Below are 144,179 nucleotides of genomic sequence, written 5' to 3' on the forward strand. Positions count from 1 at the left end.
TATAGAACACTTGACAAGAGTCATCACAGTGTATATTCCTAGCACATTGATTTTCTTGAAGATATGGGATTTTTTTCCAATTACAACAATTTGGATAAATGACTTATTCATTAGACATTAATGCTTTAATGCTCCTTGGTAGTGGTAGGGTTATGCATTGCTAAGTTGAACACAAGACAAAAAAACTTTGGTCTTGAAGTGGACTTCCTTGAATTAAAATACCAGGTCCATGTACATTCTCTTTTTTCTTAGGGGTAATTCTAAGGAAAACCTCCAAGTTGTAATTGTGAAAGCTGTAGTGGTGGAGGGGGGTTGGGAGGACCTGCTCTGGTATACTTGGTTGAGCAGATGCAACTGAAGCTGCCAAGACTGAGAGAAGTTGACAGTCCTGGAGACTAGTGACTGGTTCTGGCCCAAAGAATCATCTTGCTTGTGGCTCTAAACTCAGTGCAAGAATGACTTTTGTTTTGTTATGAGTTGTGGAAGGGACTAGCGCACTACCTTTTTACCCTTCTACATCTCCTGTATCCTGACAAAAATGTTCTTAAAGATACAGAAGAATGTTCTTAAAGATACAGAAGAATGTTCTTAAAGATACAGAAGAATGTTCTTAAAGATACAGAAGAAGAGCAGTAATACCTTAAAACAACCTTGTTAACTTTGTCTACTCCATATAATATATGAGGTTAGATAAGCACATAAAAAAATACATTTTGAGATTTACACATACCTATTTGATTCCAGAAAAGTGTCACAATTTAGACATGGCCTTGAAGAATTGGGCAGATTTGAGTTTGTATACAATACTAATGAGAAGGCACTTCTAGAAATCTAGCTACTACATTCTTTTTAAAATTATATTGACAAGAAGGCCAGTTCCAATAAAAATAATTGTAACATTTAAAGATATGGCAATTAATGACTTTTATCTAAGGCTAATTAGCTTAGTGTGCAGTCTCTGGGATTTCCTTTCTAACAAACACATGAATGGATTCCAGATAGGGCTAGAGAAGACTGAAATTATCCGCTGTGTGTTTGCAAAGATAAGTCTGGAAATTGTGGGGAAAAGGGGGTGAATATCAGCTTATAGAAATGTTGGTTTAGAGATATCAGAATAGTCTCAGTAAGAAACAACAAGATTACGAATTAAGGCAGCTTCAGTGAGGCGGGAGGGACAGGGAGAAGTGAGTGTACCTTGATGTAAATCTGATGGACATTATGATCAATTAAGTTTCATAGAGCTTAGTCAAAGGTGTCAAAATTGAGTATAAAGTGAGTGGCAGCATGAGCTAAGATAGGAAATCAAGAGCTGGGGTGGTGAGAAGAGTAAGATAATGAATGTACAAAGAGTGAGTTTTATGACATTGTACTTATGAAAAACATCACATCACAGGCAGCAATGTCCCTCTCTGGTGAGTTTAAGCAAAATCAGATATCTACAGGGACCCTGAGACAAGGAACCTGAGAAAGAGGTATGCTGCTGGCTTATTACTTTAAGGGACCCCAGATATTCCCAAATCAAGCAATTCATTATGGTTTATAAGTAAAGGAGAAAAGCATATCATCAACATAATAGCTGCAGAAAAAATATTTTGAAAATTTCAACATCCCTTCATGATAAATTCTTTCAGCAAACAGCTTCTGATCTGAGTTCTGCAGGAGCCCTGCAGATAACCTGTTATTCAGGAGTGGAAGAGAGCCCTTGGAAACTCAGATTAAGAACAAGCCAGTGTATCTACTCTCATTATTTCTACTCAATATCAGATAGGAAGGGCTTGCTAGTGCAAAAAGAAAGGAAAAGGGCGGGGTGTCGGAGGGGGGGAGAGAGAGACCAGGAACAGAGAGAGAAGAAAATAATAATTTTTTTCACTTACAAATGATGTGATTGTGAATGTAGAAAATCTTAAAATAGCCCTAAAATACTAGAACTCGTAAGTGAACTTAGCAATATTGCAAGATAGAAAAAATAACCTTTATCATTTGAGGGATATGTTGTGTTTAAGGTTGGGAAGACTCCGTATTCAGATGTAATTTCTCTCCAAATGATTTATAAATCCATACAATCACAATTGAACTTTATAAAAATTGACAAACTAATTTTAAAATATATACAGAAAGATTTCATTGAAAAGCTGAAATCTTGAAAATGAACAAATGTGGAAAGTGTATCCTACCTGATTTTAAAACTTACAAAGCTATGATATTCAGTAGAGTGGTAATGTAAAAGAAAAATAGACATACAGATAAATAGAAGAGAGGAAAATCTCCAAGAGAAAACCCTGTTTGGATCAGGTGATTTTTGACAAAGGTGTCAAGGTTATTCAGTTAGGAAACAGAAGTGTTTTTTTTTTTCTTTTCAATAACTAGATTCATACATGAATAAAAAACTCAACCTCTGTTATATTACACACAAAATTAAATTCAAGTTGACCATAGATCTAAATATAAAAACTATAGTCACATTTCATATTGGTAGAAGATGTGGGAGATTCTATGTCTTCCCTATTGTAAATAGAAAGAAATAAACATGGGGGTGCTGTTGTCCTTTTGAATCAATGTTTTTGCCAAAAATAGATGACTGGATTGAAAAGATGTACATATACACAATGGAATGCTACTCAGCAATCAAAAATATAAACTCATGCCTTTTGCAGCAATATGGATGGCACTGGAAGAGATCATGCTTAGTGAAATAAGCCAGAAAGAAAAGGAAAAATACCAGATGGCTTCATTCATAGCAGGAGTGTAAGGGATCAGGAAAAGAAAAATCAATTGCAATGAAGTAGAAACAAAAAAGCAATAACTATAAACCAGAGATACTTTACAGGAGCAGAGAGGGGAATAGGAGTAAAACTGGAGTGGAAAGAGTGCACGGGACTGTGGTGATGGCACACAGGTGAATTAATTGGTGGTGGGAAGTCCACAGGGATTACAACCAAGATGAAAAGAATGCACAAAATGAAGAATGCTGTAAAAAATTAAAAAAGGAGATGTAGGAGAAAGTATTGAAGACTTAAAGGTAGAAAAAGATTTCTTCAAGGGGGGATAAAAACACCACCTCAGACCTGAGGCATTCAGAGGGAGAGAGGGAATGGAGGTGAAGGGATGAGAAAGGGGGAGTATAATGGACTAAGAGGAAGATTGCTTTGGTGGGAGAGATACCCCTGTGGTCACCACATCTGAGGAGAGAAATCCTCTGTTGTTAAAGCAGTAACATGGATGTATAAAAATAGTACACCATTAAATAAAGGAAAAGCATGAAACCAAACAGCAGAAAATATTTTCTGATAAATGACTATCGAATTGAAACAAAAATAGACAAGTGAAGGGTATCAGTTCCCTATTGCAGCATACTGCCACAATGCCAGAAAATGAAGTGGATTAGTACACCCATGCATTGGCTCACATTTCAGTAGGTCAGGAGTCCAGGTACACTCTGCTGAGAGCTATGCTTGCAGGATCACTCAAGCCAAAGTCAAGGTTTGGTCTGATTGGACTCTTATTTGATGGAGAATCTACTTCCAAACTCATTCAATTGGTTGACAGAATTCAATTCCTCATAGTGGTAAGACCAATATTCCTATTTTCATGCAGACTTTAGCTGGCAATGCTGAATTCTGGAAGCTGCACTCGGATTATTGCCTCACGGTGCTCTTCATGTGAGCAATGGGGAATCTCTGTGAAGTCAAATTGCTCTTTCTTCAAATAGGTCTAACTTTGCTGCCTGCTACTGTGCTGTACTGTACTTATATTTAAAGGATTCCTGTGATTAAAGTAGGTCCACCTGCCTAATGCTCCTAGCTGGAGCCATAGGAGCTATCTTAGCACTATGTCTACCAGAAGGAAATAAATGAATGAGCCCATGAAAATATATGGGAGAGGAAATTGTTTTCAAAAGATTTTATTTTTGCATAGAACTGGGGTATAGGCCAGATTGGGAAGGGGCAAGATTCACCAGAGACAGAGTGGGGGAGTAGAACAGGCAGATTTACTGAGCTACACTGCTGAGGGGAGCAGTGGGTGAAATAGGAGAGGTCTGCTGTGCCCTGTAGGTTAGTGCCCTGGGCCAGATTCGAACTCAGACAATTGCTGTGGGCCTTTGTGGAGGTAGTGCTGAGACTTATTGCCTAGGCCACCAGGGAGGCGAAGGAAAGGAAATTAAGACACTAGTAACCTTTTTTACACCCAGAAAAAGAATAAAAGTAAAAATATTCTGAGGATTCTAAATGCTGTCAAGATTATAGAACAAGTAGAACCCTCATAGTTTTCTGGAAGAAATGTGTTTCAGTCACTTTAGTGGTTAAATGTATAACCGCCTTAAGATCCAGCAAATTCATTGTTTGGAATTTATTGAAGAGACAGAAAAATTGTATTTACAAAATTTTCAATGGAACTTTATTAATTGTCAAAGACTGGAAGTAACTGAATGTATTCACTTATCTATAGGTGAGTGGATAAACAAATTGTGGAATGTTCAGATGAGGAAGCTCTCAGAAATAAAAAGGAATAAACTGATGGTACCTGTAACAAGGGTCCATCTCAAAAATATTACGGCCCTCCCTGGTGGCACAGCGGTTAGGGTACAGCACTAAGAAACTAAAGCCACTTCAGCATAAGTTTGATCCCCACCCCGGAGGTGACCCACATGATGCCCAGCAGACCTCTCTTGACAGACCATCCCCCTCCCCTCTGCAGTATACTTTGTCAATTTCCCTATTTTGCTCCCCACTCTGTCTCTGGTGAATCCTCTCACCGCCCCCTGCATCCCTGGCCTGTACCCAAGTTCTATATGCATAAATAAATAAATCTTAAAAAAATATAATGCAACATGTCTGGTCAAAGAAGACCCCTAAGAGCAAGAGTCCATCATTATGGCTACATTTGCATGACACTTCTAACTACATAAAACTAATCTCTGTGATAAATCCCAGATTAGTGGTTGTCCACAGTGAATAATGATGATTCACTCTAGAAATAAAACAAGAGTATTTCCTGGGGAGATTAAAATATTCTGCATCATAGGGTATCAAAACAGTTTGGATTTACATTTGTACTGAATGATTTTTATTTCATGAAAACTATACTTTAAAAGGTTGATTTTCAAATCTATTATATATATTTCTAACAGAAACAAGTATTTTGTCTCCTATTTTTTTTTTAACACTATACTGGAATATAGAGTGGGTAAAATACAAATAAGCTATAAATATTTGAAAGTGGGAATAAGTTGACTTACTCATTTTGGGCAGCTAAAAATAATTATCATAGGCTAGGTAGCTTAAATAACAAACATTAATCTGTTGCAGTTCTGGAAACTAAAAAGTCCAGATCAAGGTAGCAGATGGGTTTCTTGGTGAGTGTCCCTCTTCCTGATTGGCTAACATTTGCCTGCTTGCTGTAGGCCTCATGACAGGGAGCAGAGAAAGCAAGCCCTAGTCTCTCTCTCACATGGAGGTGAATCCCCTCAGGACCTATCCTGTAACTACCTCTGAAAAACCCCATCTCCTGATACCATCCTCTTGGGATTTAAGGTTTCAATATGTAAGGTTGGGGGAGAAGCAAACATTCAGTTCATAACACAAGTGTGCCTCAGTTTGAAGATACAATCACAGTAAAAGAGCACTACCATGATTGAAAAAGCTTAGTAAAGTGCTGAATATTAAAATAAACATCTGCTATAAATTCTAAATGCATTATTAATAGCAGTACAAAATATGAAAACAAAAGAAATTTGTATCATTATTAAAAGAAATGTATAGATCTATATAAATTTAATTTTGTAATAAAGACTTTCAAACATGGAAAATCATTTTCTGGATGGAAAGACCTAGAGCTAAAACAAAATAATTCCTGGATTTAATAAAATTCCCAAAAATGAACAGCTAAGAAAATATTACACAATACAAAACCATAAAAAATCAAATCTACCTGCTGTGTTAACAGAACAGAAAAAAAAAAAAGAAAAATGCATCAGTCGAAAGAAATAAGTAGTTCTGTAACAAATGTTACCAAATAATCACATGTGGTATTTCATTTTTGAACACAAGATCACTCAGTGAAGAGTATTGGTATAATGAATAAAACTTTAATATAGGTTATCATCCCATGGCTTATACAGCAATAAATTCTAGAAGAGAGTAATAAAAAGTTTTTGAACAAATACAGATGAAGTTTAATATTTACAAGGGAAGACACTGGCATACAGTGCAGTGGCAAATAGACGCACTTTGCTGTGTCAATCTTTCCATAGGAGGCGCCATGAAGCAGACCCTCCACAGGTGACTCACCACAGATCTGTGACCCCCAGGAAGTGGAGTTCATGATGTGTGCTACAAAATTCTGGAGAAGATGTGAAAACAGTTGTTTTCATTTTTTCAAACAGCAGTACCAATATCCTTTTTTTAATGACAACTTGGAAAAAATGTGTCATCTTTGACAGAAGATGAATATCCTATTAAAAATTCATGCAAATAAAAACTTCCATGAGATGGATAAGTATGTGAACAAGCTGTTCACAATTATGAAGATAAATGTACATGTGAGCAAAATGCTGATTGTCAAAACCAGAACATTGCATGTTACCTGTCCAGAGACAAGACTAAACAGAAAACCAGTCAGTGCTTAAGTTTATGGAAGGCCATTTCACACAGTTGGGGGGAGGGAAGGAGGGAGTTAGTAGAAATGTTTTAGGAAAGTACTTCTGCATTCTATCCCCACAGTCTTAAAAATATTTACTCCTTATGATTTAAGTCCTTTTCAGAAATGTATCAAATTAACCCACTGTAAAGAGAACAATCTTGATTCAAAAAAATTCATCTTAGGACACCAAAGGGTTGTGAAAATTGGACAGTGACATGTCTAGCAACAGAAATGGATTTGGAATTATAGTCGTGTGGCAATGAACTAGCATGCAATAATTTATAGCATTTCTATAAGACCTTTAAAATACCCTTGGAAGGTACTTGCTTTAAGGCTACTGTAAGGAGACAAATTATTTTGTGACTGTCTAAAATGGAATAAGGATAACAAAGGGTTCTGCTTTTACTGGAGGGGCTTTAAAATGGTCTGGGCACTTTAAAAGGATTGCCTCAGTTACCCTCACCTGGAGCCTAGGATTGATAGTTTGTTTTGTCCCATTCAACTGATGAGGAAAGTGAGGCAGAGCTTTTACTCAACGTGTCCAAGACTCAGGGCTCAGTGTGCAGCGACAGGGTTTGATGATCAAGGTGCCTTGAATCACTCACTGTGTCCTTTTTCTTTTTAAATACAACACACGCAGTTATGATAGTTTATAGGTTTGGGGACTTACACTTTTCCAAAATTTCTAAAGTTTCTATAACAGCATAGCTTTTTAATCATTACAAATGATTGGAATAATAATGCCAATTTAAAAATAAAGGTCAATGCGATTTTACAATAAAAATCCCGTAGTAGTCACACTTAGAGTCTGCATCTGAGAATTCATGTGCGCTCTTTTTTGTTCTCCAGCGCAGAAGCCCCTGGAACCTCAAGCCTCCCTTCTGGCAGCTTCCCTGAGTTTCCTCCCAGTCCATCCACAGTCTGCCTCCCTGCACTTGTAGGGCACTGTGCTCTTCTCCCAGCGCCTGCCTCCTCGCAAATAGTTCTAGTGTTGTTTGCCAGGATTTCAATAGCTGGAGTCTGTGTGCTCTCGTGGGTGCTCCCCACCAAGCCTTGCATACCCCTAGCGGTGCGGGCTCAAGTTTCAGGGCCCCTGCAGGGCGCACTCCCCAAGGCACGCAGGAACTTGGGGGGGGGCGCCCTTAGGTCTGCCTGGCGAGAGTCTGCCTCCGCCCATAAAATCCAGGGGAGCTTGGTGGGGGAGGGGGGTGTTGGTGGTGCTGGCATATATGGTTCAGGTAGGGGGAATCAATTCTGGAGCTCCCACTCTTTGGAGAACAGGCATGGAGCCTCACAGGCACCAGCCTCTACTGGGGGTCCATACTTTATCAGGTTCAAACAGTGAATGAAAACAAAGATTATTCAAACTGACTGAGAAGTAGCCCGAGAGGAAAAATAAATAAAAACAAGCAACAACAAAACAACCTAAGTGTAAACGAAAGAGGGTTGCCTGTGACAAAATTTATGTTTTGCACCCTGGGGGCAGTCATTAGGGGATGGCTGTATTTTAAACTGGTTCTCTACTTGGAAATTAATTATCTCTTTGGTCAAAAGCAAGAGTGAGGGGAAAATTGAGCAGCCATGGGAACCAAAGCCCCACTTTGGGGGAGCTAGGGGAAAGGGCTTGTTGAGTAGCACAGTGACTGTCCCGAGGAGTAACCAAGTTACCCGGTTGCTGGGACAATTAGTGACACGCTCCACACACTGTCACAGGGCGGCAGCGGGTTCCTCTGCCTGGAAGGAGTTCATTTCCTGGGTTCTGCCTAGGAGAGAATGGTGAAACCCCCAAATGTGCTTCCTTATGTGGTTAACAAAAGGGTTCGGTTAGAGGATGAGGGGGGGTAGGGCGACTGGGGGGGGCGTTGGGGGGAGAAGTACAAATGTAAGTTACTACCTTGCTCATTTTGACTTTGAAAACCCGACTCCGTAAATCACTGGCTCAGAGATGACAAGTTTCTGTGTCTAATGAGGCTGGGGGAAAACACATAATTGCTTGTGTTTGTAAAATCTTTGCATCCGTGCCCCAAAGTCTGCTGGTCCGGGGTGGAAAGTGGGGCTGAGCGGGGGTGGGGAGGGTCTCCAGTCCCAGGCATTGCGCTCGGGGCTTTTGCCCAGTTTCCTGCCTCCGGAGTCGCCGTGTCCGCCCAGCCTAGAGCAGTTTGTGCAATTTAGAAACTCGATAGGAGGCAGCTGATCTCCCACCACCCTAAAAATAATCCGCTCCGGCGCACTGCGTACTTCGGCCAGGGGAGGAAAAGTCTGCCTTCGGAGTAAGTGAGTCCGTGTCTTTTACATAAATATAATTTACACATTTTAAGAATAACTGTAAGCTGTTGACGGGGAGCTAACATTTCTGGTCCCAAAGGCGCCGAGCGCTCTCGGAGCTTTGCCGGCCCAGTCACTATTTCTAGGATGGAGGATCCTGAGCAGGGAGGGCATGGGGATCAGGTTTCCAGCTTTACTTACTAAACGCTGTCCTCTCCTACTTGAATCAAGTGAAATCTCGCCAGGTGTTATCACTCCTTATTTTTCGCTTAGAAGTGTTGTATCGTCCGTTCATGGAGTAGCTTATTCTGTCTACTTACTTTTTGTTACTCTCTGCTTGTTCGTTTTGCCTCCCGGTTTGAAGTTTACGCTTAAGATAGTGTAGGAAGACGGTGCTTTGAAGGTCTCTAGAGCAAGTGTTCCAGTAGCGGGTTGAAGCAACTTCAAGAGACAGCCCAAGGTATTTATTTGTGGACTTATTTGACCAGTCTGGAATTTAAAACCAAAAACTAATCATGAATCCCACTGGTGTGCGTGTCTAAGAAATCTTATTCTGCTAAGGAGTAGCAGCATTGTCGCTGGTGTGCGCTGGGGCTGAGCTGGGTGCGTTCAGATCAGAAACTACATCAGAGGTCTGGTCATGTTTGCCAGTGATTTTCCTACGTGGACCTGTTCTTCACATACAGACAGACAGACAGACACATCTTGCAGGAAAAACTTTATGAATTGTCTACTGACTAACTTCAAAGAAGTTACTACATTTGTTTTTGTAAGCAGGCGGATTCTGAAAATACCTTAGATAACTCAACCCTAAATAAGATCTTTAAAAGTGCCATGTTTCTCTTGCGTGACATAATTTGGTGAAACATATTCTTGTATGTAAGAAGGAAAGCTTTTATATTACTTTTAGCGTGTTTTCTTCAGGTGTTGTCAGTGTTTTCAATTCTCTGGGGTTGCTATCCCCTCTGAATTGACACTGTGAGCTGAAAAGCTCAGGGTATTAGTTTTCACCTACTTAATATTTGTCAACTGAATTGAAATTGTGTAAGGTCCACACAGTGCATGGTGGGGTATGAGAACACTGCATACTTTCTTGCCGTAAGTTTCGGTCATCAAGGACTACTTTCTTTTATTTTGTCTCCTCTCTAGATCATCCCTGTAATCAAAGTTTCACTTTGGGTGTTGTCTTAAACTTTATCTTCAGTCTAGTTCTTCAGTCCTGTAGGTTGTCATAAAACATGAACCATTTGTGGGCTTTTGCTATGGGGAGAAAAATGCCATGTCTCTATCTTATCTGGCCTTTCTTGTCTTGGCCCTAATGCTTGGGCCTCTGTGCTTAACTGAATGACAGGGTTGGGGGGGAAGGAGTGGGAGGGCCTTGAGGAGTCACGTGACACAGGTCAGTGTGCAAGAGCTGCAAGTCATACCCTTTCCTAAGCTTGCCTTGGTTATCCTGGACTCTGGGAGGGAAATACTAAGTGATAACTGAAGATAGAAGAATTAGATATCCCAACTGAATAAAATAGCTTTGGTGAATACAATGTCAACAACTCTACAATAAGTTCACTCCTTGTGGACTCTAGGTGAAAATATAGGCTTTGGTTAGAAATGCCATCTACACGGTGCGTGCTGAGGAAGAAAGGCTAAGGGTCAAGAGGAAAAGGATGGAGAACAAGGCGAAAATAGAAGCGTGTCTTGTTGAACTGGTGACAGAGGTTGGAGAAGCTGGCAGGTGGAGATCATTCAAAGCTTTTACTTAACTAATCTCAAGTGTTTCCTTTAGTGTGATTATGTTATATATGTTCCTATCTTTTAGAGCAGAGTTTGTAATGTTGCCAAAGCCGTTAGTTTCATCTGGATTCCTGGTGCTAGCCAGAACATGGGGCACCAGACATCAGATACGTGGTGGAAATGTTCTTTGACTTTTTCAGGGTGCTGTCTTTCTTTGATAGTTGCTTTCCACACTTACGGAATTTTTCAAAAGGTAAATTGATAGATTTCACAAGTGACTAAAAATTAGGTAGTGCTGGGAGCCTCCCTGATGACACAAGGGCTAAGTCTCCGCGCTATCACGCTATGAAGCTGTCAGCAGCCACTGCAGCATGAGTTCAATCCCTGGCCAGGGAGCAGACCCACATGAAGCAGCAGACCTCAGCAGTGTATCTGAGTTGATCTGCCTTTTCTGTACCCCACTCTATCTCTGGCGAATGCTCTCTCAGTGCTCCCCTCCACCCCTGCACCTCTGGCCTGTACCCTAGATCTTGTTTGCACAAAAAAATAAATCTTTTTTAAAAATGAGGCAGTGCTGATATCTCAAAGTATATGATGCAACTTATACTGCAGCATCTGGCTCAATGACAACAATTAAATATCACAGTTTATAAATGTGACCAACTGGAACATTATAATTTTGGATACAGTTATAAAACTAGCTAAAGTAAAAATTATCTGACTCCTTCCAGGAAACAGTTACTCCTGTCTTTCGATTAGAGTGGACTTAAAGTCTCCTTGTATTATTTCTACTAAATAAAGGAATACTCTTAGAAATTCTATCACTAGCTTTTTTAAGTTTCTATCTTTTCTGTCTTTGCCAGAAGTTCATTAACACACAATTATGACCTCCATTTACTGTTATTTTTAGAAACTCATGTCCTTTTCAGTTCTTTCCTCCAGCTTAGAAACTTAACGACTTAAGAATTTAACAAGTATATAACTTCATCTCAAGGTATTTTTTAAAAATAGAACTTTTTTCTAAAGATAAGAAATTGTTGCAACTAGAGAGCATACTGGTGATTTATCAAAAAGGGAGTTTATCAGAAATAATATGTGAGAGGAATTTTATATAAACATTTACAGACTGTAAACACAAAGGCTTTCTGCCTAATTGTTCTGGTCACCTGATGCTTTCTATAACTTTCATTTGAAATTTTACTTCTCTCATGATTAACCTGTTGTCCATCTTCTTTGAATAACACTCCTTCCTAGGAAAAATATTTTAGTAATCATTGCTAAATCAAAAGATACTACTTTAGTTATTCAAACTTGCCAACCTTTCATAATATTACTCAGAATCCAGTGTGAAATAAATACGGAGAATAAAGGAAAGTGCAATGAAGTGAAAATCTTGAACTCCCATTTATTTTAAGAAGAATAAATAGATGTTTTCTTTTAAAAGATTTATTTGTTTATGCATATAAGAACTGGGGTACAGGTTAGACGTGTGGGAGGGTAAGAGAATTCACCAGAGACAGGGAGTAGAACAGGCAGATCTACTGAAATACACTACTGAGGGGAGTAGTGGGTGAGATAGGAGAGATCTGCTGAGCCATGTGGGTCAACTCCCCGGCCAGGGATCGAACTAGTGCTACTGTGGCTGCAGACAGCTTTTAGTGCTATGCCTTCAGCTGTTGTGCCACCAGGGAAGATCCCAGATATTTTCATAAACATTGTTGTAAAATGAACAGTAACGTAAATATATATAATCTAGATTGGAGGCTATGTGATGGCAGTGGGAGGAACCTCACTTATAGATAGACATGTATAGTGGGGTGTAAATTTCCCCACTTGCCTTGTTGGCAAGTGACTAACTGGCTCTGAACTTCAATATCCTCTTGTGAAAAAGGAGAATAACTTCACTAACCTTGCATGATGTTCTGAGTAGTTAGGATGATGTCTGCAAAGTGTCCAGAATTTAGTAAGTGCTAAATAGAGAATAGGCATTTAAAAAGCTGTCTCCAGAATGCTACAACTCATTGGAATTTCACACTCATATTTGATTGGAAACACCTTGGTTCTTAGGTGTCTGTTTTGGCACAGAAAAGAGAGGAGTTCATTTAAAATGTAAGTCAGAGCACATCATTTCTCTGACCAAAAACCTTCTATGACCCTGTTTCCCCCAAGTAGAAGCCAAAGGTCCAGCAATGGCGAACAAAATGTGTGATCTTGTTCTGTTTCCTACTGAATCTCATCTATTTTGCTCTAGTGCAGTGCAGATTTCTGATGTAAAAATATCTTGGCTTTCAGAACTTGAGTAGGATTCATTTCGTGTAAGACTATTTTCTCACTATGGAACTTGAGAGGTTTCATTCACTTGAACTGTCTTTAATTTGTCTTAAGCACTGGATTTTAATATTCTGAAAAAGGATGTTTGCTGCCATGTCAGTCTCTTTGCTTGCTATTTTCTTTGGGTGGCTGCTGTGAATGGTGTTTAGCGAAAACTACTGGTATAGTAATTTCAAAGAATGAACATGAGGAAGTATTTGACATGCTGTCATTTTGACTTATTAGTCAAAACTGATTTTTTTTCCCCTCTTTCTTGAGAGGTCACCTTTTTTGTTCTTCATAATCATTTTGTCAGGCAAATACTCCTTTGAGGTACCACTGTTGGTAGAGAGTAGCTATTATATACTTTCCAAATTCAAATTAAATGTTTTTCTGAAAAAGACTTGAAAAATGGACCTTCTAGAATGTATAATGTCTTTATAAGAAATGCACAAGTGACTTTGGTATAGAATTCCCTATATCTTCAGCTGCAGAAATAAGAGGGATAAGTGTTATCAAATTACACTTGTTTTGGGCTATCATTTTATGACAGAATTTCATAATGAGTCCTTGTTCTTTTCTCTCTTTTAGAGGAAACTACATAAGAAGAAATGAGCCTTTCATTCTGTGGTAACAACAGTTCTTCATACAACATCTGTGATGGTGTGTTACAAAACCCTTGCTTTGTGGATGCCCTCAACCTGGTCCCTCATGTCTTCCTGCTGTTTATTACTTTTCCAATTTTGTTTATTGGTAAGTAATCTGCTGTCCTTTCGCACATCACTTTTATTTTTTAGTTCTGTTTATTTTAATGTGTAAAGGTTGTTCCTTAACATTTGCTTATTTAAAAGATCTTCTTAACTGAGGTTTGCTCTCCTGTTGATTTAATCTTTCCATCATGGAAACAGTTAAGTATACCTGTATGAAAAGAACAAGTCATTTAATGTTTTCCAGTTACTTTTTTTTTGGCATATGACACTGTAGTAAATGAGAAGTCACTTGCCTTCTTAGAAACGAACTTCAAATAGTAACAGCAGTTTGCTAAAAGGAGGAAATAGATGGACCTGAAGAATTTGTTCAGCAGTGCTTTGTTCTAGGTGCAGAGAAAGAAAGGGCTGTAAGGCAGGCAGGACTTGCGTGGAAGGGACACTGGAATTGTGCTGGAAGCCTTATATCAAAGTCAAGAGAACTGCCTAAACCCACTTAAAGATAGAGGAACAGATTATCTGGGACTAGAAGCTGATGTAAAAAATAACTCACCTTGGGGCTGCTGGGAAAGATAACATAGTGAGTGACTTTGGAAACTTGAAAGGATAGAGTGTGCCAGTTAAGACGGACAGGGAATTGGTGGGAGAGGTGGTGTTTCAGGAAGAAAAAGTAAAATCTAAAAATAGACAAACTTCATTTAGTTAGAGCTATTACACATATTTTAATTACTCTAAGATTACAACAAAAATAGACCTTTAGACTTTAAAATTGTAAAATATTTTCCATATGTAAGAATGAGACTACCAGCATCCATCTTATTCTGAACTGCCAATACTCATCTTATTTTTTTTAAAGATTTATTTATTTAAGCATAAAAGAATTGGGATACAGGCCAGAGATGGGGGGAGGTGAGAGGATTCACTAGGGACAGAGTGGGGAGCAGACGAGGCAGACCTACTGAAGTACACTGCTAACGGGAGCAGTGAACAGGTCAGGAGAGGTCTGCCACACCATGTGGGTCACCTCCCTGGCTCGGAATTGAACTCGTGCTGCAGTGGCTGCCAACTTCAGCTTCATAGTGCGGTGCTTTAACCCACTGTGCCACCGACAAGGGCCCTCCAACATTCATCTTAAGGAATTTCAGTAAGAATATTTCCAGATCCTGTTCCTCTTCACACATCCTGCATCTCCCATCCAGGAAGTAACCACTGGTGTGGATTTGGTGTTTAATATTCCCATGTGTGATTTTGTTCCCAAATAATAAACAACAAAGTTGTAAGACTGGATTTCTTAGAGTCAGCAGAACTTCTTTCTGTTATAAAGAAAGGTTTAAAAATAATCAGGATGCTTTTCTCATTTAACAGGTATTGCGACACTACTACATGCCTGGTATTCTAACAATGACCAAAGAATTTCTGTTACATGACATATCGCCAGTTTGCTCTTGTATATAGTTATTCATGTTGTGCAAGTGCACAGATAATAAATGTATCTGGACGACAGTGGCCATATGTAGAAATACTAGTTGTTTATTTGCATTAAGAATGTCCTTTGGGGGCCCTCCCTGGTGGTGCAGCAGGTTAAAGCACAGCACTAAGATGCTAAAGCCACTGAAGCATGAGTTCCATCCCCAGCCCCGGAGGTGACCCACATGGCGTGGCAGACCTCTCCTGGCCTGCCCACTGCTCCCCTCAGCAGTGTACCACATCCATCTGCCTGTTCTGTCCCTTACTCTGTCTCTGGTGAATCCTCTCACCGCCCCTGCACCTCTGGCCTGTACCCAGAAAAATAAAAGCCCTTTGGCCAAAAGTTGAAGGTAGATTTTTTATTTTATAATTAATAACTCATTTTTGACATCCTGTTTAACGACTTGAGAGCAATCGTAATGACTGACCTGTTCGTATCTCTAACATTGAAGGCAGAGGCTAGAAAAAGCATCCATCCTATTACCCCATATTCAAGAGTAGAGCATTCCTGGGCCTCCCTGGTAGCCTCTGTGTTAAGTATTAGCACTGTCACTACTGAGTTGGATCCCAGCCAGGGAGCTGAGTCACATGGCACAGCAGAGCCCTTGTGTCTCACCTGCTGCTCCCCTCAGCAGTGTATTTCAGTAGATCTGTCATTTTGCTCCCCACTCTTCCTGGCAAATCCTCTCACTCCCCATACCTCTGGTCAACACCTCCATTCTTCTATGTAAAAATAGAAAAAAAAAAACCTTTTAAAAAGTAGAGAAAACAAAAAAGAAATCAGAAAAAAATAAGTATAATAAGGTAAAAATCAACTATTGATTGGCGTCATTCTGTAGGGGAGGAGGAGGGAGAAGGACCAGGACAGGGGTGGGAAGAGCACAGGGACTGTGGTGATGGTGCACGGGTGAGCTGGTGGTAGGAATTCCACAAGGAAACCATACCTTGTAAAAAAAAAAAATGAAGGTTGGTCCCTCCCTGGTGGCTCAGCAGGTTAAAGCACAGCACTAAGAAGCTTAAGCCACTTCCTCATGAGTTCGATCCCTGCCTGCACCGGAGGAGATCCACATGGCGCGGCAGACCTCTCCTGACCCGCCCGCCGCTCCCCTCAGCGGTGTACTTCATAGATCTGCCTGTTCTACTCCCCACTCTGTCTCTGGTGAATCCTCTCACCCTCCGCATCTCTGTCCTATACCCCAGTTCTATATGAATAAATAAATAAATCTTTTTTAAAAAATGAAGGTTGATATAATGAATATATTAAAATAATTTAAAAGAAATAACAAAAAAGGGGTGGTGGAGTCGGGAATAGAGTAGTGTGATGAAACCTTTTAGAAGCTGGAGTACATAGAGCAAATAAACAATTACCATAATAATGGACAAAACTTTGTGTCCCACACAAAATTAACCTGCCAAGCCATGACACAAGTCACATGAAACCTAAAGGAACACTCACTAGAGTAAATGCAGGACTGATGTGATATACACAGTCCTGTGTGAACTAGGACTTTCAGGCAAGGAGCTTCTCTTGCTGCTCTGAGCTCCCTGTCCCTGGAATGGCTTCTACAGAACCCAAGCTGAATCTATTTGCTTTTTTGCCTCTTGCCACAGAACAGAAATTGTCTTCAGACTTTTCAGTTTGTTAAAAAAAAAAAAATTTAGTAATGTGGGTCTTTTTGTAAAATCAAGTGGCAAATCTTGAACTTTGAAAAAGTGGACACGTATAAATGCAGTGGAATTGAGTAAGCATGTAAAAGCAAAATGACAGAGAAGGGCAGTCTATAACACTGGCTTCTTGTTAGTGAGAAAGCAGAAATTTTGGGAACAAGTAACACAAAAATTCCCTTTGCCTAGATAATCTCTTCTGCAGTATTTCAAGCACAAGCCTCCACTTCTTTTTTTTAAAGATTTATTTATACGTACACGAACTGGGGGGTAGGTCAAAGGTCTTGGAGGTAACAGTTTCAACAGAGACAGAGTGGGGAGCAGAAAAGACAAATTGACTGAAATATACTGCTGAGGGGAGCAGTGGGCAAGACAGGAGAGGTCTGCTGCGCTGTGGGTCAGCTCCTGGCCAGGGACTGAACTCCTGCTGCAGTGGCTGGTGATAGCTTGATAGCACTGTATTTCACCCCTTATTTTTGAGTGTGTAAGGTTTCTTTGAAGATAAGAAATGAGAAAATGGTGTGACAAGAGTAGACAAGAGCTGGGTCATTTCCTAGTATTTCTTTTATGAGTTGGTCTTATAGCCAACTTATAGGCAAGCTATAGTTTTTGAGGGCAAACCATCCCAGTTTTATTAAAATGTGATTTTGAGTATTTCCTTCAATGCTGATCTAAGAGCAAGCCTTCAGTGTTATTGAAACCTGTTTAAAAATTAAAAAATCATCTGGCCCTCCCTGGTGGCCCAATGGGTTAAAGCACAGCACTGAGAAGCTAAAGCCACTTCAGCATGAGTTCAATCCCAGCCTGGAGGTGACCCACATGGCGCGGCAGACCTCTCCTGACCTGCCTGCTGCTCCCCTCAGCAGTGTACTTCGTCAATTTCCCTGTTCTGCTCTCCACTCTGTCTCTGGTGAATCCTCTCACCGCCCCTACACCTCTGACCTGTACTATGCACAAATAAATAAATCTTCAAAAAAATTTAAAAATCAGTGAACAACAACAACAACAAAAACCTTTAGCTTTCTTTGAGAAAATATTACCACTATCAGTGCTGACATAGTCTTAGGTTACCATTTTTCTCTCGTTATATAGATGTGGTTATGTGTAACTCATCTAATGAGCCTTGTGTTTTGTCACCAAATAGAGCATTATTTTATTAATCCTCCCACCAAATCCTGTGTCTCAAAAGATTTCAGATACCAAATTGCTTTTATTAATAGCATTGATTTACACCTTTGAATGAATCAGAAACCTGCCAGTAAAGAACTGATTAGCATGAAATAACCACATAGTCACCCAGAGTTGTTTTCTTCTTCTAATAAAGTTTTACTGATTTACCAGTGTTTGCCTCAGTTGATTTTACTCCTGAGCAATTAGCAGGTGTTACTATGTTAACTTAAGCAGTTGCTTAAAAATTAATTGAAATTATTTTTATTTTTTTAAAGATTTATTTATTCGTACAGAACTGGGGTACAGGCCAGAGATGTGGAGGGTTAGAGGATTCACCAGAGACAGAGTGGGGAGCAGAACAGGCAGATCGACGAAGTACACTGATGAGGGGAGCAGTGGGTGGGTCGGGAGAGGTCTGCCTCGCCATGTGGATCTCCTGGGCAGGCGGGGATCGAACTCATGCAGAAGTGCCTTATGATTCTTTGTGCTGTGCTTTAACCCGCTGTGCCACCAGGGAGGGCCTGAAATTATTTTTTAATGTAGCAAAAATAGACAAGATTTCCACTGCTGCCCCAGAAAGCATTAAGATTTTTGGAGGCCTCCAAAGCATAGCACGATGTAAATTAATTTTTTCCTTTTTGCTATTTTCAGGGTGGGGGAGTCAAAGCTCAAAAGTACAAATTCATCACAATACATGGCTTCATTTTCCTGGACATAACCTGAGATGGATTCTTACATTTGCGCTCCTGTTTGTGCATGTCTGTGAGATAGCAGAAGGCATTGTCTCTGATTCGTAAGTGACTTGTCTTCCTTCATCTGATCAGTATGCTGGTGGGGATGTGGGCATGGATTGTGGCTGGGAGGCTGAGTGCATAGTAATTTAGGCGTAACTTTGTTTAATGAGGCCTCTTGCCCATATATTTGGTTTGTCACATTCTTCTAACACAAGTTCAGCCCTGTAATTTGTTGCTTTGTATCTTTGCCCACTCCTCTGGGTCCTTGCAGAAAGTTCTCTTCTTTTAAACATTCATATTCGCCTTATCTTTCAAAATAGGTAAAAGTGGCAGGCTTGTCTATATTGACAAGTATAACAGCTGCTTGTTTACGTAAAACTTTTTCTCTGATGTTTAATTTTGTAAAAATCAGAAATAGATGAGGCTGGTCTTAAAGTCTGAATCAGTGGCAATGAGCCACATAATTGAGGCAAAACACTCACTTAAAAGTGACTTTTATTATAAAACCTATATATACATTTTTTCTCTTTTCAATCGTTTATTTTTCCATCATTTCGTGCATTTTTCCATCTCAGTTGTAATCCCCGTGGGCGTCCCATCACCAAATCACCCATGTGCCATCACCAAAGTCCAGTGCATTTCCCTCCCCCCACTGTTTTTGATCCCATTCCCCAGTCCACCCCCATAAAATGTCTCTGGTACTTAGATATTCATTATTATTATTGTTTTCTCACCTCGTCTGTTATACTCCTGCTATGAGTAAAACCATCTGGTATTTTTCCTTTTCTTTCTGGCTTATTTCACTAAGCATGATCCTTTCCAGCTCCATCCATGTTGCTGCAAAAAACATGTTAAAACCTATACATATTTTTAAAACATATTTTTTTGAAGGAAATATGTCACTCTTGTGTAAGAAGTCTGTAGGAGGCAGTTAGACTATAGTGAATTCTTTTTTAAAGCTGAGATGACAGGGTTTACATAGTTCATGTAGTAGGGGTTGGGATCCCCCCGTCCCCGGGTGTTGTTACCATGGGCACCCCACCAAGACACCTGTGTGCTTCCTCCCCAACTGCTCTCACCCCATGCCTGCCCCTCTGGTGGCCTCATTTCCACAGTCTGCTTCTACATTTCCGGATTCTGTGTATCACACAGTAACAGAAAATAAACACAAGAAATAGGAAAACTTGTACCGTTGGTCATCATTTCATAACCATCTTTTATTGAGGGGTTGATATGAAAAGGCCTTAAAGTTCTTAAAAAAGAAAGCTCCAAAAATCGTTTTCTCCTTATCTACCAAGAACCTCCCCTGACATCTGTTTATGCTTTTCTGTTGCAATTAACAGGGAATGGAGCTTCTATGCTTTTGTCACAAGCCAACTATTTTGTAATGTTTTATAACAGTTCTCTGCATTTATGTGCACATCTTCATTTTTTGATAAAAAAAAAAAAAAGAAAAATCAGAGAATGATATGCCATGTCTCCAAGAATTTGAAAGCCCTGCTGGCTAATATCTACTTGATAATTGTTTAAAATGTGGTGGTGTATTTGTGTTAGTCTTAAATTCTTTTTTTAAAGGCTGCCAGAGTTGCCTTTTTTTTTAATGATTTTTAACAAATTTATTTATTCATACAGAACTCGGGTACAAGCCAGGGGTGGTGAGAGGCTTCACCAGAGACAGGGGGGAGCAGGACAGACAGATCAACGACCTTCTGGGCCAGGGATGGAACTTGCACTGATGTGGCTGTGACTAGCTTGCAGTGCTACGTCCTAACCCTTTTTGCCACCAGGGAGGGCCAGTCTAGTCTTGATTTTTAAAACCCCCTTAACACATAGGCTGACTTGAGGGTTTTCTGGGTGGGTGTAAACTGGAAGTTAGATAGTCCCCGTCTCTCTGAAACTGATAGCACATTGGCAGCATTTCCAGTTCCGTAGTTGATGTGTAACTTCTGAGATTGATGAAGGAGTTTGAACTAAGAATGATGAGGAATATGTTAGTGGCAGATACTTATTTTACTGTCAGTGACAACAAAAGGTCAATCCTAAGAACAAGCAGAAGTGCGTATACATCTTCCCCCTCATGTTCTTTAGCTACAGACTTCTTCCCCATTTTATCCAGGCTTCTCAAAAGTTACCCTCCAGTTACTTCTGAAACCTAAATCAGATTTGCTTTCTCTACTGTTCTGGGAACTGTTTCTATCAGAATCATAATTAACATTAAGGGCACCTCTGATATTGTGGTTTATATATGCATAGTATGTGCATATTATATACGTGATATGTGTATGTGTTTGTTTGTTGTGTGTGTGTCTGTATATTTCGTTGCTTAAATGACTAAAATATGTTTCTCGAACATGTGGCCTTCATTCACAGCTCCTGGCTCACAGGTGCCCAAACCCTTGGAATTTCCTAAGTGTTGAAGTGTTAAAAGCAGCTATTGTAGTTTTCATGAGATGACCTTAGGAAATGCTTAAGAATAGGGGCCATTTCTTGGGGAAGCAACCAGATGGTGATTGGGAGCTTAAACTTCTGTATCATCCTCTGACCTGGAGGGAGGGGAGAAAGGCTGGAGGTCCCCTGGTTCAGTTGCCGGTAGCCCAAGAATTAGATACCTATGTCTGAGTCTCCATAGCGGCTCATTCCTCTCTTCTTTATTCTTTTTAAATAAACCCTTGAGAAAATATCAGAAAAGCTTCTTGGAATTACAAAGCAATGCCAAATCTTTCCTAACTGAATATTTGATTTGCTTTTTGAGTGACACAAATATTAAAGCCTAGTAATAGTTCTTTTGAAAGTATTTACCTGCCTTGCACAAGTTTTTCTAAGATGTCCTCTTTCTTTTATTTCTATCTAAATAACTAGATATGATTTAGATATTCTTAGGCCTAGGAATTATTGCCAGCTTGCTTTTCAATCTAATTTGATAAGCGTATTAAACCATGTAATTAAATAGCTTTGGGGATATACTAACATTTTTGGTGTAGTCAAATCTTTTATTAATATTTAATGAAGATTAAAAATATTTTATTTGTAGGAGATAAGTTTATTGTTCACCAGTTGGATTACCAAAGTTCCCCCTCTCTGTGTGTGGGTGTTGAAAATTTTTATGCCATTTAATAATCCATCAAATTTCTTAAGGTGCATATTGTCATGTTTACTACTATTGTTTTCATGTAGGTTTTTTTATTCTTTTCTCTTTTTTGAAATTATTCTTTTGTCCTCCATTATATATGGTTTCTGGTTGGCTGTCTCTCTGACTACAGATTTTCTGCTGTAGTGGGATGTGTGTGCTTCTGCCAGAACACTGGGCTGTGAATCAGACTCTAAAAATAATAGAAGTTAGAAGAAAAGGGTGGAGCAGCACTCAGTCTATAGAAGTATGTAGGCAGAGCACTAACAGTAGCTGTCCTAATAAAAATAGTGGTATGGTTACAAGGTACTTCAAGTTCCTATTAAAGAAATGCCACAGTACATGCAAAACTTAAGCACTGCTGTTTCTGGTTATGTCAACCTTTTATAACTGCCACCCTCAAAGTGTTTCTGTTAGAGGGCAGAGAGAGGGGCACACCTGAACCCCAGACCTGCCCGCTGTACATCGTTCTGCTCTCTGCCACATCAAGACAAAACATAAGACCTTTAATGGAAAGGAACTTTAGTACAATCAGTGTGCAAAACAGCAAGCATAAAGAATATAGTTTCTAAATCAAACACCTGAAGTTACCCATCCCCTGGTAGGTAAAAGCCTACCAATCCTAAAGGGATTGCCCCACAGCCTGCCACAAGTCTAAAGTACCTTCTGGCAGGGACCCAATAAAAAAGGGTCAGAAATGGCCAGACAAGTCTGGGAGAAAAAGAGCAAAATCAAAATCAAGATAAATACTGCCATAGTGAACCTCCCCATGATTCTCTCACCCACATCTGTTTCAACCAGTCCAGGACCAAGAAACAAGGCAAAGCTTCTTCACACGTCTTTCTGCTCCAGGTGCCTCCCTCAGGTCCCCTTCTGGCTCTCCATTCTGCTTCCTTCCTCCTCAGTCTCCTCTCCAGATTCTTCTCCTCCCTGCTCAGCTCCACCCTCCTTCTGGCTGGGGCAAGGAACCTAGAATCTCCCCTTTTCCCGGGGACCACCCTGTTACACTTCCACATTCTTTTTCTAACTTCTTGAATTACCAATTTGATTATTGTAATTTTTTCTTATTGAATATGCTTAAAGTTACGACCATGACCACATTTTACAGGCCTTGATGGATGGTATGCTTATTCTTAAATTTCTTAAATAGTATCTGATTGTTTTATTTCTTGATTTTAGTAATTAAAGAGCATTGAAACAGATCAGGACTTCTTTACCGATTTCCTACCTTTTCACTTTGAATTATTTCTGGGACTGATAGGTGGTTTTTGAAGACTTGACATTATCAGAGTACTTTCACATCTGCATTGCCAGGTCTATATTCATAGTTCTAAATGTACCCCTAGTGATGTTGAAATCTCTTGTGGTTTGCATGGTAGAAAACTCCCTTTGCATATTTGTCAGACATCTTTATATCCAAAAAGCTCCACTGAAATTTTATTAAATTTTAAATTCCTTTTCCAATCTGCTCATCCTCCTAAAACTTGACTTGATCACCCCACTGTCTCCTTTGGTCCCCTCATAAATTTCTCTGCTTCTTCATCACCATCGCCTTGTACCCTAACACTGTCAAAGTGCTGGCCATTTTAACAATTACTCTTTTCCAAATGTATTATTTCCTTCATGCTAATTGCTGCCAAAGCTTCATCCAGGTTTTCCTATTCTCTTTCATGAAGTATACCTGTCGGTGAGAATGCTTTCTACCTTTTCCATTCCCTTCTCCTCAAGCACACACGCTCCCCATCAACTTCTCACACTCTATCACATTGATGTATCTGAGCCCAAACCTGACGGTGCCACTCACTGCTATGTGTTTCATTTTTCCACAAGCTGACACTGGAACTCCTTACCACTGCATACAAATCGGCGAGTGGTCCATCCTACCCTCAGACTTTCTATTTAAGGGGCATTACACTACTTGGGATTTTGAGCATGTTACACTGTCTCATGGTTCTACTAGTTTTCTCTTTATTAAAGAGCTTTGCCACTACTTTCCTGATTTGGGAGCAACCAGAAGTCTCAGTTCCCCTTAGCAACCATATCCTGTCTGAAATGACTCCCAATTGTTCTCACCCTACCCCCTCCACCCCATTGTCTCTGTACTAATCTATTAAAGTAATTTGAGAAAAATGAACTGTTACTGCTAACTGATATATTTGAACATGTGGAGTAAAGAGCCACATACCTGCAAAACCTCATCCTGTCACATTTCCAATGCACTTGAAGCCTATTACGCTCCAATGAAATCTAGTTCCCTGCAGACATACTGAATAGCTTGCAATTCCCTTGAACATATCTGGCCTCTGTGCCTGCTCTCCTCCTCCCAAGAGCAGTTCCTCACTCTTAAGGTCTCCTTTCAGTAATCACTTCCTTCACCAGATTCCTCTGCCTCAGACACTAGGTCTGCTACCTTTCACCTGGGCTATAATCCCCTATTGTACTCTGATGGACTGCAAACTCGGTGACCATAGACCATGGGCACCATCTTTTGGTCTTCACTGTTGCACCCCATAATCTAATCTGGTGTATAAATGTGCATAAATTGAATGAATGAAAATGGAGAACATCCTGAGCATGAATTTCAGGAAAGCTATCAAAAGAAAAAGCATGTAGCCACAAACTTTACAGTTCATATTCACTTGGTTATTTTTTTCTTGCGTTTGTTCTTGAATTATTTCTGCAGTTCTCCCCATCCTGGTGGGAGTAATTGTGTTTTTGCTATTATTGTAACCTCTGTTGTAGGTCTGTGTATGTAGCTCTCCAAGGTAGGATAAATCACCTCAGCACAGTTGTTTCTCTGATGACAGTTTTCCTTAACATTCTCTTAGCAGGTATCGCTGCATTCTGTATTGTTGACACCTTATTGCTAAGAGAGAGCATTAATGATTACAATAGGAAAAAATGCCTAGAACTGTTTACTGTGAACACTGATACTATTCTGCTGTCTGTAGCAGGCAGCAGTCACGCCACCTCCACCTCTTCATGCCAGCTGTGATGGGCTTTGTTGCCACAACAACGTCGATAGTGTATTACCATAATATCGAAACATCAAATTTTCCTAAATTACTTCTAGGTAAGTACAGTCAAGTGCTGTTTTTCTTTTTCCCTCCAAAAGAAACAGTGCTTTTTTTTTTCTTCTTCTCATAGTAAATACTTTCAGTGGGGTTGGGTGTGGGCTGTGTAGGGAAACCCAGCATTCATTCTTGGGTTCTGTAATACATGTGGGGATGAAGATAACTGGGGTTCTCTAGAATTGAAAAGTCCATGCTGCAGGGCATCTCCTGCCCCATACATGGCCCCCGTGATGTGCTGGTATCTGGCAAGAAGAAAATGGACAGAATGGACTTGGCTTTCTGGGCTGTGGAAACTGTATTCTAAGAACTGAAGCTTTAGCAAGGAACTGGTTCAGGCTTCTGCCCCATCTGGCCCGATTCCACAGGTTTCTGGCTGTGACTCGGTGTCCCGAGTCATATTTGCAGGTCTGTGCATCTCATGGATGCTGCAGGATATGCGAGACTTGCCCCAGAATGGCTGCGTGGCTTCAGGGCTGCTCCATGCAGCAGTCCACGTTCACTGCAGGTTGCAGACGGTGCCGTCCTGGGAGGTGGCTGCCTCCAGAGCCCAGACTTTGCATTGGCCACACAGCTGACCATATCACTTTAGCCTCTCTTGTCATTTTGTCCTGGGGAAACCAAGAACTCTCTAATATGTTCCTAATTTCATTTTTGTTTGAGGCTGAAATAGTGTAAGTCATCCCAATTTATTATTTTTAACTCTGACCCATCCTTTCATTCTCATGCATATCGAATATGCATCCTGAATGGACTTCAGGTCCTGTGGAATCTTCTAGAATGTGTGTGTGTGTATGATTAAATTGAATGTTTAGAATTTTCTGAGACTTACAGATTTCATTTGTTATGAGTATGATGTTGACTGATACAGAAATGAGAACATAGTAATGAAATCAGAAGTATTTTAATTGCTTTTCCAAGGGTATTAGAATTTTAAATACATAAGTGGAAAATTGATTATTTCTGTATTGTATGACATGATTAAGCAATGGTAATTTAATTTTAAAAATAGAGTTAAATCCTAATTTTAAGTTTGTAAAATTTTGATTATCTTAATGGAAACTTGTGCTGGTCCAAATGGACTTAGAATGTATAAAAGAAACCTCTTTGTGACAGAAATCTTTATGAAGATGCTCCCATCCAAAAGAGTGAACTTTCTGATAGGCTCAGGAAAAAATAGCATTAGGTATTTTATATGCTGGGAATTAGTTTCTTTAAAAAAAAAAAAACTGATGGTGGTATAAGAGTCATGCTTATTTAGAAGGGAAATGTGTATTTTACTACATTTTAAAGCAAATGCAATAGGAATTTGATTGTAATTTTTATGTAGACACAAGGCAGAGAACACACTTTTAGTACTGCTGAAGGGTTTATAGAGATAAAGCATGATCTAGCTTTTTCATTACTTTAGGAGGGAGAAATTTGGATCTAGAAAAATTGTACTTATTTTAAGATTGCACAACCAAAAATTACATTTCATCATGTTAGGAACATCATCAAATATATCAAAAAAGTTGAAAAAATGATGCAAATACTCACATGCCTACTACCTACACCCTTCAACCTACAGATTTGTTTGTTACCACATATTTAATCTTTCTAGAATTTAATCTGTTCATCTCCTTGTTCTATACATCTTTAAAGCAAATTGCAGATGTTTTTCCTTACCTCTGATTTTCTTCTGCATTCATGTCATTAGCTAAACATGCATGTAGTTCTTTTTGTGAGATAAAACTTACATATGTGAAGTAAGCCATCTTCATTTGCTAAATACTTGTACCTGTAGAACCCTGTCATCATCCACACAAGTTTTCTTCCAGTCATTTTTTTCATTTTTATCTCTATAGAAGCAACATCTAGTCTGATTTTTCTCTTCCACCATAGTTAAGATTGGCCTATTCAGCAACTTCACATAAATTGAATTATGCAACATAAGTCTTGTGCCAGACCTCTTTCCCTCTGCCATAATGTAGTAGCAATCAGTAATTTGTTCTTTTATTTGTTTGATTGTATTCTCTTATAGAAACACACTACAGTTGGCCTGTAGTATGGTCACTAGTAGCTCTGTTCACTAGTCACCTGGACCAATTCCAGGTTTAGGCTATGATGGGGGGAAAACGTTCTGAACATTTACAGACACATCTTTTTGTGGATGTGTGTGTGTGTGTGTGTGTGTGTGTGTGTGTGTCTTTTCAAATGAATAGCTAGGAGTGGAGGGTCTGGGCAAGTAGGTGAATGCCTGTAAGAAACCACCAGATCTCTTCCCAAGAGGTTTACTCTACTCACTCACAGTGTGGGATTTTCAGTTCTTACACATGCCGGTCAGCTTTTAATGATTTTGGTCTTTTTAATTTGGCCCTGCTGGTGGGTGTGTACTGATAGCACTGTGGTTTTAATTTGCATTTCCCTGATGACTAATGATGTTGAGCAGTTTTTGATGAGTTTATTGGCCATTTGTTGTCTTTGTGATTTGGCTTTTGATATCTTTTGCTCATTTTTTTTATTGGGTTCCATGTTTAATATTGAGTAGTAAGGGTATTTTATAAGTGACTATATGTCATCAGAAATATTTTTTGAGAATTTTTTCCCTTATTGTCTGTGCCATGCATACTCTCCCTTGGCAGGTTCTTTTGATAAGCAGAAGATTTTAATTTTGATGTAGTATAAATTATCATTTTTGATGTATAGTTATTGTTTCTGTGTCTTAAGAAATCTTTGTGTTTCTTAAAAATGTGTTTAAATCATACTGTTTTCTTTTGGAGATGTTATAGTTTCAGTTTAGTTTTTCAGGACCAGAGTCCACTTGCCATTTACTGTATGTGGTGTGAGGATGAGGCCAGGCTTCTTTGTTTTCCCCAAATGTATATCCGTGTGTTCCAGCGACAGTTGTAGAATAGGCTTTTTTTTCTTTGCAATCTTTGTAAAAGTAGTAAGTGAAACACCTATTCTAGTCCCAGCTATTTCCTGACTCTGTTTTCTGCTTTGACCTATTTATATTTGTATGTCTTCTCCTTCTATCTTGATTACTAGAGCTCTAGAGGTTTTAACAGCATGTGTTCTCACCATACAACTTTCTGTTTCTCCCTCAAGCAGTGGCTCCAGATGGTAAAATCAATTTCAAAGTCTGTACATTCACACATCAGTTTTTAAGAGCATGGGTTATCCTTAACAACCTGTCTCCTCCTCTCTCTCATAAAGTCAGAATTGGAACTGTAAACCTTTACCACACTTCAGCTCAAAACTTAAAAAGTACACCAAAGCATATATATTTTCTTAAAGCTCTGGGAAGAGAGTATTTAAAATTGTCTTGGTTGTTAAAAAGTATTGTATTTACTTTGAATGTGAAATTTTAAAAATGCCAAGAAAAGACTTTTCTTCTATTTTCCCAGCCCTCTTCCTGTATTGGGTAATGGCCTTTATTACAAAAACCATCAAGTTGGTTAAGTACTGGCAGTCTGGCTGGGGAGTATCGGACCTCCGATTCTGCATCACAGGCATAATGGTCATTTTGAACGGACTCCTGATGGCTGTGGAGATCAATGTCATACGGGTGAGAGTAGGTATCTGAAGACTTGATGGGATTCAGGACCTCATTCTTAAAGATGGCAGTCAGCTTGGAGTCATTTAAGGAGGATGAAACCATACGTAGCATGTGTATAAATACAACATTGAATTTATCACCAGCTTTCGGGTCATTCATGGTTCTGAAATCTCAGTGTGACCCCAGATTTTATTTATTTTTCCACAGATACTGGCTGAGTGCCTGCTCTGATTGCAGTGTGCTGTGCTTCACACATGCTGTCTGTGGTGTTACGTGACAGATTAGTGACTGTTCACCCTCATATTCTACCAGAGTTCTTCACTTTGCTCTGAAGGGCAAGAGAGAGCCTGCAATGATGACAGGAGTTAGTTAACCTCAGAACCCAGAGGAAGAGAGTGTCTCTACAGTGCTGTTGATAACGTATTTTTTAAAATGGATATCATGTAAAGGTTTTCATTTGGTAGACTTAACCCCAGGACATTATGAGACTGAGATATTATTAGTGATAACTATGTGTTAAATGGATAAATGGATACTTTTTTTTTTTTTTTTTTAGAAATATCCCCAAGTGGAATCAATGTGAAATTCTGGAACTTAGCAAATCTAGCCACAATGAAAAGGAACTATTACAAAGATTATTTCAGAAAGAAAGGGAAGGAGGCGGTAAAATAAAGTTCTTGAAATAACAAATGTAGAATAGGTTAAAATCTTACTTGTAATATGTGGGGAGAGAATTAGTTACTTGTTATTCTGTGGGATTTGTCTTGCCACAGAGATATGTATTCTTCATGAATCCTCAGAAAGTGAAGCCTCCGGAAGATCTCCAGGATCTGGGCGTGCGATTTCTTCAACCATTTGTGAACTTATTGTCAAAAGCAACATACTGGTGGATGAACACGCTTATCATATCTGCTCATAAAAGGCCCATTGATTTGAAAGCGATTGGGAAATTACCAATAGCAATGAGGGCGGTAACAAACTACGTTTGTTTGAAAGATGCATATGAAGAACAGAAGGTAACTTAGATGTCTTTCTTCATTTTTATAATTGTAGAGAATGGGCTTATTAAGTCTACACTAAGACGACATACTGTCAATGGGTAAGGAAGGCATATTTTCTCATCTGCCTCTTCAAGTGGTTTCCAAGTTTTGGGGGCTGTTAAGGGGTATACCAGAAGAGCCAGTAAGATACAGTGCTACTGGGTGAGTTGCCCAGTCCGTACTTGAGCAGTTTCTTTTCTCTGGGACCAAGTGTAAAGAAGTTCAAGTATTCAAGTTTAGTGAATAGGTATATCTAATCTTTATTACCAAATATTAATAATCTATACAATTTTTGTTGTCATTTTTCAAGTACTTTATCAATAATGTTGCTATTTAAAGGAAAAACATCTTACCCATTAATAACCACCTTTAAGAAATTAAAATCCTTATTAAAATAATAAAAATTAAAATATTTTTTTCTTTGACAAACTCATCCCTGCATATGTATTAAACTGATTACAGCTTTCTTTCTCCAAGAATCCTATGAAGAATTAGTCTGGTTTTTTTTGTTGTTTGCTTTTTAAAAGATTTATTTATTGATGCTTATAGAACTGGGGTACAGGCCAGAGGTGTAGAAGATGAGAGAATTCACCAGAGCCAGAGTGGGGAACGGAACAGGCAGATCAACTGAAATACACTGCTGAGGGAAGCAGCGGCGGGTCAGGAGAGGTCTGCCATGCCACTTGGGTCAGCTCCTTGGCCGGGGATCAAACTTGTGCTATGGTGGCTTCGGAGAGTTTCATAGTGCTGTGCTTTAACCCATTGCACCACCAGGGAGTGCCCGAGTTAGTCTGTTTTTTAAGTTGGGCATTTATATAATGAGTTCTCTAATTTTTCACACATTAATGAAAATAATTGTTAAATATGAGCAGCACTTATAGAAATGAGTTGAGTTTTAGTTGAATGTTTTCTACCTATATATTAAAGAACCATTAATTACACCAGAGTCCATAGACCCCCTTCTCCCCACCCAAGACAGTGAATGGGTTGTAGAATCTTATCAATACCATTACTCTGAATAGTCATGCATACTATCTGCAGTAATGGTTGTATTTTATATTGAAACAATTTATAATCTCTTGCAACGAAAGATACATCATTCACCACTGCATTGGAAGGGTCAGAGGGAGGGGCTGCAGAGTTGAAGGGATTTGGCATTTCAAATCAAAACTGGCAAAGTATGTACGGTAAATGATGAAAATGACCTCTGCTTTGTGTCAAAAAGTGTTATGAAATGAATGTTACCAGAAATGGTTACTACAAATGAACCTGAGTCATCTCTTCAGCTTCACCTCTGGGAAAAGTATTACCCCATATTTTATTTTATTTTTAAAAAATTTTTTCTTTATGCATACAAGAACTAGGGTGTAGGACAGAGGTGCAGCAGGGTGGGGTGTGAGAGTGGATTCAGCAGAGACAGAGTAGGGAACAGAACAGGAGGATCTACTGAAATATCTTGCTAAGGGGAGTGGGGGAGAGAAACATGAGAGGTCTGCTGCACCACGTGGGTTAGGTCCCTGGCCAGGGATCAAATTCAGGCCGCAGGGCCTGGCTATAGCATGATAGCTCTGAGACTTTAACGCCAGGACCCCTGCCCCAGGTTTTAGAATCTTCTCTGTCACGGTAAAGAGGAACAATATAGCATAGCTTCAGTTTTGCAAGTGCTTTTTATAACACACATTAGTTTGAACTTGGTAGGTTCGTATATTTTATCAATAAACTTTAAAAAAATTATTCAGCTCACAGGGAATTGAATATGAAACATAATTGAACTCTATTCCATTGAGATGGTTTCTTGGCCAAAATGAAAAAGCTTAATCCACTTCCTCCTCAAGACTCAATTATGGATGTTTGTTGAGGTCTTAAACATCTTCAGCAAATAGTTGTGGATATGTGAAGTCATGAGTTGGGGCATGCATATATGCCACTCTTCGCTTTGTATTTTTCTGAGGAAGAAGTAGGTGACACAAGTCTAACATAATTTTTTAAAATATTGACTATTATTCACAGAGATGGGAAATAGCCAAAGGAGAAACAATTTGATTGTTGCATTTGGCTTATATCTCTTGTGAGCTATTAACTCCAGAAATCTTGGTCTGTCTGTAATCTTGAAGTTTGTATTTTGAGATCTTCTTTTCTATCCATAATAGAATACTTTTCTATTAAAATGTCCTTAAATAATATTTATGACAGATACACATTTTCCAAATCAAAGAGAAAAATTAGTCCAGCCTTAAGAATTTGAGGTTAAAAATAAAATAACAGAAGAATTTGAGATCATTCTTGGACAACTAAAAGTAATACAAAGTCATTGGAAAATTAGCCTGTTACTGCTCATTCTCTCAACTTTGTTAAAATGTATTCAGTAGCCACTGTTGACGTAGGCTGCAAGGACTGAAATGGACTCACTGACATTTATCAACTCTGGAACTACAAACATAGGTATTTCCATCGCTGTTGAGACTAATTGCTGCTGTAGGTATTTCAGTTCATGTGATATCTTTTTCTTTCAGAAAAAAGTAGCAGATCATCCAAATCCGACCCCATGTATGTGGCTAGCCATGTACAGAGCTTTTGGACGACCAATTTTGCTGAGTAGCACATTCCGCTATCTTGCTGACTTACTGGGCTTTGCTGGACCTCTCTGTATTTCTGGAATAGTTCAGCGTGCTAACGAAAACAGAACAAATAGCTCAGCAGGAGTAAGTTTGCCTTACTTTAGAGGAGAAACATGGTTGGTGCTATGAATTGTAATTGTTACTTTCTATTAATGCATTTTTGTGTGCAGTTCAAACAAGGTTATTTACAGAGGATTAAATGCTTCTTAAAAGAGTTTCCATGCCGAAGTCATGTGTTTATATATTCATTAAGTAGATCTGGCCAACAAAAGCATTTATCAGATTCAGCACCTGTAAACATTTAAAATGTACCTCCGGTGTGCCAAATACTATGCTAGGAAAGTTCATTCTGATCATTTATTTGATCTTCACTGCAGTCATTTCAGTATTTTCATGCATGAGTACCTGGGGGGGACAGAGAGGTAAGTAAAAGGTCTGTGAGCAATCGTGCCGCAGTGGGATTTGTTATAAGTACTTTTTTCTTGTCTAATAAAAACCATCACTTTCACAGTGAGGGGAAGGTCACATTTTTACTGCATACTATAATACTATATATAATTTTCCCTGGACACTGTGTTACTATATATAAGATGCTCTTTAGTTACTATATGTTTGCTGTTACAAATATATCTTCTTTCATTGTCTTAAAAAAATCTGCATCATGAAATTCCTGATGTCTTTCAAATATGAGTTGCTTTCTCTGGTTTCACAGATAGAAACTCTAGTTCAGACACATCAGTTTTCTTTTGCTTTTTAAAATTTGCCTTTTTGCTTATTTGAAATAAACTTCATCCATTCCCTGAGTAAATATGCCCTCACTGGATTATCAGTGGATAATCAACTAATACAACAGATATTGGCTGTGGTCCCATGCTTGCAAACAATAGCCTGAATCTCAGTTTTCTTTTTCTGTTCTTTGACTCTGACTTTCTGACTGTTCCTCACCTACTAAAATTTTCAGCCTTTCAAAGCCCACAATTAATGCTGTCTCCCCAGTGAAGCCTTTTCTGGTATACTCCTGGAACTTGACCATCCCCCCCGACAGTTTACTGCACCTTGGCACTGAGCCTATGCACTGTGTACATTGAAGCACTTTACCTGGTCTGTGCCTGTCTTTCCCCTTGCAAGCTCTTGCACAGAGAGACCATACTGCTTATACTGCTTATACCCAGAGACCCATGTCAGTGCTCAGTTGTTACTGAAGGGGACTAGGTATTTTCTCTATGGGGTACACTTCTGTGCTGTCTTGTCCCCACTATTTGCTCAGAATGCATACATTCGTATTGTCTCCATGAAAAAAGAGAGCTAGCAGTAGAGGGATTATGGTGATGGCACACAGGTGAATTGGTGGTGGGAAGTCCATGGGGATTACAACTTTAAGAGTGATGTAAAAAAATAAGTAAGTAAAAATAAATTGGGGGGAAAAAAGTAGAATCTTAAGGACTAAAACTTTAGAATAGGCAGAGTGCCCGATGTGACATGATCTACCTATTCAAGCATTACTTTCCCTCACAAGTTACTGAATGTTGTCCAGACACACAGAAAGCTATATCAGTTGTGAATAGACTCAGGATGGAAGTCATTTTCCTACTAAAACAGTTTTTCATAAATTTATCTTTTGTCCCTAAAAATATCAAGTCAGTGATATTTTTAGTGAAAAGCCAAATTATGTATCTTGTAGTAGACTAATGTAAATGAAGAGATATGAAAACCCCACAAGTCAACTGTATGGAATTATTTTAAATGAATAATAATACAGAAGTTGTATTTCTGTCACATTGATTTTACTGACCAGGTAGTTTTGAGTTTAGACTTCTAAATTAGTCTAAGCTATTTAAAAAATGTCAAACTTTTAAAAATTATATATATTTTTTCTCTTACAACTACGTACTTTCAGCTAGTCTAGTGGTCAAGTTGGGATCAATTTTATACACTGAACTGATTTATATTGGCAATGTACACATTATGAGGAAGTTACCTTGTCTTGGTTCACCCCACTGCTGTATTTAAAAATCATTTACTGTTTAATCAACACAAGCTGCACACCTCATGTCTGAACAATTTTTAATTTGTCTTTTTTTTCTTTTTTGAGGACAAGATTCCACATACCCTTTCCTCAAAGGAATTTCTTGAAAATGCTTATGTCTTAGCTGTCCTTCTCTTCTTGGCCCTTATTCTGCAAAGGACATTTTTGCAGGCATCCTACTATGTGACCATAGAGACTGGCATTAACCTCCGGGGAGCCCTGCTGGTATGTACACACATTGAATGAGTTTTCTTTTTGAAACATTAACTACTATATGGCAGTAGGAAGGGCATTGGGCTCCATTTTGTTTTTCAATTTCCATTTCCTCTTTGAGAACACACACCAGTCCCTCCAGACCCTACTTAAAGATATTATTAATCATGGGCCCTCCCTGGTGGCACAGCGGGTTAAAGCACAGCCCTAAGAAGCTTAAGCCACTTCCACATGAGTTCGATTCCCGCCTGTCCCGGAGGTGACCACATGGCGCGGCAGACCTCTCCTGACCCGCCCGCTGCTCCCCTCAGCAGTGTACTTCGTCGATCTGCCTGTTCTTCTCCCCAGTCTGTCTCTGGTGAATCCTCTCACCCTCCACATCTGTGGCCTGTATGAATAAATAAATAAACCTTAAAAAAAGATATTATTAATCATTTTAATCAATTCAATTGATTGTGTTAAAAACTACATATAAAATATATTAATAAAAGTTTTTTGAAATCTAACATTCACGTTTCTACTTATTCTAGAGCTTATGCTCAGAGCTGAAGGCATGTTTTTATTATAAAAATTTTGTATGTAGTTAAGGACTTAAAATACCTATGCTAAAAGGAAAATAGTTGTTGGCTTAAGGTGGCATGAAAGGTTTTTCCTTCCTTTTTTCAAAAACACTTTTTTTTCTATGAAAATGAATGGGCATGATGCTGATGATCAAATTTAGAGCTTCCAATATGTCCTTTTTTTTCTTCGCTTGCAGGCCATGATCTACAATAAAATCCTTAGACTCTCAACGTCCAATTTATCCATGGGTGAGATGACCCTGGGGCAGATCAATAACTTGGTTGCCATAGAAACCAACCAACTCATGTGGTTCTTATTCCTGTGCCCTAACCTGTGGGCTATGCCGGTTCAGGTAGGTCACTAAATGTTAAGGTTCCCATATGCAGAGGCAATAAGGCGTAAGGAGTATCAGGTACTTTATCCAGTAAGGGGGAAGCTTTGTGGCTGGACTAAGGTGGAGTTTGGAATTGTGCTGCTTAGGTCAAGACAACTAGTCTGCCAAGTGGTCATTCCAAGGGTTCAGTTATGGGAAAATGAATTTACAAAGAGAAGGACAGTAAGCTGGGGGCTGACCTCAGCTGCTTCAGTCTTCGTCATTAGGGGACTTGTAGGGCCACTGAGGAGCCAAAAAACAGCAGCCATTCTCTTCTCTCATTGTTCCCTGTCCATACCTTCCCGTCTTCCCTGTCACGAAAGTGAGTGCTAGTCCAAGATCACAGTGGATAGGTGGGTGCTACTCCAGGTGGGTGACATTTTCAAGAGAAAAGGATCATGTCTTTTAAAAACATGAAGACTGCACTAGAAGTTCACAGGCATCATCGGACCTGAGTACCTTCATGCAGCAAATGGGTTTGCCATCGCTTGCACAGGTCTTCATACTGAAAATAATCTCCTACTGCTTTGCCTTTCCCAAATAAATCAGTGAAACCCAATTATCATAGTTAAGTTGGCATGCAGACACGGAGTGTACCAACGAAGAACTGCTCTGTTTTCATTAAAAGTAACTCCTGTCCCGCAGGGTTCCCCTTCCCCCTGCACCCCCACTCATCTGCTCATCCTCTGTGTTCGCCTTCTTAGATCATCATGGGAGTGATTCTGCTTTATAATTTACTTGGCTCCAGCGCACTGGTTGGAGCAGCTGTCATTGTGCTGCTGGCGCCAATTCAGTATTTCATCGCCACGAAGCTGGCAGAGGCACAGAAGAGCACTCTGGTAAGTCGCTTCTTTTGGAAACTGGCTTAGGAAAATCTCATGATGCTGTCTTACTTTTGAATACATAGGAAATCTGTGTGTAACCACTCAGGGTGGCTTTGGTCATCATTAGGTTTCACTTTGCTTCTTGGGCTGCACGGGGCTTTCTGTGTTACAAGAACAATTTCTGAAAGTGGATATGAAAGCTAAGACTCTGTCTTAGAATCAAAATAGCAGAATCTCCATTCCTGATGATGGGGTGATGGGACTTTGGATCTGCTAGTGTGCTTGCTTCAACAAGAAACTGAAGAGTAGTTGGAGGTTACTGGCTGTCACTGACATGGGAGAAACTGAGCAAGGAGGAAATGAAGGTTCAGGCCTGGCATTTCTGCAAATAAAGATGCTTAGGATGGAATGAGAATACATGGGATCAATGGATTTTTTTTTTCATTTTTTAATTTAGGCGACATTCGTCTAGAACAATGTGACTTAGAGGTATGGCTCACTCTCTTCTGGCGCTGAGACCATACACCCCCACCACCAGGGCACCCATAATTTCCACCATGGTCTATTGTGCTTCCTCCCCACTGGTCCTCTTCTCCCCCACCTCCACCATGGTAGCCTTAATTTTATAGTCCAATTTCTAGGCTTAGTTGTTAGTTTGGTTTTGTCTGATATCTTTTTACTTCTGACTTATTTCACTTACATAATCCCCACCAGTTCCGCCCATGTCTTCTCAGATGGCAAGAGTTCATCTGTTCTTACAGCTGAGGAGTATTGCTTCATGGATGTATACAGCATCTTAATTTATTCTTCTGTCTTTGGCACTAAGGTTGTTTCCATGTCTTGGCCATTGTAAAGAGTGCACAGTGAACACAGGAGTGCACATATCACTTTGAATTAGTGTATTTGCATTCCTTGGGTTCATACCTAGAGGGGGAATTGCTAAATTTTATAGTAGGTCAATATTTAGTATTTTGTAAAACCTCCATGCTGTTTTCCTTAGTGGCTGAACCAGCCTCCATTCCCACCCACATATCCTGAGATGTCTCAGTCATAGTGTCTCTGGCTGCCTATGTTCATGGTCAACTTGGCAAGCCAGAAAAATCCCAATTATTGACCCTCGCTGGCTTCAATTTACCATGAAATCATTTTGAGCAAAAAATTGGCTGCTTTTAAAGAAATATTTGCAAATAATACAATTGTTGACAGCATGTTTAGAAATAAAGTTTGATTAAAGTTGAACAAGACTGTAAATCAGGCGTAAAATGCAGGGACTTCGCCACTGATGGAATTGTTTCCCAAGCTGGTGTAACTGCTATGACAAGCAAGTTGCATGTCACGCAAGTGGTTTTTATCACTTGTTTTCCTGCTGCTTCTGGTGAGCTTACTCATTCTTCCTGTCTGAGCCCTCTCCTCCCTTTGCTCCAGGACACGCATACTCAAAGGTATGGAAGCAGGCACTCAGACCTGGCTCTCCCCAGACATCTGTCTTCCATTGAGCTGCGCAGGCCATGTGTATGCATCCATTTAGCACTCATTCAATAGGCATCTACAACCCTGAAGAGACAAAAATGTGAATGAAAAACAGGACACTGGCAACTCTTGTTTCCTTCTATCTGCCTTTTGACCTCTCAGCCTCTCCTTTTGCTAATTCATGGGTCCTGCAGTACCTTGATAATTCTGATGAAACATTTGGTGGTGGAGGAAGCTGAAGCAGTTGATTAATTGACATATTATACAGATCTCTCTCTAGTCAAGCCAATTTATTAGTCATCTTTGCATCTAATTTAAACCTTAAAGAGCTTATGCAGAAGTATGTAGAGGGTAAGCTTGGTTTCAATAACTGCATTATGAAGATGCTCTGTGAACACACCACCTGCACCTCCCATTCGCAAATATGAGCAAACTCACTTTTCTTAAATTCATTGTTTCCATTCTCTGAGTGATGATGCTAATAAAGAGAATAAAGTGATGTCGTTATTTTAAGGAGCCCTTGGAAGTATGTCCTTATTTTCCCAAATGTGTGTATTCTAGGATATTATCGGAATATTTTATTTAAATGAAAGCAACAGATAGGACTTTGATGCTCACTCACTCAACCCTCCTTTTTTAAAGGGAGAGATGAAGCACAGACAGTTTAATGACTTGTTCCTAAAATCTCCCACCCAAAGTTACCGGCAGAGCCAGGCAGAAGTCGGCAGCTCCTCAATCTCTGTGCTGCCCCTGGTCCTGCCCTCTGAGTCACTTGGATGAAGAATGTTTTTCTGTCCTCTACTTTTTTTTCCTAAGGATTATTCTACTGAGAGGCTTAAGAAGACAAATGAAATATTGAAAGGCATCAAACTTCTCAAGTTGTATGCCTGGGAGCACATTTTCTGCAAAAGTGTGGAAGAAACAAGAATGAAAGAACTATCTAGTCTCAAAACCTTTGCTCTCTACACATCACTCTCCAGTAAGTACCGGTGGTTCCAGGGACCCCCCAACACATATGGTCTTTTCAGTTTAGATTCTGAACATGAAACATTCTCTTTGTCAAAGGCAACTATTTACAGTCTACATGAGCGCTGTCCAGCAGCCGCCAGCCATGTGAGCAGGGATAGCGCAACAGCATCAAATAGACTTGAATTTCATGCCTTACAAGTGGTGTGTCCTTGCCACACCACTTTACATTTGAAGTCCTTGGCTTGAGGCTTTTTTTTGAATCTGTAAAATGGGCTCAATGATGGTTATCGCGTTTGTCATTGAAATTCTCTTACCAGGTAGTATTTGGATGAATAGTTGCTTTTCAGGAAACTTTGGCTTATTTTAATGAGCTTCACAGCATTACTCTTGTTCTCCAAAGACTTTGGAAAATGACCTGTTGTCTTACCTATCTTTTTTGGAATATTTGATACTCTGTTTTCTTGAATATAGTCGAAATGCCTTTTTCCTTAATTGTGGAAGAAACAATGTTGGTATTTCCAGATGAGAGAAGCTGAATGACACTCAGAAAAAAATCCCAATTTATTTTCAACAGCTTTTAAACATTGAGCACTGTTAGCCTCAACTGTAATGTGTAGAAAGCAATTTTTAAAAACTACAAACTTTTTATTTTTTCTCAGAGTGATTGATGGAATACTTTCAAAGATAATGAGTTTGTTAGTACAATTTTTATGAACATATTCAAACTATTCTCACTAATATTTGATTTACTTTGTGTGTCAGTTATGCTCATCTCTGTGGTTCCCAAGACTTTTAAGACTTAGTTTTATGTATTGTTGCCTCTTGAAGCCTAAGCTACTTTAGTTCTTAAAGATTATAAACACTTATCTTATGAAATAGATGTGGAAAAAATATTTGGCTTATATAGTGCATTCTGCCCCTAATGCTGATGCATTAGAAGTGAGTGGAAAGGGTATTTGTCCGCCAGCTGCTAATATGATGTCAAAATGCTGGGAGATGGAATAACTGATATCCACTTGCTCCTTAGGAGACTCCCAGAAGTAGTCTCCTAAGCTGCTACGTTACAATGCAGTCCCCTCTGTAGTGGACTGAACTGCCCAGCCAGAAATGGGGATGATGACAATGATGAAGTTGAGATAGTCATTAGCAGAAGTGGCTTTTCATGTGTCATCTCAACTAATCCTCACTCTGCCCAATGACTTAGCCTTAGCAATTCGATTTTCAAAATTAAAAGATTGAGGTGGAAAACTTAAGTAACTTGAAGTAGGTTATATAGCTACTGAATGGCAAAGGTGGTTTTTTAGTCTCCAGACATGAGGTTTGGGTTGGATTTTGAAAGCAAGTAAATGCAAAAGGAGAGAGAACAGAGGATGCCTTACTAGAGAAGAACCAGAGGCCAGGAAGGTAAATTGCAGAATCACATATTCTGATAGACAGTAGGAATTCTCGTTCCATGATGTTAAGTTCCAGTTAGGCTCCCACTGCTGCAAGGCATAGGATTTAATTCAGTAATGTTCTTGGTGCTTAAGAGTTTGAAATTCGAGGAGAATAGAACTGGCTCTAACACCTAACTCTGTCACTTCATAGCAGGATAGCTTAGGTCAAGTTGCTTCTATTCTCCAAGACTCCTGTTTCTTCATCTGTAACATGAGCTCATAATAATATCAATTGTGTTGGGTTGCAGAAAAGGCTGAAATAGATAATACAAATGCTGATGGACTCCAGGTATTCTATCAAATGCTTCATGCCAGTTGTCATGTAAAAAGCCAGTGACACAATGGCTTCTCTTGCTTGGTTCTTCATCAAAAAATTGCTGTAATAAAGATCATGTATTTCACAGATAGACTATTAGAGTCAAATGAGGTAGTGAATATAACACTACTTAGTAACTGGGACCAGTGTTTTATGAGTAGTATTTGTAGGGCTCCGTGAGAAGACGGAAAAGAACAAATTCTACTGCAACATAGTGGTCGTACAAGATCTGGGAGGGCAAGCTGACCTGAAATGAAATCCTCAGCTACTTGTTAGCTATTCAGCCTGGGTCAGTGTTTGGCAGTCTCAGCATCCTCATAAGTTATGAACAGGAGGTATTAATAGCATCTTGGGGGGATTAAATAAGATAATGCCTGTTTTGTGTTTGAGAAGTACTTGAAACATAAAAGTGCTTAGTCAATAGTATCTTTAGCTGCATTAGCAGGGTGGAGAGCTATCCCAGTGAACACAGTTAGCTCCTCCTATCAGCATGTTCTGCATAAGATGTCTATTTGTTGAATCCATGGAACCCATGTTGTGGAGAATGGACTATAAGAAACTTATAGTTTCTTGGATTTTGGCATCTGGAAGGTTCTAAAACCAATAATCCACACACACACACCCATTCCCCAATTACCAAGGGAAAATTGCAGTTACATTTTTAGAGGGTCAAATGTTGTACTTGTTAAGACTTATTTATTTATGCTCACAGAACTGGGGTGCAAGCCAGAGGTGCACTCTGTTCACCAGAGACAGAGTGGGGAGCAGAACAGGCAGATGGACAAAATATGCTGCTGAGGGGAGCAGTGGGCAGGTCAGGAGAGGTCTGCCACGCCATGTAGATCACCTGTGGGGCCATGGATCGAACTTGCACTGAAGTGACTGTGCTAGCTTGCAGTGCTGCATCCTAACCCATTGTGCCACCAGGGAGGGCCCTGTACCTTTTTTTTAATTATGTGGGGGGTCACACCCCAGCCTCCACAGTGTGCAAGGGCCAACTTTTATTTTTCATTAAAATAATTCTCTTATCATGAGGTGATTGTTTATTTAAAGATGAAGAATATAAGTTCTACTTAATGACAAGGGTTAATTTTAAAAATCTACTTAGAAAATAGGGTGGCAAGAGCCAAAGAAAGGATGCAAAGTAGCAAGGCTTATCCCCTACTATTAAGAAGCTCAGATCAGTGTTGGGGTTCCCAGTACTTACTTCACAGAAATCCAGGTTTGATAACTAAGCTGCACCCAAGCCTACAAAAACACAAGCTATTCTGTAGACAATGGCTATAGCAGGGGAATCATGAACTGTGAGCAAAGATGGCATTTTTGTGTGGACTCACTCCTGATTGCTGAGAACTCGATTTCAACTCTTGTTTTACCATTGCCTGGATCTGTTACCAGATATTTACTGTGTTAATATTGTTAACTTTTTGTACTCAGACCCTAAAATTCTATGGCTTATGAAAAATTTACATTTCATCAACCTGGTTTTTTTATTCTTCTACGACTTGCAAATACTAGGATCTTGGCCTAACGCAGCAGTTTTCCTTGTTTCAATCACACATTCCCCTGCCACCAAATGATAATAAATTCCTGGAGAGGTAGTTAAAGAAACAGAAGGTTCTGGTTTTAAAGTTATTTTAGGGAGTGAAAGGTGGTCCAGAGGTGAAATTAGTATCACCCCTGCAAACTGAAAATGAGTGATGTCAATGCTTGTTTTGAATCTGGTAATAAAACAGTAATAGCATAATTTTCATGTATTTGAGTTTGTTGAGTGAACCAAACAAAACGTAGATAGTTAATACTACCAAGTGTGGGCTTGTTAAATTCTAATATTGTGCATCACTGAAGAATTGTTCTTTCTGAATTTTGTCTGTAACAATTAAGTTAAAAAGGAAAATATTTTCTGGTTAAGACTAATATGCGAGAGTTCATACTACTGTGAACGAGTAAATGCCCACTGGGGAACTGTTTGTGGCCTTCCAACAGCGTGTTACTTAAATGTATTAGTCCCTTCCTGTCTACAAGGAAAGCTAAAGTAATAATAGATGATTAATTAAAGCAGCTGAAAATGTCTCATAGTTCTATGAAACTAATATATTTACTTTCTCTCCACAGTTTTCATGAATGCAGCAATTCCCATAGCAGCTGTTCTTGCTGTAAGACACTTTTTCTTACTTTTAGAAATGGAACTAAGTCAGTGTATAGAAGTGATTTATGAAGAAGAATGTGTGGGTGGTAATTTATAGGTCCTCTCTTCTGCGTTTTCTCTGTGTTCTCCACTGCAGTGCGGTTCAAACTCTCATGAGGTTTTCAGATGTGGCATGTGGAAACTGTGCCCCAGATAATTCTTTGTTGTAAGGACTTGTTTGCCTTAGGTTGTCCAGCTGCCTTCCTGACTTTGGCATCCTACAGCAGCACTCCTCCATGCAAATTAATACCAACAGTTGAGAATTGACTGAATCTAGTCTCCATAAACTGATCCCCATCCATACTTACAGCAGAGTGGGGCAGGGCTAAGATGGCAAGACAATGGGCTTTTCTGGGTGTGATGTTGGGATACATAGCTAAAGAGGTGTGAATATACACCTCCAAATCATATATAGTGGTAAGCCAATGTTAACCATCAGTAAGTTTTTTTCTTTTAAATCCCATATAATGAAGTGTATGCTTAAGAAAGACTATATATGTATTTATATAAAAATTTTAAATATAGTTACACACACACATATATAGTTTCACATAGTAATCCACAACTTTCAGAAAGAAAAAAAAATTATGTTGAAAATGTGAGAAAGAGAAAGAAGTTACAGATATACACTAACATTCTTCTCTATTCAAGAAAATCACCAACAAAGTGGATATTATGTGTAATGTCAGGCACAGCTGAAGCTGAAAATACATATCAATAGACTGAAAAGCAAAAGACTTTTATAAGGATGAGCAGGTTGGAGAGCAGAATCTGTGTTTCAGCTGACTTTGTGGACTGTAAGGGCATCTGACCACAAGCAGAGGGAGTTGTCTAGCAGGCAAATCATGTAGCAATTTGAAACTTCTGTGGTATATAAAAGCAGATTTAAAACCCATCCACCACCTCCTAGAAATAGTTCAAAGCCCAGAACCAGTACTGTGTTTAGAAATGTACAGTTGTCTCCATTGGCCACCAGTACTAGCCATTTGGGTAAAGGCTCGCAATAGGAACCCAGAAACAATGTTTTTCCCTTCCAACATATAGTATCAGTTGGACAGAGCCCATCTGGTGGTTACGAACTCTGAGTTACCCTCACAGTTATACCTCCTATGCCATCATCTGACAGATTGGCTTCCTAATCTGTTGATATAGTCTGTCCCACCAGTTTCCTGGTAGGATGGCATGTAGGCTCTGACATGCCAAGAGCGAGAAGTGTTTTTCTTGGGGAGGATTTTGGATGAAGTTGTTGTTTTCATAGTTGCAATGAACAGCTGGCCCCACATTGTGTTAGGTCTGGAAGGTTGAGGGTGAGCATTTGTGACACTTTCCCCAGCTCTGTCTAAAGCAGTCTCCTCTTTGCACAGACATTTGTGACCCATGCGTATGCCAGTGGGAACCACCTAAAGCCTGCGGAGGCCTTCGCTTCACTGTCCCTCTTCCACATCCTGGTCACGCCACTCTTCCTGCTCTCCACAGTGGTCAGGTTTGCAGTCAAAGCTATCGTCAGGTAGGTGAGGGGATCCTACAATTCTCTGCTCCATTTGAGAAATGTTATCTGCTCCCAGTAGCACATTTGAAAAGGTTCTTCAAAGTTTTTCAGGAATAGCTATTATGAAAATCTTGATATGCTAACATTCAGAATGTTATTTCATATAGAAATAATTTCTCTCAAAATAAAAATTTTGAATTCTTCTTTTAGCCCCTTATTTGACTTACTGTTTTTACTATCTTCCTTTCACCATGCCCACTTACTATGGGATAGCTCATTGCTTGGAAGAAGTCTAATTTATTTAATGATGACATCTTTATTGTGCATTTAGAATGTTTGTTCCCCCTCTCCCATAAATACCTATAATAGTCATATCAACATATTTGTTTAAGCTTTTCTTTGGCTGTTTTTTTTTTTTTTAAGTCAGAGTTCTAGACATAGGGATACTATCTGTAATCATAGGCACATTTCTGAGTTCCTTGATAAATGTGACATTTGTTTATCATTGACAGTGTTAGAGGTCAGCTATAGCCACTTTTAGTATTTTTTTGAGTATGGCCATCATGTTTTCCAACGAGGCTGTGCTAATTTACATTTGTGCCAACAGTGACAGAGAATGGCAACATAAACACATATCTACCATTTATCTACATATCTACCACATACCTATATATCTACCACGAAAAGAAGTTTCAGGCTTATTTTCTCTGTGAATGGAAAGATTTTGCTGAACCACTTAGTACTCAGCTTGCTTTAAATACGCCGCTGTAATGTTTCTCCCCAGTGTGGACATTATCTCAGACCCACACTGTGCAGCTACAAAAATAGACATGATATGAGAGTGACCACATTCCCGTGTGTGACACCAAGGTCACCAAGCTATATGACACACACCTCTCTCTGTGTGCTGTTGTCTCCTGACAAACATGGCATCTTCAAGTAGCCTGTGGCTTAATTTTGCTCTCTTAGCAACCTTATCAAACCCCAACATGTCTGATACAGTCACAATCATACTTATATCTGGCCTTTGAAAGAAATGCCAAAATATTGCAGCACTGAAGGGACATTGGAAAATTCAGACCTTAAATGCCCAAAGCCTGCCTGGTGTCCCCACAGACAGCGACATGGACCAAGCCTTGGAAGGTCTTTCAAAATGAGATCATTTCCCCCATGTCCATGTGTGGCTAAGAAAACTAGCTTTTAATATTCACAGTGCTCTCTCCAGCTTGCAGCAGTGGTTTATATTGGCATAACTCAGGCTTAATACCACGTAACATTATCGTTCGTAGACACGGTCTTATTATTAACTGGGTTCAGGTCAGTGACAGCAATACCATCCTGTCCAATAAGCTGCTTTGTCAGCAACTGGTTCTGGAGCTGTTGGCATTAAAAGCTTGAGCCCTCTGACCTCATTGCCTTCATTTCTTTTCTTGTTATTCTGCTCCTGAAACACTTGTGCAGATCACTGCCTGATTTTTGTAGCGCCACTTCCAAATTAGGCAGTGCACTGGGAAGAGACGCTCCTGCAAACAATAAAATTGAGAAATGGCCAAACTCTGCTATTTTGGTCCTTATTTTCATTGACTCCATTTAGTAGCTGTCCCTCTGCTTGTTATACTTTTAATTGGACTTCGACTCTGTGCCACAAGTAGAGATAGAAAGAAGTAGAATCACTTGTGAAAGATAATGCTGAAGGAACTCAGATCACCAAGCATCAAAAAGACCTCAGTTGAAAAATGAAAAAGTGTTGAAAGCATAGGGGAGTTCCCCAAGTCCACACTATAGCTGTGCTGCTATAGTAATTCCAAGTAAAGTTGAGGATGGGTCACTTTGCCCATATATTTCTGCATAGTACTCTTTTCCTGGCATCCCAGGAAGCAGGCGTTTGCCATTTTGATAAAGACCAGCCTCTTGGCAGGGCTGAGCTCCAGATTTCCCTAGCCATTGGTCAGCTAGAATCAGCTTATGAAAACACACTTCTAGAATGTGAATTTCAGTGGATGAAATTCATAGATGACTGGTCAACCAAGAAGGCCAGACCTTTTTCCCACCACAGGCTGGTTCTGTAAACTCTGTGTGAGTGTTTCCCAGGACAACTAGGTTTGGCATTTTCTTCTGTGTCTGGGAACCTGTGACTAGTCTCTTTTGCCAGCTGGCCCACAGAGGGTTGAGTGGCCTGTTTATAATTGGAGATGGTTCAGCTGCTTTTGTAGCCTCCTCTTGACTCTGGTCTTCACGGGCTCTTCACTGCACTCTTAAATGCATTCGGAAGTTTGGAGGATTAGGCTATTTCCAAACTTGTGCTGCCTGGGCTTGGAAGGTATTCATAACCTTCTCTACTGTAGGAAAATTCCATGCCATATAAAATTTTCTGCTAGAGGAACGTTCTAGGCTTTCTTTTAAAAATGCTTATTTTGATGCAATGGAACAAGGATAGTCTCTTCAATAAATCGCACTGGGAAAACTGGACTGCTACATGCAAAATAATGAAACCAGACTACTATCTCACATCATACATAAAAACCAGCTGAAAATGGATAAAAGACTTGAATGTAGGACCTGACACCTTAAAATGCATAGATGAAAACAGGCAAAACACCCTATAACATACACCTCAGACACATCTTTATTGACAACTTTGCTTCTTTGCTTCTATAAGAAGCAAAGAAAATAAAGGAAAAGATAAACATCTGGGACTACATCAAACTAAAAAGCTCTGTACAGCAAAAGAGACAATAACCAAAATGAGAAGGCACTACTGATTGTGAGAAATTATTTGCACTCTATACAAATGATAAGGAACTGATCACCAATATCTACAAAGAACTCACAAGACTCAACAAAAACAAGGCAAATAACCCAGTTAAAAATGAGCAGAGGGCCCTCCCTGGTGGCGCAGCGGGTTAAAGCACTGCACAAGCTAAAGCCACTTCCGCATGAGTTCGATTCCCGCCTTCCCTGGAGGAGATCCACATGGCGTGGCAGACCTCTCCTGACCCGCCCGCTGCTCCCCTCAGCAGTGTACTTCATCGATCTGCCTGTTCTGCACCCCACTCTGTCTCTGGTGAAGCCTCTCACCACCCCTGCACCTCTGGCTTGTACCCCAGTTCTGTATGCACAAATAAATGTATCTTTGAAAAAAAAATGAGCAGAAAAGCTAAAAAGACACTTCTGCAAAGAAGAAATGCAAATGGCCAATAGGTATATGAAAAAATGTTCAATATCACTTATCAGGAAAATTCAAATCAAGACCAGAATGAGATACCATCTCACACAAGCTAGATTGGCACATAGCAAGAAGTCTGTCAACAACACATGTTGGCATAGATAAAACAGAGAAAAAGGAGACCACTCCCACTGCTGGTAGGAGTGGAGATTGGTCCATACATGGAAAGCTGTGTGGAGGTTTCTCAAATTACTAAAAATGGAGTTTCCATATGACCCAGTAATTCCACTTCTAGGAATCTACCCAAGGGATACAAAAACATTAATGCAAAAGATACCTGCACCCCTATGTTTACTGCAGCACTATAACAGCTAAGATATGGAGACAGCCTAACTGCCCATGAATGAATCAAAAAAATGTGATACACACAGTGGAATACTCCTCAGTGATCAAAAAAGATAAGCACATGCCATTTGCAATAGCATAGATGGAACTGGAAGGGATGATGCTTGGTGAAATGTCAGAAGGAAAAAGAAAAATATCAGTGGTTTCATTTTATAGGAGGAATATGGGGAAACTAGAAAAAGGGTCAGGGGAAAAAAAAAACCTTGTAGGCAAATTGTGACCCGGGAGTTACAGCGGGGGGTGGAGTGGGTGCAAGGGGGTGCATGGGCGATGTGGTGGTGGGAGACTATACCTGAGCAGAGAAATCAGACATTGAACAATGACGTTCAAAAAAGAAAAGCAATAACACAACCTGAAAAAAAAGTGCTTATTTTAGCCCAGATTGTCTCACGTGGTAGTTAGTGGGAGAACACGTAGGCGCACAGGTGAAGGAAAGAGGATGTTACTGTTCAGGTTATCTTTGCACACCACTCGAGTTTTCTTGGCATTTTACGATGACGTGCTCCAGTCTGTGTGGAAAACCACAACCATCTATCATGTTAAAACACTAGAATAATAGATATTTTTCAGATGATGCCTTCTCCATTTTGCTTTATTTGTAAGAAAATCAGTTATGTGTTTTGCTTTTCTGGAGGAAAGTATAAGTTGATAATGTTCTATCCTTTATAAAGAATTTGAGTGTAGGTTTCTGGTATTTGATGTCTAATGCAGTATCTATGTCCAAAGATGTTATTTGCCAAGAGAAAAATGTGTAAATCGAATCCCTTTACTTGTTGGAAAAGAGCTCTTCTCTCTCCTGTTGCTCCCCAAGGAATGTAGGCTTGGCTGGTCTGCTACAGTTCCCTTCAGTCAAATAAATTGTGACTGCTGTTTGTCACGAGCAGGCTTGCATTGGGGTTGTGTATGAAACTTCTAGTTCTTCTGAGACCAGCAGGCCAACTGCTCCATCAGTTATTATCCTGGTGGTCATAGCACCAGTCCCAGCTACTCAAGCGTGTGAACTTGAGCAGTAAAAATGTGTAACTAAAATCACTGATACTTTTTCAGTCACATAAACAGGGAACTAATAAGACGGGGAACTCTGTCCTTGAGGGGCGGCAGTGCAGAATTGTTGCTGTGAGACTGTCTCATGTTCAGATCTGGCCCTGGATTTCTCATTGTTCACCTCAACCTCAGTTTATGCCTCTGCAACTTGGCTGCCCCACTTGTAATGTTGAGGGGCACAGTCCATAGCTCCTCTTTATGGTGATGGAAGGAATTTGGCGAGATAAATGTGTGAAGTGTCCAGCACACAGCTAAATATTTTAGGTCTTTTCACAAACTTCCATTTCGTTCCCTGACCACTGTTTTACTAATCTCCACTCCAGCTCCAGAGAGATCTCTTCCTGGGGTGGACATAGGTCTACTGACACCCAAGGTGCATGACTGGGTGTTACAAGTGTAAAGATGAAGGGCAGAGGGAAAGCCACAGGGAGTCCACTCTCCAGTTGCAGAGGCCAGGATGGGAAAACAACTGTGTTGCAGCAGCGATCCCAGAGAGTGCCAGCGCTAGAGATAATGATTGCTTGTCAGGAGAAAAGGCATTCTGGCCAGTGAAGGCAGGAAAGAGGTGATGACTCTTTCAAAGGCTCTTGAAGGAGAAGTGGAAGTTGGCCAGTTGAAGGAAAGGGGAAAAAGTCAGATCTGTATCTGAGTGGGCAGCGCATGGAGGGGAGGGGGAAGGTGAGTAAACTGCAGCCACCTCTCAATAAATTCAGGGCACTGAATCATCGCATGTCATGAGAGGAAGACTGATGAAGGTGGAGGGTAAAATCCTGATCACCTTGGGGAGGCTGCAATGCTGCCAGAAGTAAAAGGGGCACCACTTGTCACCTTAAGGAACAGATTGTCTCATGGCAGATGTGCATGCTTACTTGCTAGCCCTGTCAGCATGTTGGGAATTACCTCATCCTTGGTGAGGATTCATGCATTTTAAACCACAGTTCTTTTTGCCTATGTGATTTCTGAACAGAAAATGTTTTTTCTATTAACCATATAGTCATTCACTGGATGTTCCTTGAGGAATTACTATGTTAGATTTTTGGGATTGGGCTAGATTCTGAAGAGGAGACTCTTTGCTTTTCAAGAGTTCTCAGTCTTGTGGAAGAGACAGACAGACAAAAATAAATAAATTGACAAAATGGAGTGCAAGGGGCCTTCATCCAGAGAACCCAGAATGATTGGGACGGGGCGAGGGAAGGGCTAGTATTGGGGTCCTGTAATGTTTGTCAAGACTAGAAGGGGGAAGAAAGTTCTCAGTTATGCTCAAGGACATCAGCTTCTTGTGGTTCAGCAAGAACAGGATACATTAATTCCACAAGAGAATAAGAATTTTTTTTTGCATGTACTACAAAGTGACATGGAGAATTTACTTTGGCGTCTGAATCACAGGTTCTTGGATTTATTCAGAAAACATTTATAATGTGCTGGGAGCTGGAGAGAGCTTTACAAAATGACCTGCCCCTTATTCCCTTGTGCACAGAGGCCAGGGAGGTGGTTTCAGAGGTGTTCCTTAGGGAAAGCTGTGCTCCTTCGAGTCTACTCTTCAAATCAGGAGCAGAATGACCATTGAGAGCTAAGATAGGGAAAGAGGAGTTATTGCTGCTTACAAGGAATGAGACGCCATTTTATTTATTTATTAAATATTTATTATACACATATTTAAATTATTGTTCTTTTTTATACAACGTTTGACTTCTCAGGTGTAGTTCCCTTAAAATTTCCATCACCAAGTCACCAGCGAACAATTACCATAATCTCCTGTGCCCTTCCTGTTTTACTCACCCCTATCCAATGCTGAATGTCTCCAGTTTATAGTTAACCTACTAGTTCTGTCCTTTTCGCCCTCCCCCCCCCCCATTCCTTATTTGGTCCTCCTATAAGTGAAACCACTCAATATTTTTCTTTTTCCTTTTAGCCATTTCCCTGAGCATAATCCCGTCCAGCTCCATCCACATTGCTGCCAATGACATTAGTTTACCTTTTTTGATTGCTGAATGGTATTCCAGTGTGTGTATAGACAAAATCTTCCAGTCATCTGTCTGGGCCATTCAGGTTGTTTCCACATCTTAGCTTCTTAGCTATTGCAAATTGTGCTGTAGTACACATCGGAGTGTAGGTTTCCTTTCAAGTTAATATTTTGTGTCCTCAGGGTAGATTTCTAGGAGTGGAATTTCTGGGTCATATGGTAGCTCCATGTTTAGTAGTCTGAGGAAAGTCCACACAGCTTTCCATAGTGATTAGACCAGTTTGCACTCCCACCAGCAGTGTAGGAGAGTTCCTTTTTCTTTCCATCCCCACCATCATTTGCTGTTGCCAGTCATCTTGATATGGGCCATTCTTACAGGTGTGAGGTGGTATCTCATTCTGGTTTTAATTTACATTTACTCAGAAGTGATATTAAACATTTTTTCATATGGCTGATGACTATTTGCATTTCCTCTTTGGAGAAAGGTCTTTAGCTCTTCTGCACACTGTTTGACAGGGTTGCTTGTTTTTGTTGAGTTATATAAGTTCTTTGCAGATCTTGGTGATCAGTCCATTATCAGTTTTATGGAGTAAAAATAATTTCTCCCAATCAGTTGGGTGTTATTGGTTATTTTCTTTTGCTATGCAGAAGCTTTTTGGTTTGATGTAGCCCCAACTGTTTATATTTTCCTTAACTTTCTTTGCTTTGGGGAGAGGAGGAGTGAGTCTTTAAAGATGTTTCTGAATTTCATGGAGTTTTTGCCTATATTTCATAGTTTCAGGTCTTGGCACTTCCATGCCTGTCACTCAAGCCTATGGGGTCAGGCTTTGCTGACAAAGACACAAGCCATAGCCCTCCCTCCTTTTTTCTTTTGGTTCTGAAATTTTTTTAACTGAGTAAGATATACATACCATAAAATGTACTTGTGTAAGCCATTTTAAGTGTACAGGTCAGTGGCATCAAGTTCATTCAACTCATTGGGCAACTGTGGCCTCTTTTCATCTCCCAAACTTTCTCATCATCCCTAGTTGAAACTATAAGCTAAACAGTGCTCCCCCAAATACTCACCTCCCGGCTACCACTACTTTCTGCCTCTATGAACTTGACTATTCTGGGTGCCTCAGGTAAATGGCATGATCCAGTTATATATGCATTTGTGGGCTTGTAAGTGTGTCTTTCAGTTTCATCCATCCTGTCCCAATGTTTATATATTTGTGAGTTAAGAATCCAGAATCCTGAGGTAACCTTTCTAGAAAACATAAAAAATTAAACATAGAATAAGCAGCACAAATTCTGTATATTATCCTAAAGACCCGAAGTGAGGGACATGGCCTAAACAAACAATGGAATATAATTCAGTCAAAGTTTTTCTTTCATAAATGTTTCCTCTATTTTCCTCTAAATGTGCTTGGACGTTAATAGACCACCCTGAAGGTTTAGCTTCCCTTATGTTTACCATGGGAAAAGGGCATTTTCTATGGCAGACAAGGCTATGGGCTTGAAGGTCATGGACAACAGACTGACTTCAATGTACTTCTCTTCGTTTTAGTTCTGTCACAGAACTAAAACAGGCAAACCTATTGGGGCACATTTAACTTGACTACCAGTTCAGATAGGGAAAAAGAAAGCTTTTGCTTCACCTACCTTATTTTCTGGTGTCCTACCAACATCTGTATCTGCTCGGTGGTTGATGCTGTGCAGACTGAGCTGTTTGTCCACTTGGGCACACTAGCAAGCGAAAAGGAGCTCTTTGTCCCTTCATGACCACACAGCACTTTCTCCAGTATGTTCTTTTATTTATAGGGGAATGTTCTCAGTCATGTTGCTGTTTCTTGGCCGCTTTCCCTTTGCTCCTGATCCCAAGACACAGCTGTGAAGGACCTGGAATAGAAGCAGGAGGCCGGAGAGCCTGCTCCCAGCTGGGGAGCCTGTGGGGAGGGCGTGTGCAGACGCCGTTGATGTGCTTCTCACACATCCTGGCCTCTCATCAAGTGCATATTTCATCCCAGAAGGTCTTGGGTAGCACGTGAGGCTTTTCTGATGCCAATAAGCTCCCAAGAGGTGCTGATGCTGCTGATCTTTAGCCAGCACATTTAGTAGTAAGGAACTCAAGGGTCTTCTCTGAAGGCTTTCAGGCAGGCCACTGAGCATGTCTGTGCTGGCCACCCTCATCTGTGACATTAGAATAACAAAAGGGTTGCCCTCTTTAGTATCACTATTGGAGACCATCCCCTTTGTGAATTCCTTCCCTCAGTGCTGTGGAATGGAAATATCCTTGCAGGGACATAAAACAGGGGGGTAGGGGTGGTGGGAAAAAGTTAGTTTCAACCTTTTTATTCTGGCTTCCCTAAAGTTTTTCTAGCTCTAGCTCTAGGAAGTCCCACGTCCCGGGAAGCCATCAGTCTGTTTAGGATGCTTGTCTACCTTAGCTGAGGTTGCCATTGATCTCAACAAGGGACCCTCAGGGAGTCTTGTTCAACCTGAATTGAGAGAGGAAAGGTTTGTTTCTTTGGGTAGATATTCACCAGCCATAGTTTTTGTTTGTTTTAACCCTTCTGCTGTTGCTTGACTTTTTGCAGTGTTCAAAAACTAAATGAGTTTCTCCTGAGTGATGAGATTGGTGACGACAGCTGGCGTGCTGCCGAAGGCTCAGCTCTCCCTTTTGAGTCGTGCAAGAAGCACACAGGCCTGGTGAGTGCTTTTCCTCCTTCTGGAAGCGGTAACTGGGTGGTTCTGGTGGGGTGGCAGCTGAAGGGGGAGGTCCTGTCCTCTAAATCAGGAACAGCATGGCAAGCCAACAGAAGCATTGTTACAGCCATAAAATAAAAATTAAAATAATAGATACCCAAGTACCTCTGAGGAATCTCTAAAGGTAGGATCTGGGTCTGATCATACTGTTTTCTAATAACAAAGTGAAATGATGCAATTTAAACAATTCTAAGTTGTACTTACAACATATATGAAGAAAAACTCCCACCTGTTCCTATGACAAACCTCTCAAGTCTCAAATCAATAAACAAAGGCTAAGCTTGTCTTTACATCAGTAAGTTACCCCAAAGGGAAAAACATGTTTAATTCTGAGGAAGATTAAGGGGGCCTCCCCCCAGGCTTTTTGTAAAAGTATAAAATAAGCTAACAAATCCTGTATCCTAGTCTTCTAATACCTTTTAGCTATACTGCACTTTAGTCTTACAAGTGCTTGTTGATGCATTGTGTTTTTGACTCAGTTAATACATTACATCACCTATATTTTCCAGATGAATAGGATGCTCTATGACTTGAATAAAGTCAACAGATTAGTAGAAAGTGGCAGAGCCAGAATTAAAACCCGACTCATCACCCATAACCCAATTTATTCATTCATTAACAAATATTACTACTCAGTATTTACATCAAGCCCAGAAACACAGTCAGCATTAGCTTGTGCTGTGTCACATGTCATGTAACATGTATTTCTGATTTTGCCTTGTTGTCATATGTATTGCCTGCTCTTTGTGACAAGCCAGCAATATGGCTGCAAACAAAGGAGGCAAGATCTCTTGTCATGGAGTTTGCTTTCGTGATGCAAGAGTTACATGATAGAAAATTGCCATGGGAATAAAACAAAAAATAGCATTAAACAGTTATCTGGAAGCAGTGTGTCTGTTCCCCAGAAAGTCCTCTTGGAAATGCCAGCATTTGAGCTGAGACCTGAATGACATGTAGACACCTGCTCTGAGTAGAGGCAGAGAATTAACAGGTGCAAAGACTCCGAGGTGGGGATCACTTTGGTGTATTTGAGGAGCCAGATGTATGATGGTTGAAATGGAGTAAAGAAGGAAGCTAAAGCAAGACAAGACAAGTGTGTTGTAGACCAGGGAAAGATAATGGATTTTGCTGACCTGCAATAGAAGACATCTGGAGGGTTTTAAAATGTGGGTTAAATAAAACTTTATTTAAAGTCAGCAAACTTGGTGAACATGCTCTAGTTCAGAAAGACCTGCTAGTTAGTAGTTGATTGGAGAGGGTGACTTAGAGAGGACTCCAAGATGAATCCTAGGTAATTGGCCTAACTGCTGGATAGTTAGTGGTGAAGGCATGAACTGAAATAAGGCTGGTATTAAGGTGGAGTCAAGGTGTGTTATTATACCTGCTAATTTTCAGAAGTCCAGTCAGCACTGAAGATGCAAACTTGAGCCATTAGTGATTAGATAATATTTAAATCAGTGGTACAGGATTATACCACTTTCTTGAAAGGTGTATCTAAAAAACTCTGAAGAAAGTCTCTCAATTGAATATGTTTATTCTATAACAGTAAAGATGAAAGAAGTTTTTCTGAAATGAGCCATATCAAATCATTAGTTATCCATATTACAATTATATATATATATATTTACCATCCATGTAACCAAATAAGATTGCCCTAAATGGAGGTGATTGAGGCTGGGAAAGCCTTTCCCAGAAAGTCAATTCCTATTAAGTTTTCAATAGATCATGTTTAAAACTAAAAATAGTTAAGATGAGCACTTTTGTTTGAGGAGGAGCTACATGCAGGCATATGCAGATACTGAGTAAAGATGTCTCCAAATGCTTGTCTGCTAGTGTGTGACAGGGGACCCCCCCCCCCAGACAAGGACAAATGAAAGAGTGTCTGCCCTGTGAGGCAGCAGGAAAGTCAGGCATTTAATTAGAACCAGCCTTGGACCATCAGACACTCCAAAGAACTCAGTAGATCATCTCTGAGAGATGTGGGGATGAGCGGAGAGAGATGACCTCAGGAAAAGGGATGGAGCAGGACCAGTCTGTGGAGTGAGGGAAATCAGAAAAATCTTTGGTATGAGAGGAGGGATAGAAGAAAAATTGAACCAAAGAAAGGTTTTTGAAAGGAAAAAGAATGCCCCTCAAATGCATCCAATATCTTGAGGGTTATTGGAACCAGACTGGACTTCTGATGTCCTCCAGGGTCATTCATCACTGCTGAGGGTCTGAACCACAAATGACAACCTTTTAAAAATGGGAGTTTAAAAAAAATAAAGCTGTATTTGAAATGGAAATGTAAACTCCTTCTTGCAAGCACTTCAGATGCTATGTATTCTGTACAAACTGAGAGCTAAGTGGTTTTGGCTGCAGCTTTTCCAGGGAGAATTAGTGACATTCTAGAGCCAAAGTCTCTTCAAATTACATCTGGGAAACTCCAATTCAAATGTCTGTCAACACATGTCCTCCTCCCACCCTCTCCTTAGTTTTGTGAAGAATATGAAGTCATTCCTTTTGGATCTCTGGGGGCAATACTAGTGCAGCATTGAAGACTCTAGAAGATGGAGCGTTTCTGTGTAGGTGTACACCTGCCCTGAGCAGAAACTATGCTTAGCTAAAAGGGTAGCTATTTTCTACCACATCTCATGACTGCCAGGGGTCATTTGGGAGGACTCTGCAGAGAAAGTCAAAACACAAAATTTCATGAGCCTTCTGTTTCCTTCTTAATTTAAAAACGCATTAGGTATTTTCTATGTGCTAGAACTAGTTCTGCTCAGTGACTTTTTAGTCTGTGTATTGACTTGCGCGGCAATTGCTATTTGGCAGCTTGATGTTCTGGTGATACACTATTGATGGATATTGGAAGAGCCATATCTCATTTGGATTAAATTACTGATTGTTCCAGAATATTCTTCATTCCCATAGTGGAAGTCCATGAATTTTTTAAAAAAGCTAAACCTGCAATTCTAGACCAAACAAAGTTGTATGATGCCAATAAATTTAAGTTTTGAAGTGTATTAATATTTTGGCTTCATAGGATGTATAATACATTTAAATAAGACAGATGTTTATGTCGAAATACTTGCTCATTTGACCCCTGAGGCACATTTTGAGCTTATAAATTTTACTAAACAGAGGTTCACAAAGCTGAATTTTTTTACTTTCTCTTTAGTCCTTTGTGTCTATGCGAAATTACAGTCAGAATTAGAGAATAACAAATTTCTAGTTATGACTTAATCTTAGTTGACTTTATGTCTCGAAGATTAGCAAACCCCAGCCTACATTGTCTTTGTAATGGAAGCCTTAGGACTGACTAGAAACAGCCCTTGCCATTTAGGGGAGACTGTATCATTCTACATTGCTTATGGATCTCCTTATGAAAAGCTGTGCAGAAAAAACTGTAGGTCTCCATATTTTTCTCACTCCCAAATGGATCCCCAAGTGATAAGAGGGTAGCATGCTTCTAAAGGGATCAAAATATGTGGAGATACTCACAAAGCTCAGTGACTTAAAAAGTAGACTCTACTTTAACCTGAGTTAGGCTGCTTGATTTTCAACATGACCCATTTTTTTATTGCCTAAGAATATTCATCTATACAAATGGAGAAAGAATATCCAAAACCTACTTTTGGACTCGATCCATTAGTGTCCATCATTTGCAAGTATTACATCTTCAGCTTGCGAAAAAGATTAGCTTAGTACATTTGATTACCATTTGCTAGCTTTTCAGAAGACATTGAAATAATGAAAATAGGCCTTTCACTTCACTGGTTTATTTTTTGGGTATTTAAGTGAGAAGTAGAAATGAGAAGTCTGTAAAACTTCAACTTGTGTTCTTTTCTGTTTGGGGTGCAGCAGCCGAAAACTATAAACAGGAAACAGCCTGGGCGATATCACCTGGACAGCTACGAGCAATCCACACGGCGCCTGCGTCCTGTGGAGACAGAGGACATTGCAATAAAGGTTATCTCACTTCCTGTGTTCTCACACGAGTTAAAATACTTGTTACTATTTATAGTGAATTTCTGCAGAAATGTCCATGATTGATTCTTTAAAATCTCTTGACAGTGATTACTAATCCTCACATTAGAAATACATATTCGGGTGAGGTTATTCTCACCTCCAAGCCAGTTTCACTGCAACAGCTTCTTCTCTTCCTAGCAGGAAGAGGAGCCTTCTTGGGAATCATCATTAGAAGCTAACATTGAACATATTTCTTCTGTTCTCTTACATCCATCTACCAAGCAAATAGATTTATGGAGAACACCAATGTTATAAATCAATTTGTAAGGAAACAAATTAGAGTCGTGTCTTCAACCTGGTTCCTTGCATTCACCCATCTTGTCTGCATTGCTGTTTATTCTTCCAGTCCTGGGTGCTGAAGGGGAGAGGACTACCAGGGGACACCAGGGTGTGACTGACCATTGGCATAAATCCAGGGAGGGGTCTGTGCCATGCACCGACTGGAACAGACATGGAGCAGTGGGCTTCAAGGCTCAGTGCTCCAAGAGCCCTGGAAACTAGCTTTTTAAGAAGGTAGCTGCAGCTGCTGCTCTGGACCGCCCAGCTCCCTGCACTTCCAGCCTGGCCAGTGGGAGGAGTCTCAGTGGGATGGAGAGCAGAGCCACGGGCTACATGGAATTCTTCCCTTTCCTCATATTTCTTGATGTAATACCTGTCCCTCAGTCTGCTTAGAAATTGGGGCAATGGTGTATGTGATAGGGGAGTGCTTGTCTCACCACTGCCATTCATCTGCTGTGTGACTTCTAGAAAGATCATTTCCTCTCTGCGCCATAATTTGCCCATTTGGAAGTAGGGATACTATTTTGGGATGGTTGTTTTGAGGATTATGTCAGCTGTGAATTTTAAAGAGATTAGTGATTCTTAAGTTGTGCATTAGAATCATCTAGAAAGCTTTCAAGATAGATAAATAGATAGGCAGATGGATGGATGGGTGGGTGGATGGGTAGATAGAGATAGACCTATCCCCTTCCTGCCTGTATGTCTATGACCTTGGGCTCACCTTTTCAAATACTATTAGTACCCTAGGCAATGTTAGTGTGCAGGTTGGCTATGAAAAAGTAAGGAATAAGGGACTAGAAAGGGTGTTTACTCTTATTTCTCAAATAAACCTGGATAACCACACTATAGTACCAGTGACTTAAAAAAAGTGATCAAAATTTAAAATGACATTCTGTTTGGTATACTGACAATCTAAAATTGTCGTATCTATGTGCTTCATTTGTTTCCATTTTAATTTTTAAAGGTCATCATCATCATTTTTCTCCCAGAATTGATCAAAAAAAAAAAAAAAAAAAACAGAAAAACATCCAAATCAGTATGGCCTAGAGTCTGCTATCCTTCTGAGAGGCTGCTACAATTTCAGACTCACCTTCAAGTTCAAATTAATGTTTTTTTCATAATGGGAACTTCCTAATCATTAATAACTCACTTGCCTTTTGAAGTCTTGTGTGTGTATGTGTGTGTGTGTGAAATACAATATACTGACAGAGTGCTACATAAACCGTATGAATTCCATTGAATGTAAACATGAACCCCTACTCAACCACCAAGTAAAGAGCACAGCCTGCATCCCCAATAAAAGCCCCCCAAAGCACACATTTGCTGCTCTTCCTTATACCTCCCCTGAGATACAGTCTCAGTCATCATTTTTTTTTTTTTAAAGATTTATTTATTTGTGCATACAGAACTGGGGTACAGGCCAGAGGCTCAGGGGCAGCGAGAGGCCTCACCAGAGACAGAGCGGGGAGCAGAACAGGCAGACCGACGAAGCACACCGCTGAGGGGAGCAGCGGGCGGGCCAGGAGAGGTCTGCCGCGCCATGTGGTCACCCCCGGGGCAGGCGGGAATCGAACTCATGCAGAAGCGGCTTTAGATTCTCAGTGCTGTGCCTTAACCCGCTGCGCCACCAGGGAGGGCCACAGTCATCATTTTTATAGTCACCATTTCCTTGATAATACATGGCTATATAGGGCCCCCCCAAAAATTACTTTAGCTTTAAGCATGAGTATGTGTTTTTTCTCTTTAGTTCAACATTGTCTGTTGAATTCATCCATGTTGCTCACCCACACGCCCTGTGATGTGGCGTTCCATGGTGCAAAAGCACATGTGTTCTACTTTGGGTTGGGTTGTTACCAGCTTGGGGCTATTGTAAGCAACCTCAGAGTCAGAGTCGTTGCTTCCTTCACTGACCCAGATAAGGGCAGGCCTTTCTCAAGTGGCTGTGCCAGTAGTGACAGGTGTTTATTTGATCCACCTTCTCCCCAGTGCTTCCAACATTTTGCCAAAATGTATATGGCATGCTGGGAGGTACAGTGTGTCTTCTATTGACAGTGGTTTCTGCTGGGGAGGTACAGTGTGTCTTCTATTGACAGTGGTTTCTGCTGGGGAGGTACAGTGTGTCTTCTATTGACAGTGGTTTCTGCTGAGATGAAACATCTCTGTGTGTGTATGTGTCTGACTGTTTATGTTGGGGTCCCTCTTTGTGACTCATCTCGTTCTTTGACTCTCCCTTTAAAAAAAAGTCTGGACACTGGTTCTTTGGCAGTTCTATATGTTAGAAAATTTTTCTCCTGCTCAATAGTTTAACTTTCACTCCCTTTGTGGAGTTTTTAATTTCAGTATCGTCTTACTTAATAGACTTGTCTACTAGACTTTTCCTTTCTAGTTCATGCTTTAATTTTTATCTACTTTAAGAAAACTCTTCATGCCAGAAGTCATAAAGGTAATGGCTATTAAACCTTTTAGGCTATACCTCTCATCTTTTCATTTTTCCCACTTAGAATTGATTCTTGTGTTGAAGTATTGATGTGACTTAGTTGGGAAAGCAGTGTTGAATAATTCTGGTGGCAAAATGTGTGGTCAAAAATGGAATGGTAGTTGCTGTGCTACATTGGTTTTAAGGCCTTGTGGTCTGCTTGTGATTGTTACATGATTGATACCAGGTCACCCAGCCCCAGTTCTTGGTTAGTGTCACCACTGCTCTGCTGTGAAGTCCTGGATTTGTATCAGGGATCAGCCTGGGCTGAGGGCTGGCCTTCGCTTGTTCTCTGGTATATTTGTTGAATATTCCACTTTTCTGATTATCATGACTTTCTAATAAACACTGACATCTCTTAGAACAAGTCCTTAAGTTACACCCTGTTGTGCTTCTTGCAAAATATCTTGGCCCTGGTCTGGATTTCCATCTGTGAATTTGTAGTTCTCCTCACATTTCACTTGGTATTTCCTTCTATCTTCTATAGCTTTTTACAAATTCTATTTTATTCAGCATTTGTACTTATTTTCACCAGAAAGAAACAGGGTGGTGGGTGGAAGGCTCTGCCTTTCCATTTTGAGGGGCGTTCACACAATATAAAACTAGTCACATGACACTGGTGTTTAGCCTATCCACAAAACTGTTCAACATCCACATCTACTTGCAAATCCTTCCCATAACCCCAAAAGATGGCTCCTACCCACTAAGCAGTCACTGGCCTCTTCCCTCTGGTCACACCAAACTTCGTTCTGTCTACAAAGAACCTAGTCTAGATATTTCGTGTGAATAGAATGAAGCAGTACACGGCTTTGTGTGTGTGTCTGGCTCGTTTGTTTTCATTCAGTGCTTCCCCTTATCCCGGCTCTACCTGGCCCCTGATGCCTCATCATGATGGAACCCACTCTACTGTGCCTGTGCATCCTCCATTCCTTACATGAATGAAACATGCCCCATTACCCTGAGCACCTGTGGGTTCTCACTGGGCTGGAGCTTCATGCTCACTTGCTCCTCCTGCCTCAGTGCTGAGCTGCAGTCCATGCTGCTTTAGACTTGGCCCTGGTGATGGGTGTTCACCACTCTCTTCCCTCTGTCACAGCCCATTCATGGTAACATCTTTGTAGCAACCTGTTGATGAGCCTTTGCAAAGATTTCCATGTTAGCTGATAGACCATGATCAAACAGCCAGTCAGGGAAGGCAGTATTTTTTTTTATAACAGTTTATTTTTACATCATTTTGTACTTTTTTTTTCTATCTCAATTGTAGTCCCCGTGGGTTTCCCATCACAGAGTCACCCGTGTGCCATCACCATAGTCCCATGCACTTCCCTCCCCCCTGCCCCATTTTTGATCCCATTCCTCACTCCACCCCCACAAAATGTCTCTGGTGTATGACAGTTCATTATTCTTATTATTTTCTCGCCTGGTCCATTATACTCCTGCTAAGAGTGAAACCATCCGGTATTTTTCTTTCTCTTTCTGGCTTATCTCACTAAGCATGATCTTTTCCAGCTCCATCCAAGATGCTGCAAAAGACATGTGTTTCTTTTTCTTTGGTTGCTGAGTAATATTCCATTGTATATATGTACCACATCTTTTTAATCCAGTCATCCACTTTTGGGCATTTGGGCTGAGGGAAGCCAGTATTTTAATCCTCAGAGTGAAGAAGTGAGACTGTTCTGTTAAAGTGGGGGGGGGGGGCCCTGGAGGTGGAGGCACAAGGGCAGCCATGAGTCAAGTGCAGTCTCCCCTTCTGCCCCTTGTGAAGGTGGTTCCCTTGTTGACTCTGTGTGGCCCCAGATTAGGAGGTGGCGCCGCCTTCTGGTTCTTCCCTGTGGTGTTCACACCTGTCTCCCTGGGCAGCTCTGGCTTTGCCCACCCAGCTCCCTGTTATCAGAGGACCCCAACCACTCCCCGCCTCCACTGAGGGTGTGGGTGCTGGTCTCCTGATCCATCTTTCTCCCTCAGTAGATGGATGAGCTGGCAACTTCGAAGTGCACAGACTGTCTGATTTCCAAACCCAGGAATTCCTGAATCTGTATTTCTACAACTGGCTACCCCTGAAAAAGCTGCACCTCTAAAACCAGCTCTCCTGGGACCCTGCAGCTCCCTTGGGCTCCTGTCATTGTGAGCCTCAGTGTAACCCCAGTACTGTGAGCTTCTTCCTTCAGAACCTTCCTGTTGCCCCAGTAGTGTTCACCCTCATACCTTCTTGCCTCCTGTAGCAGAAGCTGAGAACTGTGGAGAAAATGACACACCCACCAGCTGGCTTAACAGCAGATGTGCTCTCTCCAACCTCACTGCCTCAGCACCCCACCCACAGCTTGCAGGGCCCTGCCTCTCCTCTACCCCCCCCCCAACCTCCTCTCTCCTTCAGCCTCTTAACTGCAGCTTCTTTCTTCTCTCCCGGTTCCCTGCAGGGTCACCTGGGACCTCTCGGTTCCATAGTGGCCTGCATCCCAAACTATGTTTGTGCCTCCATGGCCTCCTCATCGGCTCTCTGAGGAGGGGGTTCCTCGGCCTCACAAGCACTGCTTGTCACTAGCCACAGGGCCCTACACTATGCTTCAGCTCCAGCCAACTCCACTCATTGTTCCCCACAATCTGATCCTGGGCCTGTTCTGTAGTACTCTACCTAAAAATGCCCTCATTGAAATGCACTGTGTTTTCCAACACTAGCTACAAACCTCTTCTGTCTTCTGAAAAGTTGTTTGTTTTTCTTTAAACTCGCCTCTGATGTAAATAATTTTCTTTCTGATTTTTGACTGCACTGGCTGGGTCTCCCCTCTGTTGGTTAGTTGGCCCTGACTGTCTTGTATTCTACTTACTGCTGTCCACGGTTTACTTACTCCCCTGGCTGCAGGCTCCAGGGAAACAGAGAGGATGTGTCACACCTGTGTGTGGTTTTCATCAACCCTGACAGCCCGCCCACAGCCAGTGTTTGTAAGGTGATCAGTAATTCACCCTTCCGCACTGCCCTCCTTCCGGGACTAATTGTACATGCCTCTACATGCTGGATGTGACCGAAATGCCAGGGCTTTTACAAGCTAGAGGAAACCTGTATGGAAAAAGAAAATCTAATCCTTTCAAGCAACTTCCTCACTAAGTTGTTCATTTTTTTAAAAGATTTATTTTATTTATGCATACAGAACTGGGGTACAGCCAGAGGTGCAGGGGCAGTGAGAGGATTCACCAAAGACAGAGTGGGGAGTAGAACAGGCAGATCGATGAAGTACACTGCTGAGGGGAGCAGCAGGCGAGACAGGAGAGGTCTGCTGCGCCACACAGGTCACCTCCAGGGCTGGGGAATCGAACTCATGCTGAGGCTGGCTTGCAGTGGTGCATCCTAACATGCTGTGCCCACAGGAAGGGCCCTAATTTGTTCGTTTTTAAGAACAATAGAATTAGCAACATTTCACATACCACCGATCTGTGTCATCAGATTCCTAAAAACAGTAACATGTTTAGCAGTGCCATTATGTGTGCCTTTGAGACAAAATATTGGTAAAGTGTTTTTCTCTTTGTGTTCCTCTAATTCTTCAGGCACCCCACCCCTCCTCATCTGTCTTTTCATTCCATATACTTGGGACTTGCTCTACTTCTTTGTTTTCCATTTTTGTAACTAGTAAGTGAACTGTCCACTGAGAGTCAGTTACCACAAATAGATGTTTGAAGTGACCCTTGGTCTTGTGGTCTTGGCTGGTTGCTCTTTGTTCCACTAACCAGTGTTCCCTCATTTCTTTGTTTCCTTTCTCTGTTCTCTTCACTATTTCTTTAAGGGTCAGTGATTAGCAACAAATCCACATAGTTTAGAAACCCACCACAGAATCTTCCTACTCAACGAATAGAATCATTTTTGTTATAATGATTTGTAGGTATTTCCTTTACTTTGCATCACCAGGATTCTGGAAACTGCCTAACTGTGATGAAATAATCATTGCAGGGAATATATTAGAAGCTATTTTACATAGTGCTTTTTCAAGAATGTGCACATATAATTGACCCAATAATCCTAAATTTTCAGAGAAAATTGTAATTGTTAGCATTCCCCACAATACCACTCACTCAGATTCCACTCCTTTTTCATCTGTCCTCAAAACTAGAAATTTTTACCACTGTGTGTGCCACCTTGCAGTCTGTCTTTCAGTGCTTTAAAAGAAATCTTTTAAGTTAGAAGTGCAGCTTGACACCACTTACGTACATATCTTTCTAATTTAACATCTTGTGTTCCTATTTTCCAGGTCACAAATGGGTACTTCTCATGGGGCAGTGGGATAGCGACCTTATCCAATATAGATATTCGAATTCCCACTGGTAAGTCATTTATTACTTATTGGCATAGTTGTTCATTGTCACATCTGTAAATTTCCGAGATAATTGAGCCTAACAAGAAAAGCTTCTTAAAGGTGTGTCATATATTAGTTTGCACTATGGAGATCTTGTGGAAATGACGGCAGATGGACAGGCTCGCCTTTGACTATTCAGTGCAGACCTTTCGGCAGGTTACTTAATGGCCAAGTGACTGTACCACTTTATTTGTTGATTTGTCCCATTTAAATAATGGGGGTAGTTGATTTCTAATTTTTTTTGAGAAAGGGCTTAAAAAATAAATGGAGAAATGATTTTTCTATCCCTGAGGAAGAAGACTGAAGAAATTTTCAAGATATTTAAGGCAAATAATATAATGTAAATGTATGCCTTCTTATAATAAATCTTTATATATCTCATTTATAATAAAAGTAATCTTTATTTTTAGTCATGTTTTAAAATGACTAGATAGTAGAAACATTTTTGACCGGGCCTGATGGTCGGTGATCACAGTGAGGCCTTAGAGAAGTCATCCTAGGAACAGTGGTCTATTTTTGTCAGACCTGCCTTTTCCTCCTGCAAGAATTGAATAATAAAGTTCAAAAACTAAATCAGAGGATTTATGTGGTGATTTCATTGCTCACTTCACTAATAGGAGCTATTCTCAGAGTTTGATAAAAATGACAGAATGATGAATAAGAAATTATTCAGACATAATAATGATTCATAAATAATACATTTTCATTTCCTTTTTTCAAAAATACCTGTATATCAGGGAAAGGCATTGCTGAGTACACCTAATGCCTGAGGCCCAGACTGGAGCAGAGATTGTAAGACGGCTGCCTTTACTCAGGGTATTTTCATTCTGTGTCACTAAGCACTTCCATTCTTCCGTTGCCATCCTTTGTCTCGTCTCTCCAGGTCAGCTAACCATGATTGTTGGCCAGGTGGGCTGCGGGAAGTCCTCTCTTCTCCTTGCCATCCTTGGAGAGATGCAGACGCTGGGAGGAAAAGTGCACTGGACCAGGTGTGTGACTCGGAGGTTGGCTTCCATTGTTCTGTCACTGGGTGTTGGTCTTCGAGGGGAGGAAATTGTAGCAGCTCATTCTCATGTGAGATGTCTGAGGATGCCTCACAAATAAGCACAGCTTTAAAAAAAAAAAAAAGTGGAAACTTCCATGTTCTCAGTTAAGGATTATAAAACAATTTATCATGGAGATTTGTCATGGTATAAACGGTGTGCCGCTGAGCTACAAGTCAGAATGGGATGACAGGTAGATTTTTAATTAAGGTTAAATGGGTAACATCAAAAACATCATTTAAACATTGATCCTCTAATACATGGAATTATGCAAACTTTGCATTATTTATACAGCTTAAAAGCAAAAATCCTTAATGTTCCCATGTTTAGAAAAGAAGTATCAAATAATCAGCTGCAAAATCTTCCTGAGGGGCAGAGAAACCGGCACTTCCTCTTCACACTGAATTTAAACAGACAGCAGACCTTGTAGCTAGAGATTTGTTTCTCAGACTGGTATGTTCAGCAACCCTGAAGATTTGAGAAAGGTGTCTAGGAGTTTGTTCTGGAGATTTGAATGGCTGGCTTGGAGTCTTGAAGAGTCTAGCACACTGCTGACTGAGCCAGCTGGGCTCCCCTAGGGGTCTTTGAAGCACACTGGAGATAGTGACTTGGAACTTGACTGATACCTGATCGTGTAGTAAAGAGCAAGTCACGTGGGGATAGACTTAGTGGACATCCCTTAAGCAGGTTATGAAAGTGGTGAGCTCAGCTACTCTAGAACTGAGGTGATAGACCTGTGATTTTCAGGGGTGCTTTCACCCCCTGGGGACATTAGCCAGTGTCAGGAGAAAGTTTTGATTTCCATTGTTGAGTCAGGGATGCCGCCAAGCGTCCTACAAGGTGCCCACAGCAAGGAGTCACTCATATCAGTTGTGCCAGGGTTGGGAAACTCGCGCCAGAACTCGGATGTGCTTTCGTGTCCCTGTGGACCTGCTGCCGTGAATTCTGCTGTTTCTCTGTTCATTTTAAATTCCAGTTCTGGGAAGACAATGCTAGGGTGCAGTATGTGAACTCAAAACAGATTTTTGGTGTGCTATGTTGCTATTGACAAAAGAAAGGAAGAGGCTGAGTGGAGTTGAATAAGCATAGTAAGCTGCTGGCACATTATGGGATGGCAGACTCCTTCAGGACTGTTCAGCAGGGAGCGTGGTGATGGCTGCTGCCTGCAGGCTGCTGTCACTGGGGAAGCTCAGGCACTGGGCGGGCTGGGCTGCTGGCTGCCTATCCTTTTGGATGGATGTGGGCTTGGAGAAGCATGTTTTCTGAACTAAATGATATTGTGTGATCTCTACGTCCATCAATCATCACATTATTGGGTTTCATCTTCCACTCTTTCACTATCACTAAAGCAAATAAAGGATGAGAGACACTGAAACAGCTTGAGACTTAATTTTCGTACAAATACCATTCTCCTGATCTGGTCTTCTCTGGTGTTACTTAAGATGGTTAGTCAGAGGGGCTTTGGGTCAGATGGACTCCCAGTGTTATGATTAATAGGCATTATCATTTTGTTCAGGAATAAATACAATTGATAGGAGTTAGGAAAATAGCCCATATAATCTATTCATAGATTTTCTTGTGTCCCTAAGATATAAAGAGATAGATATGCTTTCCATTTTCATCATACTGTGTTATTTTAAATAAAATATTTATGTATAAATTAAATATGTAAATATCTCCTAAAAATGTATAGCATTCATATCACTTCATGAAGAATGAATTATTTAAAATAACAATATAATAAAACTTGAGAAATAAAAGAAGGAATATAAGGTTTAAATAAGATTATAACTATTTAGAAAATCCTCATAATTTAAAATTCATCTTTGTAAACACTTGACTTAAGAAGTCTCAGCTCACCAGAAAAGGCTGAGATTTTCTTCAAAAAATGTTGGGTCACACACACAATTTAAAAACTTGGTCTCTATGAGACTGGATAAGCAAACATGAATTCTGTTTATCTTTAATCGCAATAGTGACATAATTTTCTCTCATGGTATCCTTAATAACTTAATAAACCATTTTCAGATCAGGAATGTTCAGAAGTGACTGACCTCCTCTTCAATAGTTATTTGTAATTGCTCTTTCATTCCAGAAAAGATCCTAGTCCAACAAGGAAAGGCACATAAATATTATCATACTGGTAAATGTCAGTATAGCCAAGCTAAGTGAGGAATGACTATATGAGTAGCAGGCATTGGTGCTCTAGGGACGAGTATAGTGAGATCACAGACATCTGCAGAAGGATCAGCCTGTACCTCGTAATCATATACGGTGTTCTACACTGATGTTACCTTAAAAGAAAAAAAATACCATTGAAAAAAGAAATTAGTGATATCCATAGCAGGATACACAAGTGCTGAGTACTTTTCTTCATCAGACTGGATTTATTTATTTTAGTTCAAAACAAAATAAGACAGTGGCATAAATGTTATAATAAAGCACTAATTTTATTTTTAAATGTGCCCTCATAGGCAGGTATGAGCAACATCCAGTAACGTTCTTTGCCCTATTACAGCCAGAAATATTACTTTGGACGGAAAAGAAGAACTCCCCTACAGAGTACTCCTACATGTATAAAATTCGGTACACAGAGATGCCTGTAGATGTTTTCTTGAAAGTTGCTTCCTTTGAGCTACCCTGACATGTCACCCATGAAAAGAAAGTTAAACCAGATTGGGAAGGGACTGAAAGGTTCTCAAAAACTGAGAGGATGCCAGAGTACTTGCTCTTTGCCTCTGAATGGGTTTTAGCCTGTGGAAAAGCAAATGTTCTGCCTACCTGACATTGCCTTTTCTTAGCTGCCATATGGGAAAGGAAATCCCTACTGACTTCTAAGAGCTAGAACTAAATTGCTGTTTTATGATCGACGATTGCAGTGAGAGAATCCACAGTGTGAGGTGATGGCTATGATCATGAGACAGTCACCACTGATGGCTGGGTCACCTTTCTTTTCCTTTCTCCTGCGACTATGCTGTCAACCACCTACTCTCAGGCTCCATCTGTCCTTGAACCGCTCTGGGTGTAAAAGCTTAACAACAGTAGCTCATTCTAAGCCTAGTGAATGGAAGAGTTAATTCTCTTCATGTGGCTTTGCCTGGCAAGGAGAAATAATAGCACACTGAGTCAGCTTTCTGGGTCAGATATAATGTAACATATTTGTACCCACCTCAAACTACCCTTCTCTGAATCTTTGTTCTTGATTTGATCTTACAGAAGCTTCTTTTCCCCCATACTGAAAGGTATGACACTTGAAAGTTGCTATAATACCAAGTTTAATTTTTAGTTTCGAAAGAAAACACACACAAATCTTGTACACTAAAGGAAAATCTTTCCAGAAGGGGATTTTCCATCTTGGCTTTCTCGGTTGTCTTCAAATCTCTTCATGACCACATGAGATGGTTGAGGGTCAGTCTATATATTGACCCAGTGACTTTCATGTAAGTAAATCATATCTGATGTTGGAATGCAGAGCTAATTCTGTTTATTTTGGGAGAGAAAAAACAATCTTCTGCAGTTGAATCTGCTGAGAATATTGTTATGTGAGAGGGTTGGAGAGCCTCCAGAAGTTAAGGATCATCGCATTACTCATGGAAAATGAAAGAGGATAGCTTTTCTAATTTGTTCATTGAGAATGATGACCTACAAATGAGTCTACATCTACTTTTTGTTTTCTGAAACTAGTATATGATGTTTAGCCTTTGTTCTGAAAAAACAGATCTTGCTTTAAGAAGTCTTCAGAAGTGAAGACATACCTGTATCTTGCTTTACTTCAGGACATTCCTAAATTCATTAATCCTCTCTTAGAGGAGTCTTTAATTTCTTGCTCCCCACATTCCATTTTTTATCCTCCAGTTTAAAAAAAAAAACTTATTGGTCTCTCAACCAATTGGAACTTTTTTTTTTTTTGAGTGGTCTACCCACATGTCTATCTCACTTGCTTTCCACATGGGGCATCTTGTTCTGACAGTCTAATCCTGAATCATCTTGATTTCCTGTCAATTCTACTTAATTTTCCTATAGTTTTTGCAGTTGTTCACCATGGATAACTCTGAAACCAATTCATTTCTTGGTTTCCATGATATTTTCCCTTGTTAATAATATTTATAAAATGCAAATCACTTTCTTCACTCTTGTGGGTAAGAAGCTGACTGGGGAAGCCAGTATTTTCATGAATTTCATTGCTTATCAGGGAATTATTTGATTAAATTTTTATAAATGCCAGGAGAACATAGAGTTTTGTAAGGACAAATAATGGTTGACTTGAGTTGTTAGTAGGGTCACGAAAGGTTTTTTTAGGGTGATGAGTAAATGAATAAATTATAAGAAAAGTCAAAATTTATGGGTCCAAAAGTCGGGTACTAGAATAGAAGTGGTGATGGAGGGTGGGGACAACTATTCTTATTCTCCTGTAATTTTTCCTCTGTCATAGGATCACCTCTTTTTACTTATCTTTAGAAGCAAGAAGAAAGTGATTCAATTTTCATGTTAAAGAGGGAACCTCTCAACAGTGTGAGGTAGGGGAGGGAGTTGGTAGAGAAAGCTGTTCAATAAATGATGAATCGAACAGTTGTCCTTAGACTTCCTTGTTTGAGTGTTCTTGATGTCAGCTGCTAAGTGTAAAGGACAACCCAATGCACATTTCTTTATTCTTCCCAGATCTTTATTCTGAAGACCTACAGTTCCTCCAAAAACTGTTAAGCAGGCTGCAAACTCATCACATCCAAACTGAACTCAAGTCCCTCAACTGTCCCCAACCTGTTTGTCCCTCGCCAGTGAAATCAGCTGGTTGGTGTCTCAAGTCAGAACCTACGTTGTTCTCTGTTGCCCACAAATCCAACCAATTACTTTTCCCACAACTGTCCTTAGATTTCTTTGTTTCAGTCTCTCCAGTTCCAGACTCCTCACTTACTGAACAACTTTCTCTACCAACTCCCTCCCCTACCTTACATCTTTTCGAGGCTTCCCTCGTTAGCATGGAAATTGAATCATTTTCTTCTTGCATCCAGTTGTTTTAGTAACTGGTCAAAGTGTACAAGAAATACCCAGTGACCTTTGCACACTGCCTCAGGGTGTTTCATAATCTCATTCTAACTTTTGAAACTCCTTTGCTGCCCCTCCAGCCACTCTTGCCCCTGCGCCCTGGTGACAGACAGGTGCAGGCAGCTCTGGGATGCACATTCTCCCTGAGTTTCCTGGAAGAATGGCCACACTCTTTTTCCAGAGTGATAACTCAGATGCTCTCTCTTTGACAAAAACCTTCTCTTACTCTCCTAAGTGACTGACTGGTACATTCCTCTATACCATCTTCACACAACTAGCCTGGATGAGGCTTGTGTAGAATGAAACACCTTCAAGCCAGAGCAACTTGTCCCCTCTCTTTATTCACTTCATTTCTAACCCAGCCCCTGCTTTTACCCATTCCTATTAGTGGGACTCACCCACCTGTCTCAGTCTTTTTCTCTAATCAATCCTTATGCCTTCTAGTTCCTACCTTTTACCTTATTTTTGTAGAATTAAAAAGGAAAAAAATCCTGGCCCTCCCTGGTGGTACACACCGGGTTAAAGCACAACACTAAGAAGCTAAAGCCACTTCAGCATGAGTTTGATCCCCACCCCGGAGGTGATCCATATGTTGTGGCAGACTTCTGACCCGCCCGCTGCTCCCCTCAACCGTGTACTTCATCAGTCGGCCTGTTCTGCTCCCCATTCTCTGATGCATCCTCTCCCTGCCTCAGCACCTCTAGCCTGTACCCCAGTTCTGTATGCATAAATAAATACATCTTTAAAAAAAGAAAAAGTAAAAATCTATAATCTTAATCTTTCCTCTTCTCTTTCCCATTGTCCACTGCAAGCTTCCTTCTCACTCTGCTTTTAAATTCTCCAGTATTTAAATGCAGTAATCTACCAGCCTGAGTTAAATGTAGCCATAATCTCTAAAATGATTGCTTAAAAACAGGAAATCAGTTAAAATTCTCAGAAACATGTCAGTTTTATAATGATAGATGTTAATCAGTCTGCAGGAAATTCAGTAACATCCCTTTAAACTAATCCACACCTCAATTTTCTGTTGCATTCATAATGGTGCTTTACATCCCAAAAGGTGTGGAGGTTTGATTATTCCCCAGCTGAGGAGAGCGTAAGTGTCTTCTTGCAGCTCTTCATCTCTTCCATGTCTGGGATACAGCATTATGGAAAGGGCACTGGCTTCCTGTCTCGTTGGCAGCCTCCAATGGTCTCTGTTACCTCCCAAAGTGTCTGCATTACCTCTAGTCTAGCTCTCTCCAATTCCTTTGTCACATTCTGTAGCATGAGTGGTATTTCTAAACTTAAACTTAACCTCACTCTTGTTTGAACTCTTCGGTGGTTTTGTTTTTTGTTTTTTGTTGTTTTTTTTTTTTTTACTGCTCTGAGAAGTTCAAGCTCTGTGAGGTGTTCTGTGAACCCCTCAGCTCTCCGGCTGTGCACACTTTTTAAGTCACCACATGTTTCACATTTTCCAGCCACACTGAATTTCCATCAGTTCTTCATAGGACCTGGACACCTGACAGCTATCCAGTGTGTATGTTCTCTGCTCAGAAATCCTCTTCACTTTCTGCAGCCAGCTGTTCTGTCTGTTGCCTTGGTATCAACTCCTTGGTTCACTCTGACTTGTCCAAGTGTTCTTCCTCCTTTGGCCTTAACCTGGCCTCTGGGCATTCCCTGTCACATGCTCATAAAACAAAAATCAACATGAGAAAAGATATGAGTTTTCCTTGCTTGTTCTATCAGTAGTATTTTGGCACTAAGAAATGATCAAAGAAGTATTTTTGAACAGATCTTTTGAATCTAGTTAGAAGTGAATCAGTAGCAGTAAAAAAAAAAAGTGATGACCAATTTATATTTCCAGTTTTGACTGACATATTCAAGTGTCTCATGGATATCTGCACACATCTGAGGTGCATTTCCAGCTGACAAAAGGAGGCAGATGAAGCCACATGCCTGCTCTTCCTCCTTTTTATTCTCTCTCTTCCCCAAGAGAACGAAAGCCAATGAGGTCTCTTATTGGCTTTTTACCACCATAAAATAAAGCTCCAATTTCTTGGCATTTAAAGAATATCATGCTGAAAATATCACTCAGGGAATGGTGCATTTCATGACTGTATTTTTGCTGAGGAACTTAAATCTAGGAGTTACCATAATTGAAAGGTTCTTCTTAGGTTGAGGTGACTTTCTCCTGACTCAACCAGCCCAAGTTGATTAGCAATTTGCAGGCATGAAAATATTACCAAAGCAATTCTAAGCCAAATACAAGTAGGTAACATAATGAATCTTCAATTGTATGTGTGGCTTTTTAATTTACATCTTTCAGAATAATGGAATTCCTCTGAAATATTAAAAAAGAATGAAATGTATAAGGTTTCAGTTTTGCCTCCTCCTAATTAAATACAACCAAATCTAATGTCAAACACCTCTCGACATAAATCACATTATTCAACTGTCAGTTATACCCAAGTGATACAGCTTAATCTACAGAGAATGTCAGTTTTCTTTCTTAGTTACTTAAGACACAGGCGTTATTCAAAACTTACAAGTTTAGAACCCAAAAGTTTTTCTTCTTCTCATACCTTATAGGAGCTAATTAGGACTTTGCATGGGTTCAACTTGAATTTTAAAAGTAGAGCAGAAACTACCTGGAGAGATTGTGTGAAATTATACAATTTGTCTAAGCAGAGTTGGGTGAAAACCAAGGTATTTGTGTGAACTTGAGTTCTGTAGAAAGAGAAGCACTGTCTTTTGGAAGCTTACAAAGTGATTATATCTCAGCTGATAAAGCTATCATTTATCTGGTTTCTGTTTGTAATCAGTATCAAAACCAACTGGAAAATGTAGTGACTGCATATGTTTCTGTCTTACCTGATACGTGTACATATTCATTCGCTATTTGTATTTCATTAATGAACATTGTTTGCCATACTTGCAGTGTAAATGAATCTGACCCTTCTTTCGAAGCAACCAGAAGGTATTATTTCTGTTCTAATCTGCATTTAATAAGAATAACTTCCTTCCTTAGACTTTCCTTCATACTGAGTCTCTTTTCCCTAGTCATGGTGTTCACTCTGATCGTGTCCAAAGTTAGCTACTAGCATATTCCAGTTGCAGTGGCTCCCAACCACATTTAGCGCTAAAAGGCTGAATTTGCTGATTTAAAAAAAAAAAAAAAAGTGGCCCATCTTGTCAACTGCCTTTCTCTCCTGTCATATCACAAATCTGGTTGAAACTCAAACTGCCCTCAGCCAATTCAATCTGCAATTTCATAAAGCAAAATGCAAGAATGTGTACCTTGTTGATGAGTTAAGTAGTGATGGGATCTAGCTAAGAGAGACCTGGAAAAGCAAGTATTTAATCTATTAAAAGAAACAAAACTCAAACCCACTGAAGGGACCAAGGGAAGTCAGGCCTGTGAGAGGTTGGGAGCCACTGTTTTGCCCATGGCTGGGCCCCCAGGGATGGCCACACTCTGCGATCACGCCAGCTCAGTGCCTAAGGCGTGTGTCAGGGAAACTACCAAGCATTTCTAACTACTCTTCCTTAACCTTCCTCTCTCTAACCTTCACTCCTCAGTTATACTTACAGACCATGAACTAACCGGAAGTGCGACTTTTAAGCTGATTCCCTTCCCACCCCAATCCATTTAGCATTAGCTTACATGTATTTTCCTAATTATTCCAAATTAAAATCTGATGTATAGACATCTGGTAAAATTTGCAAGCCAAAAAAAATGGGAGAAAGGGGGGAGGTGATCATTTACTATTTCAATATATATTGAAATAATGTACTTTTTAAATGTGTAGTTATTTCAGTACTGAAATGGACTTCAAGATACCATTTGTTTTGAAGTATTTACATAGCACCTATTATCTTGACATGTGATAGTGTGATTAAGCCAGTCTGAATCCTTTTTTTAAAGTAAAATGTCTGTGGCTACAGGAGAGAATGAATTGCAATCAATGATTTAGTTTTAAAATTACACTCATAGAGCAAAATGATGTAAAAATAAACTTTGTAATAAAAAAATAAAAAAATAAAAAAAATTACACTCATAGAAATGAAAACTTTGATTAAAAGTTTCTATCTTAAAACCTTTCTCTTACAAAAACGCACATTGTGTGGTGTTTTAATTCTAATCCCTTTCACTGAGGTAGGTCTTTAATCTTGACTAAGTGGGTGTTTGTAGGCATGATCTCAGAATTTCCATGTCAGTATTTCAGGTAGTGCATCGCCTTTTATTTTCCTTAGTAAGACTAAGCAATGTGCACGGTGCCATGCCTCTGCATAATTTTGAGTTGTCCCATTTTCCAACAGAAACAGGTATTCTGTGGCTTATGCAGCTCAAAAGCCTTGGCTCCTCAATGCTACAGTAGAAGAAAATATTACTTTTGGAAGTCCTTTCAACAAACAGAGGTAACTGTGAACCAAAAAGATCAACTATCCCACCCCTTATGTTTGGGTCAAGTTTCTGGACTCAATATTGAGTCCTTCGTTCCTCCCCACCTGCACTGCTTCTCCATCATTGCCAAGTCTTTTTAGTGAACTTTTTAAAAAGAAGGGTCATTGGACGTTTCTGCCCATCCTGAATACTAAGAACAATTTGTACGCTGAACCTGAGCACCAAACGTGTGTGCACGCATGTGCACAGATGCATGCTGGAGCGTGGGGAAAACATCCCAAGAGCAGAAGAGAATTAATTGCGGAGAGGGGGGCCAGCATGTGGGGATCAGTGAGTGTGTGAAAGTTTGATCCTTTCCTTAAGCCACCCTGAGAGGGTAGTTCTTATGACCCTCGCCTTGAATATTAAATGAGGTGTCTTGAATATTAAATGAGGTAAGGAGGGAAGCATGAGGAAGAAGGGGAGAGGAGTGGGGAGGAAAGCAGGTGTATGGGAGGAAGACACTGCAGAAATGGGATCATCTGGGGCCTGGGACACACCAGGCAGAAAGGGACTTGAGTGTACTAAGTGGAAACTAGAGGATAATGAAAGGTGAGGTGAGGTGGTGGAGAGCTGAGTAGAAGTGAGTTGGTGCACTTTAGGGGACACAGAAAGTTTTAAAGAGGGGGCAAGGTAAATGTAACGGTGAATGAGATATATACATGTATATGTATTTGCATACATACACAAACCCATGAATGATGAATCTCAATTAAGAGCAAGGAGACATTTAGAAGTTGGAAATGTGTTGGTACAATTATCTCATTTGCACTTAGAGAAAACATGAGAAATGGAAAAGAAGTGAGGATTGACAGAAACCCTTCTAAAATAAGAATGGACAGGGAGAAAAAGAGGAAAGAATCAAGGATGGTTTGGATATTTTAGGACTAAGCAACTGAGAAAATGAAACCAATGATGGTTTCTGGCTCCCGGTCTCCTTGCTTTCCTGGACTAGAGTCCATCCGTTACAGCCCTAGCCCTAGGTTAGCGTGTATAGGTCACTCCTCACAGGCCTCCTTTAGCAGGCAGGAGGCACGTGGGTGCATGCACTCACACACGCACGCACAAGCTTAAGCTTGACAAGCCTAAGCTTGAGCTCCAGGGGCCTCCTGTTGTCCATATGCACCAAGACTGTCTTCACCTTCAAGCCATTGCTTTTTTTTTTTCTTTTTTTCTTTTTTTAGATTTATTTATTTATTCATACAGAACTGGGGTACAGGCCAGAGATGCGGAGGGTGAGAGGATTCACCAGACACAGAGTGGGGAGCAGAACAGGCAGATCAATGAAGTACACTGCTGAGGGGAGCAGCAGATGGGTCAGGAGAGGTCTGCCTGGCATGTGGTCACCTCTGGGGCAGGCGGGGATTGAACTCATGCAGAGGTGGCTTAAGCTTCTTAGTGTTGTGCTTTAACCCACTGTGCCACCAGGGAGGGCCCTCAAGCCATTTCTTAAGCTTCCTGATCCTCATTCTCTTTTTGGCAAATTACAAGTCATCTTCCTGGTGACAAACAACCCATTGCCTCCACTGTAAAGGTGTCACCACCTGCATTTGGAGGTAGAGGATTTGTCATTTCCTCATGTGGTTTCAAGGAACACTTTGTGCCTTGAATCCTTTGTGCTATAGCTTCTAACAGTACATTTTATCATGCCTTCCCAGCTCTATCAGCTTCACTTACTGGCTTGATTAAGAGTGGGATCCATTACCTATGTATCTGTATCCACAGACGAGTGTAAAGGCTTATGTATATGAAGGTGTCCAAAACAATGTATTTGTTTGCAACCTAATGAACTTGGGACTTCATTTGTAGGCAAATTATATGAGAATATTAATAGTGATTGAAAAATCAAAAATGATTTCTCCGAAAGGTACAAAGCTGTCACAGATGCTTGTTCTCTTCAGCCAGATATTGACTTACTACCATTTGGAGACCAAACTGAAATTGGAGAGCGGGTGAGTTGTGTATAGTTTTCTTAAGCTGGGAGCCAAGATCTAGAAATGTTGTGGTTATCTTGAACCTTCTGTGGAGCATAACAAAACTTGAGCACACAGTTTTTATTGCCATGGTGATGAGGCCCGGAAGTCGGAGCTCAGGATCATCTGATGTGTGCTCCCTTAAGTATTTAAGTGACCTTCATACACTTGACATTGTGCTGCCCATTGAGAGATCTCAGGAAAAAAGCAGCAGTAAGAACCTCAAAGATGCCGCAAAGGCATCTTCCTTACTTGGAGCTTACTTTAAGTTGATTTGGACACAAGCTTCTGACAAATCACTCTCCCCTCTTGTCAACATCTTGTATAAATACATCTTGCACTGATGTCACGATTTGCTGACCGACTGAAAACTACTTATACCTGAATGTAATCTTTATAAAGTGTTGTCCCAAAATGTTAACCCTTATAGGTGTCTAGTCCTGGGCAAAAGGCTTTGCATGGATGATAAGCTTTTACAACAAATCTGATAGGTGGGTGGTTTTGTGATCTACTTACTGCAGCTGAGAAAGTGACTGTGTTACTAAAGCTAACAGGGGTTGAGGCACATGATGGAAGTGATGAGTTAGGGGTGCAGCTGTGACACATCTGACTCTTAGTCTGCATTCCTCATTGTGGTTCTTACTGCAGTGACTACTGGAGACCATAAATTTCACTCTCGGAGTCTTAGCTTCCATGGATGTCAAATGAACCTACATATTGGAATTCCCATGAGAAACAGAAGGAATGTGAAGCCATTTACACACTACATACTTGTTTAAAATTTGCACTATTAATTAGTACTTGTTTATAAAAGTGGATTGCTGGGAAGTTCAGTTAAACATAACTTGTAACTTCGAATTAAGGTTAAGGATGCAACAACCACAATTCACAAAACTGGGCAGTATTTGGGGATCGTTTGCTATCCAGTTGTCTGGTCTGAATGCTTCTGGACAGCACAGTCTCCAGAATGGAGAGGAGATTACTGCTATCAATCCACCTTTACCTAACTTAATTAAAATTTTTACCGCGTGGCTGTTTTGTTTTAGCAATGTTATCAAAAGTTCATTAGTAAGTTACATTCAACTTAGATATTTTTTTAAGGAAAATTTGTATTTTAATGGGATTCATAAAAACCAATAGATTATTTGCTAATGTAAAAGGTGGGTGTTTATGGATGTTTCTCTTCTAGGGCATTAATCTGAGTGGAGGCCAGAGGCAAAGAATCTGTGTGGCGCGAGCCCTGTACCAGAACACCAACATTGTCTTCTTGGTAAGAGAATGGCTTCCTCTTTATTCCCAAGTGTAACATTTGTCAGAAACTAACTGGACATGTATGTGGGAGTTTACTATAGCTTCCTAATCTAGATTGAAACCAGGAAGCTTGATGCCTTAAGCTTTATTACTTTGGCTTTTTAGGGCTTTCTGTAGTTCTAAACAAATTTTAGGATTGACTGTTCTACTTCTGTGAAAAACACCATTGGAATTTTGATGAATTTGCATTGTAGATTGCCTTGCGCAGTATGGACATTTTAATGACATTAATTCTTCTAAACCATGAACACAAAATACCTTTCCATTTGTGTTTTCTTCCATTTCTTTCATTGGTGTTTCATAGTTTTCAGTATACAGGTTTTTTGTCCTAAGTTAAATTTATTTCTAGGTATCTGATTTTTGATGCAGTTATAAGGTGATTGTTTTCTCGATTTTTCTAATAGTTCATTGTTAGAGCATTTGTTCATTATTAGAATATAGAAATGCAGCTGGTTTTGTATATTGACTCTATACTTTACTTCACTGAATTCACTTACTTCTAACAGTTTTTTTTAGTGGAGTCTCCATAGAGTTTTCTTTGCACAGTGTCATGTCTGTCATCTGCAAATAGAGACAGTTTTTCTTCTCTGACCTGGATGCCTTTATTTGTTTTCTTTTAATGGTCGTCTAAGTAGACTCAGTATTACGTCAGATGGGACTGGTGAAGTTTGGCAACTTTGTCTTGGTCTCAGAGGAAAAGCTGTCAACCTTTCAGTGTTGAGTACAATGTTAGCTGTGGGCTTGTCGTATCAGCTCTTTATTATATTGAGTTGCCTTCCCTTTAAACCCACTTTGATCAGAATTTTCATCATGAGTAGATGTTGAGGGGTTTTTTTCTGTATCAGGTGAATTATGTTTTCTTCATTTTGTTAATGTGCTGTGTCATATTGATCTCTTTTTAAAGATTTATTTATGCATACAAGAACTGGGGTACAAGCCAGAGGTGTGGTGGGGGTGGTGAGCGGACTCACCAGAAACAGAGTGGGGAGCAGAACAGGCAAACTCACTGAAACACATGTTGAACCCTTCTTTCATCCCTAGAATACATCTCACTTGGCAACATAGTATAATCCTTTTCATTTAACTGTTGAATTCAGTTTCTTAATATTTTGCTGAGAATTTCTACATCTATGTTTATCAAGGATACTGGCCTGTCATTCGCTTTTCTTATATTTTCATTGCATGTCTTAGTGTCCTGTCAAATCTCATAAAATCATATTGGAAGTTTCCACTGCTTATATTTTGGGGAAAATTTGAGAAGGTTTGTTATTAATTTTTCTTTAAATGTATGATAAAATTACCAATGAAGCTACGTAGTTATGGGTGGTTGTTCGTGTTTTTGTTTTCTAGTTGGGACATTTTTTTTTTTTTTAAGATTTTATTTTATTTGTGCATACAGAGCTGGGGTACAGGCCAGAGGCTCAGGGGCAGTGAGAGGCTTCACCAGAGACAGAGCGGGGAACAGAGCAGGCAGATCGATGAAGTACACTGCTGAGGGGAGCAGCGGGCGGGTCAGGAGGGGTCTGCCATGCCATGTGGTCACCTCCGGGGCAGGCGGGAATCGAACTCATGAGGAAGCGGCTTTAGATTCTCAGTGCTGTGCTTTAACCCGCTGCGCCACCAGGGAGGGCCCGGGACATTTTTTATTATAACGCAATCTCATGACTAGAAATGACTGTTAAGATTTTTCTGGAACCTCAGGCAATAGCTGGGAAAGCATCTAGTCAAACTACATCCGACAAGAAACTGGGCCTTGGGTATTTTTTCTCCCCCTCTTCACAGAGCCCTGGTGTAGAACCATAGAAGTCACTCCTGTACCTGTCTTAAAACTGCTACTGCTTCTTGTTACCTGTGGGATGTATTAATACAAGCCCTTGGCTATTAGAGCTAAGTGATTTGGGAGTTGCTCCCTTGGGAGACACCTATAAAAGTTGGGGCACTAGATATGAGGAGAAAGAAACACCTCCACGCAGATATTGGTGACTTGGTTCTATCTTGGAAGGGAGATGGGGACTGGAATCAATTGTTCCGTGTATAGCTCCATGTTAAGTGCATTCTTCCTACAGGGGAAGTCCCAGAGCCTCCTACATTGCCAATTTGGTCCGGAGTCTAGGCCTGTCCTTATTACTTAAAATTCAGCTACACCAATTTTTGTTTTGGTCCATTGTTGCTAGTTAAAGAGTATAGGTTGTTGGATTTTTGAACTTCAAGATTGTCTCTATATATAATCAAGCCACTTTGGTTTTTGCTTTGCAAGAGGAAAGCTTTAATAGTTCTTCTGACAATGCAAAATGATTGTCTGTTATAAACTGGATTTAAGTTTATGCCTTTAGTTATCTGTAGTTGTCTTTTCTAGAGGAAATGAGTTACCTAAAGCCCACAGAAACTTCTCACCCTCTCTCCTTTATCCTGGCCTCAGGATGACCCATTCTCGGCTCTGGACATACACCTGAGCGACCATTTAATGCAGGAAGGGATTTTGAAGTTTCTCCAGGATGACAAGAGGACACTTGTTCTTGTGACCCACAAACTACAATACCTAACACATGCCGACTGGGTAAGAGCTTAAAGTGAAGCTTTGTTAATTTTTGTTAGTCATTTAATAAGGACATAGATGCTTTCTGAGATGCAGGTAATTGCTTTGGTCAGTGAAAGCTTTTTGTCCCAGTTCTGCTAACATGTGTTTTTTTTCCTTAGATCATAGCCATGAAGGATGGGACGGTGCTCAGAGAAGGGACTTTGAAAGATATTCAGACCAAAGATGTTGAGCTTTATGAACACTGGAAAACACTGATGAATCGGCAAGATCAGGAACTAGAGAAGGTGAGTGCTCACCTGTAGAAGAGCTCCAGGAGCCATAAGTGACTAGAATTACTAAGAGTTACTTTAAATAACTATTACCATTAGGATTTGACAATGTGGTTTCTATTTGAATTGCAAAATCTATATTGATCTGTTGGTACAAAGGGGCTCCTTTGAAACTGTAAAATTTTAATGTTATCTTTTGGATGAAGTGTGATCAGGTTTGTAGAGGCTCTTTATCTGATTTTGAACTGATCTGCAATTATATGTGTACTTAGACTACTTGCTAAAGCCTGGGATAGCCTTATTTTATCCTACTTGCCTTCTATCTCATTTTTTCTCATCTGTAATATGAGAATGTTTTCATGTGTCCCCCTCACTGATGGCAAAACCAAATCTGGTATGTCTTTGAAAGAAGGAAGGACAGGGAGCCGTAGGTGACATTGTAAGGCATGTCTGGAGTAGGGGTGAAGGAACGTGACCAGAAAGAATTTACAATAAAATTTTACATTTGCATAGTTTTTAAAGTCCACAAGAGCTCATAAAAAAATGATCTCATTTAGTTCTCAAAAAACCCCAGAAACAAGCAAAGCAAGTGATTTTATTTGTATTGAGAAGAAAACTAATTGTCAGAGAGGATAAGTAACTTACCTAAAGTTTCACAACAGATACACTTAGTATCTGCTGTAAACAGAACATACCCAATGTAATTATTTCATTACTATGTTACATGTGCTGTAAATATACCATTGGATGAGGTGATAATAGTCGGAACCAGCCTGAGCACAATTAATGAACCAAAGTTTTGGTTGAGATGAGAGGTGAAACAGTAACTTCGTAAAATTTTCAGTGTTTTGAATTGGGACTAGGAGTTATCCAGCATATGGTATCTCTGGCCAGGAATATTAAAGTGAAATGTTCATATCAGCAAATTTTTGATAATATCAAGAAATTAAAATGTGTCCCTTTAGAAAGAATTAAGAGCCTCTATGATTCCGTTGAGAGGAAAATGAAAAGTCAGATCCTGAGACTCCTCTTTCTTCTGCGAATTTGCCAAAGATCTCAAAAGCAAACTAACCAATGAAGAAAAGATGTATGTAAGAAGCCTTAAGTAAACTAGGAAAATCGCAGAGCTGTGAAAAGGAGAATATTATTCAAAAAAACCATAAGGTACCGTCAGCAAGTACCTACTGAGGAATTACACTGTGAGAACCTAGATTATAAATTCCCTGGGGGTGGCTCCAAATGACATTTTTTCAGTGATCTAGATGCCAGGGACAAAAGAAAATGACGTAAGCTTAAGGAGTTGGGGCCATGTGTGGTTTACTTTGGAAAGAAGATGTGGGGGGGGGGGGAAATAGCAAGCAAGAGCTGTTGGCTTGATGTTCTAGTAATACTGTTAAGCAAGCCAGGAAGAAAGTCCATTAAGTTGTATTTAGAAATAAAGTGATCACTCAGCATGGCTCCATAATTGAAGACATATGACAGGGTGATAAATCAGCAGAGGGAGATGTAGGATGAGTTAGGGTGTGGACAGCGCGAAGCCTCTTGTGAGGTGGAATGCCAGCCAGTGGGAGCCAGAAGGCACCCCACGCCTGCGGGGACTCATACCTGGGGCTGGAGAATGGGCACCTGAATCCACAGAAGCCTAGAGTCATGCCATGCTCAACAAGACCAGAAGAACACAGGTGGGGGCCTGTACTCAGTTATTTCTTTTGTTATGCAGAAGAGCTGGATATTTGCTAGGACACTGGTTCTCAACCAGGTCTGGTGCTGTCTCTTAGGGTCATTTGGAAACATGTTGGAGATATGGGTGGTGGTCATGATTGGGGCACAGGCACTACTGGTACCTGGAGGTAGCAGGCAGGGGTGCTGCAATGCACAGGGCACCCCTGGTTGTCTCCATGTGTCAGTTCTGCCCAGGCAGAATAAGAGGCCTCAAGCCAGAACAGATGGTGTGAAAGGAGAAACTAGCAGACCGCAAAGCCTGTGATGGTGCTGCTGGTGACTGGTTAAAGGGCAAACAGGAAAAACATCAACAGGATAGCAATGAAGACCACAAAGAGACAAAGGAGTGACTTCAATACCATTTACAATGCTAGTTCAGATGGCACCAACCGTTATCTTCGTAATTAACGTATTAAGCAAAATAAATGCACCTCAACTGATGTTCCCTCCCCAAACTTTAAGTCCTCACATGGACCCCACTGCTAACAATCAGTAAATATTTACTGAATAAACAAAACTAAATTTGTATTTACTTTATCCAAATATCAACATAATTTAAAGTACTTAACTTTGAATGAGCTTAATATGAGCATTTACTCCAAAGAAAAATTACTGTAAAGATTTCTTTTATGTCTCTAAGATGGTAAATCTTTTGCTTGCACAGCATGGAAAGTTGAAGAAACAAATCTTCTCATGTGCAGTCCCACTTAATCACACTAAACACACAGGACTGGAGCCTCTTTTATTTTATGTTTAATATCATATAAAGTGCTGGTTTTCAGACCATTAGGGAAAATTAAAAGCTATTGTGAAATTGTCTCTGAAAAATATACTCTTTTGAAACCAAGAATCTGGAAGCAACAGAGCCTTCTAGCATAGCAAGTCTCCTAAATCACACATGTTCTTTGAGGCCAAAACAAACCTCCAGAAACCAAGATCACTACCTAGAGACTGATCACCAAAGATTTATTGGTTTATTGATGTAACAGTCAAACTGCATTATTTTTTTTTCTTGTATTGGCACATACACAAAGCCCTCAAATTCCCAGAGAGTCCAGGAGTCTGCAGGTCAGTTATTTGGAACTCAGGATGATGCATTCACCCACAGAATCGAGGATTTCAGTTTCCTTGTCTGTCCTGCAGAACTTGACGGGGCCCCTACAACTGAGCTTGGGGGCAGAGGAGCTGGCAGTAGGGGTGTGGAGAAAAGGGATTGCTCTGGAGCAGAAGGCCAGTCTGGAGTCATACTTAGTTTTTATTTTGAAAATTAAAAATAGCGGGCCCTCCCTGGTGGTGCAGCGGGTTAAAGCACAGCACAAAGAAGCTTAAGCCACTTCTGCATGAGTTCAATTCCCGCCTGCCCCAGAGGTGACCTCATAGTGCGGCAGACCTCTCCTGACCCGCCCGCTGCTCCCCTCAGCAGTATACTTCGTCGAGCTGCCTGTTCTGCTCCCCACTCTGTCTCTGTGAATCCTCTCACCCTCCGCATCTCCCTGTACCCCAGTTCTGTACAAGTGAATAAACCTTAAAAAATAAAAAAGCTCTACCATAAAATCCAGCAACTCCACTTCCACTATCTACCTGAGGATGCCAAGTCACTCATTTGAGGGCTGTCTGCACAGCTGCACTATTCACCATAGCCAAGCTATGGAAGCAAACTAAGGCCCCAGAGACAGATGCGTGGATTTAGAAGACTGGTGTGCACACACAGTGGACTGCTACTCAGTTACAAAGGAAAGATGATCTCTTGCCTTTCACCACAACATGATGGAGCTAGAGAAGATGACGCTAGCAAATAAGTCAGGAGGAAAAAGACAAATACCAGATGGTTTCATTTTATGTGGAATATAGTAAAACAAAACAAAGTGTCTGACAAAACCAAGCATACGCTCTAGAAGTCTAACTAGAGTTGAGGTTACAGGTAGGGACATAGGAGGAGAGTAGAGGACCACGGGTCCCTCACGGGTGGGTGTGGTATGGGGACACACAGCTGAAGAGGGGGACACTACACCTTGAAAACGTACTATTTTACAAACCAATGTTCTCTCAACAAATTGCTTCGGACTCCTTTCCCTTCTCATCTCTCCCTCCCTGGTCCTAAACGTCCAGTACCTCACCAAATGATAAGTACCTAATCACCCATTTGCTTCCAGGTTACCTGACTTCCTTCAATTCCCATGCCTCCCCTTTCTCTTAGTGAGGTGGGAAAGAAACTCCTTCTGACTTCGTAATTCCTAGTCATCTCCTCTCAGGTGTACCCACACACCTCCTATGGCAAGAGCAAGGGGTTCTCTGGAATATGTGGGAGCCCCATCAAGGGAACAGCAATAGTATGGTGGGTGCTGTGGGGTGAGTCCAAGCTAGGCTGGGGCTGGGGGCCACCCAGTGATGTACTGTGTCCTCTGCAGGATATGGAAGCTGACCAGACGACCTTAGAGAGGAAGACTCTCCGAAGGGCCATGTACTCGAGAGAGGCCAAAGCCCAGCTAGAGGATGAGGATGAAGGTGGGTTTTGTTCTGAGCACTGAATATCCCAGTGGGCAGCAGAGTGTGAGGGTTTCACCTTGGCCACAGACGAGTGTGTCCGTGAGGAGTGACGAGCCACGTTGCAGGGTGTGCTGCTGAGAATAAAAAGGACAGGGGCCCCATCCAAGGCCATCCCGAGGGTGGGCCCTGAAGGCTCTGCTACGTCTGTACTTCCTGTGAGAAGAGGAGGAGAAGACACATGGAAAGCTCAGTAGATGAAGCACGGCTTCAGGCACCTGGGCAGGTCCAGTCTAATGACTGAATCAAGTGTTAAGAAAATGTCCATCCTTCAGAAGTAAATCATGAATGGGAAAGAAGGAGAAAATCCTTTTTTGCCCTACCTATTGTCAAGACATTCAGTAATTCCACAAGGGGTTTTCAAGGCAGTGTAGCAATGAAGGATAAGAGAATTAGAAAGCCATTTGTTATGGTTTGTTTTCTGGATCTCACAAGGTATAATGGGATTTACTGGAAATCTGAGGGAGGAGATGAAATAATTACATTGCCTTGGCATTTGCTGCCAAGAAGTTTGTAAGCTAAATCATACTTCAGTCTGTACATGTACAATGCTTCCATTTTCTCTATGCAATTTTTGCTTGACTGTCTCCTCCAAGTGAACTAACAAACAGAGAAGTTCATCGTTTCCAGCCAGAGAAGGCCAGCGTGTGCCACCTCTGTGCTTCATACAACTACCCAGTGTTTCAACAAATATTGAGTAAAAGGATGAACAAAAAATGTCTGGTGCTGTCAGTAAGGCAGGTTGAATACTCTAGAATTCTAGGGCAATTACCTCTAATGCACCCAAAGGTGAAGTCATGCCCAATTACTGTCTGTGTTCCAGTGGGAACATAACCTTGCCTTGGACTTGCTGTGGAAAGCTCTTTTCTTAAGTATCAAATAGAACAGAAATGTTTTCCTCACAGGGACATATGAGAGAAAGCAGAGTCTGGTATCTACCTTTTTGGTTGCTGCTCCTGGTCCATCAGTGTCTGTTCAAGTCACCAGGGAGGGAAGAAGAACGGTAACACGCATACTGTTTCCACTGCTTATCACTGGCCATTTCCTGCTCTGGACAGACAACATCGTTAGAAAGTGAGAATGCAGTCTTCAGCTGGGCAGCCACAGGCAAACTGAACTTTCAGTTAACATGGATCTGTGCAGACAGCTAGCCATCTGCCAGGTGTACACATCCTTTGGTCATGCACATTTTGGTTCCTGTCCTCAGCCCTTGAGCCCCACCTTTGCCAAGGAGGGATTACCCAAGACCAGTCCATCTACTGCCTCCACTTTGAGTATCGGGCTGGTTGGTGACACTCAGTTGTCAGTTCAAGCCTTTATTTATGTCTCTGGAGGCCGATACCCATCAAACGAAGACAAGCTGCCTGTCCTGCCCCCTACAACCTGCTCAGCAGACAGCAGTGCAGGACACCCAGGACAGTGGCCACGCAGCCACCCTTCTGAAAGGGAAGAAGAAGAAGCAGGCAGTCACCACCAGAGCATCGGGCTGATCAGATTTTACTGCTCAGAAAAGACCCAGTTCCCTGGTCTCCTCATGGAGGTTGCTCTTAGGCCAGCTTTTGGAGTTTCCTATCCATGGTTCTCTGTGGCACTGCCTTTGTGCTCTGGGAGATTCTCCCTCCTGAGAGGGACAGCATAGGCCTCCCTATGCTCAATGTTGCAGCCTATCTCCTCCTGGTACAGCTTGACACATTCAGAAATTCAACAAACTATAAGTGCTGGTGGATCAGGCATGTGGTTTTATCGGCCACACAGTTCCTTCAAACACTTAGTAAATGTTTGGCCTACAATCGCAGTCAATTTGATGTGACATGTTATCTCATGCAGGTTGGTTTTACTTCATGCTTCACCTGGTTTTTTATATATATATATATAAAAAGAGGAGTTTCCTTACTTATTTAGTCTTAAAATATAGTGAAAGGAGAATCTTTGTATTTGGGGGTGGGTGACAGTGCAAATTCTATCTAGTGGTTACCCATCTGAACCTTAAACAAGTGTTCTGTTTGCAGAGGAGGAAGAGGAGGAGGATGAGGATGATAATATGTCCACTGTGTTGAGACTCAGGACAAAAATGCCATGGAAAACATGTTGGCGGTACCTCACGTCTGGGGGCTTCTTCTTGCTGTTCCTGATGATTTTCTCTAAGCTTCTGAAGCACTCGGTGATTGTAGCTATAGACTACTGGCTGGCCACATGGACATCAGAGTACAGCATTAACACTGGAAAAGCTGATCAGGTACCAGGGATTGATGGTGCCATCTCTTACCTCATCGTAAGCACATGTGACTATTCAGTGAACTGATGACTTTTTTTTTTTTGTAATTTTTTTTTTTACATCATTCTTCATTTTGTACATTTTTTCATCTTGGTTGTACTCCCTAAGGACTTCCCATTACCAATTCACACATGTGCCATCACCATAGTTCTGTGCTCTCTTCCCACCCCAGTTTTGATCCTATTTCCCTCTCCACCCCCATAGAATGTCTCTGGCTTATAGTAGCCCATTGATTTGCATTTTTTCTTTATTACAATTGATTTTGTTTTCTCAACCTCTTATGCTCCTGCTATGTGTGAAATCATCAAGTATTTTTCTTTTTTCTTTCTGTCTTATTTCACTAAACATGATCCTTTCCATCAAAGACATGAGTTTATCTTTTTGATTGCTGAGTAATATTCCATAGTGTATATGTACCACATCTTCTTGATCCAGTCACCTATTTTTGGGCATTTGGGTTGATTCCATGTCTTCCCTATTAAAACTTAGGGGATACATTAAAAGTAGTTTAAGAAGAAAATATATAGCAATACAGGCTCACATAATGAAAAAAGAAACCACCTAATCTCCCACCTTAAGAACCTGGAAAAAGAACAAAAGTCAGTAGAAGACAGGAAATCACTCAATGAGGTAATAAATTCTACTAGGGACTAAATTGGAATGAATGATCAACATGGTCTCTGGTATTGACACTTTCATTTTTCTTAATTTATCATAAGCATTTCAAGATAATGTGCCTTCCCCTCAGAATGGAATATATGGAGATAATGTTTGGATTTGGAGGCAGTGGTGTAGCATAGTCATGATGTCTGTGTAACTCACAGCTGGGGTTTGGGCTGCTGGTTGATGTTAACGAGTGATGCCAGTGTGCTAGCCGGGCATTCTGAGGCCAGGTTGAATGAGTCGTGGTGCAGAAAGCAGGAATACTTCACATTCTGAAACAGACATGAATGCCCCAGCAGGGCAAGCCTTGAAAGAGAATGGAAAAAGCAAGTGGGACTTGGCATCAGAGCTAAGGTTGAGTAGCTACCAGAGTCTCCAGAGTGAGTTCCTGCCCTGGCCAACTTGGTGCAGGCCAGCGCCATGGACAGGTTATCTGACGGTGATGATGGTTCTCTAAGGAAACACTGAAGGGATTGTTTCTCATGCTCTCTTTTGTATTGAATGCCTTTTAGACCTACTACGTGGCTGGGTTTAGCATACTTTGTGGAGCAGGAATTTTCCTCTGCCTTGTCACATCTCTCACTGTGGAATGGATGGGCCTCACAGCTGCCAAGAATCTTCACCACAATCTCCTCAATAAGATAATTCTTGGACCAATAAGGTAAAACAATAGTTATTGCACACTCTCACCCACAAAAGTCATGCAAACCTATAGTTTAATTCAAATAAATATTGAAATTTTAAAGATTTCTTCCATCCTTGAGCAGCTGAATAGGGACCTTCTCATTTTGGGGACTCCCAAATGTCCATTCTCAGTGCTGTTTCCAGAATAGTCACTGTCACACATTTCACTCCATTCGTTGCCTAGGTTCTTTGATACCACACCCCTGGGATTGATTCTGAATCGTTTTTCAGCAGATACAAATATCATTGATCAGGTGAGTACCCGAGTTACTTTCAGGTTTGAAAGTAAACATAATGTAAGCTAAAAAGCACTCTAAGTTAAATCATGGATCCTCTTTATGGAGAATTTATACACTTATAAGAAAACCTGTCTATTATTCGGGGGGGAGGGGTGTGGAGTGAATCTCAGCTGTCTTTTACCTGTATCAGATGGTACCTAAATTATGGCTGCTTTATGTGACCAGAGACAGTAAGGAATGCCCCCAAAATACCCAGTTTCCTTTCAAAGGTTTATCCTGAGAATTAAGAGAATTCATTCATGTAAATATCTAAGGGAAACATAAGCAATTAGTTACTTATAAAAAAAAATTACAAACCTCAAACTGAAATTGGACTACCCAAGAGCAAGTCCTCAGGGTGAATGAGAAAGGCATCCAGGGAACCTGTCTCTTGCCTTGCTGATTTCTCCAGAGTGGACTTAGAAAGCCCTAAATTACCCTCAAGTTAGAAGAAAGAATGCTAGATGCATGCAGGGGGCCAAAAAAGTCTGCTGAGAATTTGTTTGTTTAAAATAAATATCAGCACCAAAACTCTAGTTTCCATCCCTCACTTTGCAATGGATGCCTCTGTCTCACCCACACCCTAATGTACTGAGAAATTTTGCTGTTTTCCTGGCACTGTTGTCAGGACACCCCACACCTGAAACTCCTTGGAAGGAGTGTGCGCTGGGAATGGAAAGACGCAGCAGTCATTATCTGGAAGAGTTGCTGAGTTAAATAAGGCTTTATGCCATAAAGCGCAGCAGCGTATCTGCAGAGGGCATAGGGTATATAGGGCAGTTACCTCTGTGCCAGGTTACCTGGGTAGAGAAATTTTCACGTAAAGAGAGAAGAAACGTTTATATTCTAGAAAGAGCATCTGAAAGTCAATATGTCAAATAATCCAGTCAAAACCAAGAAGAGTATGTGAGCTGCAATTACAGAAAATTAAGTCTTATGTAGAGAAAAAGCTAGAAATGTTCTTAATAACAAGTAACCATTGTAAAGAAATCTATAGATGCTGGGAAGGTTTACAGTTTGTCTCACTGGATAAAATAAAGCCCATGGGTAAATAAGGCGTACAGTATAGTACCATCTATATCACATTCCCAAGGTAATTGGTAGCTAACCCACCAAAGAGAAGTGGGTAGCTAAGTGGGTGGACAGACTAAATTCTGGGAAGGGAATCAAATTCGAAGAATGTAGACTTGCTTGCAATGAAACTTTGTTTTATGATCAGTTTAATGATTCTTTATGACCGTTACTGCTCATAACTAGTACTTTCTTTGAGCTGAAACGTCTTCCTCTGGCACCACCTTCTCACCAGCACATCCCCCCAACGCTGGAGTCCCTGACCCGGTCCACACTGCTCTGCCTGTCCGCGATTGGCATGATTTCTTACGCTACGCCTGTGTTTCTGGTTGCCCTCGTGCCTCTCGGAGTCGCCTTTTATTTCATCCAGAAATACTTCCGAGTGGCCTCCAAGTAAGTGAAGCAATGCTCTTTTTTTCTTCTAGAACCTACCTGTTTGATTTATTGTGAACCACACCTTTGCTCTAGGGCCTCTTCAAGCGAACATACGGATTTTTATTTCAAACATGAGATCCACCCTGATGCGTGTTTCTTTTGGAGATCTATCATAATTGTGCAGGACTGGTTGTATGAATCCTACATAGCCCTGGACAGAATTTAACGTGGATTGAGCTAGTAGGGGTAGTCTGAGGATCCAAAGCTCAAGTTTTCATCCCATAGTCCTTTCTCTGAATGTGACACAGACAGAAAACTTACCAAAATCAAGCACAGCCCAATCTGATAAGTGACTTAAGTCACCTCATTTCACAAATGGGGGGGAGCGGGAGAGGGGTGGTAAAACACATTCTGTAAAAAGTTAGTGGAAGTAAAGAGTTAAAAGGAAATCAGAGTGAGGACAGTAAAATAACTCTGAAAGTGTGACAGGAGTGCTGTCACTTTAAGAGACTGGCAATGTGCAGGTCAGTTCATTTCATACACATTTGAGTATGAAGCCAAATAAACAGAAGATAGTTGTGAGCTTTAAATTCTCTTGTTAATACAGGATTTGTTACTTGATGAGATCATGAATCGTTAAGTGAAATGTAATACTATTTGTTTTGAAATTTCCTGTTTAACTTTGAAGGGCTGCTATAAATAGTTCAGGACATTTCCTATCATTACAAAACTCAGTTTATTCAACAAATATTTATTAAGAACTTGCTGTGTTGTAAATTATTACGTAAGTCATGTAGTAGATGAAGAGATCAGCATGACAAAAACCTTCCAGAAACGTATTGCCTCTTGGGAAGAGAATACAGATATTGTATATTAAATGCTTTTTGTGAATTAAGTGCTGGAATAGAAAGACAGGTGCTGACTTTATTCTGTGAACTGAAAACATTTAATGGGCCTTGAGTGCAGGGGAAAATGATGAAAAAAAGTAGGAAAAGATTACAAGGAAAGACAGGATCACAACTGGGAACCTTGAAAGATACACATCACTTTCTCTTTAAAATTAGTCAGCTTCTTTTAACACAATGCAGTGTTGCTGTGGGTATAAATGCAGCCACAGGCATGCTTTTTGTTAGGCTGGAAAACTCTTCTCCCTCCCCTCCCACACGCCCACCATCTCTGTCTGTCCTCCTATTCAATTTGGTATTTTATTTTTAAAAAATCTGACTCAAGTCTAGGAAGTAGGGATCTATTCTAAATTAAAAGACTTGTTTTCATCTTCATCTTCTCAGTCTGCTGGAGGGAAAAGCAGCACTGAGCTTAATTCTGCTGGCTGTCTTCACACCTGTCCTTCTCCCAACATGCCTGTTGGCTCCTTCTTCAACACATATACCGTGGGCCTGTTCTCCTCCTTTAGCAATACAAATTGCTCAAATAGTCCTAGTTGCTCATAAAGTTGAACAGTGAGGTCTGTTCACCTTAAACCAGGATAATCTGTTAACACTGGTAATAAGCAAGTGAAATACAAATGAGTAGGACTCAGGTTTACAGTTAACACTGATAAAGGGCGATGCACCATTCTTCCTTAAAATTCTATCAAACTGAGCAAATAAGACCATCTCAGAAAAAACCTTGTAGATTTTGAATAGCTGGCTATCATAACTAAATATTCTGCGAGGGAGGGAGAGGGAAAGGGATCAAAACAGGGGAGAAATGAGCCTAAGGGACTACAGGGATGGTATATGGGTGAACTGGTAGTGGGAATTATACAGGGAACACACTATGATATGAAAAAGATCTAAATATATATATATATAAAGAACCCTGTAGATTGAGTTTCTGCAGGACTCACCCAGGTTGAAAACTCAACTATTTTGTACACAATAGAATTTGAGTGAGGTACAAGCTACAGGAAATGCCCTAAAATTTGCAATAAAGCATAGTTAGCTCGCAAGTGTTTTCCTACTTATAAGAACACAAAATCAAGCTGTGCCCTCGCAGAATCACACCCTGTAAACAAGTCTCCTTTCTACCTGATGTCCTTTCCCTACAAAGCTCAAGGAAGTGGCCACGTGTTGCAAGTTTACAGTCACTTCATTTTGTATTTAAAAATAGCAGATTATCCACATTCCTTCCTATTCATCTTCTTCCTCCCTCCCTCCTGCAGTCTGAGGAGGGCAGGCCCATGTCAGAAATTACATTCTAACTGCATTTCTTGGTGTAACCACACAGCCAGCCGAGTTAATTGTCGGAAATTCTGTAACCATCCATTACCTCGGTTGGTGCTGGCAGGTGACTGTCAAGGATTTGCTCTACTTGCTTGTAAACTTGGCTGAGAGCCAAGTTTCATGAGCACATCTCCAGGGAAAGCAGCAGTTAGGTGCTGAATGGTCACTGACTGCTGTACAGAGGGAGAGTACTGACAGCCGCGGAGGCAGGAATTCCTTCTCCGTGTGGCCGAAGCAAACCTCATTACCCTGTGTTATAAATCTTTGCAACCTGTGTCCCCCAACCTGGGGAACAGCACGGGCACCTTCCAGTCTCCTGCAGAACTGCACACAGCCCTGCATATTTGACCCTTCTCTTGTGCTCCAGCTAATTGATCGCAGCAGGTTAGAAGGCTGCTTCTAAGGGCCAGTCTCACAAACCTCCCCCTATGTTAGACGCACTAGCCGCAGCAGTGACTCAGAGCTACCTTTACTCTCCCGTTCTCTTTCATCTTTACTCCCTCCCAAGCTGCAGGGCTTAATCACCACTCTGCTTATTTTATTTCCAACCGCAATGGTTCTTGTCCCAGGCACTCCCCACCCCCAGGAATCTTTACCGCCTCCCCCTCCATCCTTTCTAGTCTTCTCTCCCTGCAGCAGCCCCACAGGTCTGTGGGCACAGCCAGAGGAACTTGCCAGGCTCTTCAGTTGTCTTCTCTTATCTTGTTCCCTAAGGGAATGCACGTCTTCTCTGTCTCACTGAACCTTCCTCATGCTTGATTTTGCCCTATATTCTGCTTGTTCAAAGAAATTATCCCCCCTCCCCTTGTAGCAAGGGGATATGTTGATATGTTGATACAACACATTTGATTGAGATTGCACCTGAATTCCTCATGTGGCTGCCCTCCTTGCCTTCCTCTTTATACCATAAACTATTGACACCTTGCTAATTAGCTATAGTAACAGTAACCTTAATTTGGAATGAACGCAACACTTTGACCCTGCTGCAGGTAAAGCTTATTTCTGCACCTCTCTCTGTCCCAGGGACCTCCAGGAACTGGATGACAGCACCCAGCTCCCTCTGCTCTGCCATTTCTCAGAAACAGCAGAAGGACTCACCACCATCCGGGCATTTAGGTGGGTAAAGCTGTTTTCATTTTCTGGATTATGCAACTACATCATCCACAGATATTTATTTACAAAGAAATGCTAATTTGCTGCCTTTTGGAGGTGGGTGCCTACTGTGTGCTTGGCAGAGTTCAATCATCAAATGTCCATGTTAAGACAAAATTTCATTTGTTTTTTTAATTTATTTTTTACATCATTCTTCATTTTGTGCATTTTCCATCTCAGCTGTAGTCCCGTGGACTTCCCACCACCACTTTACAAAATTTCATTTGAATAGCAGCAGCAGTGACGCTTGTATCACATTAAAGGTTACCTCGCACAGTGCAGTGATGGCCCACCGTGCAGTTGTCCTCTCCTTCCAATAATACAGTGACATAAAGTACTAAATCACGTCCTGGACAGGCCCCACCTCCCTGCCAGGGGAAAGGAATTCCAAATAGTTGATGCAATAAGCCATCAGGGTAGTAGGCAAAGAATCAGCCTTGAGGTGTCACAGAAGTTCGAACAAGCAAGCATTTTGACAAATAGAGTAAGTCCATGGTGATAAAAAGAGAGGAGGTAGAATAAAAAGAAATTGAAAGTTCTCACTGGAGAGGGTGACCCTGAAGCTACCAGTAACTTTAGCAAGAACATGGACAGTGAAGTGGAGAGAGTAGGGTTAGAAATTCATTGCAAATCAGAACGTGGCAATGGCAAGGGATGGCCACTCTTTCAGGGCACTAATTAGGAGTTCTTTACTGTCTGTTTTTCTTTTCAAGGGGGTAACAAACTGGGCATTTTTAAAACTGAAGGAAAGACATAGAGGTAGGATAGACAGCTGATAACACAGGTCCCCGCCGTAGATCAGCAGGGTGAGATCAAGTGCCCATTGTTGAGGAAGGATAAGCCCTCTGGAACAGCACCCAGCTCTCTGAAGGTGAGGCCAGCCTGGCAAGCGACGTAGCAAGCAGGGAAGTGGAACAAGAGGGATGGATGGGTTCAATGCGTAACAACTTTCATTTCATTTTCTCAGAGTGATGAGAACTTGAATCAAGAAAAGGACCTCAAAATAAGAATGAGGAAGGTTTCCACTGAAAAAGAAATTTGACTAAGAGTCAAGGTTTATGTAGCTTTTTCATTTACCATTTTCACTAGACAATGAGCAGAATTGAATATGCCAAATACTAATTTAACATTTGGAAAATTCTGGATATCTGGATAAAACAACCCAACAGCACCTAACTGTGCTGCTTTCTGTGGAGATGTGCTCATGAAACTTGGCTTTTAGCCTTATCAGCTGGCATTTCTAGAAGACAGGTTAAGGGTTACCCCACTTGTACAAGCAAGTAACAGCACTTTTAAATCAAAGGAAGATGGGAATTGTGTGGATGAAGCTACTAGCGTGAATTAGATTCCAGAATCTTTGCACATGGTACTGATGGTGAAGAATTCAGACACATTCTCTTCTGTCCATTTCTTCTGTCTTCCAGGCTGCATAGATTCCCAAGAGTCTTCAGCTCTTTTGGAGCTCTGATTAGAGCTGCTTTCCCTCCCCTGCACTCAGGGTTCATGATGTACTCACATGTAGCGGTGAACTCCCTCAAGTAGTTTACCACGAAAGTATCACAGTTAAATTAGACTGAGATTTCAGTGACCTTTCCTATTTTTTTTGTCTGACAGAATAAAGGTCTAAGAATGTTCAGAAGATGAGCTGGATGTGGATGAAAAGATACAGACTGAGTGTGTCAAAGTTTCCATTAGGAAAACAGAGGGTTTCTTGCCAAAGAGAAACACACAGAAAGAATGTTCACTGCATTTCCACCCCTCCCCTCTCACTGCTGCTTCAGGCTGTTGCCAGCTCCATTACTCTAAGTGTGTATCTGAAGCGAAAGTCCAAAACTGTAGGGGAATAAGAGGAGTTCAGACAAAGCACTTTATCAGAAGAGTGTTTGATGTCCATCTCAGATGTGGTCTGCTGGTTGGGGTCTAACTAGCCCCATTTCCATGCTCCCCATCACCACCAGGCTCTAGGGAGACGACCGTGTCCTGAGCCCTGGACATGTAGCGTTTCTTTTCTTTTTTCTTTTTTTTTAATATTTATTTATTTGTGCATACAGAACTGGGGTACAGGCCAGAGGCTCAGGGGCACTGAGAGCCTTCACCAGAGACAGAGTGGGGAGCAGAACAGGCAGATCGAGGAAGTACACTGCTGAGGGGAGCAGCAGGCGGACCAGGAGAGGTCTGCCGCGCCATGTGGTCACCTCCAGGGCAGGCGGGGATCGAACTCATGGGGAAGTGGCTTTAGCTTCTCAGTGCTGTGCTTTAACCCACTACGCCACCAGGGAGGGCCCATGTAGCGTTTCTAATCTGTGTGTCTTGGCTTTGCTATATGTCTTCTTTGAACACTTCTTCTACCCTACTTCACATGAAAAATTCAGCTCACCCATAAACCCCCCTTCAGACCACCTTCCCATTCCTCTGTGAAGCCTTCAGCCTTCGTGTCCCACCATACACCCCATTTCCTGCCAATTGGGTCCTCTGGTCAGTACGGGTCATCTCTGCTGTGTTTATGTAGTATTTTGTGTGTGGCTGTCCAAGCTAGCTTCTGTGCTGCACATGCTGTCCTTGGTAACATCATACATCCCTTTTGTCTTGAGGGGTGCCTCAAGAGCATACTTGTAGAATGTGCACATATTCTAGGGTTTCTTAAGGTGGTGCTTACTAAATGTTTCCAAAAGAAGGGATGATGAAGACATACCAAACACTGTAGGAACAGAAAGAACGGCCCTGACTCTGTTGGTCTCTTTCTAGATTATAGCCATTGTCTCAGTCAAGGCTATTCTGCTCTCATTTAACTTTTCATTGTTCATCTGAAAGGGTGCTCACGCTCCTGTCACTGCTTAGCCCCGACCCCGGTAGGTTGCTGGCCTTCATGGGTCTTCCCGTGCGTGACATTTGGGTCAAAGCTATGAAACTCAAAGTGAAGTAATAATTTGGCTCCAACTGCCAAATCCTTTGATTATTGTAGATCAGATGCTGCTGTCTGACTGAGTCAATTATCTGATGTATCTGAGTTGGCATATTGGAATGATCACATTGATTGGATAGATATCAAGTATTTGCTTTATACTGGCTTATATGGATGATTTCAAAAGCCAAGTGAACACCCCACCCAGGATGCCTTCATTTTTTGACTTTAAGTGATAGTTTATTATAAGGTTTTACAAACTTGAAAGATTTGGGGGAACTTGAGCAGTCTTCTCAAAAAGGAATCATGGGACTATGAGACGAATCTGGCTGTCCTTTGCACAAAAGACCGTAGACAAATGGACGGCGTGGGGCAAGCCAAGGCAACAGAGTGAATGAGCCACATTTTGAGCTGGCATTTCCTTCAACCTTTAGACCAGTTATTTTGGTTAGATTATCCAGTTTTTCATTATTTCTGTTATTCAAGAATAATGAAGACTCTTTTTATGATTTAGAAAGTAACTGCTCTCTGACCAAGATTTAACTTAACTTGATCAGAGAGCAGTTACTTTAGCTGTGTTGCAGAGCCCCGGAAGTACCACAGCTCAAAAGCCCCTTTTCTATGTCTGCCATCGTCAAGGACCCCCGGTCTCTTTTTTTCACTTCACTTTCCTTCTTTGGTTCCCAGAAATACCAGGCAAACAGAAAATGTCAACTCTTTATTTGCCTGTTGCAAGAGCCTTTTTCTGCCTTCGCTGGGTCCCTTCCACCACCTTCCACCCAGCTGCAACTGTGCCATTTTGAAAAGCAAAGTAAAGACACTGAGAAGTGGGGCAGAGAATATTGCAGTTACGTTCTGACTTCTGCAACATGGCATGCTTCGTTCTCGTGGCTGCCATTGTTATGTGGAAATTCACGAACTGATCTTTAATGAGACTGTCATCAGAATGGTTGGTGGTACAGCAGAGGTTCAATAAAGGAAAACTCCGCAGTGATGAGCAGCCTTTATTACGAACTAGGAGCTCACTTACTACTCATTCCATCCCATCAGTTTGTCACTATGTTGAGTAAATAGTGTAGTAGTAAGTGTGACTGTTTTTTATTATTTCGCCTGTTGTGTGGCTAACATCATAATATTTTTATTTTCTGCAGGCATGAAACCAGATTTAAGCAACGCATGCTGGAGCTGACAGACACAAACAACATTGCCTACTTATTTCTCTCGGCTGCCAACAGATGGCTAGAGGTCAGAACGGTACGTTCATTTCATGATTTCGAAATGGAAACCAAACAGAGCAGAGAGGCCTGATGCAAAGAGGGAGGCTGTTGTAAAATTTAGTCTTCCACTAACATTCAGCACCAACTTTGCATTTTCTGGACTTTAAATAGCTCAGGTTTGTTTATGTTACCCATGAGATTTGTCCTAATGTTTTAGCTAATGGCAAGACAAATAGCCCAAAAAGCAAAAATTCATTTTGTGTTCATTAGTCTCTAGATTACAGAAGTTAATGGAATGGTAAATATTTGTACGACTTCAAATATTTTTTAAAAGAGCAAATTTGACAAGTGAGCAGATGTATTCATTTCCTTCACTAAACCAGACAGGCCTTGAATGAAATGGGAAAGCAAACATATGTTTGACATCATTCAGATATGGTATGGTAAGTTCATCAGAGTCCTAGTTCTTCATCTATAAATTAGGAGTAAAAATATGTATGTAATGGGGGTGTCAAAACTAATAATATGAACCCCTAGTTGACTGACTGGAATTACACTCAATGTCTTTTGATTGGATGGATGAACAAATGGAAAAGGTTCCTACAGTTGTCAATGGTTCTGTAAGTCACCATGGGACCAGTTGCCGTAACATATACAGCATGCAGATAAAGAGTAGACTCTTAACATACATATTTATATATATTAGATTGTCCATCCATTTGTCAAAAGGTTATCTTAGCTATTATAAGAAACTTTCCTCCTTATTAATAAGCATCTCTACCAAAAGACAGGCTTTCTTCATAACTCAGCAGACTAGAGATCGAAGATAGTAAAGGGGATTTGCTGAAGTTGAAATGAAGGCGCACCAGTTGAAATCTTAGTTGTTAATGGATAGATACAGATTGAAATGGAGTCGTACCCCCTTTTCCCCCATCCCTGTGATCCTTAGCTGTCATGATTTCTCACTAGTTTAGATTCTCTAGCTAGAACTATCGGTTGTTAAAGTCCTTCCAGTGGGTGGTGGGGATTAGGAAGGGACAGGGCAGTGTCTCCCTGAGTCACTGACAGATAGCATGAGGGAAGGTACAGTGTTGTTTAGGATTTTAGGACAAAACCAAAATATTACTCCGAGATTCTACCCAGACCCTAAGTCCTTCTTTTAAGCTTGCTTGTTTGGATCTATTTTCCCTAAGGAAAAGAAATCATATCTAATATTAGAATTGATAAATATAAGCTTGATGAAAGAATGTCTCAAACTCAAAGGGAAACAGGGTAATATAATAGTTACTTCTGTATATGATTTCTCTAAACTTGAACTACATGTCCCCCCTTGACTCCTGCTCCTAAGCACTTCCTAATATCAGGTTAATGGACAAGTGTTGAACAAGAATTTTCAACCAAACCTTATGTTCTGTTTTCATAGCCAGACACAAGATATTACAGATTCTAGACTGCCAAGAAAGGGACAGTAGCCAGACTGAGAATGGACTAGCTTCCTTTGACTCACAATTGATCATTTTAGCACTCCCCCCCCCCAAAAGACAGGAGGATTCATTTGAATGTAAAAGCATTCTAGCTCACGTATGATCCTAAAGAAATCACTGGCACTTAAAAACAATAAATGAAAAATCTGCCATTATTAACTTATCATTCATGTTATTAGTATTTTTCTTTATTCTGTTTACTATTATCCTCCTAAGAGGTAGCTGCCTACCGCTTATTACAAGAACATGCCCTTAGAGATCAATGCAAACAACTGGGGACTCTTTAAGTCTCTATTTCTATGAATAAAGGTAAATTTTGATAAGAAACATGTGCAGAATTCTAGGTATAACCTGCTCATCTCAGTCATGGTCCAAAGTCTTCACTAGAACAGGTATATTTGAATATAAATGCTTTGATGATCGGCCTGAGTAGTAGTAGAGGATAAATTAGGCAGATGGCACCTATTAGGAAATAACCTTTTTCCAGTCATACACATAAAAATGACCTCATGACTACTGTGTTTCTGTGAAGAAGTCTACATCACTGCAGAAACCATTTCAATTTAAAATAAATAAGTAAATATGAAAGTTGAGATACAAGACCTTGGAGACTAGGGTGTGAACTGCTCTCAGAGCCCCACAGCTGGATATATTTTTTTAAAATGACTTACAAGGCAGAATAAGTAATGGAAACTTCTAGTTGGCCCAGAGAATCTCCATTGATCTTATCCACTTTATCAACACAACCCTCTCCTTTCCCAAGTCTTTGCCAAACTATTTGGTAAATTAACAAGAGTATCTGCTTATAGCAAATATTCTTGGAGCTGCCAGTACAGAAACAAAGAGAAATGGAGAGTCACGTAGGATTTCCTGCTGCAGACCTGGGATTTCACAAACTCTCATTCCCAGGCTCAGTTCTGGGATGAAGAGAAAGAGTAGAAAACCGTCACTTTCTGTGTCTGTTACTCTTCCCTGTCTCTTCATTCCAAATTCTAGCTTTCCAAAGCAATGCTGCTGAGTTTTCTAGTTGGAAAATCTAGGAAAAGGAAAGTGGGAACACCTTTTGTTGATTCTGTATCATGATTTTTATGTCTTTTCCTGGTCTTGTTAAGTAGGAGTTAAGACAGTCACAAGTGATTCCTTTCCCAGGGTAAACAGTTTTCCTGGTGGAAGATTTAGTCCTGCCCATCACACTCATTTTGAACTGGGGGAGGGGATAAGGGGAGTAACAGTTACAACACACTGGAATGGAAGAAAGACCTGGTCTGAATAGTAAGATCACTAGGCTAGTGGAAAAGTTCAGTCTCTGAGACATTCAATTTCAGAACCAGAACCTAGCACATCAGTGAATTTGCCCCACGGTCAAAGAGTTCCCAGCCACAGGACAGTGTGATAGGATAAGTTATAGCCTCCATATTTGTAAAATCACCTCTCCCCTCTAGAAGGAAAACCAGACAGACCCCCTGGGTTACTTTGACAGAGGCCCCATTTTGCACTGGGTGCCATGTGAGGGGGCCCAAAGGTGTCTGGTGTGTCCACACCCAGTCCACACCCTGAGCTTTGCTGCTTAAAGTTCTTAGGTTCTTTCTTAATCCCTCTGCACTAAACAATTCTATTTCTTTGCCGTTGGTGCTTCCATTTGTGCAAATTGTGTAACTATCTAAAGGCTGTCTCCAAGGCTTTGTCTTGCTATGTGGTAAAAGGATAAAAGAAAATTCACATCAAGAAGCCAAATGCTAGATATTTACAATCAATAGGCTAAAGTGAAAATAGGCTTAGGGCATGCTGCAGAGTTTATTTCATGAAAGAGCACAGCTTTGATGCCCTGATAAATGGGGTGTGTTAATGCTGTGATCTGTGATGGAGGATATAATTTATCCTAACAAAGTGTCCCATGGCTGGACCTCTTTGACAGTGGGGCAGTTTACCTAGTAGTAGGTTGTACTTCTGAAGCGGAGTGTTGGACCATTTTATGGTGACAACCACTGGTACTTGCATTGAATTGACTATAAGGCCTTTGGTGGTGGGGGAAGCGTGAATGCTGTTTATGGTGCTCAATTACTTGTCCTCCTTTGTGCAAATTAACAGACCACCTACTCCTGTTCTAATTTGTTGTCTTTAAGCCATTTTTGTGTTTGTTTACACATTTGCAGAGGAATTAAAGAAGGTGTTAAAAGACCATAACTTTATGGTCACTTTGATTTGTGAAGCTTGTTAATAAATTTAATGATAAAGTGCAAAATAAATTTAATGATAAAGTACAAAATGAGGAGCTAATATAAGCTCTTACATTGTCACTGTACCCTTCTTTACTCACAGTATTGAATGGAAGTGATTGAAATTTGGTCATTTTGCTTTGAAATTTCTAATAAGCACTCTGTAAAACAGCTGCTCCTCTTAAGCAGATCAGATTCTAATCAAGGACATTACCCAAATTTTCTAATTCCTTAAAGACACTTGAAGCATTAGCAATAATTCATGAGTGAGGTGAAAAGTTGATAAGAAAAGGAATAAAGATTATGATAAATACCTCTGCATTAGATACTAAATTATAGAGGTACTGGCTCCAGTATCTATTTGAATAGATTGTACATTTTGAAAATAGGTTTATTGCCTGAAAAATTTGCTATGAATATACCTCAGAAAGCCATTGCTTCTTGTTAAGGTATCAAAAATATCTATGTGTTTTCATAAATTTTGCACATTTGACTAAATGAAAATAATAATGTCTAATGATCACAATGAAAACTTCATGAGCAGTATTGAAAACATTAGCCTCGTATAGGAACCCCAACAATGATCTGTCTTGTCTCTAATACCAGGATAAGGCTACATTTCTTTCCCTCAAATTACTGTTTTAATTCATTAGGAAATAGTTACCATCGAACTGTGGCTTAGTTCTATGTAATGCTAAATTCGGAGCCCAATTTGAAACATAAAGATTCCATGCTAACCTAAATTTAACAGCAGAGAATGGACACATAGAAATTTAAATGCATGCTGTTTTTGTATTTCCTTTATAATATTTGTCAGGTCAATTGCTTTATTTCCATTTAGTTAAACTCAATGATTATTTTGTTTTGCTATCTCAGCTGTGGCGTGGCCCTAGTTCTATTTACATCTGCTCTCCAACACAGAATACAACATTTTATCAGTTTTCTACAACTGAAATAGTAAAAAAAAAAAAAATTAGAACTTGGAACTGATTGAAGTTCCTGGTCTGTTTTTCACATTAAAAGAGCAATTAACCTCCTAACACTTATAGATAGCAAAACTAATAGTCATATTAGAGTTCTAAGCAGGTAATTAAAAGAAAGAAACTGAGTACTGGAGTTTATCCATCTATCAAAAAATACACTCATGCTATTTTTACTTGTTGAAGTCCATGTCTGGAAAAGGAGTGGTGAATAATTAGGTTAATAATTATTTGCATTAATCCTAAGAAACATCAAGTAAAGTCCTAACTTAGGAGATACTTGGCTCAGTGCATGTTTTATGCATAAAGAATTATTGAATCTTTACTATCGTACTGTTGTAATGCTTATTGTTGGACATCATAATGGGAAAAATTCAGACAATTGTGTTTATGGAATTTATATTCTAAATTAGATATTCTAAATACATAGAAGATACTACCTTTGAGTAAAGTTAATACTTTCGATGTTATAAATTTGTAATTTCCATATTATCTTTCCTAAAAAGAGTCCTAAAAAGTTTGCAACAAGTTCCAGAAAGTTGAGGGTAGTAAGAGCAAGGTGCTTCTGGCTTGCTATAAGAAAAAACAATGACCAAAAAGATAATTTAGATAGTTCTAAATACATAGAAGAAAATAAAACATGACAGTGGGATAGAAAACATCTCCAACAGGACACTGGCATGAGGTAGCATTTCAGGCAGGGCCGGCAGTAGAACCAAGGTTCCATGTTGAGGATATGGAAGGAACAGAAAAGGAAGTTCAGATGAGGTCAGAGCAGTAGACTCTAGAATCCAGACTTTAATTCATGTAATGGTAATTCATCAGAGTCTGAATTTATTGTAAGCAAAATATGAAGGCAGTGATGGTTCTATAGAGGGAAGTTACATGCACTTTTAAAACAATGTGTGAGTGAGGGATGATGGAGGAATGATTGAATGAACGAGGTTCTTCTTCCCAATGAGGTCATCTAGGAATAAGTGAACAATAGAAGTGAATGAAAGAAGTCTTACTTCGAATCCTTAAGGTATATATTGCCCACAGAATTTTCTCAGAAGCCAACTGTTGCTTTTCCTTATAGCAAGCCAGAAGCACCTTGTTTTTATGATCCTTAACTTTCTGGAACTTGTCACAGACTTTTTAGGAGTCTTTTTAGGAAAGATAATATAGAAATTGCCAATTTGTAACATTGAAAGTATTAACTTTACTCAAAGAGAATAAAAGGAAAATTCACACTACTATGCATATTTTAGAAGTATTTTCATACTGTGCTGGCATTTATAAAATACAAAAGAGTGGCCCAGACCAGTTAGATTGTGTTGGTATAGTTGTGGCTTCAAAAATGGGAAAAAGAGGAAGAACTGTGATAGGGCATGGCAAGTTGTTAAACCAGAAGGAGCTATAAAGTATTCACTGCTTTTGTGGAACCTACTGCATCAAGAAATTAAGTTCCCATGATTTTTCTCCTCCCTTCAAAAGGCATAAAAGTCAATATGAATTTAAGCTGTTTTAGCCCTTAATATGTTATGAAACATACAAACTTTTAAGCTTGCTTTGAACATTTGAGAATCATCAGGAAGGGAAAAGATCTTGATGTATGAGTGGAGGTTGGGTAAGTTACTGGGTATTAAAATTCTTTTTCCTATCAAAACATTGGAAATTAGGTATCGCTTCTACTTTCCAAAAAAAGCAATAGAATCACAAAGGAGTGGAGATACTTGTCACTTGCTGGTAACTGGAAAAGTTGACATTTGTGCCCACAGCTCTGACTCCAGGGTCGGGGGTCACTGATTTTTCGCCAAAGCTTGATCTTTGGAGCTACTTTCTTAAAAAGGAGGGAAAGTACATGTGTAAACTGATTTCAGAAACCTCTTTGATCTCAACACTTTAAACACTCCATTACTGACATTAAAGTCTTATCTTGGTAGATTAAGAGTCAGATTAATCTACCAAGAGACAGTTGACTCCAATGAGATAAGGCTACAGATAATTGTAGAATAGTATTAGTATTAGTGAAATTCTACACATTTCTGAGATAAGTGATTCATCAGTATACATTAAGATTTCTTTTTTTGACTTAAAAAATAACTAAGAAAGCCACAAAATAAGCAAATGCACCCTTGTCTCTACTTCCAGTTGAAGGCAGGCCTTAGTGAAATTTTTAAATTTTGCAAAAATGGTTATCATGCTTGACATTTGCATCCTTCTTATGAACTAGAAAAAATGTAACCCTTATCCTGTTTATATTACCTTCATAGACAGATATGACAAAGTCCAGATAAAAAATGTCTTCAGGGGCCTTATACACAGTGGGGTAAGCATGCAAGAAATTTAAGGCAGAAGATCAAGTCATCCTAATAGCTTGTCTAAAAAACGCAATGCAGTAGAAAGGTGAGGGAGCCTGGGGTGGGGGGAAGAAATACAAGAAATTCCTCTATCTAATCCTGTTTGTGAGTTTAACTTCTGGCAAGGTATCTTAACTATGGTCTGAAGTTAATGTGAGAGACTTGTATTGCTCCCATTCCAGCACTCATCTTGTAAGTGTCGTTCTGAGTACAGTGTGTTCTCTTATGTTTGATTGGGATCTTTGGCTTAAGAACTTAGGAAAAATATCACTTTTCTTTTTCCTTTTTCCTTTTACAGGATTATCTGGGTGCTTGTATTGTCCTCACTGCCTCGATAGCGTCCATTAGTGGGTCTTCCTCTTCTGGACTGGTGGGCTTAGGGCTTCTGTATGCACTTACGGTAGGTGTGGATGAACAACTCTTTCCATGAAGGAGTTATTTATTAACATCTCTTATTCAAGAATGTTAGAGTCTGAAATTTTGCAAATTGATTTGAACCCAAATCTAGTGTAGTAGGATGGGAGAGATTAATTTCTGACATCATGAACCAATTTGTTAAAATTCCTCAAACCCAGTGGTCAGTGTCCCCTCTCGGGACACAAAAGTGAATGAGAGTTAGGTAGGAGGTACATAAAACTCACCCCTCATGTGGGGAAGTCATAGGTCACAAAACAATGACATCTGGGGACTCTTGAGAAAGAGCAGATGCCTTCTTTGCCCACACTATCCCACAGCCTCTATCACATAGGTGTTGTTGCCACATGATAAATAGTAACTGTCCAAGTCATCCCATCCCCAAAGATCCAGTGATTACAAAAATTGCTACTTTGACTTAAAGGTCTTAATTTTTTTTTTTTGTCACCTGATGACAGATAACCAATTATTTGAACTGGGTTGTAAGAAACTTGGCTGACCTGGAGGTCCAGATGGGGGCAGTGAAGAAAGTCAACAGTTTCTTGACTATGGAGTCTGAGAACTACGAAGGCACCATGGGTAATTGTTCTAAATGTTACGGTTAGAAATACTATTAGTTTAATATTTGAATGTCAGGCACAATGTCATTGCTTTTATTCTGCATTTCAATATCAAGAGAATCCCCTTTCAATCTAAACTCTGAACCAATACATTCTCTTCAAGACCTCATTAATTAAAATATCAAGACACATGGATACCAAAATACTGAGTTTCTCTATTTTGCTAGAATAAATCTGGCACAAAATCATTGAGGACAGAATTATCTAAAGTGCAAATATCATGCTTAGATGTATTTCATTTTCTACACTTTCTAGTAGCTATCCATAGTCTCAAGGGAAAAAAGCCAGGTAACTTAGTTAAAACTATTAAACTCTTCGTTAGTCAATCTTTGCCTACCGCCCAGTCTCCTCTCTTAGCATCCCAACACACCGACATGCTATGCTTTTCGTCTTTTTCTTCCAGGTATATATCAAACAGATTTCCTCATCTCTCATGCTTAAGGATTCATCTTGGGTAAACACCATTAATCCCATTTAGTTTCATGCTATTTGGGTAGATATCCCAATCAGTTCATGTAATATACTGTATATAGTATACTACATATTATACAGTATATGTATATATGTGTGTTTATATGTGTGTATTTATATATACATATGTATACATACATACACTGTATATGTGTGTACATATACACACATACATACACAGTATATAGGTGTGAGTACACATACATACATACACTGTATAAAATGCTATAAATAGTACACTAGGTAATGTTTATTGTAGCATTATTGACCATATGTAGGACTTGGAAACCAACTAAGTACTCACTAGTAGAGAATTTAATCAAGATATATTATGTCCACATAATGGATACTGCTCAGTCATAAAGATGAAATGTTGCCATTGGTAGCATAATGGGAGGAATTCAAGGGAATTACACACACTAAAGCAAGTCTGAGGGACAAAGACAAACAGTGGCCAATTCCATAGGGGACAATTTGGCAAAACAAAATACTTAGGAAAACTAGCAGGCACTAATTAACAAAGTGCAATTAAGAGGAGTTGAGGAGGGGAAAAAGACTCACAGGGGTATAAGGGATAACAGTTGGGGGAAAAAAAGACTCATATAAGGCACTGTCTTTTCCTGAAACCACCCTGGAGTTCTCAAATTATCCCTGTCTGTGCTCTCGGCAAGTGGGTTGGCCTCCTTTCTGCGACTGTCTCTGCAGAGGGTCAGATGCTGACTTAGCACACAGCTTGAGTGCCTGGAGTCTCCCCACATTGCCAGCAGCACCTTGCATATCACCTCTTACATTGTAAACTTTCAAATAGATGGTGACCAACTGATGAACAAAGGAACTAATTCACAAATGAACAACTGTAGCCAGAATGGAGGCAATGTAAATATTTTATTACAATATAACCAGCTATTTGGGTTGGGTTATGAGGAACTTGGCTCACATGAAAATAGTTTAGAAATGGTTAATGCTCTAAAAACAAATTTACAAGCCACTTAAAAAGTCCTTAATCCAGAAGACTTTACTCTGAAAGTAATTTTAAAACAAAATAATTTGGTGCTGGATTATTTAAATTTAGAGAAAAAATTGTAAGCTTCTGTTTCTTTCTACCTCCATCCACTACTCTTACCCCAGATCCTTCTCAAGTCCCAGAGCACTGGCCACAAGAAGGGGAGATCAAGATTCATGATCTGTGTGTCAGATATGAAAATAATCTGAAACCTGTTCTTAAACATGTCAAGGCTTACATCAAACCTGGGCAAAAGGTATCAAATTCACTTTCATTTGTTTCATGCTCTGCTGGAACCACTCTATTACCCCCTGAACTCTCCAGGCTTCCCACCCAAACATATTCTAACTGGGCCCACTTCCCTCAACCTAAGAAATCAACTTATCTACATAAAAAGGAAAAGGAAGAAATAGAAATTGTATAAAATATGTATACTCTAATTTTGTCTAACTCATATTGCCATTCAGGAAAGTCAACAGTAGACATGGTTTTTCAAAAGCATGTGAGCTTCTGCTTCCTCACTAGACCTGATAGCTCCTTGGAAAACCTTGCATTTGTTTTAGTCTCAAAATGATTTTAGTAGAAGGAATAATATGCAGAATGAAAATGGATTTACTCTAATATTCATTATAAAATCACCACTTCTAAAATAAAAGGGAACAGTTATTCATTAGATTAACAGTACACAAGATACACAAGTTGAAACTCCAAGGACAAATGACCCAAGCACATAGCATAGAAAAATTACAATGAAGCATTAACTTGGTAAGCTCTTTCTAGTCTTAATGCTAATACACAAGGTAATTCTAAGATGAGAATGAGGATTTCAGAGTAGTTCTTTAAATAGAATTGCAGTTTTACTATCTAATTAGAAACACGTTTGTCCATTTTTGTTTGAGTCGTCTTCTGAGTGACAGGTGATTTTTTAGGTTGGCATATGTGGTCGCACTGGCAGTGGGAAATCATCGCTCTCTCTGGCTTTCTTCAGAATGGTTGACATATTTGATGGTGAGTTACTAATCACAACTTTTTAATTGCCTTGTGCTTTCTCTTTAAAAGCAGTATCAACTTATCTAATACTGCAGAAATTAAGTCAAATATTTATAAAGACTTTGTGTCCCTACAATCCATGGTTGGTGGCAGGTAAACAATCCACCAGATAAACAATCCAGAAGTAAAGAAAAACACATAGAATTGAGGAAATAAAAGTATTAGCCCCAAACTTAGCTCTTCAGATTGTTGCTAAACATTTTAATTTTCTAGTACAATGAAAACAAGGCCACCCACTTTGAGTAGCAACAAATTGAGGTGGCTTTTTAAGAGGAAGGGGTGTATTCTTGCTTCCCTAAGACTAAAAATATATCTTTCCAGCAAAGGAAAAAGTGCAAGGAGATACTCCATTTTTAATTTGGGAGCATGACTCTCCTCATTTTCTGAATAACATGGTTTGATGATGAACTTCAATACATGTTTACAATTACAAAAATATTTATTCATTCACTAAATTATTAATAACCTTTGCTTTAGAAAAGTATGTCATTATTTAGTCTATCAAGTGCACTATAAATAGGCCAGCATGTGAGCCATCTTGAATATTAGGGGATGCAGCAATGTGCCTGAATTATTATTATTGTTATTGCTTGCTATTATTACCTGTAATGATTGGTGATAGCACTATACATTTTTATTGAGCTTGATGGTTTACAGTATTTAAACAATAGCTCTCTGAGATAAGAGACCAGTTTATGAACAAAAAAGGCAAACAGTGGTAATGCAATCTTTCTGGGATTTAGATTCAGGGACAGGGTAGACTATGCCACTAGGTTAGCAGCTAGCTCTTTTTTCCATGGTTCATAATGATAGATAAGTTATAGGTTTTCAGTGGGATTTGTGTTATATGTCAATTACATGATCCAAAAGTAATTGGCAGTCTACACGAAATTATCACCCTGATTTTCTTGAGTTTAGAAACATCGTTTCAGGCCCATGTGGACTATCAGTGACTGATTCTAACAGTAGAACATTATCAAGACTTTAATAGCAGATATATTAAGTATTCCTGAAAGTTTACACAAACCACCCTCCCCTGTCTTGAATCCAAATCTAATGAGAAAGATACACCAAGTTCCATTCATACTTGTTTCACAGGACAAGGCAAAAGATGATATAAAAGTATCAAGTTGAAAAAGATCTCAAGATTGCACAGCCTAAATGTCTTCATAGAACATAGAGAACTTTATTAAACCCAGTATCTTTATAACAGAAATTATTTATAAGACAGTGTACTATTCAGTCAATACAACAGTAAGAGACAAATCCCTGTCATCAAGAAGTTTATATTCTATTGGCTGGAAAGAGATTTGTAAAGGATAAGCAACTATAAAGAGAATTTCCTATGAAAGAAAAAGCAGGGAACCAGGATAAAAGCAACTGAAAGAGAGAGGGCCAGTTAAGGGCAAAGAGTGTTCAGCTTGCAGAAACTATTGTAACTAAATAAAAATAGAAAACCCTTTTAAGAGAAAATACACAAAGAAAATATCACCAAGATGTATGTTTTTCTTAAAGATGCATTTTTTTTACTAAAGTATAAATTTTCATCTTCTGAATTTAAAAAGAACTTTAACATTTTTTCACTTCAGATTTTACTGCATGTCTATAACTTGGTTTCTTTTTAACAGGAAAGATTGTCATTGATGGGATAGATATTTCAAAACTACCACTGCACACACTTCGTTCTAGACTCTCAATCATCCTGCAGGACCCAATACTGTTCAGCGGCTCCATTAGGTGAGGTGTTCAGCAGGGGCCCTGGAGCCTCAGGACGGACCTTTTCGGCTCTTAGGAGAGTTTGGCACAGAACTGTTTTCAGATAGTGGTGAAGGGACATTATTAAGATTATGCCATCCAATATTCTGTCCAATTTGGCTTGGGAAACTCTACAGCAACTAAATAAAGAAGCCTATAGAATCCAATCTCATATCTCCAAGAACTGCTCCTTGTCAGACAGATTCAACAAAATCTACTTTTTCTTCTATATGAGCTGGGGGCAGTGGTTCTTGGGAGATAGTTCTGAGGTGTTCTGCCATACAGTGCCTTGCCTAAGTTTTCTACGTCTGATCTGATGCCACCAGATAATGAGACCCCCCACCTCACAACTTTTCTTTCAGCCAAAACAGCGTTAAGAAGCTGTTTATAACCTTCTCCAAACTGGGTTTGTGCTTTCCCATAAGGCAAAAAGGAACAGATGTATCTACCATCTGCTGAGTGCATTGACATACTGCCTTATAGATCCCCAAAGCACTACTCCAGTACACGTATTATTTTCCCCATTAGATGAGGATTTTGCACCTCAGAAGTAACTGCAATACCAATAAAGTCCTCTCACTGCAAAGTTCACTGTGACATCACCCACCAGATCGCTTCCCTTTATTCTGCTCACTCCCCCTCTCTCAACTTGACATATTTGCCACCTCCTTTGACTAAATACTGTCTTGAAGAGAAAAATGTTAGATCGTTTTTATATGCAGCTATAAAATAATGAAAGGTTGGATATATCAAGCTATTTAACAATATATATCTGTGAACGTACTATGAGTATCACCACTGTGGTCCGTGTAGACACTATTCAAACTGCACTAAGCAGAATACTTATTTTCTATCCTAGCATGCATACACTTAATGTAAGCATAGTAAGTATATTGTCAAAGATCATTTTTATTAACATTAACTTCATTCACTCATCAAACATGAATTGAATACCCACTCTTATCCTGAGCTCTAGGGGGTAGAATTGTAAACATAAATAAAATGTGCACTTTAAGGCAAGAATATTAATAAGCAAATATATAATACATAAAATATTCTTAACTAAGTCATTTTTCTTACAGATTTAATTTAGATCCAGAGTGCAAATGCACAGATGACAGACTCTGGGAAGCTCTAGAAATCGCTCAGTTGAAGAATATGGTCAAATCCCTACCAGGAGGTCTAGGTATATTTTCTAAATAACACGTTTAGTTTGGGTAAATACATACAAATGCTGTATGCTGGAATTACATGCTTCTAATAGTAAATCCCTTCTATTTATAACTTTCCTAAAGGTCACTACTTCAAAAAAGCTAATGATTTTGCATGTAGTGCAAGAGGATGAAGTTTACAATACTGTGTTCTATGTAAGCACTCCTTAATATTCCACTGTTGGCCAAAGGCACTTAATCGGGTATTTTTCTTTGGTCACTCTGCTCTCTTGAGCTATATGATCACTTAAAAAAGAACAGTACTGAAGTTAGCAGACAGAATGCTGTGACCTAGCTCTACTGCAGATTCACTGTGTGATCACTGGCAAGCCATGTTGTCTCTCCCTGGGCCTTCACTGATACTATTAAATAACTCTAGATCTTCCACTCTTCAAAAAGCTCAACAGTTTTATATCTTAACATGAAGGGGTACTTAAGTATCCGTGGTCAAAATGGGATGGCCAAGGAGCACATTCTTTATCCCAAAGTAAAACTCCTCTTTGCCTTTCCAAGATGAAACCCTTGCAACAATACAAAATGCTTCCTCGCGAGCGCTCATGAAATATGCTTGGGTTTTTTGCTCTTTGCCCAGGAAAGCTGTTCAGTAACATTCTCTTCATTAATGCCTCACTTTGGTTCTCTGATTTAGATGCAGTGGTCACTGAAGGTGGAGAGAATTTTAGTGTTGGACAGAGACAGCTGTTCTGCCTTGCTCGGGCCTTTGTCCGCAAAAGCAGCATTCTCATCATGGATGAAGCCACGGCTTCCATTGACATGGCCACTGTGAGTGCTTTAGCCAGACTTTTTAAAACAGGGGTTACACTCATGCACATGAAGCATGTAATTTATTACACCCCAGTATGTTCTGAATCCTCAGTACTACTATTTTGAGCAACTTCTTATCATTTTGATCAACTGATGAAAACAAATTGAGAATTACAATAAAGAAGATGTGACTTTCAAACAGTTCTTATTGGGAAGAATATCATCTTTCCAGCACTCTTTGGCAATCCACAAATAGTAAAATTCCAACTCAGTTGTTGAGAGTACTACCTGTATTCAGGTATTACACCCTGAGTTTCAAAATTAAGTATGCTAGTCTCTATTTGGATAGACTACGTTGGTAACCAGTTATTACTTTCTAAAGCAATTTGAAGATGTCACAAGAATTCAAAGTGGAATTGCATTCATGGTAACAAGTCAAAAATTTTGTCTTTGGAAAGAAATTGTTTAAAAACCTCAAATGTGTCTGGGGGTTATAACAACAGTACCATCTCACTAGAGGGGAGGGGAGAGAATGGAATGATAAATTAGAGGCAGATTTTAGGAGTGGAGGTTCTCAGAAGGGGTTGAGCATGTGAAGCTTGGTTTTTGTAGACAACAAGAGAAAGTCCAAAGAAAATTCATACTTTTTTTTTTTGTTAGGAAAACATTCTGCAGAAAGTGGTAATGACAGCATTTGCAGACCGCACCGTCGTCACGATAGCTGTAAGTATGGAAGTGGGAGTGATTTACTCCTCTTTGGTTTTGGTTCTGAAATTCAGGAGTGTTTATTTTTGACCAGTTAAAATTAGCTTACTTAAATTTCATTCTGCTTCTCTGCTATTGTTTTTCTAACTGCAAAAAAGAGTGAAGAAGGGAAAAAACAAGCTATGCTCTGAAATTCCTTATATTGTTTCTTACCTAAACTGTCTGTCTGCTCTACCTTGCTCCCTTAAGTTCTAAGGATAGGACACGACAAATGTAAGGTCCCCAGCAGGTCATCGTCTGTGGATCTGTCACCAAATATAAATGGTAACTCCTATGGATCATTCTATTTTCAACAGATAGCCCCAAACTGAAGAATTGCTTACATCTATAATTCATGCATTGGCATAATTAAGAGAGAATTGGGTAGTTCCTCTATGCAGATGGATGGATTTTTGCTCATATTTAGGCTTAATGTTTAACAAAAACTTTGGAAAAAATGAGTCACTTGGACATTTTCCCTTTTGCTGATTCTCTTCTTTCCATTTCTCTTTTCTCTCCAGCATCGCGTCTCTTCCATTATGGATGTGGGCCTTGTTTTAGTCTTTTCTGAGGGTATCTTAGTGGAGTGTGATACTGTTCCAAACTTGCTCTCCCTCAAGAATGGCCTCTTTTCCACTTTGGTGATGACCAACAAGTAGACACCATGAGCTACTTCTGTACCCTTCTCTGGTAGCTATCTTAGCTGGAGCCCTTCTCAGGCAAGGCTAATGCAGTGATGGCAGGGGTGGGAGGTGGGAGGGAACTAACTCCAAAGGGGGGCTTTTCCACCTACCATCTCCCACTTACATGTGCTCCCTCAGTATTGAGTGTATTTTCAAATGTATACATGTAAGACAAGAGGTATGTAATTTTAAGCCTAAGCACCAAACTTAAAGGCTATCCTAAGGACATGAATAGTCCTTAGACTATTCATGTTCCTTGCTTGCTTAAAGAATGCATAGTTTAACTTGACTGTTGCTTGCTCATGTTCACATGTTTTTGTGAAAAAGCACCATTTAAAGTGCAGATTGTTCAAGGTGGCGGGAATTAAATCCTTACTTTCTGTCAAATATGTTAAGAAAAACTACTACTTTTTACTTTCCCAGTGAACTATGTAGTTCCTTCTGTCCTGGAGCACAGTCATGTGATTCATACTAAAAGGTGAATGATTTAGTAGGTAAGAGAGATGGCTAACTTGGAAAATGGTTTTCTCATATTTTCAAGAATCTCACTGGATAAAATAGGTATTTTGGAGGAAAAATAATTTCCCGTTACCTGTAGATGGGCAGCCAGAAGGGGCTTGGAATGGGAAACAGACCCTTACCTACTCAAAACAAGTTTTCTTCATTCTACATGAAGCATGGCATGGTTGTATAATCTTATATACATCCGGAAGAGTATTATAGCATAATCTGTATTTTTACAATGTTTTTATTTTAACTGAATCCTGTTCTCCTACATTCACTGAATACTTTTCTATGAGGAATCTGTACCTTCCATCTACTCTTCAAGATCGCAAATGCTATGGCCACAGGATACCTAAAGTTCTCCCTTCAACATTAATAAAGCTCTGAGGGGGAGGGGGCTTGTTAATTACCATGGACCAACTCCTCCTAAAAGTCTCATAGGTGATGGAAAACAGAATCCACCCCATGGGTAGACCCATGATAGTTAGCAAAATGAAAGAAAAATATTTCCTCCAAACTTTGAAAATGTATGGAATAAATTTTCTCAGACTTCTAAAAAGAAGTCTGCATATACCAAATAATGCCATTTAATTATGAAAGTGAGTTATTAAAGTGTTTATTCTTCACGCTTGATAAAGTGTATCAATTGCAGTAGCATTAATGACTGCCTAAATGCTCTGGAGAAATGTACCAGATATATTTATTTCCATTTGCCAAGATTTTGCTAGTTTTCATTTTTAAAAATAAGCATTTTAGAATAGCAAGGCAATGTTTATAATAGTTCATGGATCTAGAGGTTGAGTTCCTTTCTAAAAATCTGTTACAGTTATTGAAAAACTGATTTTTTTTTTTTGAAGGGAAAAAGCACAACAGATACTGAAAAGTCCTTTAAGTTAAAGTTTACTTTTTCTAAACGCATGTGCGTTTCTTTCTCCAAGATAAATAAATCCTCCAAATGTTGATGAGTTTTAAATATGTATCATTTGTTACCAATATCCAATGGGATGATAGGTCTGTCTCTGGAGGTTAGCAACAGTGGTGCACGTTCCACTCCAACTTTTCACTCATACTCCATATACATGTCCTTTTCCCCTTCTGGAAGTACCACGTCTAACCTCTTGCTTTTCTGTAGAGCCTGGGGACCAAGACAGACCTTTGCCCCTGGGGCATCCTTAGGTTGTTAGGAGAAGGCACGTGGGAAGACTAGCAACTGATCAGATGGCATTTCTACCCAGGTCTCCCAGCAGCGGGTGTTCTGACCTGCATGGTCCTTACCCAAGATAGGACCTACTTGCTACTGTGCCCTTGAAATGCAGGTAGCCTAACTTGTAAATGTGAGATTCACCCTGGAATTCAAAGACTTGGAGCTACAGGGGACCATAACAGAGCTAATACTTAAATACAAATCCATCAAGACAAACCTTGAATACAAAAACCGACCCCGTTCAACTTTAGAGCTTGTGATCTTTTAACATAGCACTGGTAATGTGCATGAACAATTCTGAGTTAGAAATCTTCAGGGTGGAAACATCTCATACTTTGAAGTCGGTGAACCTGATTTTAATGCTGTTTCTGTTAGTTGATATTACTTATCTCCTGATTTTGCTGCTTCTCAACAACCCTCTAAGATCAACCCTCGAGAGGGGTAACTGCCACACAGGAAAGCGAACAGTAACTTCATCTCCAAAGTCTACAAAAAGACACATCCAATGCCCTGGCTAATTCTTTAATACTTCATGGCAAAATGAACTTCCTGATTTTTGTCTTCCCAGAATCAAAACCCTCTTTGTGGAATTCTTTTAGTCTAGGCCAAACTGTAACTCCCTGGTTTGGGGTGGCTTCTCATATCTTACAATTATTTGCAACCATTGGTTAGTCTACTTAAATTGCATGTAAATAATGAAATTACTGACCTAGTTACACTCAATTTAATGTAGTCCATGCATAAGACCCACACATACTGATCAATATTTGAAAGTATATAAGTAAATATACTTTAAATAGGAAAGGAAAAAGTGAGCGTGTGCTTCTGGCATTTCCTGGCACCTCAAAACAACGTCCCTGAATGTAATGATGAAATATGCACAAGCCATTGCTTTGGCTCATGTCCTGAAATCTGTACTAACCACATGTATTGTTCTCATTCTCAGCATCGGGTTCACACCATTCTGACGGCAGACCTGGTTATTGTGATGAAGCGAGGGAATATTCTAGAATATGACACTCCTGAAAGCCTCTTGGCTCAAGAAGATGGAGTATTTGCTTCTTTTGTCCGTGCAGACATGTAAAGGAATGTCTTACAGTGACAAGCACATTTAAAATAGTACAGTCATAATCTACATCATGGATCATCAGCCTGACTGTCGTGATGTGGTACCTCAAAGTTTCACACTTTCATAAATCTTGTTGGCTATGTTGTAGACCTGTATTTAGTAGAAACATCACAATATTAGCAGATATTGTATTACCAAGTTAGCATGTCTTCCTGATTTTTGTTATTACTGCTTAGTCTGCTTGTCATGGACTTCTGTTAAATGATTAAGCTACTTTAAGGATAGCAGGCTGTATTAAAACATGCTACTTGAAATAGCAAGTCACCAGCTAGTTTTCTCATCATTTCAGGCATAGAAGCTACAATGACAAATATAATACTTATTTGTCAGAATATATTTTCCTTTTTGCTGATGTCTCAAAATGATGTTGGAAGAAAACAGTTCTTATCAGTTAGAAAATTGGACACTTCAAACTTATTTACTGTATGGAAATGTTCCCTTTTTTCCATCTAAATTGCTTCCTGCCACTAAGAAATAATCACATACATAGTTCTGTAAAGCCATGATGTTAACTAGAAAGATTATGAAAAAAGCTTAGGTATTTGAGAAGAGCTACGTCCAAACAGTAATTAGCTCCAGAATTTAATTCATCTTTACATTTGGTAATGATCCTGAGCCCTAAAATGCTGTTATTCAGGATTCAGGATCATAAGCAAGTGGCCTTATTCTGCAGACTATACACACACATGCCTCTGTATGTAACTACTTATATATGTGTATTTCTAGGTGACAGTGTACTTTTACCAGGTATGCTCAGTTATGTTATATGTGTGTAGAATTTGTTCCTGCTTTAATTTACTGTGCCTGTAAAGTATATCCTAATGTTACTCTAAACTTTCTAGCTTTTGGTCCTGCTCCAATTTTAAGGTGCATATTAAGAGTTCAATACAATTAGCAGAATGTGAGTTCAATAGAACAAAAGTTCTAGTTATCAAAAGTTTTCATCTGAGAATCCATGTCCATTTGAAGCACTCTGATTCATGGAAAAAGAATGTATGCTCCCTCCACAAAGATGTGTTTAGCCTACTGAATTTTATATTCACTGTTGGAAAACCAGTAGTCATTTGTAAGGGACATATGTAGAATAAAATAAAAATTTTCACTCCATAGTGGTGAAAATATCCTGTTATTTAGCTTAAAGTGTCATTGAGAGAAAACTGCTTACTAATTTTGCTCTATTTAGCTTTTAGGAAGCAGTAACTAGTAGATGGATGTATTAGCAATATAGTACTTCCATGTATTGCTGGCATGCACCTGTTTTATAGGAGCATAGAGAGGAATTTACATGACATGTTACCGGTTACCTCATTCTCACTGAGAAATGTGGATTTACCCATAGAAATAAGCACTCATAATATCTGTAGGGTACACTGCTGTATAGACAGTGGCAGCAGAAACCTCACTACCACGAGTCACATCCACCCTTCTTACACTCAGGTGGTTGCTGGCTCCCTTATAACTTTTAAATTCTTTTTAGTCATCATTAAGTAACTCAAGTCAGGTTATTGTTCTAGTTGTTCATTTACGTATAGTATCTATTAAGTACAGAAGTGATTCATCTGGAAATACATACTAAGGAGATACATCACTATAAAAGACCAGCTCAACAAAATCAAAGTTTATAATTTACATTTAACTAGCCAAATGTTAAAACATCAAGTTATCACTAGGAAAGACATTCCTCTGAAAGGCCTGTGCTCTCCTTTTACACTGCCACTCACCACCTATTTCAGTCAGCCAGCCCTGTATCAGATACCAGAAGACAAATCTAAGTAATGGATCCTTGAGATCTGGGACCATGTCTTGTTTGTCTCTGTGACCTTGGCACTTAATACAAGCATCTGGCCCATGGTAGGTAGTAAACAATAGGTTACTTACCCATTGATAGTTTTACCACTAACCCTGTGCCTACAGCTATAATGTAGTCTCTCTACTTTCTGTGCTGTGTTTATTTTACTGTGAAAATATATTGGTTTGGTATTGTATAATAAATTACTCTTTATTTGCTCAGTTAAAGAGGGTGATTATTCTTTCATTTATATTACCATTGGGTATCAACCAAGACGGATCAATAGATATAAATCCAGAACAGTCGCCAAGACAATAAATGATCTCATCTTAATTCTGCTTCACAGTTGCCTCCATCATGCACATCATGACTTTAATATATAGGTTCCAGAGGAGTTTCCATTAAGTGGAACAGCTGTGTCAATAAATTTTATCACTGTTCTAATTAAGTAGCAAGATGTTTGGACTTCTCCCCAAGGTTTATTGATCAATTCATAAGGTTGTCTTCTAATCTCTTTTTGCTCGTCCTATACTGTACTTTGTTGTTCTGTTATACATATAGTACTGACAATTCCCTATTGACTCATTATTCAATATTAAATGCAACTTTCTAATCTCAGTTGTTCAGCATCAGAAGCATTAGCCAGGGGTCTCCCTGGTGGTGCTAGGGTTAAAGACACAGCTTTCAAGCTAGTGCCAGCCACTGTAGCAAGAGTTCAAGCCCTCCATTGCAGCTTGAGCTAACCCCAGCCAGGGAGCTGACCCACATGGCACAGCAGACCTTGCCTGCCTTTCTCCCCTCAGCAGCGTACTTCAGTACATTTTCCTGTTCTGCTCCTCACTGTCTCTAGTGAGTCCTCTAAACCCCATTCCCTGCATCTCTGGCCTACACCCCAATTATGCATCAATAGATCTTTAAAAAAAATCAGTAACCAAAAGGATATATAGCCCTTCGCTTCTGTTCAATTTTTTCCTTAGTCACTGCACATCATCTACAACAGGCTTAGTCAAACATTATTAAGATTCACTTGAATCAAACTGTAATGAAAGGTCTTGTTTCTGACTTTCTAGAAATCACCTCCAAATGAGATTATAAGTGACCAACTTCAGTTATAAACATCCACCTTCAGCCCCCTCACGCCTGTCACTGTCATGCCTGGCAGAGCCAGGAGGCATTATGTGCTTCCTCCCTTTGCTGACCTCACCTTACCCAGAGGGCAAGAAGAATCTCTTGGGGTCATTCCATAAACTGTTTTGTCTCCCCATAGGGTTTCATTCACTTAACTTTTTTGTAGCTGAAAAGATTAAAACAAAGGAAAAAAAAACAGTCCTTGTTTCCTTTGTTCATTCTACTGATTTTTAAATTCTTATTTCCAAACTTTTATGATCTGTAATGTGACCAGTTTGGGTAAGTTTCACTTCTGGTTATTTCACAGTATGGAAGGAAAGGAAATTAGCTCTAAATTCAGGTGGTTATATTAATTTTATTTAAATGATATTTTTCTATAGGCAGTCCATTCACACTCTGGTCATCACTGCCTTGTTTCTAAATTGCTAAGAGGGAGGGAACCATACCTCCCTCATTAACACAGAGTACCTCCCATATCAATATAAGAAGGTAATTGTCTCTAAGAACATGTTCCGTAATCTCAGTGCAACCAACCATCACAGATCACCTTCATTACATACTACATACAAGTGACAAAGAGCTACATTGATAGATCACTATTTTCATCATTTCATCTCCCCACTGCATAAATTAGTACCTTGTTCACATATAACATCAGTGCAATGCTTACTCCAACTGATTTCTCATGTTTCTCTTGAGACACACATGATCAGTTATTAAATGAAAGATTATTGGACTTTAATATTAACTAACCTTTAATATTAACAGATTTTCTACATCAAGGTATTTGCCCTTTGATTCACGGTAGCTGGCATTTGTTCCAACACCAGGTGACAGCAATTTTGAAGTTGTTTTAATCACTTTCAGACACTCAAAATGTCCACCAGTCCTTTGAATGTGTAGATAACAGAACCCCCATCTGTCCGAGCCCATTCATTCACAGGTTACCAGCTGTCCTCTAACCCCTGCAAACATGATGTGTGTTCCCACCACACACAGGCACCTGGTGGTGTACATTCCTCTTGCTATGAATCCTTCACACAGTAATACAGCACAGAAACAAGACAAGGGCAGGAAGTATAATTTCTAGATCAAATGCAACCTTAGGAAGGGATTTCACTTCTTAGTATATGCTAAAATGTATATGTAGAGATAGGAGCTTCAAGTGACTCTTTGAACTTGACTTTTAAAGTAACTAAGACAGTGAATAGGTTTTTTAGCTGAACAAAGGCATGATTTAGATTGTCATGAAAGGTTTGAACTGGGAATCTATAAAAGGTGCTACCTCCCTACTACAAGATGCGGCATGAAAATAAGGTTTGGTTCTTTGAAAAGTTAAAGATCTGCTATGTGTTCACCTTAGAATAACAAAGTGGTTCAAGGAGACCACTTGTCAGGATAGTGCCAAGCTTTATAATGTGCCAAAAGTAAATATTAGAAAACATAGATGATACACGTCTGGACATCAAGATGCTCAGGGACTTGACTCAAACAGAAACAACAGCACAAACAAACAAATGAGACACATCAAACTAAAACCTGCACAGTGAAAGAAAAAAAAAAACCCATAATGGAAAAAGCAGCCAGCTGATTGAGAAAAGGCATTTGCACATTTGACAAGGGGCTAATATCCAAAACAGAAAAATAACTCCTACAACTCAATGACAAAAAGAGTATATAACCCAGTAAGAAAATGGGCAGGAGATCTGAGTAAAAACTTTTCCAAAAATTACATACAGGTGACCAAATGGCACATGAATAATGCTCAGCATCACTTGTTAGGGAAATGCAAATCTAAACCAGTATCACCCCTCACCTGTGAAAAGAGCCTACATGAGAGACTGAGTACAAATGCTGGTGAGAGAGTATACTGGGTGCAGCCTCTATGGAAATTGTATGGAGATTACTGAAAATCACATGACTCCGCAACCCCATGCCGAGGTACTTATCCACAGACTGAAAATACCAACTTGAAAAAAATATCTGCTCCCCTGTTAATTATAGTACTAGCCCAATGGCCAAGACATGGAAATAACTTAAAAACTTATTGACAAATAAATGGATCAATAGGTTATGGTGTAAATAAAATCAATGTAGTATCTCTCAGTTATTATTGGGTTGTTAGTAAAGTCATGTCATATTTTTGTATATTTTTCAACCAAAAATGTGTCTGGCAATCTAATTTAAAAAAGAGATGAAATATCTTTCATCCAATATGTATGGAATGCCAGGTGATTATGCTAAGTGAATAGGAATAAGAAAGACATACTTTATTTACTGCCCAAATATTACACTCATGTGGACTGTTTCACTTGTGAAGTATTTTAGCCACACATGGATTGTAGACTACCTAGCAAGTGAACTGACAGAGCACAACAAAAGTAATCTGAGGCTGAGAACAATGTGCTGGTTATCTGAGGGGGAGGGAAAGAAGGTTGGAGGAAATGGATAGAGGTGGTCCACTTGATAACGGTGGATGGCACTAGAATGGGGTAAGTGTGGTGTATACATTTGTCAAGTTTTGAAGCTATACGTCCTAAACTCATACAGTATTATAAATCAATAGTGAATATAATTTATTTTAAAAGTACTATATAACATATGCTGAGAGAACCATTTATAGGAAGGAGACTAAGGGTCTAAATGAATCTAGTTAAAGTCTGCCAGACTCCAAAGATGGCACTTGAATCTCCAGGGGAGGGGAGGAACAGCGAGGGCGCTATGAAAAGCTCCTTCTACACTGGAATCAAGGAAAAGTGTGATGATCAGCTCTCAGGAAAAGCGAATAGTGGGCTAGAAACCTCCGAGGCTCAGGTTTCTGTCTCAAGTTTGTCAGCTTCCTTCTGTGCCTTCCCTCCCTTCAGCACATCCTTCTAACCTTGCAATCAGCCTTTATGAAGCATGCTTATCTCAGACAGAATCCTAAGTACTTGAGCACACAGCTCACCATCACCCCACTCAGACTGTCTAATTAAAGTGCCGGGCAGGGAAATCTACTTTGTCTGGCTCACTTCCTCCTCTTAAATGTCACGGCACAACTTCGATTACTTTGTGTTGGGTCAAGAATCGACCTCTGGCCCATACAACTGTGGCCAGCGAGTACATGCCAATTGGAAGTCTTGTCTTATGCTGAAAAGAACCCAACAACCTGGAGGGGGCATGAAGGCAAGAACAAAGATCTGAATCACAACCAGTAGTTCCAGAAAAAATGATGAGATTGGACTGGCTAATGCTTATTTTCCTTTAAAAAAGAAAAAACAACAACAACATGCCACGTGGCATCACCACGCCTCAGGAAGGAGAGCTATGCAGTCACATGAGCAGGGAAGCCAGCTGGCTCACAAACCCCCTTGGCCACTCTTCACATGTCCCCACGCCCTACCTTTGCTCCAGAGAGAGGGAAAGTCCAGAGGAGGATGTCATTTTCTTTTCAAATTAGAAAACAAAGCAGAATCTCTTGTCATATGTAATCACCTCTGAAATTTGACTTTTGAAGCCCAAGTTTATTTCCCTGTGGAAATGACAGCATAATGCACTGCCTGTGAGATACTTTCTCACAACCAGCCATTCAAAACAAGCAGTAACACCCACCTAGCATTGCACTGTCCCACCCATTTTAGGAGTCCCAGTACATCTAACAACTGCACACATTCTTTAGAGAAAGGCACCAATTTCTCCCAGTGACTTCACCCTTTTTAAGTGACCTGGCACTGGGCCCATACACTGCATTTTCTGTGTCCTTGGCAAGCAGGAAAGAGAAGATGTCAATTTGGTGCGAGTAGATTTCACCTGAAAATAGGAGCTTCTTTTTGTTTCCACTTGACTCAACTTCCACCATGTACTAGATGCAGCATGATATATTAGAAACATAAGGCATCTAGGCTTTTGGCCAAAGAGACAGGGAAAAAGTTAGTAAACCTAGTACTTCTTGAGAAATTCTTGGCTTAAATAATATTTTAATAAAGTTTAGCTACATATGCCAATAAAACAGATGACATGATGATTTATGATTTAAATATCATATATTATCTGTAATGTCTAAGACCATCTTATATCAAAGAGTGTGAGAGAATAAAACATTGGAGAGAAGTTCAGAGAAGCAATGTTAATCAGTTCAGATATCAATAGAATGTGCACTGCATAAGCCATCTCTTTAAAATGTTGGCAAAAGGATAATTGAAAGCTACCATGTATTGAACAGATAAAAGATGTGCCTTTGTAAGGATCATCTCATTTAAATCTTAACAACTCTGAAACATTGCTCTTTCCATTTTATAATGAGGTTCAGAAAGTCTATCTTACCCCAGATCTGATGGATCTAAGATGCAAACCCAGGCAATCTGACCTCAAGGTCCACACTGTACTCATGTGTTACAGCAGAGTAATGCTAAATGAGTGGACTGATTTCTCCTGGGGATAAATGGCTTATGTGATGTATAATACATATGAGAAATAACTGTGTATCTATGTAGAATGTGCTAAAAAAAAAAATGTAGCTGGACCAGATATCATAAGGCCTGAGTTCTACTCTTGGTTGCATCACAGAGCAATGGCTAGGTCTGGGACTTTATCACTTAACCCATGCGTTTCTATTTCCTCACAGGCAGAAAGGAAAATAAAAATGTGTGATTAAAAAGTACTTTGGTGACCTCACTGAGTTTTGGTGAATCAAAAATTAAGTGGTGGTGAGAAATTTTATAATTTAAAAGGAATATCCTAATATGAAATATTAGTATTGCAAACCCACTACATATACCTTAAGACAACATTTTATATATTGTTTTTAACTTACAAAGTAAGTTTTCCCCTCAAGAAATATGGTGATTGGTGATTCTAACTACAATGGTTAGATGATAATTAGAGCAAAGATAGTAGAGATGGCTCTAATTGTGGATATCCTAGGGTTCTGGAAAGACAGATACAAAGTTAGCCTATTGAGGTACAGACTGCCTAGTGAGATAAAAAAAAAAAAAAAACATATTTGCCAATAAGCATGTGAGAATGTTCTTGAACATCCTCATCATTAATTATACAAATAAGACAAAAGGTAAATCCACTAGCTGACTAAAATTACATAGATGGACAATACCAAGTGCGGGTCAAGTTGGAATGCTCACATACGACTGACAGGAATGTAAATGGTAAAACCAGTATACTAGCAGTGGCCTATACTCAGACCCAACAATTCTACTCCTGAATATGTATGTAAAAGAGCGCCTCCATTCACAAGAAACCTGTGCAGAAATGTTCATAGCAGTTGTATTCATATCGTTGAAGACTCAGAACAACCAAAAGCCTATCAAGTAAAAGCTGACTTACTCGGCCCTCCCTGGTGGCGCAGCGGGTTAAAGCACAGCACTGAGAGTCTGAAGCCACTTCCGCATGAGTTCGATTCCCGCCTGCCGCCTGCCCCGGAGGAGACCACATGGCGAGCCAGACCTCTCCTGGCCCGCCCGCTGCTTCCCTCAGCAGTGTACTTCGTGGATCTGCCTGTTCTGCTCCCCGCCGTCTCTGGTGAAGCCTCTCACCGCCCCTGAGCCTCTGGCCTGTACCCCAGTTCTGTATGAATAAATAAATCTTTAAAAAAAAAAAAAAAAAAAGCTGACTTACTCATACAACAAAGTATTACAATATAAACAATGACATGGCTAAATCTCAGAGGTACTAATGTAGAGTAAAGAAGGCAAGTATTGATGGAATCTGAACAATACAACGAAAGGAAGAAATCAGTCAAGAGAACAGTAGCCCTCCTCAGGACCAGAGTTTAGAAAGGGGTGGGGGTCATACTTTTAGGAAGCTAAATCTGTTTAAATCTTAACATGTGACCAATGTAGTAATTACATTACTGTATTGGGGGGCAGCTTTAAAAGGGTGGAGAAAAGAGAAAATGAATTTTAAAAAAAGAGGATTTTAATTACTAACATTAAAAATCCAATGGGCATATCAAACAGCAACAAAACTTGGATGAGAGAAATCTTCCTATTGCAACAGATCTCAGCTATACCTGAAATACAACACACTCTAAGCAGAAAAATGTGAACCACAGCTACAACCTACAGAGGATAGAATGACATGGTCAGAGAGACAAAGAGAGTGAGGTGGATGCTAAGATCCAGAACCTTTGCTAAAAATTTCAGACTCAGATGATTTCAGAATGATTGTACTTTCATGGAGTAGTTGATTATTACTCCATTTATACTATTCTAATCTGAATCAAAAGAATATACGTCAGTTCTTTTTACAAAGGCTATTTGTGTAATCCAAAACCAGGCAGAGGTAAAACCTGAAGACCAATCTCACAGACATTTATGCAAAAATCCTAAAGATTCAAAAACCAGCCCTGCATTACATTAAAATAATCATCCATTATGACTGTGGAATTTACTTCAGAAATGCAAAAATAATTTGACTTATTTTTTAATCTAGTTACACAATTCACCACATTAACTGATGCAGAAAGGAAAAAGCTACTTTGATATATGCTTAAAAAGTATTTTGTATAATCCATTGTCCATCACTGATTTTTTTTTTAAATATCTTAAAAAAAAAAGAACACATGTCTTTTGTATCAACTTGGATGGAGCTGGAAAAGATCATGCTTAGTGAGATAAGACAGAAAGAAAAAGAAATACTGATGGTTTTGCTCATAGCAGGAGTATAATGGACCAGGCAAGAAAATAATAATAATAATGAATAGTCATATACCAGAGACATTTTGTGGGGGTGAAATGGGGAATGGGATCAAACGGGGGAGGGAGAAGTGCATTGGACTATGGTGATGGCACACATGTGACTTGGTGATGGGAAACCCACGGGGATTACAACTGAGTTGAAAAAAAATGTACAAAATGTAAAAATAAACTTATATTTAAAAAATATAGATATAGATAAAACAGAACTTTTCGTGCAGACCTCTCCTGGCTCGCCTGCTGCTTCTCTTAGCAGTGTATTTCAACAAATCCACCTTTTCTGTTCTCCCATCTGTCTCTGGTGAATTCTTCCACCCCACTCTCCAGCCTATATCCCAGTTCCTCCCCGAAACACTGTATATTATACAATGTATAATATACAGGGCTGTATATTATACAGTGTGAGGATTGTTCTAATAAACAATAAACAACAACAAAATGAAACATAGCTTTAAAATGACAACCGTAATGACATACACTCCATATTCGGTAAACATTTGCTCAACATCAGTGAGAGAAATATGCTTGTTATCACTACTACTATTTACTACTGATTCAAAAATTCCAACAAATACATTTAGAAAAAAGTTGAAAGGATCAGTTAAATACTATTAAGGAAGCTGTCAACGTTACAATTATTTACAATTATTTTAGAAAATGTTGTGTTTTAAATGGACTGGGCCTCTGCTACAGCCTTCACATACTCGCCTTATTTAGTCAGACAACTCGAAGAGGCAAACGCTAGCATCTCTGTCCTACAAAGGGAAAGCTGCAGCTCAAAGAAAGTCTATGCAACTCCAGGAACCAAATTCATGGCAGACATGGAAATCCATCCCCCATCTATCTGACCCTAAAATTCTGAAGGTCTACAAAGGCAATAGTCTATTTCATGCTTGCACCACAATTCCTCAAGGTTTAAAAAAAAAAAAAGACTCAAAATACATTTCTGCAGGTATAAAGAGAGCTCATTACCCATTACCCATTTATCCTAAGAACAAATGAAGTAATTTGACATTTTAAATCAGCAACAACTATCAAATATTTAATTCTAATTTGAACCTGTTTAGAAAAATGACCTGGTGAAAGCTTTTCTGGCACAGATCATTTGTACCTACAGGAAAATCCAGATCAGTTAACAGCAGAAGCAATTCTGGCACGTGGTCATTGGAGTGAACACTTTAAAGCTTTCAACTCTATAATCCCTACTGCAGATGGTATTTTTGAAAGGTGGCAATAAGGAGCCACCCTACCGAGAGTTCTGGAAAATGTCTGCTTTCTCTTTCCAAGCACCCGCATGAGTCACTCATTTTTTCAAAACATAGTGACGTGTGAAAGCTTAGCAATGGATCAGGACGTTGTTGGAAATTGCTTTTTTTCCTAAGCACTTCAGAAAAGCCAGGGATGGGTTTCTGTAGCAGGAGAAATCTCAGGCTCAGTCGAAAATGCCTTTCTTTGGCAGAAGAACATCAAGGCATGATTTCAAGGCCTGGAAAACTGAGCAGTGACAGCTGCTATTCCTCATCTGCCCTCAGGAGAGACACTACCAATGTTATCAACACAAGCGTTTTGTACCCTTCAGTTAGAAAACAATCACCACAGCACTCCCAGTGGGATGGAAGGAACCATTTTTCTCCTGGAGATACTATTACAGCAAAATAGACTTGTTGATTTCCTGGGTCCTAGTACTTTGTGTTTTTTTCCCCAGTATCTTGGCTGCCTCCCTCAGTGCCCAGTGTCTCAACTAAATTCAAATTTTGAGGTGATGCCAATAGAAGTATTAGCACTCTGAAAGTGGTAGTCTCAAAATAATATTCAAGCCTATCAAATAATGTTTTGTTTTCTTAGTCAGAGCTTAAGGAAGGTAATTACATAGTAGTTGAACTACCTGTAGTTATCTATAGGTAGTTAAAGTAGCTGTAGTCTGTAGTCCACACTTCCCAGCCCCACATCCAGCTCCGAGAGGGTTACTTTTGACTGTTACCAAACCAGCCCTAATAAATTATTAACAACTGGCATTTAGTAGGTACTTATCACTGTCCAATCACTACACCAGCAACTTCGTATGGATAATGTCATTTTATCCTCAAAACAATTCTTGGAGACTCTCATACCCAAAGTGGGCAAGAGACTCTCTTGGGGGAACTTTTAAGGGTGTTTAATTTTATTTAAAGTTTTTATGCCTTTTCATTACAGATATTTTAATTGGGGCCCAAAGATTTCATACATTATTCTATAATTGTTCAATAAAGTCCCACGTGTTTCCCATGTCTAATCCTATGTCTCTGGACAATGGATTCAATTATCCCTATGAGGTCAGGTCCCATGACAAAGCACAGGATTTGGGGTCCAATGTTTTGGATTTGTCGTTGCTCTCTACGTATAGCTTCATTAAGTCACTTTACTTAATGATTTTGACAGCCTGACATACTGGATGCGGTTATTATTTTCCACAGCCTCAAATATTTATACTCTCCGTTAATTCCCATTATTCGCTGGGTAAGCAGACACCAGTGAATTCACTTTGCAACTGTCCATCTCATCTCCTGCTGTTCCTCTTTTCTATCCACAACAATGATTTTGCTTTTGCTTTTCAAACCCAGCAAGTTACTTGCCTCAAAGCCTGCATACTTGCTCTTGGCCTGCATGGGACACCCTGTCTTCACTTGAGCACCCAATTTTTTTTTTCTTTCAAATTTTACTTTCCTAAACTGGCCTTTTCTAGGCACTAGGCAAAGTTGCCCAATCTCTAGTCCCAGTTACTTATTTTATCTTTATCCTGCTTTGTTTTCTTTATAAATCTTAAATGCCATTGATAATTACATAATGTATTACTTGTCTCTGCATTTGCCAACAGCTTCTGCCCCCAAGAGGCCTTGGGACAGGGGCTGTCCTGTCACCTCAATACACATGTCAAAGCAGTGACTTAAGAGGCATTAAGTGTCTTTCCTGACTTGAGGATCTGCACCTGTGAGTTGGCATAAAACTGAGTTGTTCAGCAGGTAGCTGGATGGAGGCCCTTTTCATGAATGATTCTGATGACTCTCTTTGAGGAAATGGAACAACCTAATTTACAGGACAGTCTTTTGCACATAAATGGATACATAGCTCAAAAAAGAAATGTTTTCTTAACGCATTGGAACAGATAGGAGAGTTATACTGTCATTCTCATTTTATGATAACTCCAAAAAAGTGAGTTTATAACATGTTGTTTTGATTACAAGTTTATGTAACACTTTTATTAAGCTGATTCCAAAGCAATACATTCCAAAGTGGTTTATATGAGGACACTAATAAAGCAGCAAACCGACCAACTGTTATTTGGGCCGCAAACATGAATCGTTTCCACTGTCATTCTGAAGTCTCTCCAAATTCTTAAGTCCAATATGGCTCAGAAAATCTAAGAGTTCAAAATTCACAAGCCCAGTCAAAGGCAAGGTGATCAAACACCCAGACTTCACCCTTCCTCTCAAGAATACTTCCAACGAATTCAGTGATTGGTATTTAGTAAACAATCTGGGAAAATCAACCTAATACTTTCTCCTCTTGTCTGAAGACACACAGTATTATATTTTAGATGCATGGAAAATGTAAAATGCTTTAGCTACATATAAAATGCTTGTAGGATCCTAATGGATGCCTACTTCCAAGTGAATGGACAGCCTGGGATTGCTTCCCTATTTCAGACATTTCTCCAACATAAGCAGATTCTAATAGGATTTCTAATTAGTCAAGAAAATTGTAAGATTTTAAAAAGCTAGCTCTGTTCTAAATGTATTACTGGTGTCTTCTAGTAGGAGTAAAGAAAGTTAGCCCTCACTCCTGAAAAAATTAAGTAGAGACTAAGAAAACACATGAAACTTTTATTATAGCAAAATGTTATTTAATAATTAGATGAATAAAAGACACCTTAGGTGCTTGAAAGATGGATTCCATTCATAAATTTCTCAGCACTAAATTTAAGTGTTCACTGCTTGGAACATAATAAGAGAAAAGATGATCAAAAGAGGAAACTAGAGATCAAGCAATTACTATCTATTCACCAGTTACAATGCATCCTTTGAAGGATATAAGTGCTTCTATTAAGTCCAGAATTGCCAGATTTCAGATTACTGTGTGAGTTATAAGAAATGACTGCAAAAACATGGGGGAAATGAGAGTAAATGCAAGAAAGTGATAAGCATGTGTTGCAAACTGTGTACTTAGTCCTTCTTCCCTTCACTGGACAAGTCCACACTGAGGACTGCTTCAAGGGACAGCAACGCAGGGCACAGCGTGTGCCCACAGCATCAAGCATGTGCCCTTACCCAGCTTCCACCCAATGCCAAAAAAAAAAACAGAGGAAAAAGACATAAATGGCAGGGGCTTCTGGGGCGGGAGGAGCGCACGAGACGATGGTGACGGCACATGGGTGAAATGGTTGGGGGAAGTCCACAGGGATTAGAACCGAGATGAAAAAATGCACAAAATGAAGAATACTGTAAAAGAAAAAAAAAGAAGGAGTTTTTTAAGGCATAAAAGGAATGAAAGAAAAGAAAAAGAAAATCTGTACTCTTATAACACCCTTTCTTTATATTTTGTCTAAATGGTTACTGTATGTTTTCAGGCATACTGCTGTCATATGTTTATTTGCCAACATCTAAATAACTTACCTCTGTGATATGTATTCTTAGTGCTTATTCTGAAATCAATTTAAAGTACTAACTAGTAGAAAGTATGGTTATAGCTTGTCATTTCAAAAAATCCAAACTTGCTTTCAAACTTGCCTGTTTGAAAGAATATATCTCATTACTATATATATACATATACGTATATACATTTACATACATACATATACACACGTGTGTGTGTATATATATATATATATATATATATATATATATACATATACGTATATATATACATATACGTATATATATACATATACGTATACCTATATGTGTATATATATATACACACACACACATATATGGGGAAGTAAATGTTTTTGAATGTTTGTGTGTGTGTGTATATATATATATACATATATATATAAGGTCTACATATGCATTGTCACCAAATAGAATCTTCACAGGATACAGATATAGATTTATTTCTGAATATTCTCCTGTTTTTCCACAGTCGTTCATCTCGTCAGTCCAATATTCCTACTATTTGTTTTACAATAAATCTCACAACCACCTGCTCCCAGTGATTGTAACATTCCTTTGCATGACAGATTGCCCAAATTATAAATTGCCTACTGACATGGCTTATGCATCCCAGACCTCATTCCTTTCGTGTCAATAGTTCTCAGTATCCCCTCTGCCTGTCACAGAATGTTGGAACCTGCAGGGACTCTACTCAGAGAATCCTCTGCGCCATAGAGGCCTCTGCTGTTCACCCTCCCAAAGCGGGCTCTTCCTGTGTTGTCTTCTATGCAAAACTTTCCTTGTTTTCAGCACTCCACCCTGAACTATCCAGACCACCTTGCTGAGCATTTAAGGTTATGTATGCATGTTTCCTCCAAGATCCCAACATGCTTCTGAGTTCACCTTTTCCAGACATTGATTTAAAAGAATCTGAGCACCTTGCAAAGGAATTTGAGCTATGCTAGAAGATTATGATAAACTAAGAAAAACATATTGTAACAAGGTGGTCCCTAAGAAAAAGGGAAGTTCCAGGTTCCCTGCCCCACCCAGGGACAGGAGGGTGGAGCTGAACAGAGAAAAAGGAGAAGAGAGAAGAAGAGAAGGAAGCTGGATGGAGAGCCAGAAGGAGACCTGAGGAAGCCACAGGGAGCAGCAAGCATGTGATGAAGAAACCGTGCTTGTTTCCTGACCCTGGACTGGTTAAGGCAGATGTGGGTGAGATACCTGTAGGGAGGTGACTATGGCAGTGTTTATATTGATTTTGATGTTGCTCTTTTCCTGCCAGATTTGTCTGGCCATCTCTGACCCTTTTCCATGTGTCCCAGCCAGAAGGTGCTTTAGTCTGTCTAGTGGCAGGCTTTCAGGCCTTGCTTTGGGCCCATCCCTTTTGGGTTGACTTTTGCCCACGAGGGGGTGGGTAACTTCAGGTGTTTGATTTAGAAGCTATATTCTCTTTGTTCCATATTGTATATTCACTGTATTAAAGTCCCTTTTCATTAAAGTTTTATATGTTTTGTCTTGTTGTGGCGGATGGCAGAACCCACTTAGAGCAGGCAGGTTTTGGGGCTTCAGGAGTATCCCTCTCCTCCTGTTCTGGAACAGATTTACTGCCCTATAATAAAATCACTGGCCTAGCAGCCCTGATTTCATGGGCTGTTGGGCAGAGGGGAGGTCAGTATGTGAATAACATACTGTGTGTCCAGGTTGGTGACTGCCCAGGGAGTTCCAGAGTAGAGCTTCAGGGCTGCTGTGTTGCTGACCTTGCTGCCTCAGTGCTGACTGAAGTAGCTTGCTGCTATAACATGGCCTCTTGTCAATACTCCCTAAAATTGCTCCTAAGGCTCTCCTCTGTGAATGTCTTTTTTCTGCTTTCCTGCCTATGCCAAATCTAATCTTTCCAAACTAGATCAGATATCAATCAATCCATCAAGCTTTCTTTAGTCGCCTCCTCTTAGTATCTCTCATTTGAATTTCCATGACACAAGATGTATTTCCTTTCTTGTTGTAATCACATCCATACATGCATTGGTTTATCACCAACGGCTGGTCTATGACCACATCTGTCTGCCTCTTATGATTACCAACTTTGATTTTATACATATAAACCTAAAAAAGTAAACTTAACAGAAGTGTTGGTTCTCCCTGGTGGCACAATGGGTTAAAGCATCACATTATGAAGCTCTCTGAAGCTATTATAGCACAAGTGCCATCCCCAGCCAGGGAGCTGACGCACATGGCATGTCAGATCTCTCCTGACCCGCCCGTTGCTCCCCTCAGCAGTGTACTTTGTCAATCTGCCTGTCTGCTCCCCACTCTGTCTCTGGTGAATCCTCTCACCCATCATACCTCCTGCCTGTATTCCTGTTCTGTAAGCATAAATAAATAAAATCTTTAAAAGAAGAAGAAAGTGTGCAGTGGATACTCTCTGAACTAAGTCATACATCAGACTCCATTGTGAAATGGAAATATTTGTAGCAAGGTCACTATACAAGTTCTGTAGAAAGCAGTGAGGTGGAGAGAAAAGCGACCACTCAGAGGCTGTGGACTCGGACTTGAGGCAGTTAAGCAGACTTATTCACGGGGGGGAAATTATTTTTCATTTGCCTTCACTCAAGACTAATTTTAGGTCTTTGATAATTGAATGAACATACTGTTTATGCTCTATACACTTTCTGCTCTGAGTCTTGGAAAATCCATGAAATTTCCAAGAATTAAAGTTTCCATTAATACAAGTGCCAAAGCAAGTGGCTTGACCTGTGGAGAAAGCTCATTTGTCTCTGCTGGCTCCGTTTCAAATAACTGCATGAAGATATTTGCTGTGTTATCGTCCCAGTGCACAACTGCTCTGTTTTACCATTGGGCTCATGGGTGGGGAGCAGGGCAGGGTGAGAGTGAGGGGGGTGTTGGGGAGAGAAACTGCAACTTCTCAGCTGGCAGCCAGTTACTGAAGACAAGGTCCCCTCTGGGGTAAATGCTCATCAGTGTGAGAGAAAGCAAGGGTTACTTTCTCAGTACTGGGGGTGGGGGAGGGGTGGGGAGGAGGAGGGGGTATTAGTGTGCAAGAGACAGAGAAACCCATTCTCTGAACAAACTGTCAGATGAAGAAGCATACAACTGAACTAGAATGGGTTTCAGGACCTCTTCTACCAGAACCTTCTCACTGGATGCAAATGTGTTGTCAAAAACCAAGTGCACACCTACCTTGAACACCTAAGAAGCCAATTTTCTCAATTGTCTCTGGTTTTATTTCAATCTGAAGCAGCCCATTCATCTACCCAGGGTACAAAACCAGGGGGAAAAATCTATTTTTTAAATTCTTTTTACGTCATTGAACTTGAGCTCTGCAAGTTCTCTCCCCCCACAGGCAGCCTTTTAAAGTCTTGGTGGACAGGCAGGAGGCTGGGGGTCGCAGCTACGCAGAAAGCAGCGTTTTCTACAGGTCCCGCCCTCTTCCTCGGGCGCCCCTCCCCTGGGCCGCTCCCCACCACCCCTCCCCTCTGCCACCCGGCTACTTCCGAGGCCTCCAAGGTCTGGTTTGCATCTCAGCCAGAACTAGGAGGCTAATCTGTGGACCATCCTCCTGAGGTCCTCCTGTGCAGCCCCTCCTCCTCCACCAGCAGCTGGGGCCCCGGTGTGTGGGGAGGGGAAGGTCTGCACCCATCCCCCCTCTTCCTCCACCCTCCCCACCTCCAGAGTCAACGGCACCTTTTATTATTCTAACTTCTCCCTAGAGCTCCGTGTCTGGCCCTGGAGCGTCGGGGTTGGGAGAGCCAGCTCCGAGGGGCCGCTGTCCACAGACTGTAAGTTTCCGCGCTCCTCCTGGGCAGGGAGGGGGAAGTCGGTCTCCCGAAAAAGATTAAAAATGCGAAGTTCTGCAGAGGTTTTTTTCCGAGATTGGAAGGGCTTTGAAGCCAAGCTCTTTTAATTTCATTTGCCGCTGCAGGCTAGCTATTGTCAGGGTTTTATTCCTGGAGTTTTGATATTTAATCCCTACGTTGTAAAGAAGTTTCAAGCTTACAGTACTGCACAATGATTTTCAGCAAGAAAAGTTGTCTTTTATTTTTAAGGCAACTCATCCTTTCATATTTAAAATATCAGAAAATTTCAAGTTACAGAGCACGTCAGGTTTTTTTTTTTCCAGTTTACTCTAAACATTTTTATTTAAACGGCGCAAACTCCCAGCCTTTTCTTTGCCTTTTGTAAACTAACGGGAAGCACTTCCCCTTTATTTTTAATATTGCTGTATCATGCAAATGCTTTAATAAGTATATCATGTACCCAGCTGAACTTAATTTTCATTATAGACGCGGCATCTTTGTATCCTTGCATTAATCTACAGGCACCACCGTTCCTCTCCGAATTATCAGAGATAACTGTTTTCGGGAAGGCTGAGTTTTGCTTAATCAACGTTATGCCCATATGTGCTCTGAATTTTAATGGAAAAAAAATCAAACCTCTGTTCATACCAAATTGGCTGGCATCCCAGAACTTAAGTACAGATTAGAATCAAGTTTAGAGAAGTCAGACCCTTCCTTTAGCTTTGCGTGTCATCTTGACTGTAGAAACCTACTCAGAAGGCAAGAAAAGAGGCGAAGAAATGGGAGGGTGGGGGAGGTGAGGAAACCGGGCAGTGCTTTCAGTTATCGTTTCCCTCTTGCAGGAGGACGGAACCAAACTGAAGGCACACCGGATCAGCGACAGGTGGATTGGCTGGCTATGGTCAGGGGACGATGTTGGCCAGAAAGAGCATCATCCCGGAGGAGTATGTGCTGGCGCGCATCGCAGCAGAGAACCTGCGCAAGCCTCGCGTCCGAGACCGCCTCCCCAAAGCCCGCTTCATCGCCAAGAGCGGGGCCTGCAACCTGGCGCACAAGAACATCCGCGAGCAAGGGCGATTCCTGCAGGACATCTTCACGACCCTGGTGGACCTGAAGTGGCGCCACACTCTGGTCATCTTTACCATGTCCTTCCTCTGCAGCTGGCTGCTCTTCGCCATCATGTGGTGGTTGGTGGCCTTTGCCCATGGAGACATCTACACTTACATGGAGAAGAGTGGACTGGAGACCGCTGTGTGTGTGACTAATGTCAGGTAAGAGTGCAGAGAAAGGAGGAGGGGGGCGGGGGGTGAAACAGTACAAAAAAAGATATTCAACCACTCTTTATCACTGCTTTTTTGTTGAAAGAGAAATAAAAGTTTGCTCTAGAACCTTCAGAAACAAGAAAAAGAAAGAATCCCATACACTAAAAATATTTTAAAATGCAGCTTCATGGGTGTGGAGTCTCTGAAGAGGTGATGATTGCATTCCATGGGCTAGCCTTGAAAATACTGAATCAATTTAATATAGTTATGGTTCAAAGGACTCCACAGAGGGCCTTACTTAAAAAAAAAAAAAAAAAGACATGTTCAGTTTCCTGTATGAAAAGGCTGCTGTCCACAGTTTCAGTGTCATATGTATAGATCGCAAATCAACAAAAAGTACTATGCTAATGTTAGTAAAATTGTCCACGAACTTCTCTTGCCCATGACATGTTCTGAAATAATGGGAAGTGTTGGTGTCCTAGAGTAAGTGTTCATTAAAGTTCACTAAAGTAAACAAATATGGAAGTCCCTCTTTGTCAAGATTATTTTGCAGTGGGTAATTGCTTGCAACAGATTAAAAGTAATGCACAGATTCACACCTAGAACAAATTTAATGGAGACAGGTCCAACTTTTTGGAAGAGGTTATGTAGAAGTAGCTTAATGTCATGGTTTTCTCTCAAGCTGTAGAAAAGACAAAAAAGATAGTTCTTGGATTGCTTTTGTTTCTTTCTCTTTATCTTAAGTATTTCAAAGATAGAGAAAGTGAAATAGATTTTAATGATTGTCCTCTTGTATTTTCCCATGGCCTAACTAAGCACATTTACTGGGGGTCCACTGTCTGTTTTGTTGAAAGATGGAAAGAGATCATTTCTATCATTTGCAAAAATGTCCACTCTGAAGCAAAGCAAAGCAATAGTAATAATAGTAGACTCTTGCCCCCAGAACATTCTCTGCATATTCCAAATTCACATAATAAATCATAGCATGCCACTTGAACAAGCACCATTCTGCCAGGAAACTACAGGTAATGAGAACGTTACTGATCCTGAAATCTTACGACATTCACATACCACTGCAGGAAGCACAAACCCAGAGGGTGAACTAGTCCCTGCTCCGTTTCTAGTCCCCGGCCTACCAAGCAGCGGAGCGGCCACAAATGTCAACTTAAGAGTCTGAGGAAAACTAAACCGCATTGAATTGATCCCTTGACTTGATCATTGCCAAGATAGGATTTTCTCATCTTAAAATTGTCAGACTCTTGTCTTGTCTTGAAAATACAGCTAATCATTAGTACACCAGTTAAGAGGAAACTGTTAAATGCTGTTTTTAAGAGGTATTTGAAGGTCAGATATCATATTCCTCTTTAAGAGGAATTTATTGACGTTGATGTTGGTGACTCATTTTCATCGAGATAAATTTTAATAAATGCAGTAGACACTCATAAAAGGACATAAATGAGTGATAAACCTTGTTAAATGACAGGCTTAGTCACAAGACAACTATGCTGCCCTTTGCTGTGAAAAAAGGGTCTTCCAGCACTTTATTGAAAATACATCACTGAAAGAGCTGTCCTTCCAATGACTTTTCTGAAAGAATGTCACAAAGTACAAAGTATTAAAAGCTGTCTGACTGCTAACTTTGTATGTTCTTGGTAACATATGTTCTGAAGCAAAGTCACTCCCCTGATGCATTCCTCAGCACACTATGGGATGTGATATCACAAATGCAAGGGACAAAGCCCATGTTAGCATGACAATTCTAACATTCGAAATTTTACACTTTAGTTGTAAAAATCATTGGACCACTTTTCAGATTAAATCCTTATTTCATTTTAATGCCATGGTTCTATGTTTCCTTCTATCTCAGCATACAGTTTAGTTATAACAAGCAAGTATCCAAAGATGAGTCCTTTGGTTAGTTTTTAAGCAGAGAATGAAAGTTACCTTTTTACTCCTGTTACTAAAAAAATTCATAATAAATTCTTTTTCACCAATAATATAAGAAAAAAACCCTCTCCCAAAGGGCATGTGAATGATGTCTGGTAATGATTCTAATTCTAAGCATGTCCTTTCCTAAGTTCCACGTCTCATACCACCAGATCCCAAACTGCTTGTTTTACTGGACAGATAATCACAAGTCTGTCTGGGTAACATTCACCAGTGAAATATTCGTGTGGCTCATTTCCCCTTTCATGTGGATAACAACCTTACATGAATCAGAAAATAAGCCATATATCCTCTTATTGCTCAGTCTAATCCCCACAAAAGAGCATCTAAACATTTTCATCTCTTGATATTGTTTAGCATGACAGGTTTCCATAAAATGATTGTACCATGTAATGTTGAGAATTAAATTCTTCCATAAAATAAATATACAACATATGGCACATGAATAATCTCCCTAGCTGCTTAAGCAAAATGTTGGGTATATTCTTGTTAGACCACTCTGCAGGAGTAGGATTCATTAAAGGTCAATCTTGTGGACACACCCCCTATCCACTCCTAACACTTCACTTTATTTTTGGATTACTTGACATGCTTTGTGTCATGTAATATGGTATAATTTTTAAAACTTAGATTAAATGTAAAAATCAATGACTGCTTTCACTTGAATTTTTTTTTAAGCAGCAAAAGTGGTAGAAGAGGTAATTCTCACTCCACTTAAAAAAGAAATCACAAGAATTATCACATATTTACTCACCTCTGTGTCTGACCAAAATGCAGTGCAGATACTCAGAATTCAGATATTCAAACATTGTGTACATTCCTGGTGTGTGATTAATGGACATGGCCATTTACTGAATGATCTGCCTCTAATTCGTCCTTTAATAGCTTCAGTGTTTTCTAGGGGGAAAAAAGCATTTTTTTCCTCTCCAATTGGCAAAACATTTTTATCAAAAACAGTATTTTTCAATAAGTTGTTTAGTGCACTTTTTAGTTGTATGCTTTCTCTATTATGGTATACAAGAGTTAATGATTTTAAAGTTCATAAATAAAAAGTTGACTCATTACTTAGTACCTTCTATATGCTTAAAGTCAGTGAAACACAAAAATGTAGTAATAGCCATCTACCTGATGGAAGGATTCACGAACTGCACTATGTCTTTGTGACAGTATTTCACAAAGTAAAAATTTGCCTATAAACATAATGATATATATTTCAATGTTTTCACACAAGACAAAGTTGGCCTATCATTTCATAACCTAGAAAACAGTGCCAGAATTGTATCCCACAAGTCTGGAGGTAGATGGATACAAAAGATGGAAAGAGACAGAAGTAGGCAGGTAGAGAAAGAGTGAGAGAAGCTCTTTTGTTTAGAAGCTGGCACAGCACAAGTTAGCTTGGCCATATTGAAGGGGGCAAAAAAAAAAAAAATAATGGCATGTTATTCCATTCTTTAAAGTGTGAGCTGATGAAAATTTGTTTTCTCTTATCATTCCTTCCAGGTCTTTTACTTCTGCTTTTCTCTTCTCCATTGAGGTTCAAGTGACAATAGGATTTGGAGGGAGGATGATGACAGAGGAATGTCCCCTGGCCATCACAGTGCTGATTCTCCAAAACATCGTGGGTTTGATCATCAATGCAGTCATGTTGGGCTGCATTTTCATGAAGACAGCTCAGGCACACCGAAGGGCAGAGACTCTGATTTTCAGCCGCCACGCCGTGATTGCCGTCCGAAATGGCAAGCTGTGCTTCATGTTCCGAGTGGGTGATCTCAGGAAAAGCATGATCATCAGTGCCTCTGTGCGCATCCAGGTGGTCAAGAAGACCACTACCCCTGAGGGGGAGGTGGTGCCCATCCACCAACTGGACATTCCTGTTGACAACCCGATCGAGAGTAATAACATTTTTCTCGTGGCTCCACTGATCATCTGCCATGTGATTGACAAACGCAGCCCCTTGTACGACATCTCAGCAACTGACCTTGCCAACCAAGACCTGGAGGTCATAGTGATTCTGGAAGGAGTGGTGGAGACTACTGGCATCACCACACAAGCAAGAACCTCCTACATCGCTGAAGAGATCCAGTGGGGTCACCGCTTTGTGTCTATTGTGACTGAGGAAGAAGGAGTATATTCTGTGGATTACTCTAAATTCGGCAACACAGTTAAAGTAGCCGCCCCGAGGTGCAGTGCCCGAGAGCTGGATGAGAAGCCCTCCATCCTCATTCAGACCCTCCAGAAGAGTGAACTGTCCCACCAGAATTCTCTGAGGAAGCGCAATTCCATGAGAAGGAACAACTCCATGAGGAGGAGCAACTCAATCCGGAGGAACAACTCTTCCCTCATTGTGCCAAAGGTGCAGTTTATGACTCCAGAAGGAAGTCAAAACACATCGGAATCGTGACAGCAAGACAAGCCCAGGGAGGTCTTCGATTCAGTGTTGCTATTTTACGCAGGACACAGCAGACTGTACCAGAGCTGGAACATGGGCATTTGTCCTTCTGCATCTTAATGTACTAGATGATATTCACACTCAAACAATAGCACCTTTGTAGCAATAAACAGTAATGCCCAGCGGGGTCCATGGCTCCCACTTGGCTTAGATGTGTGTACATGGCAGTGCTAGGCCTAAGTATGTGTTCAACTAAAATGCTCCCATTTCTCTCCATTTCAAATGCAACAGTGACAATAACAGTAGTGGACATTAAATACAGAATTTTGCCAAAGAGTAATTGTGAATTATTGAAATGCTTGAAATTATTGAAATGTCTGAAACATTGAAATGTTTAGTGAGTGAAACCCCAAGTCTCCGGTTTTGTGGTTCACCCTGGAAATGCCCATAGAATCGGGCGGAGCAGGGGGAACCAAAATCATGTTTGTGGCACCTTCAGAGAATGGCCACATATGCAGCTTTCCCTTTTCCTCTACAGTTCATCTAGTAAGAAGCCCAGGGCAAACGCGGCCTGTAAAGACTCTTTTCTCCCACAAGCCCTTCACAATGACCTTGAGGTTTTTGACCCTGGGGGGCAACCTGGGCCAGAACTTCAGAGAGCTTTCCAGGAAAACTGGGCCATCCTGTCTCACTTAGGACTGGTTGTCCTCTGACCATTACATTTTTTGGCTCACTTCTTAGCAGAGCAACCCCCTCCCAGGGAAACCCTATATGGACTCTTATTAAGGTATGTTCTCCGTACTTACTGTAGCTTTGTGATTTCTCTTATACAACTATCCCCAGTTAAAGCTTCTCTCTCTCCCGCTCTCCATATTTGAGTTCTGTCATCTTAAGACAGCTATATTTTTGGCTTTTATTTCCAAATGCTAAAATGTTCTTTTGAGCTTTTTATCTGGGTCTGCTGTAGCATGGAAACCCTACAACCTTCTTTGAGTGTTCCACCTCCTATCTTTAAATTTTAAGTTCCTTCCCAGGAATATCCTAAGTCAGGCATCACCTTTGAGCTTAACGTTATCCAATATTGCTAAATGAGCTGTTCTGTCAAATACTGACATAATCATTCTCAGTATTTTTCAAAGGAAGGGATAAGGGCATAGAGAAGCATGCTGGATTGATAGACTGTGGTTTTGTTCTTATTTTGCACATATGTAACAGAATGCTGAGCTCATGGTAAACTTTCATACAGATATGTGGGTCTTTCAAATTTCATTCAGGACAGTAATATTGAGTATATTCAAATCCTTACTTAAACAAAAGACTCATGAATCTAACAAGATGAATGGAAATTATTTCTCAGGTCGCTCAGGTTATCATTCCTGAAAAATCCTAATAACCCCTTTGAAACCCAACTCATATCAAGTGGGTACTCAAGGCCGCACTTGAATACCTGCTATGAGTTTCCAATGTTCGTCTAAAAAGCAAAGAATTCATTTCCACTGACAGATGTTGTCCTTCCCAAGTCAAACCACAAGCTGGGAGTTGTACTAGACACCTCTATTCCATATTTCCCATGCTACCCACAGCAAAACCTGTTAGGTCTGCCTTCAAAATGTATTCAGAGTTACACCAGTTCTCTCTGCCTCTACCACTTCTCCATGGTCCAAGCTGAGCGGCTTACCACCAGTATAAAGAGATGTAGCTATGCCAGTTTGAGAACATAGAAACATTCCAGTGCAGGCTGCTAAAGAAAAATCGCCCTCAATGAGACTTAGTCCAACAGATGAGAGATGCTGGCTCTCCACACCCCCTTGCCCAGGGCAACTGAAGAGACTGAAGGGCAGATGCCACACCAGGCAAGGTGCTTAACTGCCACTCGGTGGCTGCCCAATGTTTGTGGAAGTGATGCAGGCTGCTGGGGACAGACAGTGATGTTGGTACAGAAGGCCCAAATCTTGCTACAAAGAGCGGCAACTTCTCAGACAACCTTCCAGCTGTCATCCAAAGGTCTGCACAAGGACCTAGTTACTACCGCCTTAGTGGGGAAGTCAAGAGTTTGCTGGGACCCCTGATGTTAAGACTCAGCAACATGATTTTGCTAGTGATAGTCACACTGAACAAAAAAAGCCACATGAAATCAACATTTTCTTAAAACCTACTAATGTTTACAATGGTTTCAGAACCTGTTTGCTAAAACATTTTGTTGACTAATAGCTTTGGTACTATACAGTAAGATTACATAGGTGTCTATGTTGTGTATCATTCTGAATCATAAATTGATTTTAAGTACATTATATTAGGTTCTGCACTCCTTCCAAGTCTTCATACAGAAGCCACAATATTATTTTAAATTACATTATCATCCCAAGCTTAATACATTCCTCCAGCTTTCATTTGTCTCAGAATGAAAACTGAAGTCTTTCTGGAAGAACACAAGCCCCTGCCTCTCACCACTATACCACGCTCTGTGATCATTCCACCATATACCATAGTGTTAATGCCACACTTTGAAACAGAGCCATGCATACTTTTGTGGCTGGGACTTGTATCTACAGGGAACATATTTCTTCTAAAAAACTTCCTGGGTCTCTCCTGTTATTATTTCTGTTTCCACCCAATAGCCCTCTCATGGGGCAGCATCATATAGTGAATAAGAAGATAGTCTCTGCAGCCAGATTTTCTAGGGATACATTTCACCTTCAGTGCTTAGTATCCATGAGGTCTTGACAAAAAATTTCATTTACCTCAGTTTCCCCAAGCAAAGAAAAATTCAAAATGATTAGAGCACCTACCACATAAATTTTGGGAGAAGACTGAATTGATAGGTTGAAGGGCCTACAAGTAGTTTAATTTACCCAGAACAAGAGGTTTGAAATAAAAGGACTACCTTGAAATTAGCCAGATTCTTAGTGAATATAGTTCAAAGCAATGCATTTTTGCTCTAGGACAGACACAAAAACTTGCTGCAAAATGAATCTGATCTCTCAAAGACTCAGCAGCAAAGACCACATCCACTCTCCGCCAGTGCTTGCTGAATTCTCTGACGCTATCTGCCTCCCTATCATCAAATACCATCATACATCGCTTTATAACACTGTAGTCAGATATGTCCCATTGGCTCCCACACACCCCCTAGACTGTACATTGAGCCTAGGCGTGTAGTAGGTGACGCCATCTACCAATAGATTTGTGTAATGACATGCTGTGTCATTGGAAATTGGCTAACCAAGCGTTTCTCAGAATGTATTCCCATCATTAAGTAACACATGGCGTATACATGTGGTGTGCAATACATCACAAAGTATGAAGGGAAGCATTTTTCTTATAGAGCATATTTTTGTATTCTCATTATTATTATTATTCACCCAATAATATATATATGGAACATCCACCAAGTCTGACATTTACCATCTGTCCAAAAACAATGAGGTATTTATCTTAAAGGAAGAGCAAAGACTGATAGCCAACAGATACTCTGATTCTGATGGCCCAAAGGTGAAAAAACCAGGCTGGCCTGCCAAGATTGCAGAAGAGACACTTCCACCTCAAAATCAAAATCGATACTTCCTCCTATGTACAGAGCAGGCACGCGAGGACCCAAAGTGGTGGCATACACAGATTTACTGGGAGCTAGGAGAGAAAACAGCGCTGGTCTTACATATTTCTATTTTTCTGCTTGACCTTATTCCACACCACAGTTCCAGTCTATTATCCCCCATTATTTCTCACTCTACTCAACAAATTCTCTTGTAAAATTCCTCTTCTCCTGCCCACAGACATTTCTAAATACTCCAGGTGTCTGCCACCTAAGTGTCTCAGAACCCCCAGAGTGCTTAGCCATGTAAGAGATAGTGAGGCAG

General features: G+C 40.0%; 2 protein-coding genes across 2 annotated transcripts; both read left to right on the plus strand.

The window, feature by feature from the left end:
* The first annotated feature begins 8,890 nt into the window (after positions 1–8,890).
* ABCC9 (ATP-binding cassette, sub-family C (CFTR/MRP), member 9) lies at positions 8,891–118,646 on the plus strand. The gene is made up of 39 exons (XM_012732915.1): positions 8,891–8,913; positions 13,537–13,698; positions 18,606–18,747; positions 24,767–24,888; positions 28,276–28,442; positions 29,201–29,443; positions 31,981–32,169; positions 34,178–34,336; positions 35,082–35,237; positions 35,963–36,097; positions 38,369–38,531; positions 42,389–42,429; positions 43,826–43,968; positions 53,108–53,219; positions 57,120–57,227; positions 64,281–64,353; positions 65,269–65,374; positions 73,392–73,430; positions 74,774–74,872; positions 76,765–76,849; positions 78,060–78,140; positions 80,601–80,738; positions 80,879–81,004; positions 85,120–85,216; positions 87,265–87,491; positions 88,706–88,854; positions 89,062–89,131; positions 90,462–90,619; positions 93,850–93,942; positions 98,032–98,134; positions 105,418–105,519; positions 105,992–106,112; positions 107,753–107,883; positions 108,557–108,635; positions 110,306–110,414; positions 111,515–111,618; positions 112,293–112,426; positions 113,069–113,131; positions 116,490–118,646. The coding sequence occupies exons 2-39, from the start codon at positions 13,557–13,559 to the stop codon at positions 116,625–116,627; spliced, it is 4,647 nt and encodes a 1,548-aa protein (XP_012588369.1). The 5' UTR covers positions 8,891–8,913; positions 13,537–13,556; the 3' UTR covers positions 116,628–118,646.
* A 15,833-nt stretch (positions 118,647–134,479) lies between these two features.
* On the plus strand, positions 134,480–141,137 carry KCNJ8 (potassium channel, inwardly rectifying subfamily J, member 8). The gene is made up of 3 exons (XM_004693222.2): positions 134,480–134,706; positions 135,567–135,995; positions 139,434–141,137. The coding sequence occupies exons 2-3, from the start codon at positions 135,637–135,639 to the stop codon at positions 140,332–140,334; spliced, it is 1,260 nt and encodes a 419-aa protein (XP_004693279.1). The 5' UTR covers positions 134,480–134,706; positions 135,567–135,636; the 3' UTR covers positions 140,335–141,137.
* Positions 141,138–144,179: the final 3,042 nt, after the last annotated feature.

This window comes from Condylura cristata, unplaced genomic scaffold, assembly GCF_000260355.1.
Source record: "Condylura cristata isolate star-nosed mole 26May11 unplaced genomic scaffold, ConCri1.0 scaffold00036, whole genome shotgun sequence".
Classification (NCBI taxonomy): domain Eukaryota; kingdom Metazoa; phylum Chordata; class Mammalia; order Eulipotyphla; family Talpidae; genus Condylura; species Condylura cristata.

Bases quoted from the DNA above. Each gene is read 5' to 3' on its own strand.
- ABCC9 (XM_012732915.1), top strand. From the start codon at position 13,557: ATGAGCCTTTCATTCTGTGGTAACAACAGTTCTTCATACAACATCTGT. The intron at 42,430-43,825 runs GTAAGACACTTT...CTCTTTGCACAG, and splicing joins CCATAGCAGCTGTTCTTGCT to ACATTTGTGACCCATGCGTA. The intron at 89,132-90,461 runs GTGAGTACCCGA...CCTTCTCACCAG, and splicing joins ATACAAATATCATTGATCAG to CACATCCCCCCAACGCTGGA.
- KCNJ8 (XM_004693222.2), top strand. From the start codon at position 135,637: ATGTTGGCCAGAAAGAGCATCATCCCGGAGGAGTATGTGCTGGCGCGC. The intron at 135,996-139,433 runs GTAAGAGTGCAG...CATTCCTTCCAG, and splicing joins GTGTGTGTGACTAATGTCAG to GTCTTTTACTTCTGCTTTTC.